This window comes from Lagenorhynchus albirostris, chromosome X (assembly GCF_949774975.1).
Source record: "Lagenorhynchus albirostris chromosome X, mLagAlb1.1, whole genome shotgun sequence".
Classification (NCBI taxonomy): Eukaryota; Metazoa; Chordata; class Mammalia; order Artiodactyla; family Delphinidae; genus Lagenorhynchus; species Lagenorhynchus albirostris.
Genome location: NC_083116.1, coordinates 96,685,481 through 96,829,279, shown reverse-complemented (window position 1 = coordinate 96,829,279; position 143,799 = coordinate 96,685,481). Strand labels below are relative to the sequence as shown.

At 49.3% G+C, this 143,799-nt stretch overlaps 1 long non-coding RNA gene and 1 other non-coding gene across 2 annotated transcripts; one reads left to right on the top strand and one right to left on the bottom strand.

Annotated features, from left to right (window-relative positions):
• The first annotated feature begins 51,276 nt into the window (after window positions 1-51,276).
• LOC132513257 (uncharacterized) lies at window positions 51,277-95,613 on the top strand. Its single transcript, XR_009538425.1, has 5 exons — window positions 51,277-51,459; window positions 85,154-86,860; window positions 92,007-92,077; window positions 92,944-93,625; window positions 94,923-95,613. It is a non-coding gene; the product is annotated as an uncharacterized LOC132513257 (long non-coding RNA).
• LOC132514127 (U6 spliceosomal RNA) lies at window positions 69,176-69,282 on the bottom strand. The gene has a single exon (XR_009538629.1). It is a non-coding gene; the product is annotated as a U6 spliceosomal RNA (small nuclear RNA).
• Window positions 95,614-143,799: the final 48,186 nt, after the last annotated feature.

Below are 143,799 nucleotides of genomic sequence, written 5' to 3'. Positions count from 1 at the left end.
CCCGTTGGCGCGGGCTACGGTTTAGAAATCAGATGGTTGGCTAGGTGGCAGGCTGGCTCCTGCAGGCCTGGCTTCAAAGGGCCGCTTTGAACTTTTTCTTGTACACGATTTATTTTTTTTGGTGAAGCGGTCTGTCTGAAAAGTATCAAGTGTGCAGAGGGGAGAAAACACAAACACAACAAGCAGGGTCCTTGGCCCTAATCAGTTGGGGGGGGGCAGGAGGGCCCACCAGGCTCCAGGCCCGCTAGAAGGAAGGTCAGGACCAGGGAGGATTAGGCCCAGTCTCGGGTTTATTGCTGTACTTGAACAAAGCACCGGGGGCTGCCTAAACTGGGGCAAGAGAGAGGTAATTAATAGAGGGGCTGCAGAAGTAAAGAAAGGCTGGTGTGGCTGCCGCCTGGGTGGGTGAAGGAAGTGTTCTCCATGAGAATAAGCAGCCGGTGCAAACATTATGCAGAACGACTTTATTTCACCAAAACAAAACAAAAAAGTTCACATTCAGCCTCTCATGCTGAGCTGATAAGCAATTTGCAAACTTTGGATGGAATCTGGAACCAGTGGGAGGTGTCAGCCTGCAGTTTACAAAGGGCAATGGGAAGCCTTTCCGGGTACTTCTCCGTTCCTACCATTGTGATTCAACCTGCTTCAGCTACTCCCTCGGGTGGCCCTTCTGACCTCCCCACCTGAGCCCAAGGTGAGATCACTCAGAATGGGCAGTATTCAGCAATGCCATTTCTGGTAAACTGGACCTCAGGCTCTGGAGTGTCCTAGGAAGAAGGCAGCCTACACAGTGCAGCGCGCATACCGTATGTGCAAATGTCAGTGCAAATGTGACGGGCGGCTCGCATTCTGTAGCCTTTACTGGATTATATTCTGGATTTCCCAACCGGATGTACCCCGTTTTCCAAGACATTCCTGATTTCAAGAGCTCTGGGCCCTGTATCTTAATCGGGCAGGATTCTCGACCTGCGGTCATGGGTATTGTGTAATTGTGCGTATTGTGTCCCACGCCTTAGCGGCCGAGCTGCCGGGATGGGAGGAAATGGCTTGGGGGTGAGGCCCGCACCCAGTGGTACCCACTGGTCCTCTGTCCACTGTGTCTAGTCTGACAGCCATCCTCCTCGCAGTCCTCATCTCAGCCAGGGCCTGTCCCTACCTCCCCCTATCAGGAATCTAGGGGAGTTGGGGGATAAAACATCCCTTTAGGAACCATCCAGGTAGGACGCAGGGCAGGAAGCTTGTCTGGGGAAGAGGCAGGACTGGGTCCTCCCTCAGGGGTCCCCGTAGGCCGGCCAAGCAGGAGCGACCTCCCCGCTGGGGGCCCGGGCCAGGCGCGCCGGCTCCTGGGGGACTGCGCCCGCCTCTCCCCCGGGCGCGGGCTGCACGCCGGCCGCCATCTTAGCCCGGGCGGCGCGGGCGGCGCTGCCCCCGGCGGTGGGACCGCAGAGCCGCAGGCCGGACCGAGGCGGCCGCGCGGGCGTTCCCGGGGAGCCGCGCCCGCTCCCTCCGGAGGCCCCTCCGCGCAGCGGGTCAAGGCTGACCCCTGGCCCGGGGCGGCCGCTCCTGGTTAAAGCGCGGCCTGTAGTCGCCCCTGGCCGCCACGCCAGAGCGGATTTTAATCCGGAGAAACGACCTCCGGTTGCCGGACTCCTGAATGGTCCACGCGTTATCACCTCTCCCGCGCCCAGCGGCCCGGCCGCGCATCTCGCAACTTGGGCTGCTGTCATCCCGGGGGGCGAGGCCTGCAGCACAGTCCCCGCCGTTCGAGGGGTCTCTAAGCCGCTTTCGGGGCAAGAGAGGATTTGAAAGTTACCTCTCTTTAAGGGATCTTGATTGGAGAAGACTGGCACTCTACTTGTCCTCTTTTTGACAGGCGTTTATGGAGAGCTTGCTAAGGGCAAGGCACTGGCTTAGTCCCTAGGGGAATCCAAAAGTACAAAAGTGAATTTTGTAAAAACGCACCCCTGGCCCTCAAGTAATTTACTATCTAGGTGGGAAGGCAGACTTGTAACTCACTCACTAAACACAAATAAAAGGCAACGTGAAATGAATGTAAACAAAAGGGCCTGAATCCCGCAGTAAATGGTCTGGGGAAGGGCCAATTAATTATTTTTAAAATAACCTTTACTTCTAAACATGTAGAATCAGTTCTGGGAGGGGAAGGGAGGATAAAAATATGCTAACACTGAATAGTTCCAGGGTCCCAGGGAATAACAGTCATCACTTCTGAAAGGTTGATGTTTAGGGAAAATGGTGAAAGTTTATTTAAACGAAGCAAAATACCAAGATTCAGAAACTTAGGATTCATTTCTCAGCTCCTGACATAAGCTGAGCTGTAGAGATGCAATTTTCCATCCAAACACAATACCACCACCTCCTACCTCCCCCGCTTTGAAATCGGTAAAACTCCCACCACACTTCATAAAAAAGAAAGCGTTTTAGAAAATAAAACTAAATGGAAGATTAGAAACTTCTAAAAAAGGTTTCAGACTTAAAGAAAATGGGAATGAAGAAAGAAACACACAAAACAAAAAAGATCAGCCTGTTTGCAGATGGTCTCCAAGATGTGAACGCAGAAAACCGTCCCAAGATGATTTGTACAGAGGTTGGAGAGTGTGGGAAAATTAGTCATAGGTCAAAGAAAATTAAGCAAATAAAAAATGAGGCAATTATTAACTCCAGGAAAAAAAAAATCGTACAAGAAAGGAAATGCAATCACTGAAGCTCATCTGCCTCATCGATAAACAATCTATGTGTGGTCACAAAGTAAACACTGGATAGGAATTTAATAAGAAAGTATGATATAGTTCTATTGTGAGAGTGGGGGAGGGGAAGTATGAGGCAGAGAACTAAAATCCTCCTCTATCGTACCAGGAGGTCAACAGATGATATTATTGTTATGGATTATTTCAGAGAAGGCCACATCTACATGTTACTTAGAAATATGATGGCATCTACCAGAAGAAACCAGCAGAACAAGAGAGGGAGGTGCTCCCAGGGGACTGCTTTTTTGTTCCAAGCCTTTACATATTATTTGGCTTCATAAACTTCGGGTAAATACTCCTTCATGAAAAATACAAATTAATTTGTTTTAATTAAAAACGCACACTGATTTAGAAGAATCAAACTCTGCGAACTCTCAGCCACAATGATGTAACTAATGTTCTTTGAAAGTATCTTCCTTCCGCATATCCAGCTCCAATTACCCAAAGTATAGAAAGAAACAGGGAGGGAGGCGAATGGATTTGGAGCTCCTGGCCTGTACATTCCTAGTTATAAAGGAAGAGCAAATTTGCTGTTCTCGGGAGAGATGTCATCTCTGGCTTTACTGTGAAAATACCTTCCCCAATATTAATGCAATTCCACACACCCATACTGTCCACTATAGAAATGAACAAGAGTAAGCTTTACAGGGCTAATTTAGAAGGCTTCCAAAGGCTTCCCCTAGGAGCCTACTGCCGACACCAGAAAAATCCCTCTTTGGAGTTAACTTTGACTAGGAATTGCCCTCTGGACTATCCTCCACTTTTAAATGCAAATTGGCTTCGTCCATTACACCTTAGTGTGAATTTCAGTTCACAGGTGACCTGTTAGGATGTCCAACTCTATTGCACCACCTGTTAGGGTCTTACACTCAAATGCCTACACCCACTACACAAAGGCCTGCAGTTAACAACATCCCTGAAAGGCTTCACATTCAAAAACAAAGAAAACACCCCCCCCCTCAAATCCCACCTTGCTGGCTAAACAAGACACATAGGTAGAGCGACACCCCTGTCTTTTTTTAAAAAAACTCCAAATAAAGCCTAGGAGAGATCTAGTCATTCAGTAATTTATGAACACTGGACCCTGCAGATGAGAGGGGACAAAACAAAGAGCGAGTAACGGGCCTACTGCTCCAACCTGCTGGGTCAACACTGGCTTGATCTGCAGCCTAAGGCTGGCCCGCTCTGCTCCCAAGATGCCCTTTTGACCCCCCGTCCTGCCCTGTGTCACCATGTCTTTTCTTCTTGATCAGAGAGAAAATCTGTTTCTCCTCTGCCCCGAGAGCAGAACTGCCACTAGCCTACTTGGTGACTTTGGGAGCACTGGAGAAAGGTGCCTCTGGGCCTGAATTCCAGTCCTCACTCCCCGTCTTGGCTGGGAACCTTAGTGCAGAGCACAACCTACACAACCTGACGTGGTGACCCTGCTTGAGAAGCCAGCTTATTTCGGGGGCTACCCTGGAGGTTGCTCAGTTCTGACCCGCGAGGTTCCTGCTGCATCTGGGTTTCTTTGGTTTCCAGCACAGCAGACCTGGTTTTCAGCCCTACAGACCCTAATCACCTGAAGAGAGGCTGGGGTGAACCAGCTGCATCCTGGGAAGTGGCGGTGAGGTCGGGAAAGGGGCAGGTAGGTCCCAGTTCACCCAGGAGTTCTCCACTAACTCTGGGACTTCGATGTTCATAGAGATCTTTTAAAAACATGAACATCCTGCCCTAAAGTCTTGCTGAAAATGAAATCTTCATGAGCAAAGAGGAAAGCAGGCCAGAGGGTGCACATGTCTTTTGGAATTTCAAAAACGGGAAAATGATTAGATTTCAGATTTAGGGAAGGTGTGTCACATTAAGGGAGCCAGAGAAAATCATAACTGCCAATTCCGAAGCAAAGCAAAGTCGTGTTTTTCCACTACGTTGCTATCTCTGTCTCCTAGTCAAGCCACAATGAAATAGATCAAATAGCAGATCAAAGACAGAGGCAAATACAATTATGTTGCCTGTGAAACCCCTAGCATGAAATTAGAAGTCAAACTCTCCATTCAGGGGTTAGAGACAAGGATAATGGGAACCCGAGGCCCTAGAGATGTACCCAGCTCTTTTCAGTCACAACACTACCCGTGCTGGATACTTAAAACCACACCTGGGGGTAGGGGATGAACAGTAAGTATTAGAGTAATTTATTATTAGAGTAATGTATTATTTTTTCCACACTTTAGCAAATGCACTGACTACATTTCCAGCTCTGTACCACAGAAAGATATCTGTATGTTGAAAAAAAAAAAAAAAGGTGATTTGCAAGCAAATCGTGAAACTAATGTTGCCTGAAGCGATGAAGGGTTACCACAGATCCCCCCAAGATGGCGGCTGAAGGATGGTGGTGGCCAGATTCCCAGTCCTGTCCTTTACCTGCTTTCCCTTTCAACACTGAAGGGCCTAAACCCCAGCTGATTCCACCAACCAATTCTTCCTCAGTTCTTCCCACACTTCACAAGCTCACGGAGAGAGCTGTCCTTTGATATCGTCTATTTTTCATAAAACCCATATTTGCTTTACGGCTCTATTTCTTTTACCCTGGCCTAATTTTAGCTCTCTGTCTCCCCCTCACCCCCCATATAATTTATACAGCCTCTTGAGGGTACACGCTCCTATTATAACATAGACTATTCTGTTTAGAGCCAGTGCTAATTAGGCTTAGCTCTCAAGAGTGCCTGGCATGGCTTGCTTTCTTTTTTTTTTTCTTCTCAGTGGCCGTAAGTTCTTTGACACTCCTCCCAATGAGCAGTAAGGTCTATGTCCTTTCCCCTTGAATCTGAGTGGGCCTTTGCCTCATCGTAGGCAGCAGAATACAGTAGAAACGACACCACATGACTTCTGAGGGCGGGTTGGAAGAGGTGATGCTGGCATGCTTGTTGTTGGAGCCCTGAGCCGCTGCTAGGTAACTTCAAGTCCTACTACCCTTAAGCCACCATACTATGAGGAAGCCCAAGCCACACAGAGAGCCCTGTGCTTGCGCTGCAGAACGCAGCTGAGGTCTCAGCCGGCGGCTGGAAAGGTGGGTGAGGCAGCGTCCAGATGATTCCAGCTCCCAGAATTGCCACCAAATTCTGGACCCACTGAGTCCCCAAGCAGAATTCAATTGCTTCTGCACTAGCTCCCTTGCAGCTGACGAGCTCTGATCCTCACTTGCCACAGTCAGTAGGGGAGGTCAGTTTTATAACGTGTTGTGAAATCCAAAGAAGAAGGCGAGCAGATTAAGAACAGAAGTGTGGAGAACAGGACATATTTCATCACAACCCAAATCCTCCACCTCGGATGACACAACGCCTTGTTCTTTATGGAATCCCTGGAGGACAGACGGTGACCTGTCTCCTTCTCAAATCTGATCTCGCATTTCCCCTAAAGGATCTGGTTGAAAGGACCCCATTTGTTGTTCCCTCCTGACCTACGCCGGCTGTACAAGGAAGCCAGTTCACACGGCAGGAGAGAGGGACGGAACATTTCCACCGGGCTAGCTTTGCTTTCCCATCTTTCCTCCTCCCTCCCCTCCCCACGTTTTCCTTGCCTCTTCTTGAAGGTTCTCATGTTGGGGAGCGGGTGGGATGGAATACAGAAGAGAGATCAGCTTACTTCATTTTCTTCCCAATTCCTCCACAAACCCCACATCTTCTCATTCCCTGGCACCCAGCTACCCCATTTGCGTCACAGTGCAGACAAATACGTTTCCATTCATGATACTCAGAGTCACATTTGCTTGGCCACACCCACAGAATCACCCAGCAGCACCCCTGGCCTCTCCCTCCCCCTTCCCCCTCTTTCTCCTCCCCTGAGGCAGGTACTCACAGGCCCCTGCTGCCCAGGCAGCCCACCGACCCTAACTTACAGCCTGCCCTCCCGGGGAAATGCTGAGCTCAGGGGAGACCTGGGGAGGGGCTGCAAGACATCTGGAATGTGGAAGACTGCGGAGGGGAAGATGGAGGGGCCAGGTCCTAATCCCCCATCCCCCAACACACACACCCAATAAGCACAGTAGCCAGGGAGCAGGAGAAAAGAACAAGTCGCCTGCAATGTGGAGAAAAATAGGCCGAATTTTGCGTGGGGTGGGGAGGTGAGAGGTGAGGAGCTACTGAACAGGCCAAATGGGCCAAGCCGCAAAGAGAAGTAGGCAATGCCCCCCCCCGCCCCCCGGCCAAATGCCAAGGGGTGAACTCGTCAAAGATAAAATACAGCCATGAAACAGGAGCAGAGGTCAATCCCAAGGGACGACTCTCCCCCAGACCACAGAAAGCCAGCACCAACTGGGATTATATGCCAGCCACTCATCGCAGGTGGCCTGGCCCTCAGGGCACAAGCAGGGCTCAGCCACAAGAAGCCCTGCAGAGGAGCACCCAACCCAAGGGCCTGGGACCTACCCCTTCCCCAGAGCCTGAGTCCAAAGGCTGACACGGCTCCCCGAGCTCACAGCTTTGGGGCTGCCTGCCTGCCAGACGGTGGGGTCCTGCAGTTCCAATTCACAGGGCTACCGCAGCACATATTTTAGAAACAATTCTCTCTGCTGACCCAAATCCCAGGCCAGTGAGATCTGTGCCCAGCTAGGACCTTTCTTCCTATGCTTCAAACAGTATCAGCCCCAACCCTTCCTCAGTCCTTCAAGAACAAGGGTACAACATTTATTAAAACCTTATTATTATTGATTAAAACCTTATTATTGCTTCACATGCAATTACTTCACCAAATCTTTCCCCAATCTGGTGATGTGGGCATTCTCATGCCCATTTCACAGATAAGGAAACTGAGGCTCAAAAAGGTTATATAACCGCTGGGGGCAGAGCTCCCATCTTAAGCCCAGATGTGTCTTGCTCCAGAGCTTTCCACCACACCTGTGATCTCCCAAACATTTTGATCACGTGTTTTGTGCCAACCTGTGCCAGGCTTGCAAAGATAAATAAGACAGTTTCTGCCCTTGGGGAGTTTGAAGTCTAGTGGGGGAGACAGAAACACTGCAATACAGTAGGATAGGGGCTCTGAATGCAGGGTGGTCCAAGTATCGTGGAGCCCTTCTGAATATCTTGATCTGATGGTCATCACCCTTTCACTTCACTTCTACTTTTTTAGCCCCCCCCCCCCCAGTTTCTTCTCACAAGGCCGCTCTTATCCTTCCTTAAGCACTAGCTGCTGGCTTCTCTTCTATGCCTGTTTCTTTTCTCCTATCAACGGAGTCTGTACTCACACACCTGGCAGGGATCCTGGCACCCTACTTGCCTGGAAAGGCTGCCTTGGTTGGGTAGATGTCCTTGGCTTCTGGGGCCCCTCTGGGAGGAGCGGGACCCTGTCTGCAACCCCAGGCTTCCTCAGGTGAGACATGGGCACAGGGGCCTGGACACTGGTAGGCCCTAGCAAGGCTTTTATTGAAGCCTGTTAAAGGGCTTTGGGCTTCCTCTGATGAAAGGCGCTTAAGTGCATCTGGTTTTGATTACAGGGGAGGAGAAAGCCAGGCGGTCTCTCGGGGGTTGGACCAGTCATCTGGCTCTGCCTTCCTCCGGGCAGAGCAGGCTGCTGGTGAGGCCAGGTGTGGGGGGCAGAGCAGGAAGCAGAGCTGGTACAAACCCCTCTAACTCTCGGAGGCTTCTGACCCCAGCCCCTGGCTCTGCCAGGCGGGACTCCCAGAAACAGCATGGTGGCTCAGAGATGTCAGGCTCCTTTGATAAAATCAAGTTTAGAGTGGCTGCTGGCCACCCCTGACCAACAGCTCTTCACTGATTTCCACCCCCTCGTCTCCAAAATAGCCTCGTAAGAACCCCTGACCCTCCAACAACCTTGCCGGCTGCTCCCTCAGACGAAGTTAAAATAGGCTTCTGCCTCAAGGGTTTCCGCAAGTGACGAAAACTAAGGAAATGCAGACTTTTAAAAGTTAAAAAAAAAACCTTAATGTTTTCTTTCTCCTTTTCAACTAGCCGGGTATCATTCCCCATAAAACAGACATCGTTAAGGATTCCACTTCACTGTAGCTGACAAATACGCTGAATTAAAGGAAGAGATTAGTATTATTTTAAAGTAAGGTGGCTGTCCTGGACCATCAGCAGGCAGTCCCAAAGCCACTCTCTGCCCCGCACCTGTCCCTGCGCGGGCCTCCACGTGGGCGCAAAAAGCTCTTGGGGGATCGGATGGGTTAAACACAGTATGCGGTTCTAGAAACGAAAATGCATTTTCTTATTCCCGCCCTGATTTAATTCTGCTGCGTGTTATTATTGTCAAGTCTTTTCGCACCACCGTTTCTAAAAAGAAAACCCGTGGGTCTGCGCGGCCCTTCGCCGCCTGCTCGGCTTTTATTGTGCACGCAGCCTGGTCGGTCTGCGTGGATCCAGCACGTCGTGACCGCCTCGCAGGCGCGCACGGACACCCTCGGATTGGCATTTCGATAAGCTGGGCGCATTGTCTCAGTGGCGACACACACACACTCACGCACACACATAATAAAGGGCTTACAGACCCTGGCCAACCCTCCTCGCAACCCATAATTAGAGATGACCTTTGCGAAAGGCAATTAAAATATGGTAATGATCGATGCGCTCGCCCCTTTTCAAATAAGAAAATACACAGGTGTTGGCTTCGGGAGGCTCCACCTGGCCCGGCCAGGAGGCCTCCTCCAGCTTATGAATGAACTCTTTCTCCCGGGAAGCTTTGACTCCCCGCTACCTACGCGAGCGCTGGCTCCCCTCCTCCCCTCCCCTCCCCTCCCCTCCCTTCCCCCACCAGTGCTCAGGCAGCTTGGAGCTCGCAGGCGGCGGCAGGGCTTTGTCATCGGAACGCACACACAGACACGCACACGCGCGCACCCGGCCACCACGGGACCGCGGCAGCCGCTGCGCCGTGTGCTTCTTCGTTGCGCTCCCCTCCCCGCCCCCTCTTTTTAAGAGCTGCTCCAAATCCTTTCTTCCGTCTTTTATGTGTGCGGTCCTTTTAATCGAGGAGCTCGGGAAGCATTTTAGAGGGGGCTCCCGCGGGGCGCAAGACCGCAGGACTCAGGACGCGCGCGGAGAGGACGCGTGGGCAGCTGGGCTTTGTTCTGCCCCTTGCCGGCGTCCCGAGGGCGGAAAAGCCTCTGCCGCGCTGGGGCCCACCGGTGAATCGGCGGGCTAAACACTTAGCACTTCCCCACCCCCACCAAAATTGGAACGTGAAATCCCCTCCGGAGTTCACTCCGGACTTGGTCCGGGTGGGGCATATCGCATTGGGGAGGGTCTCCTGGTCCACAAGTGGCTCTCCCCATATAGACAAATGTGCAGTGTCATTATGGTGGTTCCTGTTGCTCGAGGCCCCGGGGGTGCTCCCGCGGCGCGCGCGCACCCCACGTCTACACTGCCCGGAGAGCGAGAGGGGGGCCCAGGGGCTGAGACTCGCCGGGACGCTGCCTGGAGGAGACGCCGTGTCGGGCTCTCCCGCACCTCCCGGCTGCCTTCCGGGACCGCGAGCACAGAGCCAGGGCGGCCTCTCGCCTTTCATTACCGGGCCTACGAAAGCAGCAGCCCAGGCAAATATGTAGCTATTAAAATTAATCGCCCTGCGTTGTCAGCTGAACATAATGCAAATTATTTATGGGCTGTCCGCGCAATATTTATCATCGTGCAGGCTCCGGGCGCTTCGTGCCTCCCGGCCTCCCCCGCCCGCTCAGGCCCGCGCAGGGCGAAGCTGCGCGCAGGCTGCGGCGGCCAGAGGGCTCTGGGCACCCAAATGGGGTTCCGAGGGCGAGGCCGCGCACCAGGCTGCCTTCCAGGCCAAGAGACTGACTTTGGTTTCTGACACTCATTCCACATGTGTTGAAGGCCTACTACGTGCAAAATCAAGAGGTCTGCAAAATTAGGGGGGAGTGAAAAAAAAATTGGAGAAACTGGAACAAAGAGACAAGCTAGGGCCGGAGGGGCGATGCAGGCGGAGGCTTCTCGGCTGCCCAAGTGAGTTTTGAGACCCAAGTCTGTCCTCCAACTCGGGAAACCCACGTTTGCCGAAGCTGGATTCGCACTCAGGGAAACCGAGAGCATCGGAGGTGCCCGACAGATTCGAGTACAACGCTGTCGACTGGAACAGGAATTTGGTGTCCTTCGAGCCTCAAAACTTGTTTGCAGATCGCAGATAACACATTAACTGCTAATTGTCGAAATCGGCCAACCATTTAGTTTATCACTGCTGGGGGCCCCTTGGTATTCGCTGCACTTTTTATATGTAAAAACAGCCTTGGTACCTCCTAAACTGCTTTTGTGTGGCTTTTGTTTCTCTTTCAAATACGGTGTTTTAAAAAACAGCAGCAACACGCCACCCCACCCCCTCTCCAACCAAGCCTTCTCGTTTCAAAAAAAGAAGAAAGAAAAAAAAAAAAAAACCCAGAAGAAATAATCTATAGGACAATCCCCCCCTACCGGTCGGCGCTGGCGTTAGGGCTTTTTACGCAGATCTAGTCGCCCTGGCCTGCAGAGGTAAACAGGCTTTCTGCACCGTTGCTAATTGAATCACGAGGGGAAGAACGGCGGCTGCGGGCGGGGGAGGCCTAGGGATCCGGGCCGGGTGCCAGGGAAGGGAGGGCGCAGCACGAGGGGCGTTGGGGTGGTGGCGAGTAGACCCTGCCCGGAGGCCTCGGGGCCTGGCCGGGGAGAGAAAGGTCGGTGGGCGGTCCAGCCAGAGGCCCCCGCTTGCAGTCTGCGAGGCTGAGCGAATGCGCAGCCTAGGCCTCTATCCCCAGCGCGCCTGGGCGCCACCTGGGGCCGGTCACGCTGCGTGAGTCCATCTGCGGGGAAGGAGGTCACCTGGCGCCCCCTCCCACACACAGTTTTAGCAGTTCTGGGCCTTCAGGGCGCAGAGGCAGGCCTAGGTCTTTCTTACGTTCATTTTAAGCAAATGATTGCCCTTCGTCACTGTCCCCACCCTAAACGCCAGTCACCTCGCCCAAAACTGATCGCGCCCGAGTCAGGGCCTCCTTCCGGGGTTCTGGGGGGTAGCGTGGCTATCTATAGCATCTGCTCTCCAGACTAAGAGAGGATACGGGAGCCACAGAGCTACTTATAATTTACATTCTTCATCCAGTTTTCTTCTCCTTAAAATGTGATTTGACCCAATTTAGGTCTTTTTTCTTTCCATTTAACCCCACTTTTGACAGGGATTTTTCTTAGAGCATTCCAAAGATTCTCCCATTACCTCAGAAACTTAATTTGAAGTGATGTAAATGAAAAGGATGTTCAAAATCTTAAACAGCTTTTGGATTCCCTTTGTACATTCCTGCATGGATTTGAGGAAGAGCTGGTTTTTAACTTTGTTTTGTTTTTTAATCAGCAAATCACTGTGTTTTCTAGAGTAAGAGACACTGAACATTAGTCACAGTGATGTGCAGGGGGGTCAGGCCCCGTTTACAAAGTGCTTGAAGACTTTGGTTCTCAGAATCCCACCTGAGAGGGACAGGATGAGTGTTACTGTTCCCATTTACAGATAAGGAGACAGACTCCCCCCCCCGCCAAGTTTCAGGAATCTAGTCTTCCTCATTGAACTGCGGCCAGAAGCCTTCTGAAACCTGCCAGCTCCTGCCTGCATCTACCCTCCTCCAGGTCAATGTCATATAGCAAATCCTGCATCCTTTTCTGAGATGTGTCTACTGAGACCCCAGCCCCCCTCTGGGTTGAAGCAACCCCGACGGCTCACATTTTAGGCATCTCTTTCCACAGCCTGCAAACCGCACGGGATAGTCTCTTACAACCGTCTGTTTACTCACTTCCCTCCACCGGGTCAATTCCGATTCCAGGCCCGGGAGGACAATTTTAAAGTGTTTCTGCAGACAGACCCTCTGGCCGCGCCGGAAGTGTTTTATGGACCTGTGAGCCGAGTTAATCCCAGGAGGGGCGGCAGGATTAGTCCCTGGTGTGGGTGGGGGATTCCTGTATTAAACTTTAATCCCCATGGGAGAAGAGATGGGGGACGGGTGGCTATGGCAATGTGTGCCCCCCCCATTAAACTCCCAGATTTGGGCCGAGGCGGATGGAAACTGAGGTATGTGGATACCCCAAAGCCTCGATCCTCGGCGAGGCGGGGTGCAAGGGGGGAGGGCGCCCCGCACAGACGCACCCTGGGAGACCAGTGAGGACATCGAGGGCGAGTGGAGAGCGCAGTAGTGTGCTTTTTTCCCCCCAGGTTTTATCCTTCCCTCCCTGGCAAGGAGGAGAGCCGCAACCCGGAGAGGGAGCCGGAAAGCAGCACTTAATCACCGGCGTCTCGCTGCTCGTCACGCGAAGATGGCAGCGGCTCCCCTGTGTTTCAAGGTTCCGGGAAAGGCGTGTGTTCTGCCTTAGGCGCGCTGGCTGCCGCGCTCCCTCCCTCGGCTCGGCAGCCGGCCGGGGTCTCGGAGCCTCTCTCAACGCCCGCAAGTGCGGGTAGGCCAGCCTGCCGCCTGGCCAGCCTGTCCCTCCTCGGGCCCGGCGGTGGCTAGGGTAGCGGGGGCCCGTGGGTCTTCGCGGTCTAAAAGTAAAGGCTCGAGGATGTGAGATGGGGAGCTGATCGCCCAGCCGCCTCCGATCACAACAGCCCCCCCCCCAAGACACACAGAGCCGCACTCTGGCCCGGGCACGCTGGGCGTCAAGCTGAGGCCAATACAAGACATGCAGGGTAGACTCCCAGTAGCGGTGGCCCGAGACCCGGCCGGCCTTTGCGGAGAGGGTATTTGTCGCCACCGCCACCCACGCGTAGGCCCCACTGTGTAGCCTTCCCCTTTGACTCCCCGGGCCATCATGAAACACAGAGCGCACAGGTCCCCCCCAGCCGCCGCCACTTCCGGGGAAGTTGGGGATCCCCAGGCCTGGCTGCACGTCCCAGGGGTGCCAGCATGTGCACGGACCCTGGGGAGGACCAGGGCAGCGCGGTCCCTCCACACCCGGATTCTTCCCCGGTGCAGCACACAACCGCCACAGGCTTCCGAAGCGCCGGAGAGGGGAGGAGGAAGGGAAGGCGGAGGCCCGGGAGGCGGGCTGCGCGCTTGAGACGTGTGTGTGTGTGTGTATGTGTGTGTGTGTACACGCGCAGGCGCGCGCGCCCGGAAAGGGGGACGAGTGTTTGGGGGAGGCAGGGTGAGTGTGAGCAACCCGGAACCAGCAGTCCCAATCGGGACTTGCCTAGCTGGCCTCTCCAGCCCCCGGCCGTGAGGCTGCGTGCCCAGGGCTGGCGGCTCAAGCGGAGGGGAGCCAGGAGGTGCGGAAGGCGTTGCCGGGCGTCCGGCCAGCTCCGCGAGAGGAGCCCGGCGGCGCGCCCGGAGCCCAGGGACCGGCGTGACCCAGCCGCCCCCGCAGGCGGTAGTTTAGCTCCGCCTCCCGGGACCACTGACTCTCGGCGATAAGGAGTTCCTCGGCAATCGGCTGTCCCCAGTGCCCAGTCACCTCCGGCGGACGTGACCGCCGGATGCTATGTGGCGAGGTGGGGCGAGGGGCCTTTGCACTGCCTTCCCTGGTCCCTTCTCCGCCGCGGAGCCACAGTAACGTGCAAAATAAGGGCCAAATGTCGGGCTTCCTCATCTCTTCCCATAACCCTTTGGAAGGTGGGGGTTCCAACACCCCCCCAAACAGCTCACCTTCACTACACAACACTGGGGAGGCAGCACAGCCCTACATTCCTCGGTCGGGGGGCGATCCTGGCCATAGCCCAAACTGTGCAACAAAGCCGCTTAACAGTTCTGGGCCTCGGTGTCCTTATCTGTAAAATGAGACCAGTAACGTGTCTAACTCACGGGGTTGTTTTCAGGATAAGAGTTAATACATAACGTGCCTAGAACTCTGCCTGGCATACAGTGCTACAGTGTTTGTTGTTAGGGTTTGGTACCCTCTTACCAGGCTGAAGCAGGTGAAGGTGGGGTTTGCACAGGGTAGAAAGGGCACTGCTGCCCACAAAAGGCGGCAAAATGGGCTCCAACTGTCTCCACTAGATTTTCCCTTAAAGACCCTCGTGTGTGGTAGGGATGGAAGGGGGAACTTCGCTTTAATGGTGCTCATTTAGGCTGGATTAATGGGAAGCTCCTGCTAGGGCTCAGGCACAATTACCCACCCTCTCCCTGAGGCCTTGGGCGAACAGCACTGGTTTAGAGGACGTCCGGTAGACTCTTCCAGGACACCCTTTCTGATGGCTCAAGGCCACCTCCTATAAATCAGTTCTTAGAGGCGCTGGGCAAAAGCCACATCCTCTGGGGATGTAAGTTAGCCAGATTTTAACACTGGTCCAGAGCTGGCAGGCGGCAGGCCCTAGTCCCCGGGCTGCTGGTGAGTCTCATTTTAGAGACTCACAAACGCACCACTATTTACGTACATAGAACGGGTCAGATTTCTAATTTCAAAAAGCTTCCCATTTCCTTTGAAATGGGGTCTCCTGCGCGATGGGGCGGAGTTGGGGCAAAGAAGCGCCCCGAGGAGGCCTCGGCGCCACTCACTCCCCGCCTGGCCTCTCCCAGGTCACTCATAATTCATTAGGTGGGACAGCCTTTTCCTTTTCAAAGACAACGCAAATGGCCTTTCCCTTACGTGGCTGCCGGCGTTCGCCTAATCACTGAAATGTGCTGGCGGTGCGCTCTCGCTCTCGCAGTTGATCCTTATCGGAACTGTGCGTGCCAGGCGGCCAGCCCCGCGAAAGACAAAGACGCGGGTGCCTCCGGGTTTGCTCCCGGAGCCTCAGGGTCACCTCCGGGGCTTCCCCTTCACAGCCTCTGGCTCCCAAGCCGCTGCCGGCCAGCCTCCGGAACAAACCCGCAGCCTTAAGTCAGAATTCCAGTTCTCGAGCGCCACCCGGAGCGTTCACTTTTCCCCTCCTCCGAGGCCGCGTGGTGCGCGAGTGAGAGTCCGAGGGCGGCGGGAGCAGACGTTTGGGGCCGGGGGCCGGGGGCGGGGACTCCCCGGCACCCAGCAGCACGAACGCAGGTTAAAGAAAAAGGCAAGAGAAAAACGTGGGCTTATAAAAGCCAAAGCCCAGGACCATCTAGTCTGAAGTACAAACAACCTCAGGAGGGAGTTTGCAAGGAGCAAGCAACCCCCATATAGAAACTACAACTAAACGAAATCCCCGTTTAGAGTTATAGTAAGAGTCCTCAAAGGTGGAGTGCAAAGGGGGCCGCGGTTTCTTAGGACACACACGGGCTGTGCTAAGATACATCATGCTCAGCCCGGCACCTCCTGCACACACGTTTAACAGCAGGCAGAGAGCGGAGTTTCATCTACAGATCAACTAGTTCTCACAGTATTTATAACTGACTCAACGTTTACTTGATTTTTTAAAAAAAGATTTATCTTGCTTGAAAGATACATTAACAACCTGTATTTAGATGAGCTAAGTTCTCTCAGCTGTCTGCCCATGTCTGTCTGGTCTCTCTAAGAATCCACGTTTTCTAGCCCGGGAAGGGGCAGGCTCCTCCTTCGGCGGTTTCCTGGCTTGGCGCCCATCCTCCCCAAGCACCGGGAACGGAGACGGCCGCATTAATACTCGCGGGCAGCCTGTTCTGACCTATACTGTCATTTTTTCCATCGGTCAGAATCGGGCGGGGGGGGGAGGTGTTCTCCTCCGAGGGGCTCTGCACGGATCATTGGGTTTTCCCCGGCGAACTTAACACGGAGGCAAAAGGGGCAGATGGAAACCAGGCCTAGGCTGGCCGGGCGCGCGTAAGCGCCGCACTCGGCAGCTCGACGCAAAGCCAGGGCTGGATTTTCGCAGCCTGGGCCCGGCGGCCTCCCCGCGCCGGCGCGATCCTCTCTCCCTCGGGCTGAGCAAACGTGCTCTTCAAATTCCGCCCTGGAGACAGCAGCTGTGCGGCGCGGGGGGGTGGGGGGGAATAACCCGCAACTTTTCCAACAGAAAGTGTATGCGCACAGGAGAGGTGAAGGCCCACCCGATTCTGTGCACGTACCGACACAGCATCTAATCAGTGTCACTGCCAGGAATACGCTTCCGCGGCGGGCGACACCCCGGCCCCCGCCAACCTGCAGGAGGGAGGGGGGGATGCAAATGGCGTCTCGCGTCGTCCCAGACTCTGCACAGCTCCCGCTGCCGAGACTCCGAGCAGACGTCGCAGCGGGCCAAGCGTCGCCACTCTGGGGACGCGAGCAAGCTGGCGGCCCGCGCCTCTCTCCTGCTACCTGGTCGCGGAAAAACGAACTAGCACCGCTCCCCGGGCCGAGGCCATTCCCCCGCCCCCACCGCCGGAAGAGCTGCCCTTCCCCGATGGGAGGGGGGCGGGAAACTTTGCGAGACGACTGTTCCGCGCCTTTCTCGCGGGGCGTCGGAGAGGAACTTGGGTGGGTTTCCCGTCCGAGGCCTGACCACACCCTCCCACTTTTCTAGGCCTCGGACCTGAACCTCGTGGACTACAGAGCGGAGGGGGACACTTCGGGCCACTCGGAGGGCGGCACCGAAGTCAGGCGTCCCCAAGGGCTCTGGCGGACGGCCAAGTTTGTGTTCTTTCCATCCCACGCCGGAGTAGCGCTCGCTACTTTGGGGAAACTTCAGACTCCTCAACCCCGGCCACGAGGCCACCCCTGTCTTTAAGGTAGGGCCAATGGTCTCTCTACAGCACCCTCTCCCGCTCTGCGGCCCCCGCACCGCTCCCACAGCCCCGGGGAGTCCCCACAGATGGCCCGCGCCTTCCCTCGCCCGCTCTTCCGGAGGAGGGGGAGGCGCGTGGGTCGTGTGCACCACGACTCCGGCCCGCATCCTCCGCGGAGCCACCTCCGCAACCTGCCCCGCCCGGAGTCGCCCTGCGGGATGCAGCCTTCCCCGCGCGTAATGGGGCACCCCTGGGACGCAGGCAAGGATGGCGGTTCCGGTCGTTCCGGGATTTGCGTGCAAGAAGACAACAAGGCCGGCGACTACAGGAGCGGCGCCTCCATTCTCGGGGTTGAGACGCCCGCGCAGTCTCCGCGTCGGTCCCGCTATCGCCACTCTTGCCTGGGGGGCCCGCTTCCGTACCCCGTGCCACCCCCCAGCAATCCCTCGTCCCGCCCTTGCGGCACCACGCGGAGCTCCGAGCACGCTGTCTCCCACCCCAGCCCCTCCATAACTCGCGCACCTCCCTCGCCCCGGGCTCGGGGCACTACTCGCTCTCAGCGCCCGGAGTACGCCGGTTCCACCCTCGGCTGCGAAAGCCGCCGCCCCGTGCCACCCCCGCCCGGCCCGGCCCTTGTCCCAGCCCTTGTCCCAGCCCGGCTCCCCCGCCAGCTGCGCCGCCACCGCCGCACGTGACCCGCCCCCGTCGCGGCTTCCGCCTATCTGCCTGTTCCGGAGCACAAACAATTTCTGCTCTGACGCGGGGTCTCTCGGGCCCCGGCGTCCTCTCCTCCTTGCCTCCCCCCCTTCCGGGTACGAGAACTCAAAACAACTCGCTGACCTTCGGGCCGACCAGCTCCAGCTTCCACCGACTCCGGCATTCTGTTCAAACCCGGCAGCGGCGGCTTCTAAGATTTCACTCCGCGCTGGGCTGGGGGGAGGGGGTGATTCCTCCGGGAGGGGGTGTCTCAGATCGAAAGAGCCACTTCACGCTCATTCCTCTCCTCCCAAGTGAGTTTTTAGACTGTCCAGAGGCCCTGGGGAAAGCCGCGCGCAAAGAAAGCCATCCCCCCACTCCCACCCCAACACGCGCGCGCGGGCGCGCACACACACACACACACACACACACACACACACACACACACACACACACACACACACACACACACACACACACACACACACACACACACACACACACACACACACACACCCGCCTTGACTGGTGCCTGACCTGAATTCCAGGGTCACGGCCCAGCGGCGGAGGGCCTGGACAGCCTCCAAAATACCACGGAGCGGTGGAGTGCGGTACGGATCAGAGCTGGGGTGGGGTGGAGGGATTGCGCTAAATAGTCATAGTAGCTCCCACTTCTGCGCTGTGCCGAGTACTTTACAAGCCCTTGAACTTTACGGATCAGGAAACTGAGGCGTAGAGAAAGGTCAGTTAATTGACTCTATCAGTCACCCAGCAAGCTAAATGACTTAGTAGGAGCAGGAATTTGAACCCAGGTGTCCCGGAGTCCGGGGTGGTTAAACATTATGCTAGTACTCACATTGGAATCAAAAGTACAGACCCATCTACAGAACTTAGTGTTCACTTGAGGGCTACATATTTTCCACGTTGCGTTGTGACTGGTACCCAGTAGGCCTTAATAAATAATGGTGAAATGAATGGGTGTCTGAATAAATGATTGACAGAATCACTGATGGCAAGTGATTTTAGAGAAAACAGCCCCAACCACTGCTCCTTCTAAGAGGACTGTTTTACCTTAATAAAATCTCTAGCTGTTTTGTGACTGTTTGCAGATAACAGGAAACTCTTATTCAAAAATATATTAACCTCCCACCCCTCCCCCCAGCCAATCAGCCTGGCAGCGTTTGAACTTGCTGGGGCACATACCCAAAGCAGCTTTTACTTGATCTCAGCCATTTTCCCTACCCTGTTCCTTCTCCGTAGGCTTCTGCTCAGGGTCAGGCAGCCTGGAGCTGCATTTGAAGTGATTCTGAACATATCCCAGGAAAAGAGTATACACCCACCAAACGTGGCTCATTGACTTCCCTTCCACAGGCTGGTGGTGGTGGTGTTGGCGTGGGGGGAGCGTGACTTGCAGCTCAGTGGTTATCTTTTAATTCACAGACCACATAAGGAACACCATGATCTGTGCGTCTGTGCAGCGTGTTCCAGAGTCCCAGCCCTCACCAGCTGTGAGGTCACATCTCTTGGAAGGCAGTCATCTACCTCAACCAACAGCTCCGAGATGCTGGGCAGCGGGACCGTATCTGCCATTGGGAGAGCTGCCGCTGGTGCTCTGGGCTGTCCTACTCCTTCCGGTAGCCAAAGAGAGGATGCGAGTTTTAAAAATGCATATATTCAGGTAATCCATATTGTCATACGCCGTCTCCCCCCCCCGCCCCCGTTTTCTAAACCTAACAAGTTGTTCCTTCTGTATCACTAATTGGGCAGCCTGAAATGAGGACAAATTTCATTTCCGGTTACCTGAAAGTAAACTTTCTCCCTTCCAGTTTGATTCCTCCAACATCTGTTGAATGCCTCTGTGGTGTAAGTCACTATATTAGGCAGAACATGGAGGAGGAAAATGGCTAGCCTCTGTTTCTGATTAGTGATATAGTCTGTCCTCCCTCTCTCTCTCTCTCTCCCCCTCCCTTCCTCCCTCCCTTCCTCCTTTGTCTTTCTCTCTTTCTGACAGTTGTCTATTCTGGTTCATGTTCCTATGATAATTACCCAAGAAATGAAAGCGTTTATTTTCTAAGTAACAACCCAATATTGATTAGAAGGCTGGGGTCTCAGCCGCCTCTTTTACAGTCTGGTCTGGAGGGACCAGCAGGACCCTGTGACCTCAGCTTGTGGCCAGCCCAGGTTGGAAACATCAAGGGATTTCCAAGGAGGCCACAGGCCTCAATCCTACTTGGTCAGATCGTAGCTGCACACACTCTTGCCGAAATTCACTTACCCCTCGTGCAGGGGGAACCGGTGACAAGTGATGCTGAACCAGAGGTTCAGGACGCTAATATGATTTATTATCTGTGTACAGCCTGGGGAGGAGAAAAGACTCATAGACGTGTTCTAGGCTGGTCATTCTGCATGTGAGCATTTATTTATCTGCAAAGCTGCCGAATGTCCCTGCAGGAAGTCGCGGGCGCAGCAACCCCTGACTGCACAGACAAAAGTCTCCCCTTTACACAGGGCTGCTTTTATTGTTTCCAACAGCTTTGTGCTTTCCCTGGGGGAAGAGGAGAGTCACAGAGCGAGTTTTCTTCCTCTTTTCTCACGCTGCAGAGGAAGTGATGTTGTGGAAACAGGGGCATTAACTTGGCCTGCAAACCACATCAGAGCCAGAGTTGGGAAAAGCTCGGAGCAGGGTGGCATTCCTATGGCTTTCGTCCTCCGGGTCCCCCAAAACCCAGCCTGGGTCTGAGCATGGGGATGGCGGGCGCTGACAGGTGGCACAGAGCAAGAGAAGTCGTACTTGGGAATCATTCCATGGGTAGGAGGGGCTCCCTGGGGACGGATGCTCCTGAACCATTAGGAGTCAAGCCCCCAAATGACTCCTGGGGCAGCTTCATTCATTCTTCATTCATCTACTGGAACACACTTAGGGATTAGGCACTTGGTGCCCAGCACTGTGCTGGCCCAGGGTGTGCAATGGTAAGCGACAGAGACACAGTCCCTGCGTCACGGAGCTTACATTCTACTTCGCTTGGCACGCGCAAGGTACCGGATGTGGTCCCGACCGTCGAATCCTGTAGGTCCTACCTCCTTAACGTCTATCCTGGGCTCTTCCTCATCCGACCATCCTTAATTCAGACCCTTGAGGACTCCTCGCGGAACAATGGAACCCACCCTCCCCAAACTCGCCTCTTCCATCTGATCATGCCACCCACTGCTTTGAATCGTTCAAGCAGCAAGAAGGGGAGAGACAAGGGGAGATAAGGACACCCCCATCCAGCTGAGTCAGCCTCCTTTCTAAAGATTTCTCAGAAGTCCCACCTAGTGATTTCTACTTATGTCTCATTGGCCACTTCTTGCTGCAGGGAAGGCCGAGGAATGGTACCTTTTAGCTTGAGGCCATTGCTGCCTCAGGTTACTACGGAAGGGGGGATGGCTACTGGGGTGGCCAGCCAGCCACCTCTGCTCATATACTCACAGGGTATGTGACAGACAGTATGACATCACTTAGTAGGTGGTAGGAGAGAGTTTGAGAGGGACCTTTTGGGCTCTGTTCCCTGGTTCACATCCCAGTTCTGTGGGAGCCGCCCTCTGTCTCCTCCGTGGGGTTGGGATGCCAGCAGCCTCTATGTTGCTGTAGGTGCAGGTGGAGTCTGCCCCTAGCTGAGCCAGTTCTGTTCTTTTTTTTTTTTCCCCTGGAAATGGGGGATCAGGAGAGAGAAAGCTGGTCAGTCAGGGCAGGGCAGGCTGCATGTTTCCACCTCCCGCCCTGCACCCCGGCTCACCTTCCTGAGATGGGTCCTCGGATGCCAGCTCCCCACCTCCTCATGACCCTGGCCCTGCTTAGCCTCCTACACACCACCCTGGCCTTGGGACTGCTACCACCCTCTGCCCCTGGGTACTAACTTTGGGAAGGTCAGGGTTGGGGAGCCTCACGGTGCCTTGGGGGTGGGGCAAGGTGGCAGCACTTTTGGCCGGACACATGGCAGGGCCCTCTCCTCCACTGAGGATCCAGGCACCGAATGTGTCCCAGCATGGAGGTTGTGATCCCTTGGAGGCCAGCGAGTACCTTGGGTGGAGGCAGTGGGCATGCGGGGGAAGGGGAGAGTGAGGTCCCAGCCCCTGGCTGGGACCCTGCATTTTAGTTTTGTTCTGGGCCCCACAAATTATGTAGTCAGCCCTGTCTGACCGTGGGGCCATTGCGTTCAAGCCTGTGGATGCCAGGCCAGGGAAAGCCAGTCTGCAGAAAGGCAGAGAATAATAAAGAAATGAGGTAAAAAACAGAGTGCCTTCAGAAACACAGGGCCCCAGAGAGGGCAAAGATTGGTTCCTGAAGGGCGTCCAGTGCCCGGCTCCTGCCCACTGTGGGGACCTGCCTGTACTTCTGCTCCTGAGTTCTTCTCATCAGTTCCCTTCTGTTCCTTGTGCTACTATGAACGGATTCCCCTGATCACCAGCTAAAAGTGCCCCAACCCAGACCAAAAAAAAAAAAAAGCTTGGTTTGCAGTTTATAGTGTTGGGTTTCAGTCCCAACTTTGCCGTTTAACTAGCTGTGTGATATTGGGCGAGTAGTTTTTTAAAAAAATATATTTATTTATTTAGGCTGCACCAGGTCTTAGTTGTGGCACATAGGATCTTCATTGTGGCATGACTAGTTGCGGCATGCATGTGGGAACTAGTTCCCCCACCAGGGATCGAACCTGGGCCCCCTGCATTGGGAGCGTGGAGTCTTACCTGCTGGACCACTAGGGAAGTCCCTGGGCAGGTTAGTTATTCTTTCTGAGGCTTCATTTCTTCAACCTTAAAAAAATGGCTGGACCTAACGGTACCAACGTTGTAAGTTGCTATAAGGATTATCTGTTTACACCCCTTCTTGTTAATAGAAGTATTTAAGACACAAAGGCATGTAGAGGATTTTGAGTGAAACAACTTCCTTCTCTGACTGTTTTCTCAGTACTTCGATACTGCATACTTGAATCTGGTTAACTTAAGTGGTTAGAATAGGGTCAAACGAGATGGATGTCATAGGTTTTGAGCACTAGACAGGTTTGCTTAGCGTATTTCCATGACTAAAGACTAAACACATAAGGTAGATATTCCAGTTATCTATCGCTGCACAATGAACAACCCCCAAATGTGTGGTTCAAAATAACAGCCATGTTACTGTATCTCATTATCTTGTGGGCCAGGAATTGGGACGGGACTAGGATGGGTGATTCTTCTGCTCCATGTGGGGTCAACTAGGGGCTCTCAGTGGCACTCTGGTGGTGGCACTCTGGTGGGTCCAAGTTGGCTTCATGCACAAGTGTAGTGCTTTGGTGGGGATGGCTCCAAGGCTGGGCTCAGCTGGGACTGTAGAATGTGGTTCCTATCTGTGGCCTCTCCAGCATGGTGGTCTTAGGATAGTGTCACTTTTTCCATGGTTGCCCAAGTTCCAAAAGACCAAGATAGAATCTAGAAAGCCTTTTCTGACCTAGCCTTGGACATCATGTGGTATCACTTCTGCGGATTCACCTAATTACAGGAGAGTTAGAAGCTCACCCAGATTCAAAAGCAGGAGACTACATGAGGGTGTGAATACCAGGATGCCTGGGTCATGGGTGGGCGCATTTTTGGAGACCAGCTATCACAGTGGACCAACCACTTATATGTTTGTTCCCTTAGTCCTGGGGGGCAAAGTGCAAGGACATGGTTGGGAGAGCTCAGGTCCATCCCCAGTTCATCATCAGAAGTATTCTGGGAAATCCTCAGCAAGGGGCAGAAGATGGAAAGGCTCTTGGGAACATCAGCCTCTGCAGAGAGCTAATTCCATAGGCTCTGGATGTTAAATCCTAGTCCTGCTTCAAAACCAGCCTCTTGGGCTCTTGAACTTACAAAAAATAATCTCAGATTCCTATGAGGGAGTTATAATTGTCCCCATTTTCTATATGAGGAAACTTAATTAAATTGCCCAGAATCACAGCTAGAAAATGGTACAGCTGGAATTTGAAACCAGCTATATCTAATGCAAAAGCAGTAGGTCATTTTACAGTTTAAGTTACTTTCCCAGGGTCACCCAGAGAAATACAGAAATACAATTCAGTACCCATTCATGGTAAAAACGCTTAGCAAGATTAGAAGAGAATGGAAGTTCCTTCATCTGATAAGGAGTATGTACAAACAAAACTTACAACAAACACTGTATTTAATGGTAAAATATTAAAAGCTTCCCCCCTGAGATCAGGAACTAGACAGGATGATTGCGATCACTCTTTCTATTCATTATTATTCTGGAGGTCATAGCCAGTGCAATAAAGCAAGAAAAAGAAAGAAAAAGCATCCAGGTTGGAAAGGAAGAAGTGAAACTCTCATTATTCTCAAATGACATGCTCGTGCACATAGAAAATCCAAAAGAACCTACAATCCAACTATTAGAATTAATAAGGGAGTTCATCAAGGTCACTGAATTTAATGTAGGGCTCTGGTGAGGAGTCAATGAGAAGTTTGTATCAGCTACTAAACCCTAACCTATTTAATCCTCACAACCACTTCTCTTTGGCCTGTGACCCTGGTGACACTTCCTTCTTGACATTCCCTTTACCTTGTCTTCCTTGATACAATCTTCCTTTGGGTCTCGTCCTCCTCTTCTGGTATCTGCTCCTACAACATCGGCCGTGCTCAGAGTTTGATCCACAAGCAGTGCTGTGGCAAGGACAGCTTCGTCGTGTTCTCTGTGAGTGGCATCTCCCATGGGTGTCCAATACTCTTATCATTTCTTCCCTGGACTCGCCCGCTGACCTAGTTCTTGGTTCTCCCACCTCAATTTTTCCCCCCATTTTTTTTTATTGTGGTAAAATACACATAATATAAAACCGACTATCTTAACCATTGTAAGTGTACCATTCAGTGGTGTTAAGTACATTCATGTTTCGAAACCATCACTACCATCCTCCTGCCTCCCTTTGTTTCCATCTGTCACACAGGCCCCGGTGGGAGGGGACCTTCCTCAAATACAAACTTGATCTTGCTGCCTTTTCCCTCTTTAAAATCTTTCAAGACCGGAGACACCTTGGTTAAGGATTTGGGGCCATAAGAGAGGTGATCCCAGGAAGCACAGTGAGGGAATGAGAATCAAGACAGGGAAGGGAGGAAGGCCAATATACGGTACGTTTGTGAGCAGGTTACCGATATGGGCAACTGGGGCTCAATTCTGCTGGTGCCTCTCTGAGATCCTGTGTAGCACACCCCTCAGCACTGCCCCGGTGAGGGGTGAGGAAGCTGGAGTATTTACCCACCAACTCCCATCCAGCTGGTAAACCAGCTTTCTGGGAGAACAAAGAAAGTCCCAATTTGTAGTGTTTGCCAGTGGCCACGATATAAATATTCCCACTGTGGCTGATTGGAAGCTACCAATGTTTTAACACTTGGCTTGCAGATTTTCTGAATATGTAACAGTCAGGCTCTCAGGCTCTCCAGAGCTAGTACCACTGCTCCAGCACACCCCAGCTCTCATTCCGCATTAGCTGAGGGTTGTTTCTGGGAAGCTAAGCACTTAGGATCTGCTCGCCCATATGGTGGCCAGCTGAGCATGCTTCAGAGGCCTGAGAACTCCCTCTGATGGTTTCAGGAAGTCCTCATTGTGTTTGGGAAATCTTTTCAGGTGCCTTCCGGGTTGGGTGGAGGGACACGGGTGGGATACCAACAGAGCTTGCGGTTAGGTCTTCGCAGGGCCCCCCTGCTTGGAATGCCTGCTCCTTCTTAGCACACACCCCCGCCCCCCACCCCCGTAAGCTTCTGCTCGTCCTTCAGTACTCAGCTGTGGTGGCACCACCTCTGTGAAGCTCTCCCTGTGTTGCCACAAACTGTCCTTGCTCTCGTGACAGCCTGAAAGCACGCCCTTGGCTTGTTAATTGCTACCTGCCTTTGTTCCTCACTGTACCGTAAGATGCCAAGGCCAGGGATGTTGTCTATCAGTTTCTGTAACCGCAGTTGTTAGCCCAGGGCCCAGCACAAACTTAGCTACTTAATAAACAGACAACTCGCCCCACCTGACCCTGGCACGTAGTAATGATTGAGTCAAATGAACACTCTCCCCCCTCCCCCTCCACTATTTCTATATCCACTGCTCAATCAATCAGTTGGTCCCTACAGCTTTATCGCTTATTCCCATCCGTTTCCAAAGAGGACTTTAGGCAACAAGCAGGTGCTTCCTTTCCCGTGAAGGTGTGAGTGACCGTATTTTCTGAAGCAATGATCAGGACACATGATCTGACACATGTTACGACACACGGTCTGACAATGGGACAGAACAGTTTAAATCACCACCGTCTCGGAAAATCTGGGCTGCGTGGCCCTGTGTCGAAAAGAGCCAGGAGCCATGGCTTCGTAATGCACGCCCAGAGCAGGCAGGAGTTCTGTTTTGAAGACCTCTGTGCTTTTAAGAGCGGCACGTGAAGATAGCGGAAGAGAGAAGTTGATTTCTGCGGCACTCTAGCTGGAGTGATCATAGGGACCAGGGAAAAATCTGTGGCAGAAACAAGCTCCCATGAAGACCATATGCTGTAGTTCTAATCGATGGCTCTTAGAAGTAATTCCTCGACATTGCATTCATTTTTACTGCCTCCCCTTCAGGGGCAGGAAGAACAGGGTTGTTAGCCCGCGTTTATAGATGAGGGTATTTAGAAACAGAGAGGTTCAATGGCTCAGCCCCAGTCACAGAGTGAATCAGAGACACCGCCAGCCTCGAATCCAGAATTCCGACTTGAGCTTCTGCGCCAAGATCCCTCGGGGCACGTTTCCTCTCTAATTTGCATAAATCATCAACATTTTTTTCCAAGCTTGTGCTGAGAAAGCCCCTTTTCAAAGAGCGGAAACTCCCTTTGCCTTCTGTCGCCTTAGTTTTATTTTATGAACCAAATTCTTTTACTTCAACATGTAGACTTGCTATTTTCCCTTCCGTTGAGCCCTTTTCAAAAGAGGTCGTGACCTTTGCTTATAGATGCAATGGAAACGGGTGAGCCTAAATGAAATAAAACAGACGATCCGGAGGCCATATAAAGTGTCATTTCAACTAATGTTCAAAATCCCATGCAGTTGATTATAAGTCTTAGATCCTGGCAGGTTATCAGGAAAATAAGAATGGATAAATGGTGCTTCCAGTGTTTGGACCCCAGTAGGTGTAAGATGAGCCTCCAACCTCGGGAGCAGATTCCTAGGATTAGACATAAGAAACTGGACATACCAGGGCCGTGCAAGCTTTGAGAAATTTCAATTTGGAAATATGTAGGGAACCATACCTGAGACTGAAGGTATGCCAACTTGGTCTTTTAATCACCAACATGATTACATAATTACTCACAATCCTTTCACATATTTAAGAAATTCTTAGCTTATGACCTCATCTGTCTGATGGTCCTTAGGTGACTCCAGTGTTGAGGTTTCTGGGCATGAACTGTGCTTCCTGGAATCCCAGGTCAGTGCTTAGTGCCTTGCTGACACTCACGAAATAGTAATAATCCTCTTGAAAGTAAAAACATGCAGTGTGTTTGGAAAAATCTTCTCCTCCATGTCAAGTACGTTAGATTTTCAAAATAATTTATGGCTCATCTGTTTAACCATTAGAAAAAAAAGGAGTTCTGTCTATTTGAAATCTTTGGTCAAATAAAATTCAGCATAGAGGAAAAGCTTTTTGTCTACATGGCACAGTAATTTACTTTATTACTTATCACATTAGTCAGCTATTGCTGCAGTCATGCTGTGTAACAAAAGTTTTAAGCACACCCAAACTCAGCAGCTTAAAATGTTTATTTCCTGTTCACGGGGTAGGGGTCGGGGGCTGGGGTTCTGATGATCTCAGTTGAGTTTGGCTGTACTCGGTAGCTTGGGTCCAGGCCTGTTCCACACGTCTCCTCATCCTCCTTGGCCCAGCAGCTTCCTGGAGCATCCTCATTTTATGGCAGATCACCAGAGAGCAAAAGGCAGGCCAAACAACACAAGCACCTTTAAAGCCTTTGCTGGCATCATATCTGCTCACATTCCATTGACTAAAGCAAGTCACAGGGTCAAGCCCAAGGTCAGTGGAGCAGGGGAGCACAACAGCCCAAGAGGGAGGGGGAGGGGAGTAAATATTTGCCGAACAATACTCCAGTCTCTCACAATTATCATCCCTAAAAGCCTGTGTTATGGACTGAATTGTGTCCCCCCCAAAATTCATATGTTGCAGCCTGAGCCCCCAATCCCTCAGAATGTGACTGCATTGGGAAATGTGGCCTTTAAAGAGGTGATTAAGTTGAAATGAGGCCATGAAGGGAGCTCTAATCCAAACTGGCTGGTGTCATTATAAGGGAAGGAAATTTAGACACATAGAGGAAAGGCCATGTGAGGACACAGCGAGAAGGTGGCCGTCTGTAAGCCAAGGAGAGAGGCCTCAGAAGAAACCAAACCTGCCGACACCTTGACCTTGGGCTACCAGCCTCTTGAACTGTGAGACAATAAATTTCTCTTGTTTAAGCCACCCAGTCTGTGGTATTCTCTTATGGCAACCTGAGCTAATACAGCCTGTAAACCCCTTGTGGGTGACTCAGGGCTGTGTCTTACTCATGGTGTTGTCTTCCCCCACAGTACTTAGCACATTACCATGTATACATATTTATGTATATTTGGTGAATGAATGAAATCGTCTCTCAGTTTCAAAATCAATAATTAACTTATTTTATCAGCCAGACTCATGGTTGCAAGTGTTAGAAACCCATTTAAAGTTTTTTTAAGCAAAAAGGAAATCTTTGGGGTCAGATGACTGGGGTAGCTTCTAAAATGTACAGAGTGATTCTAAGAACCAGGGCCTCACCTGCCGGATCCTCTTTCCATGGTCCCTCACTGAGGCACTTGGCCTTGTTTTTGCGGAGAAAATGACTACCAAGAGAACGACAGATTATATTTTCCAAAAGTGATGACAACAATATCTCCCATCCCAGCTGCCCATCTTATGGTGTGACTTTGACATTCCTCCCATTGAGAGGTAGGGTCTGTGTTTTCTGCCTCTGAATATGGGTGGGCTTGTGACGACAGTGGAAGTAACACTGTGTGACTTCTAGGCTAGGTCATAAAAGACGATACAGCTTCTGCCTCGTTTGCTGGAACATTGCCTTTGGAGTCCTGAGCTGCCATGGCAGAAGTCCGAGGCTGCCACGCTGTCAGGAAGCCCAAGCTACATGGAGAAGCCACATGAAAGTGTTCTGGCCAAGAGCCCCAGCTGAGGTCCCATCTAACAGCCACCACATGTGAGTGAAGATGACTCCACATGACTCTGGCCCCCAGCCATTGAGTCCTTCCTGTTGAGGCCCCAGATATTGGGGAACAGGAACAAGTCCTCCCCATGGTGCCCTGTCCAAATTCCTGATCCACAGAATCTGTGAGCATGATAAATGGTTCTTTTATGCCACTATGCTTTGACATAATTTGTTCCATAGCGATTGTAAGTGGAATACAGAGCCCAGGGTTACACTCTTACAGCTGCCACTCTTTAGAAAATTCTGAGAAAGGTCTCCATTTGGGGCTTCCCTGGTGGCGCAGTGGTTGAGAGTCCGCCTGCCAGTGCGGGGGATACGGGTTCGTGCCCCAACCCGGGAAGATCCCACATGCCGCGGAGCGGCTGGGCCCGTGAGCCATGGCCGCTGAGCCTGCGCGTCCGGAGCCTGTGCTCCGCAACGGGAGAGGCCACAACAGTGAGAGGCCCGCGTACCGCAAAAAAAAAAAAAAAAAAAAAGTCTCCATTTGGCCAGGCTTGGGTCACATGCCTACCTCTTGAGCCAACTGCTCTGTCCGGGAGGAAGTAGAGTAGCTCTAGCCTACTTTATGTGTTCATTCCTGGGGGAGTAGGCAGGGATGTTCTTACGGCCACATACCAGACACCTAGGGCTAGAGTGATTCATCAAAGGTGGTAGGGGTGGTCTCAGCAGAAGGGGTATGAGAATGTGTTCTGGGCAGACTGAAATAATAGCTATATTCTGTCACCTTTACTTTATTTGGTAACCTTTTTTGGGGGGAGAAGGGGAGGTTTAAGATAGTTTCCTTTAAAAGAAGATCGGAGACCACAAGCTGTGTGACTTTGAGCAAGTTACTTTGCCACGCTGAGCCTAATAAGCATTTTTTTTTTGTACTTCTCTGGCAAGTTGTTAAGAGTGTGTTAGAAACGCTTTTCACTTTAGTCAAAATTTACGTCAGGTCAGTCATCACTTGGAAGCAGGGACTTCAATGTTCTGCTGAAGGGTCCACATTGCTGTCTGCATTAATTTCCACATGGCTTCCGTCTTTCCCTTTTCCACCCCAAAATACACACACACACACCAGTCGCACGTGATGTGCGCACACACATATTAAATATGTATTTTTCATATATTCCAAAAATAACCAAACCTTTCTTCTTTCCTGAAAGCCAGTAATATTTTTGCAGCCTAGAAATATCCTTAGGGTCAATATTCTCTATCAGGGATCGGCAAACTTTTTTTGTGACAGGCCAGAGAAGAAAAGTTTCAGGCTTTGCAGGCCAGACAGTTTCTGTTGTGACTACTCAACTCTGCCCTTGCAGCCAAAGCAACCACAGACGATATATAAGCAAATGGGTGTGGCTGGGTTCCAATAAAACTTTATTTATAAAAACAGGTAGTGGGCCAGATTTGGTGCACAGGCTGTACTTTGCACAGAATCTATAGCAGCACTGTCCAATAGAAATATAACGCAAGCCACATATGTATGTAGCTGCGGAGAAAGGCGGTGTCTCCCCAGTATCAATTCCCAGCCTGCAGTAGCGTCAGCTCCCCTGTTGTAGGAGAAGGTATCCAGGCAGAGCATCAAAGATATGTGGGTGCTGGAGGAAGGAAGTTGTCAGAGTACAGTGAATTGTCTCACATAGCTGCCCGCGAACTCAGGCAGGCCCAGGGCGTAAGGAATGGGGCATCAATGGTGTCTGCCTTGGGGAGCAAACCTAAGGAAGAAACCTGTGCCTTGGAAGGTAGAACAGTGAAATGGGGGAGGGGGTACCATGCCACTGGAGATATCATGGTGCTGCTGGGTCAGGGCTTTCCTGAAGCCAGATCTAACTCTGGACTTTAAGGTTATGTGAACCAGTACATTCCCCAATCAGTATGTAAGCCGATTTCCATGGGGATTTCTATGTCTTATCACGGAAAGCAGTTTTTACTACTCTACAGGTTAATTAGCTCAGCAATTCTTCGGATGCTGAATAACCTTACTATGAGAATTGAGATTGGCAGAGGTGCGGAGATTCTGTATAAGCGTTTCTCAGCCCCTCTATATTTGATAGGATATTTCCCTCCTACTCCTGCCCCTCAAACAACAAAACGAACACCACCTTTTTGGTTTTCAACCCTATGTCAGTAGTAAAATAAGACTTAAGAAACACCCTGGGGAGTTTGGTTAGGATCTATTTCTGAATTGCACATGGTCCAGCCTGTTGACTGAAGCAAAGTGTAGACAGAAGCTACACCATCATTAAAGAAGGTGGGGTATATATATATATATATGTATACATATATGTATATATGTATATATATATATGTATACATATATATATATATGAATATTATTCAGCTATTAAAAAAAAGAAGGGAATCTTGCCATATGTGACAACATGAATGGACCTTGAGGGCATCGTGCTAAGTAAGATAAGTCAGACAGAGAAAGGCAAATACCGTATGATCTCACTTATATGTGGAATCTACAAAACCAAACCAAACCAAACAAAATTCATAGAGAACAGATAGGTGGTTGCCAGAGGCAGGGGATGGGGGTGTGGGTGAAATGGGTGAAGGGGCTCAAAAGGTACAAACTTCCAGCTATAAAATAAGTAAGTCATAGGAATGCAATGTACAGCATGGTGACTATGCTACACATTAATAATAGTTAATAATAGTGCATTGCAGTATTTGAAAGTTGCTAAGAGAATAGATCTTAAAAGTTTTCACCACACACAAAAAATTGTGTAACTATGTATGGTAATGAATGTTAACTAGACTTACATCGTACTGATCGTTTCGCAATATATACAAATATGGAATCATTCTGTTGTATACCTGAAACGAATATACTGTTATATGTCAATTACATCTCATTTTAAAAAGAAAGACAGAAAGGAACCATCAGTCCAAAAGAGACCAGGGCAGGTATGGTAGGTTGTTGGGTCCCTAAACACCCATTTCAACTCTCCTCTTGCTGACAGTCTTTTAGAGCAAGGCTCTACATTCAATAACGCGCTTTCCCAGACATCTGTGCAGGAGAGGTGGCCGTGTGACTCCAGTCCAGCCAGTGGGACACAGTCAGAAGTCACCTATCATTGCCTCTTCTGCTGCTTTCTCCTTTGGCTGGAGTGAGGGGCTGGGGCTGGAGATGCACGCGTCATTGCCACGTTCCGAGGAGGGGGAGACGGGCAGGCTTCTTCTTGGCCTTCGTGGGCCACCTTTCCAGACCTGGACTCTATTACCCCAACTTCTTCCTGCCTGAGATAAATCAGTGCCTTTACCATTAAGCCAACAGCCACAGTTGTTGCATTTCTCTTATGGGCAGCTGAATGCAGTCCTGTGTGACACAGAATCATGTAAGCCTCTTTACTTTTACCAGGATGTTCCTTTACCACTTTCCCAAGGATCGTGGGCACGTGGGAGACCTCAGAGGGCCTAAACTGTGGCCAGGGCAACAGATGCAAACCAGGACAGATGAAAGTAGGTAGAGTAGAGCTAAATGGCCGTGGGAGGACCTCTCCAAGCTTGTTTTTAAAAATCTTCAGGGAATCCTGGGGAGATCATACAGCCTTGGTGGTGAACCCGGAGCCAGTTCGTCCTCCTCATTGGTATAGACTCTTGGTGAGTGAAAGTGCCCAGATTCCAATTCCAATGCATGGAGGGAGAGGGGTCCCCCGCGCACCTGCTCCAACAACAAGCAGTGCCTGGGACGCCAGCTGGGTGTCCTACAGTTCAACTCAATTCTGACACCATCTACCTGGAGACAGCGTCAGATCCCACAGGTTAAGGGCTCAGTCCCACAAGACTGCCCTCTGCCTCAGATGCCAATTGCAAGTCCAGGTTGTCACCTGTGCCTCTGACCTACTGGCTATAAATCAGAGGTTCCCACGACCTCCTTCTTGGGTTCAATTAATTTGCTAGAGCAGCTCACAGGACTCAGAGAAACATTTTACTCACGAGATCACTGGTTTATGATAAAAGGCTACAACTCAGGAACAGCCCGATGGAATTGATGCGTAGGGCAAGGTGTGGGGAAAGGGCACAGAGCTTCCATGCCCTCTCTGGGCTCACCACTCCCCCCATGTCTCCACGAGTGCACCAACCTGGAAGCTCTCGAAACCCTGTCTTTTTGGGTGTTTATGGAGGCTTCATCACACAGGCACGATTGATTAAATCATTGGCCATCAACGACTGATTCAACCTCCCTCCCCTCTTCCCTCCCAGGAGATCAGGGGGTGGGAATGAAAGTTCCAACCTGCTAATCACAGGGTTGGTTCCTCTGGTGACCAGCTCCCATCCTTAATGAGGTGTCCAAAAGTCATCTCGTTAACATAACAAAAGACACCTTTTATCACTCTCAGCACTTAAGAAATTCCAAGGGTTTTAGGAGCTCTGTGCTAGAAGGGGACCAGACCAGATCTGTGTTTCTTATTATAAATCACGAGATGACAGTGAATCTCTCTTGGACTCTACCAGCGCAGAATGAGCCATCAGAGGCTAAACGACAATCCCAAGCTACACGATGGGGAACATCTCCCATTGCTCTAGGACCTGGGTGCTCACCAAACCCTTGTCCCTCATGAAAAAGGCCTTTCGTTTTAGCTCCTGTGCTCTCAGGCAACCCCATCATTCTCTCCACTTCTCTTTACTGCTAGTTTATGGCATTGAAAAAACAAGCATCACGACAAATTGCCTTTTCTTCTTGCCTTTCGAGAAAGAAACCTAAGTGCTAGTATTATTTTCCACTTTTAATCACAGCTTGACAGAGATGGAAAGTTAAGTCATGTAATTGCTTTTGTGTTTTGTACTTCTTTTCACTATTTTGGAAAAAAGAAATAGTTCAATGGATAAAATGTGGGTTTACACCAGACCCCAAACATCACGAGCATTAATGGCAACCATGTGTTATTCCAGAGAATGTGCACCTACTTTGTGGGAGGAAGAAAAAATACGGCGCTGCTCAGCTAGTGCACAGAGGAAACCAAAGAGTTCCAAAGGCATGTTTGGGGACAGAGAGCTGTTTCAGGTATCTCAAAGTGAAAAAGATATATTTTGTAAAAACTTAAGATGTAGATATTACCATGGGCGTACTTGCAGCAAGATTGCCTTCCCCAAACTATTAATTCATAAAACGTCTGTCTCCTAACTGGAAGGTGGGGGATGCCTGGAGGCACATCTGGCCCATCCCACCGCCTTCTGCCTGGATTGTCCACAAAGCCACTGGGCCAGCATGTGGCCCTCTGTGCAGAGGCCAAGAAGAGAGGCTGCAGACAGGTGGGGCTGCAGCTTGGCCACAAAGTGCTCCCTACCGCCACCAAGAATGGAGCTGGGATGGGGCTCTCCACCCAGCACAAATCTTTCCCCATCTCTCCCGTTGCCAGAAGCCTCAGGTGGGCTGGGCTGGCAGAGGAATGAACTTAGCAGAGACCCACTTGGTTCCAGGAACCATGACTTGATACTGCTGAATCACGATTGCCTGCTGGAAGGGACAGTGCAGCCTCAGTCTTTGTATGTGTGAATTTAGTGTCTGCTCGGGGGCTAGAATCAGAGTTGTGGTTGGAAGCATCCAGCCCCAGATTGTAAAGTGGGTAGGAATTTTTGCTTGGTCACAAAGTCTGGTGTGCAGACACTAATGCTCTTTATTTTCCTTTTTCGTTCTTTTTTTTTTTTTTTTTGCAGCCTCTAAATTTTTATTAACATGCGTTTTTAAAAGCAAGCACCCATACTAGTGTGTGTGGGGGGTAAGGGTGGGAGAGGAGGGCAGGGCAGGGTGAAGGAATTCTGCTTTATTGGTAATAAAATGCCAGAATTTTTTATTTATGTATTTTTTAAAAATTATTTATTTTTGGCTGCGTTGGGTCTTTGTTGCTGCGTGAGGGCTTTCTCTAGTTGTGGCGAGCAGGGGCTACTCTTCGTTGCGGTGCGCGGGCTTCTCACGGCGGTGGCTTTTCTTGTTGCGGAGCACGGGCTGTAGGTGCGCGGGCTCCGTAGTTGTGGCACGTGGGCTCAGTAGTTGTGACTCGCGGGCTCTAGAGGTCAGGCTCAGTAGTTGTGGTGCACGGGCTTAGTTGCTCCACGGCCTGTGGGATCTTCCCGGACCAGGGATCGAACCCGTTTCCCCTGCCAGTGCAGGCGGATTCTTAACCACTGCGCCACCAGGGAAGCTCAAGCGCCAGCATGAACTAGAATTACCTTCGCTCTTGAGCTCTCGTTTCCACCGATGGTGAATACTGTCAGCGCGCCAATTCAACCCAGCTCAGCACTTCCTGTTTAAAGGTGGTCCCTCTCAGGATAAATGCGGCACTCCCTCATCCTCACAGCCTCCTTCCCTTCTCCCAGGCGTAATCAAGGGCTGACTCCTGGTCCCGGCCTGAGGAAGGGGCCCACAGGCCACCATTGGTACTCGCTGACTTCTGCCCAATTGTGTTATTCATCTCCAGCTGCATACGAAACCACTCCAAAACTTACGACAAACACAATATTTATTTTTCCTGTAAAATCTGCAATTTGAGCAGGGCTTCGCAGCTATTTGGTGTCAGCTGGGGTAGCTTGAAGGCTGGGGGTTGGAATCTCTCCGAGGCCCCCTCAGACGGTGGCTGCCATCTGGGACCTCATCTGGGACCTCATCTGGGGCTGTCAGATGGAACGCCTACACGTGGCCTCTGCCTGTGGTCTGGGTTTCCTCACAACATGGCAGCTGGGTTCTAAGGGTAAATGAAGAGAGAGGGGAGGGGTGTGCCAATTTGCCTTTCATGACCTAGTCCTTAAAAATCGCGTGGTATCACTTCGTCACATTCCGTTTGTCAAGGTGGTCACAAAAGCCCGCTGAACTTCAAGAGGTGGAGAGGAAGACTCCACCTCTTGAGGGGGGAAATGGCACATACTAGAAGAGCATGTGAATTCATAAGTGTTGTAGAGGCCACTCTCCAACTACGGTCTGCTACACCCTCTCTTCTCCGTGCATTGGCCGTTGATCTTTTTAGAGCTGCCACCATCTCTGGTTCATTAAGTCCACTCTAGTTCCCTCACCGCTACCCAGAGGCCTCTTGGTGTTCCAGCCTCACAACCACGTCTGTGCCCATCTTGGGGATGGAAACATTTATACAGCTCTATTTCCTCATGCTTGAGAACGCTGTTGGCCTCCAGGCCTCCTGGGCTGTAGCTGCCCTGCGGCTCCGGCACCACGTTGGATGTGAGGCTTCTCCGTGTAGCTTCCAACCATCCCTGGTCTCCTCTGCTTGAGCCCCAGCCTTCTGGTGCCCATTCCAGCCGGCAGGGAAGAGGCAGCTACTCTTCTGAGGGCAGACTCCACATTCAGGGCATTTATTGTAAATTGTATCCACCGTTTCATTTTACCCCTTATTGGCCAGAACTTTGTCACGTGGCCACATCTAACTGGGAAATGTAGACCTTATTCTGTCAAACCGTGGGTTCAGTGAAAAACTGGAAGTTTTTTTCTCAAGGGAGAAAAGAATGGGTTTTTCAGGAGAACTCCTATCTTGACAACAGAGGCAGCATTTAACCTGAGAGCTTCAGGGTGAGTCAGAGTCAGCAATGATAGAACCAGGGGAAGAGTATTTTAGGCAGAGGGAACAGCAAAAACAGAGGCTCAGAGGCAGGAAAGAGCATGGCCTATTCGAGGTACAGGAGTGTAATTAGTGAAGGGTGTGACCTGTGGAAGTGAGGGCAGGTAGACAGGAGGAGAGAGATGAGATGAAAGGAAAGGCGGGTAACTACCAGACCATGCGGGGCCATGTTGGCTAGGATCAGTAGTTTGGATTTTATTCTAGAACACGTTTCCGAACGGACTCTTTGATGTCTACAGTTCCCACAATTAGCAATTTTTTTTTTGGTGCAAAAGTCCATTCAACACAAATATTTATTGAGCACCTACTCATGACAGGAAAACAGAAGGCATGTGGCAAGGTAGGAATAGCTTAATATTTGGAGTATTAGCATTTAGAAGGTACCCAGTTTGGTCAGTGTATTAGCTGAGTATCCCTGGGCAAATTACTTAACTTCTCTGAGTCTCAGATTCCTTGCTAGGCAACGTTGTGAGTTTTTAACAATATAATGCGTGTAAAGGTTCATGGTGAACTCTAAGGAGCCTCGTGTACACTGTGGTTATTGAGATATTGTTACAATATTGGTGTAAGTTCATCACACTCTTTCTGGAGTACCAAAGGGCCAATCTGAGGGTAGGTGGTGGAGGGGAGAGGATGGATATAGAGAAGGACCCAGCAGGGAGAGGGCTGAAGGGAGGGCCCCTGGCATGGTCACCAAGCACTGGGCCCTGAGGTGTGCAGTTAAGGAGGGACAGCAGGGGATACCAATGAGTCACTCTGGCAAAACTGATGCCCATCTCCGCATCCCCTCAGCCCATCACTATTGATGCCCATCTCCGCATCCCCTCAGCCCGCCTCTGAGTTCACCTGCAGGTACGCTGAGCTCTTTCTAGAAAGCCTGCAGGGCTCGTCTCTCTTTTCTTCTCAGCCTATGGACTTTCTTTGGCATCAGGGATCTTGCTGGAAGCATGCAACCTGGAAATGCCATGGAGTTAGCATCCTGGGGAAATTCTCAACCCTGCTACCCCAAGTTGGGTGTTTGGAACGGGGGATGTGTTCTCATGTGTGCCCCACATGGCCTCTCAGGGGCTCCCGGGTGGGGTGGAGCAGCTGCCCTCAGTGGTAACTTGCTCATCAACACCCCCTGAATACGCTCTCCTCTTTATCTCACCTCCCCACTCCCTCACCGTGCTTCCCGGGGTCACCTTCCCAATAAGCGACCTGCACCCGAATTCTCATCTCAGGCTCTGCTTTGGGGGGAACCTCGGCCAGCTCTCCATTCCCGACCCCCTTCCCCGATACGTAAGGCGAAAGGGCACAATTATAGGTGGCCACGTGACCCACTGCCAGGTATTGGCTCATAAGCCAAAGTCTTTTGGAAACTTTCTTGGAAAGCTTTCACTTCTTTATAAAAGGAACAGACATTTTTGGTGCTGGAATACCTCCCCCACCTTCCTGCCTTGACCATGAACACGCTTTTAGAGCTGCCGCAGCTGTCTTGAGGCCAGAAGGGAAGGCCAAGAGGATAACAGAAACGCTGGTGTCCCTTATGTATTAAGTCACCGGGCTCACATCTATAGACAGCTAATTCTAGACTTCTTCTTTTGTAAGGAATATAACCCCCGGGTTTGTTGAGGACGCCGTTCACGGAGTGCTTGGTTACTTGCACCCTAATGCAGACCTAACTGATAACAGTTGCTCAGGGTGCCAAGGTCAGTGGTGGCTGCAACCTAGATTTTCAAGTCGTGGAGCCAGTGAGTCAAGCTGCTCTGCAGCAGGCTGGCAAATGTTGGAGCAGCACAGCCGCCCCTGCCCTGCCAACTCCCACTCCCGTTCTTGCCTCTCTCCAAATCCCACGGCTTCTCCCAAGCGGGATGGACGAGGCTCCTCTTGGGAATTCTCAGGCTTAAAGGTTGAGGAATGCAGGTGGCCTCGGAGACCCCAGGCAAGTCTCTGACCTGCGTCACTCACCTTCCAGCCTCTGTTTCCTTCTTTCTTACTTAAGATTTACAGAGAGAGCAAGGTCTGAAGCGAAAGGATAAGAATCTATCCAATTAGGGGGACAATTCCCTGATTCCCCTGTAATTTACATTTCTTCTTTACTTTCTGTCTCGTTTTGTCTTAGAAAGCAAGCCCGTGAAAACTAGGCTTGTGATTTCTTTGGACTGAATCGCGTACAGTTGTTCACTGGTACTAACTGAGAGCCTGGATTGCTCCGGGCTAGGGGAAAATACCAAGGAGATGGAAGGCCTGTCCTGTCCTAAAACGGGGCACAGTCTAGTTGGAGGCAGTGGAACCTCCCAAGAGGGCCTATAGTTCAGGAGGCATGATCGCATAGGGGTCCACGAACATATGTTCTGGAATGGATGACCTGCATCGAGCAAGGTACTTAACGTGTGTGTGCCTCAGTTTCTTCTTCCGTAAAATGGAGAGAATAATTGTACCTAATCCTTGGTGCCATTGGTGCAAATTAAGTGAATTAGCCGTGATGATGATGATGAAAGTTATGTGTTCATTCACAGTGCCCAAGGCAGTGCTTTGCACATTCGAAGCTCCAGGAACAGTTTCCTTTACCCAACACCTATTTATGAGTATTCAGTACATACCAGGCGCCGTGTTAGGTGCTGGAGGTACAGTGGCAAATTAGACAGATAAGGCACCTGTCCTCATGGTCTGCCAGGGACAAGGACATGAAAGTCATTACACCTGTGACAAATAAGGACTCCAGTCAGAGGGCCTGGCCCAGGTCCAGGCCTTGGGGTGTGAAGGGGGTGGACTGCTGAAGCCCAGACGGAGCGCACCTAGGTGGAGGCTGGAACGGGGTCCAGATCCTGTGCACCTGGAGGGTTAAGTGTAGGCAGACAATCAAGGTCACATATCAGTGATTGGGTTCAAACTGGTGGAGAATTCTGGCACGGGGACACAGGGCAAGGTGTGTGAGAACCACACCCCGGGCCTCCTTCTGACCTCCTCTGCCTTGCCCCCTGCCCATCGGCAGTGTGGACGGATCCGGGGCCCCCGCGGGAGCCAGGCGACGATCTCCTGCAGGCAACAGTTCTGATCCAGCCGTGTAGGAAGATTAGCAATGGAAGATTAATTTCTCCTTGTCATTTCCCCAGGGGCCTTAAGCAATCTCGGGGGCAATTTTCCTCGCCTAGAACACCGCCCTCGGGAAGCTGGCTGCGGTGTGGCGCCGGGTGAAGGACAGCCCTCGAGTCCCAGCTTCGGAGCTGGGTGGCGAGCCACAGAGAAATGTGCCCGCTGAGCAGTCATCGCCGTCCTGTAATGGACGCTGAACAAAAGAAAGGGAAAGCACGAGCATCGCTTTGCTGTGCGGGCTCTCCATTTGGCTAAGGAGTGTGAAGGACGCTGGAAACGGAGCTCTCGGACTTTCGGTGCTGACAGCCGCAGGGAGCCGGCAGTCTTTGTCTCCAAAGAGATTTCTTTTCACAGTCGCGGCTTTGCCTGGAGGGCGGGGTGCCGAATCCAAGGCCACAGTTTCTCCTTCCTGCTAAAGAGAAGGAAGAGGGCAGGGCTGTCTTGTGCTCTCCCACGGGGGAGTCTGAGGTCAGATCTTAGGAAGGACTTCCAGGTCAGAAGGGTAGTCTTCACCCTGGATTTCCATTAGAGGCTTTTCAGTGAGACCCAGAAAACTGTTGTTTGGCATGAATTGGGAGATGCTTAGGCTGGAGGGTCTAGGAATTGTCTGAAGGTTGGGACAGGGTGCGTCCCACAGACGATTGTGTTTCCCGGCCACCAAGTGGCTGTGCCCTTCAGCCACTCAGCTGCACCCCATGCTGGGCCATGGATCCCCCCGCCATTGAACCTTTATTGAGCACTGATGGTGCTTAAAATAGGGCTCCACCAGTGTGACGCTGGGTGTGGTATTAACCTCTCAGACTCCATCGCTTCATCCCTAAAATGGGCTTGATAACGTCTTCCTCGCAGGCGGATGGACAGCAGTGAGCTAACATATGTGAAGCAGCCAGCATACATGGCCATTGCTTCGGACAGGGTGCCTTCAGCTGCGACGAACGGAAGACCCAGCTAAGAGTGGCTTCACAAAATGGGACTGCGTCTCACAAGAGAACTCCTGAGGCAGGTTCACTTTGGGGGGTGGGCTGGGGGCGGGGGTAGCATCTCTCTGCTCCACTACCCTCGGCTTGTTGGAGGTGACGATCCTCATGGTGTAAAGATGACTAAAGCAATTCCAGACATCACAGGTTCAGTTTAAAGAAACTGACACCTCCTTTTCTGTGGGTAGTGCATTGTCTAGGACTAGTGTCATTGTCTAGGACTGGGTCACAAGGCTGTGCTCCACCAATCTTTGGTAAAGAATATGAGGTCATCATGGTTGGCTTGGATCAAGCGTAACTCACCCCCTAAGAATGCGAGGGGGTCCCCTTCCCTGATCACACTGCAGGATGAACACCAGAACAAAATTTGGGCTTGGCCATCGAGGAGGATGCAGTGACCTTGAGGGCATAGAAGGAGAGAACGGACCCTTGGATAAGCAACCTGTAGTTTTGGCCACAATTACCTGCCTACCTATTTGCCTTTTTATTCTTTTTTCTTTTTTTTTTGCCTTACCAGGCAGCATACAGGATGTTAGTTCCCCGACCAGGGATCAAACCTGTGTCCCCTGTAGTGGAAGCACGGAGTCTTAACCACTGGACCTCCAGGGAAGTCCTTACCTTTATATGCTTGACTGTATGTCATATTTCCTTGAATAGAGAGAGTATAACCCCTTGCTGGCAGGAACCTCTTGGTTTTTCTATTCCCCAGCCCCAGGCACATAGTAGGTACTTCATAAGCATTTGTTATTGATGATGATGACGTGTATCAATGATTTCAAACATCATGAAGCAGTAGAGTTTGTACATATTTCTTTTTTTGAGAGCGGGAAGGGACTTTAGGAAACAAAATATAATTTTTGAAGCAGTACCTCAAGCATTATTCTGAAATTCATTATGAGATCAAGGAGGAGATGCTACAGAGAAATAAAAGTATGTTGTTGTCTGGTGAGAGGAAGTCAGGAGAAAAAAATAACCAACATACATCTAAGGAAATATATATATATACACGTACAGACTTTTTTTTTGGTCCAGCTTTCACTTCCTGCTTTACCAAAGTAATCTACACTGAGAATTCCGCCCCCCTCCCCCCCCCCACCCCGCCCCATAGTAAAGTGTTTTTTTACAGTTTGGTTAACCAAACAAATCAATAGTGGCACCCAGTGGCTAGGAGGGTTAATCAGGGAACAACAGTTTCTTTTTGCATCTCAGTTTTATCAACCAGAGCTGCATTTAAAAATTAAACCACTGAGTCAAACATTGAAGGAAATGTCTCTTTGGGCTTTGACTCTGGTAGCATTTTTTTCCCACGCTTCCTTTCCTCTTAGCAGCCAAGATCTTGTGGGCTCATCCTCCACCTTGGAGCCCAGAATTTGGTGGGGGGAGGGGTCTTAGAAAAGCCTCTGTTGTCTGGCACGGCTGTGGGGATTGTTAAGAGCCTGTTTATTCTATGTCCTCTCTAGAACCAAGCGTGTGTAATTATGTGCATTGCTGGAGTTCCAGGTCTTTCCTCCAGAGGACATTCCCCCCTAAAGTTGCTGACGTCTGGTCCTTACCGGATTTCAGAAGGCAAGCGATCCAGAGGAAACCAAGACCTCTGCCAGTTAACAGGATAACCAATTAACCAAACCAGTGAGAGGGAACACGGGAATGCCCATATCTAGCCTTGGAGTTCCATCTTCATTCTTCTAGCAGTTAGCAGGGAGAACATGTGACATAGGCCAGACTGGTAATTCCTTACTCACTAGGCTTTGCAAGGTTCTAAGTCCTATTTATTGAGCTGCATGGACTGTGCCGCTGCCTCAGAAGGGAAGGTAGGCCCAAGTTACACGCTGACATAGGAACGAATTATTTTGTGTTCCAAACAAGCTACAAGATCCCCACGGCAGAGGCCATTCGTTGTCCCTAAATAGCTCTTCCCCGCCCACCCCCCCTGCTATTTATAAGTAATAAAGTAATAGAATTTTAGCTGGGCACATAGCCTCCTGGAGAAAAAAAAATTTTTCCCCAGCTTCCTTTGCAGCTAAGTGTGGCCATGTGACTAAGTTCTGGTCAGTGGAATGTAAGTGGAAGTCTTGCATGCAACTTCTGGGAAGTGGGAAGTATCCTTAAAAGGAGTGGTCTTTCTCTGTTCCTTCTAACATTTGCTTAGAATCTAGTCCTGATGGCTGGAGCTCAGGCAGCCATCTGGGACTGTGAGGTGGCATAGAATGGTGAAGTGTACCAAGATAGCAGAAACACAGGTCCCCGAGTGCCATATCAGTTCTGGGCACATTATGGACACGCTTTTCCCCCTAGCATTTTCCTACTCAAAATGTGGTCGTGGACCAGCAGAATCAGGATCATGGGAACTTGTTAGAAATGCAAATTCTCAGGCCCTATCCCAGACCTACTGAAACAGCAACTCTGGGGGTGGGGCCCAGCCATCTGTGTTTTAAGAGGTCCATGGGTGATTCTGATGCACTTTATAATTTAAAAACTGTCGTAGACTATTAAAGTATTTTCCTGTTTTTTTTCTTATTAAGGTATTTTCATTGATTTTTCCCCAAATTATTAAGAAAAAGTATTTAGAACTAGGATACCCTAATACTCCTTCTGTCTTCTATCTATTTTCCCCCACCTAATTTAAGAGGAGATATTATCAACATCAATAAAATTGTGAAAATACATGAATTATGTATGGGTGAGGGCAGGACTCCTTAAAGCATAAAATTTAGACCAAGCAAGAGCAAGACTGGTCTCGCAAACTAAAAATGTGCAAGGATAAGCAAGTTGAGTTCATGGAGGACAGTGTGATAGCTAATTGCAGGTGTCAACTTGACTGGGCCACGGGAGCCCAGATATTCGGTCAAACAGTATTCTGGGTGTGTCTTTGAGAGTGTTATTTATTTATTTATTTATTTATTTATGGCTGCGTTGGGTCTTAGTTGCGGCACACAGGGTCTTTCGTCGTGGCGTACGGGCTCTTCCTCGTGGTGCACGGGCTTCTCTCTAGTTGTGGCGTATGGCCTCCAGAGTGCGTGGGCTCTGTAGTTGTGGCACATGGGTTTAGTTGCCTTGTGGCATGTGGGATCTTAGTTCCCCAACCAGGGGTCAAACCTGCGTCCCCTGCATTGGAAGGCAGATTCTTAACCACTGAACCACCAGGGAAGTCTCTGAGAGTGTTTTTGGATGAAATTAACATTTGAATTGGTGGACTGAGTGAAGCAGATTGCCCTCTGTAATGTGGGTGGGCCTTACCCAATCAGTTGAAGGCCTGAAGAGAACGAAAAGGCTGACCCTCCTGGGGGTAAGGGGGAACTCCTTCTGTCTGACTGCCTTCTGGCTGGGACATCTGTTTTTTCCTGCTATTGAACTCAACTGAAACATTGGCTGTCCCTGGGTTTTGAACCTGAAGACGTTCAGACTGGAACTGTACCATTGGCTCTCCTGGGTCTCCAGCTTGCTGACTAAAGATCTTGGGACTTGTCAGTCTCCATAATCATGTGAGCCAATTCCTTAAAATAAATCTCTGTCTCTCTACACACACACACACACACACACACACACACACACACACACACACACACACACTATTGGTTCTGTTTCTCAGGAGAACCCTAATAAAGACAGGGAGGCAGTGTGACAGAAAGCAAAGACCCAGAGAGCCCCGTATTCAAATTCTAGTTCCATTACTAGCTAGGTGTGAAGTTCTTAACCTTCTGAATCTCACTTTCTTCATTTGTAAAGTGGGGCTCATCATACTTTCTTTTCCAAGATTTTTGACAAGACTAAAGGAGATAATGTTTGTAGAACACCTGACACAGTGCCTGGCACATAGTTGAATGCTCAGTAACTGACAACAGTGACAAAGATAATGATTGTTATTATGGTAACGATGATGAGTCTAGATCCCTAGTGGATGAATATGAGAAGGGGAAGACACACCCTGAAACTTTTAAGATAATGTTTCTTGGCTGGTATTTTTCTCAAAAGCCATGAGTAGGAGAGCCATGTCTGACCTTCTGTCCTTGTCATTATTATGCATCATTATCCACATATAGAGGTGATGGGAGGTGTGGAAGCCAGTCTCCAAGGTGGGCCCGATGAGCCACGCCTAGTATTCCTGTCCTTGTGCAATCCCCTCCTACACTGAATCAGGGTGGATCCACTCTGAATCTACTGTGACCTATAGACTCCTGCAGGTGTGCTGGCATGTGACTTTTGAGGTTGGTTATAAAAGATATTGCAACTTTCTTTCTTTAAAGAATTCTTTTATATTGAGATATAATTGACATATAACATTGTATAAGTTTAAGGTGTACCACATGTTGGCTTTATACATTTATATATTGTAATATGATTGCCATCACAGCATTAGCTAACACTTCTATAACATCCCATAATTATCATTTCTTTTTTTTAATGGAACAATTAAGATCTAGTCTCTTAGCAACTTTGAAATTTATAATACAGTATTGTTGTCTATAATCACTAAGCTGGGCATTGCAGCTTTTGCCTTGCTCTCTCTCTTTTTTTTTTGTGGTACGTGGGCCTCTCACTGCTGCGGCCTCTCCCGTCGCGGAGCACAGGCTCCGGACGCACAGGCTCAGCAGCCATGACTCACCGGCCCAGCCGCTCCGCGGCACGTGGGATCTTCCCGGACCGGGGCACGAACCCGTGTCCCCTGCATCGGCAGGCGGGCTCCCAACCACTGCGCCACCAGGGAAACCCTGCCTTGCTCTCTTGTGTAGCTTGCTCTGGGGGACGCTAGACGCCATGTTGTAAGGACATTCAAGAAGCATTGTGGAGAGATCCACATGGTGAGAAACCAACTAGCCAGCACCACCTTGCCAGCCATGTGAGTGTGCTATCATGGAAGTGTATCTTCCAGGCCCTGACTTCATGGCTTTTAACCGAAGCCCCAGACATCATGGAGCAGAGACAAGCTGTCCCCACTGTGACTTTTCTGAATTCCTGACCCACAGCAATTAAGAGATGTAATAAATTGTCAGAAATTGTCTTCATGTGGCATTCTCCCTGTGTCTTCACACGCATTCCCCTTTCTCTGTGTGTCTGTGTCCAAATTTCCCTCTTCTTATAAGGACACCAGTCCTATAGGATTAGGGCCCCACCCTTATGACCTCTTTAACCTTGATTATCTCCCTAAAGTCCCTATCTCTAAAAACAGTCGCACTGGGGGTTAAGGTTTCAACCTACGAATTTGTGGGGGGGGGACACAATTCAGTCCATAACAAAGTGCCTCAGTATAGATAGCTTGTTTTAAATCTATACTGTAGAAGAGGTGGGTTTCCATTTGAAATACACTAATGAAGGATGCACACCTCTGGGATGGTTAGTTAACATTCGAAAAACCTGAATCGGAAATCCACAGTCCAAAGACACTACTACACATTGGCTATCTAAATCTGTACCAGAGGGTTCACGTATTAGCATTTTTAAATGTTAGAATAAAGTTTATATTGACAAAATAAGTGGTTTTCAAGACATGGGGCTTGGCTACGCTACTATAAATAAAGTAGATAACCAATAAGGACCTACTACAGAGTACAGGGAACTGTCCTCAATATTTTGTAATAACCTCTAAGGGAAAAGAATCTGAAAAAGAATATATATATATTCACTGTGCTGTACACCTAAAACTAACACAGCATTGTAAATCAACTGTACTTCAAAAAAAAAAAAGACATGGGGATTGGCAAGAAATATTGTACTAGCACCTCTGTTGCTGCCTGAATGGGGTCTGTGAATGTGAGGAACCCGGAGGGGAAATACCCTGGGGTGTGGCATCCCAGGCCACAGACTTCGTTTACTCCTGTGGCCTGCCACCTAACAGAGGACATTGTGCCTGTTCTAACCGGAGGGTTAGTCGAATCCTGCCACTTAAATATTGTCACTTCTATGTCCAGCGTAGCTTTTAGCCAGATTGCGTAACTGGTTTTTGTGCCTGCTTGTAATAAACGTTTTTATGTGTGATTTCTGTTAACAGAACACCTGGTAACAAGGTTGTGCGAGATGGGACCAATAGCCTTTGATCCGCACTAGACCGCAGTTCTTGACTTGAGGTTCAAGGATAGAATTCACAGGGTTTGTGAATTCGATGGGGGAAAAACGGCATCTCCATTTTCACTAGCCTCTAACTACAACTTAGCATTTCCTTCAATTACTTACATAGGCAACAAGTCTCAGTAGTATTAGCAGATATCTTAAAATATCACATATGCTCATCAACACTGTGAAATGATGGTAGTCATTAGATCTGCCACGGATCTTGTTACTTAACGATTTACTAAAGAAGCCCATACGTACGTATCTATAACACAAATTTGTTTGAATAATTTGATAAAGATTTCAACCTCCTCGGTTTCCTTTGTAATCCGATGTATTTATTTATGGTTAAGGACCTCTGTTCTGGAGGCTTGTGACGTTCACCAGATAGTCCCCATATACCATATACACTCAAGGCCAGGCTCGTCATTAAGACAGCGGTGATGGGAAACTCATGTTTCCAATTGTCTCTTGATAATTTCAATTTGGGGGCTGACTTCGGCTCAGATCTGATTAGATTATGGCTGTTTCTGCCACATGACGTGGCTGACAAAGAGCTCATAGTAGAAGAAACATCTGCTCGGCCTCCATCTTGTTCAAGCGTGCTTGTATTATTAGTATTATTTTTAACACATGGTTTCTTCGCAGGAATCTTTTTAAGCCCTATGGCTCATTTGGGAGTTAAGCTAAAACTAGGTCATATGATCAGTAAATCCACATCACTAGGCACCTGTAAGCCGCAGTGTGTCACAATAGGCTGACAGTGGAGGACGGAGTGGGCCTCCTGCCCTTCTCCTGAAGCCGCGTGCATGCCACCCGTGACTGCGATTCACAGTCCTACCGGCCAGGTAAGGGCATCCTTAAGTGGCAATCTGCACAGTAAACATAGAGACTAGTCACATTGATTTTAATCTAGAAATAAAAAGAAATTAATCTCCACTAATATTTACATTATGACTTTATGTAGATTTTTTTATCCTAAAAACATAAGGGAGAAATGAAAGCTGTTGGTGCACCCCAGTGGAGTGTCAAAGACCACGACTCTGCAGCATTAAGCCTTTGGTATTAGCATTTTGGGGGCGGTCATATGACACCAGAAATTCCTGTGGCATTTACCAAAGCCCCTAAGTCATAGTTATCCATACATTCGTTTTGTTCATTGACCCATTCATTCAACAAGTATTTATTAGGCACGATTCCATGCCAGACCCTGCTAGGTGCTCAGATTCAAAGATGAAATCATCTATATTTTCCACCCTCCCTTGGCCACAGTGCCAGGAGAGATGGGCAGTGACCAGTCCTGAGATCCTGGGAGAAAGGTACCTAAGTAAGTGGGTAGGGGGCACAGGGACCAGGTAGGAGTGCTGCTGGCCTGTCTGGACTCAGTCTGGAAGGGACCCCTGGTCTGGAGAGAGGAGATGTGGGGTGGGGAAGCTGGAGAGGGTCTGCCAGACTCCCAGAAGGAGCTTACAGTGGGTGTCGGGCAGTTGTTCAGCATGGCGGGTGGGCGCATCATGACAGGCAGCAGGGCGGGACCAAAGCCTGGTCCACAGGGTCTTGTCTCCTTTGGAGGACTCCTGGTTGTATCATGGAGCAATGGGATGGATTGTTCTGGTGCGTTTTTTTTAGGCCACAGGCAGAGGACTCGTTATTTCTTTCAACCTGTTGAGATATCTTCCTATCCTGATTAGTCCTACATTTTATGCCACGAAAGTTGCAGAATGGGACTGCATTACCTAATGTGAATCGCTAAAGGTGGCCAGTTCCACCGAAGGGAAATGTGTTAGGCTGTGACCGACCTAGGTTCTTGGACTCTTTAAATCAATAGAAATTGTTAAGAGGCCATAGGAGGAATTCAGGCGAGGCTTTAATGGGACTCGTGCTGCAGCACGAGGGAGCGAAAACAAGTAACAGGTGTCCTTGCTGGCTCCCTGATTGGGGGGATGAGCTGGTTCCTTACATGGGGTGGGGGTAGGGGCGCGTCCAGGGGACGCAAAAGCAGGGGACTGTGCTCCTGACACCTCAGAAGTGGCACTTGGGTTTTTGCTCTTTTTGTATCTTGTTGTTCCTAATTTGCCCCAACTGGGCATGCGTGCAGTTACTTTTAGTCCCTTATAGTTTTTTTTTTGTATTCTGTTGCTCGAAGGTCCAGGTGCCAACACTGCAGCAAAGGGTCCTAGGTCCCAGCCTGTCTCAAGGTGACAGACACTTACCTGTGCTGCAGCTCTGGGGTGGGGCTGGGGTGAGAACACAAACCACTCGCTCTCCATTTTGGTGTCATTTTGACTTTAAATAAACCGCTGAGAGAAAGACTACACAGTGAAAAAAATCCCTGGCCATAAACATATCATGCTATGCTCCGAGGTAATGGCAAAATACTTCCCTATAAAAAATGAAAAAGGAATCTGTGTCATCTAATTATACCCCAGCAAGCAAGTTCTTGTTCAATAAAACAATGAACATTGCCAATCACCAGTTTCCCTTCTACACATGAGAGCACCTGGACCCAGACATTTGGAATTTCACATCGGTGAGACTCTGAGATCGTCTGATGATGGAGAGTTTGAACTTTGATGATTCTTCTTCCTTTTTAGTATGATAAAATTGGCCTAGATATTTCTGCCTTCCCAAATATGCATGGGGATGTGGCTGTCGGTGGAGGGAGGCAGAGGCGGGAGCCAGGACCTTTCATCTTTGTATGGAAAATTGGAATTCAGCTCAGGCTGTAGTCACTGAGCTTTATTACCACCTTTCTGGCTGCCTCTGCTTTAAGAAGGTTGCTGCAACCCAAACTCTTTCTCAATTTACTAGATTTGCACTGTGTCCGACGCCTCAAGTCCCTCTTCCTGGCTTATCAAGAGGCTTCTGAGCAGCTCCTATCTGGGCTGGTCGCTTCTTATGCTTGGGGCTCAGCCGTCACCCTGGGGTTGCCTCCTTCATCATGGAAATTCCCTCTGACTCTATCTTGGGTGGCATCCCCAGTTCCCTGGATTCCACGTGTTCCCCTTTCTTGATGTTTTCCAGCATTTTGGTGGACCATCTCCTCCAGTTGCTTTCTGAGAAAGGATGCACAGGCAGCAACTTTATGAGACCTTGCATGTCAGAGAAGTTTTCTTTCTATGCTCACACTTAACTGATCGTTTGGCTGGATATAGAATTCTAAATTGGATTACTTTCCCTTAGAATTTTGAAAGGCATTTTTCTATTTTCTCCCAGATTCCAGACTTGCTATTAAGAAGTCCAAAGCCAGGAATGTTCTCAATCCTTTGTATGTAGTATATATCTTCTCTTTCGAAGCTTTAAGGGTCTTTGTCTCCAATGTTCTAAAAATTCATGATGATATGTATTTATGTGAGTCTGTTTTCATCCATTGTGTTAGATACTTCTGTGGTCCTTTCCATCTGTAAGATTGTGTCCCTTAGGGATGGGAAATTTTCTTGAATTATTTCTGTGATGCTTCCTTCCCCTCTGTCTCTCTGTTCTCTCTTTCTAAAACTCCTTTTTTTTTTTTTTTGCGGTACGCGGGCCTCTCACTGTTGTGGCCTCTCCCGTTGCGGAGCAACAGGCTCCGGACGCGCAGGCTCAGCGGCCATGGCTCACTGGCCCAGCTGCTCCGCGGCATGTGGGATCCTCCCGGACCGGGGCACGAACCCGCGTTCCCTGCATTGACAGGCGGACTCTCAACCACTGCGCCACCAGGGAAGCCCTCTAAAACTCCTTTTATTTAGACTTTTAGAGTAATCATTTAAAAACTGTTTTTCTGTTTCTCATCTCCTTTTCTTTTCTCTATTTTCTGGAAAACGTTCTAGACTTTACATTCCAATCCTTCTACTATTTTCTTCATTTCTGCTGTCATATTTTAATTTTCCAGTAGCTCGATTTTTACTCTCTAAAAGTTGCTTTGTATTCCCTGAATGCTTCTTTTTAATGCTGTTAAAATAATGTCTCTTCTGGGACATTATTGATAGGTGTGTGTGTGTGTGTGTGCGTGCGCGCGCATGTGTGAAATTTACATTTCTCAGCATAGTTTGTTTCCTTCAGCTTGCTTCATCTGTTTTGGTCTTGGTCATTCATGTCAGAGGTTTCCCTTAGACGTCTGGTGATCACCAGTTATGTGTGCACATCTACAGCAGGGCACTAAAAAGCTGCTGGAAACCTCTGTGTGTGGGGATGTGGCTTGCCAATTGCAGACTTCACTCTAGAGCAGCAGTTTTCTAAGTGTGGTCCTCGGACCAGCAGCAGCAGCACCTGGGAACTTCTAAGAAATGTACATTCTTAGGCCCCACTCCAGATTTATTGGATTTGAAACCCTGGCGGTCTGTGTTTTAACAAACCCTCCAGGGGATTCTTATGCAGGCTAAAGTTTTTTTTTGACGCACAGGCTCAGCGGCCATGGCTCACGGGCCCAGCCACTCCGCGGCATGTGGGATCTTCCCGGACCGGGGCACGAACCCGTATCCCCTGCATCGGCAGGCGGACTCTCAACCACTGTGCCACCAGGGAAGCCCCTGCAGGCTAAAGTTTGAGAGCCACCACTCTATGCTGATCTAGGTAAGACTTTTAATTGGCAAATCTCTGATGTCGGTATTCGATCTCCTTCCTAGAGGGTCCAAGCTTGAATATCAAGTTTCTGGGAGTTGAATGAGCAGGGAAGCTTGGCTGGGGGTACAATGTTCATTAAAAAAAAAACTTATATCTAATCTCCCTGTTTTCAATTGGGCATCCTACTTTCAACTATGTTTTATATCTCTATCCAAAAATAGAGATATTTTTAATTTTTTTAATTTTAATATTTTTATTTTTTTAATTTTTATTTTTAATTGAAATATAATTGGTTTACAGTGTTGTGTTAGTTTCAGGTGTACAGCAAAGTGATTCAGTTTTATATACATTCTGATTCTTTTCCATTATACGTTATCACAAGATATTGAATATAGTTCCCTGTGCTATACAGTAGGTCCTCGTTGTTTATCTATTTTATATACAGTAGCGTGTATCTGTTAATCCGAAACTCCTAATTTATCCCCCGCCCCACCCTTTCCCCTTTGTTAACCATAAGTTTGTTTTCTATGCAAAGACCCTTTTTAAAACCCTCTCCAGATACTAAATAAAAGTCCAGTCTTCTGTCTGAGATGGGGGATGAGGGAGTGAAGGGACAGTCACTTAGGTTCACAGCACAGGGAAAGGCATCCGAACATCTGACTGCTTCTTAAATGGGCTTTCAGTTGATCCTCCTGTTCTTAGTACCACTTTCACCTCCTCTTCCAGAAGTACCTGGCATTGCCACTTCTGAGTCTTTGGAGCGGGGAGAGGTTCTGCGATGCCATCCATTCAGGCCGCTTCTCAGCTTTCCCCACAGCCAGTTTGAGACTCAGCTTTCTCAGCCCTGCTATAAGTTAGTCACCAAACAACCTTCTGCTTTCCAGCTTCCAAAACTCTTGGCTCTTTTCTCCTTTCTCATTCTTTTTATACTTGCAGGTGAATGCCTTTTGAAAATCCCATTACTATCATCTTCATGAAGTTTTGGCCTGGAGCAGAGGGATGGACGCATGTGTTCAATCCTCAATCTTTAACCAGACATATCATTTTTCTCTAAAAGTGTTCCCTTTGGGGACGAGGAACTAGAAACCATCAATGAGAGAACAGAGTTTCCAGAATTGCTCCCTGCTGCTGCTACTGTAATCCGTGTCAGGGCTGGGGGTGTCTGGCTGTGTTTTGGCCTGTCTGGGCCCCCTGAGTGAAAGGGAAAGGGGATACAAGGCCTACTGTCATTCTGGCAGAGTCCCCATCTGAAAATATGGCTTCCATCCCTTGCGTAGGAGCCAACCGTGGCTCCCCACTGTCTATGGTGTTTATCCCTCAAGGGGGGTGTTTTAACTGGGCTTCATTCAACTCGCCCGCCACACCTCTCTGCTCTCCCCTTCCTTCCCTGACTACAGACACTGGCGTTCCTGCCCGCTGCCTGTCCCCTCACACCTAGAAGGACCTCTCTCTGCCCTTGGCCTGTGCAGAGCCTGCCATCCCTCCAAGTCCAGCTGAGGTGTCCCCACTCCCTTTAGGCAGCCTGCTTCAGCTCCTTTCTGACCTCACACACTTGTCATCAGCATCGTACAAGTTAGCCCTACAGTGTCAGCTCCAAAAGGACACTCTGCCTCATCTTCTGGGCCTCCCACAGGGCCCAGCGTCATGCTGGGGACACTGGATATTAAACATATATATATTTGATGGATTGGTAAGGACTTACTGTGATTATCTCTTATAGTCTTTATTATTGATTTATATTAATATATATTCTTTATTATTAACACATTAATACGTGACACATAGTATATATTAATACATACTAAAAAGTGACAAACACTATCTTAGCCCAGTCCTCAATTTCTCTTTCCTTATGGTCTTTCTCTGTACAATCTTGCCCCACAAGTCTTAAGAAAAGGTAAGAGACTTTGCTTTAGTTGATTAATAGTCTGTTTTGGGTTTTTTTTGGCTGTGCCATGCGGCTTGTGGGCTCTTAGTTCCCTGACCAGGGATCGAACCTGGGCCCTCGGCCCTGAAAGCACGGAGTCCTAGCCACTGGACCACCAGGCAATTCCCCTGTTTTGTTTTGTTTTTTATTAAAGTGTAGTTGATTTACAATATCATGCTAGTTTCAGGTGTACAGCAAAGTGATTCAGTTTTATATATATATATACACACACACACATATGTATATATTCTTTTTCAGATTCTTTTCGCTTATAGGTTATTACAAAATATTGAGCACAGTTCCCTGTATACAGTAGGTCCTTGTTGGTTATCTATTTTGTATATAGTAGTGTGTATATGTTAATCCCGTATACATTCTGTTTTTTGTGACAGATTTTCTACCTGACAGTTTTTTTTTAATATGTAAAAAATACATTGCACAAACTGTATTTTAACAATTTTTTCAGAAATCAAAATGAATCCACCAATAGTCCTAACCATCCTAACGCATTAAACAGTTCTCAGTTTCCCACATTCCCTTTCAGTCTCCTCCTAATCCAGTTTTTTAAAAAATTGAGATGAAATGCACATAACATAAAATTAACCATTTTAAAGTGAACAATTCAATGGTGTTTAGTACATTCACAATGTTGTACAGCCAATCATCTATATCTAGTTCTAAAACATTGTCATCATCCCTAAATAAAACCCGGTACTGATTAAGCAGTTATTCCCTATGCCCTCCTCCTCCCAGCCTCTGGCAGTCACCAATCTACCTAATGCACTTTAAAAAAAGTTAATTTTTTTTTTTTTTTTTTGCGGTACATGGGCCTCTCACTGTTGTGGCCTCTCCCGTTGCGGAGCACAGGCTCCGGACGCGCAGGCTCAGCGGCCATGGCTCACGGGCCCAGCCGCTCCGCGGTATGTGGGATCTTCCCGGACCGGGGCACGAACCCGTGTCCCCTGCATCGGCAGGCGGACTCTCAACCACTGCGCCACCCGGGAAGCCCAGTTTTTTTATTGTAAAATATACATAACATAAAATTTACCATCTTAACCATTTTTAAGTGTCCTGTTCAGTGGTATTACGTACTTTTACCATGTCGTGCCACCATCACCGCCATCCACCACCAGAACTTTTTCATCATCCCAAACAGAAACTCCATATCTATTAAACAACAACTCCCCATTCTCTCCTCCCCCCAGCCCCTGAAGCCACCATTCTACTGTCTGTCTCTTTGAATCTGACTATTCCAGGGGCCTCGTATAACTGGAATCGTACAGTATTTATCCTTTTGCGACTGGCTAATTTCACTTAGCATAACGTCTTCAAGCTTCATCCGTGTTGTAGCAGGTCTCCACATTTCATTCCTTTTTAAGGTCAAAGAGGAATTTTTGATCATTTTGTTTATCCATTCATCCGTCGATGGACACTTGGGTTGTTTCCACCTTTGGGCTACTGTGACTAACGCTGCTGTGGACATTGACGTACAAGTATCTGTTTGAGTCCCTGCTCCTAATCCACTTTGAACATAGTTGTGACAGTACCTCAGGCACAGTTTGGAGTTCTACTATTTCGTTTAATGTTATGTCACGCCTGCCTTTTCCATGTTGCCACATGGTCTTTATAATCATCTTTCTGAATAGCTGCATTATAGCCTGTCTCAGTAACTAGATTTTCACAAAGAAATGCAGTACCAGTTTAGACAAGTTCTCACAAGCCTTTGCACCCCGCATCCTTTGAAGGTTGGGAGCAGGATGCATTTGGAAAACTCTTGGGAGAAGTAGTTTGAGCCTGTAGCGCGGACACCCCTGGCCTCGCCTCCTTTGACCTTGCATCCCCAGCCCCATCAAAGCTTCGGGAAACAAAAAGAGACAACCATGTCCCGCAAACAGATAACAACAAGCTGAAAGACAGAGAGAGGAGTTTCTCTGAAGGTCTATACTGAAAACGGGAGGGGGATAAAGGAGGCGAGAGGAAGCTTGGAGCAAAGCAGAAGTGCATTCCGGGGAGTTTGCATTCAGCCTCAGAGCGCAGCTGTGCGCGAGCCAGCACCGGGTGCCGGGTCCCTGCTACCTCCGCCTCCACCCACATCCTTCGCGCGCATCCATTGGTAACCCCCACAATGCGCCTGCCGGAACACTGCTGCCCCATGCTTGCCTCGGCTCGGCTCGTGTCAAACGCTATAAACAACACTCACGCGCCTTCAGAGCAGGGAGCAGCAGGGGCAGAAAACCGCTTTCGAGGACCCAGGGAACCGCTGCTGACAGCCCTGGGTGCCCGGTAGGGAAAGAAAATGTTTTGTTTGGCTTTGTGTTGTTCACAGAGCCTCCTTTCCCAGCCCTGTTCACCTTACCAGCATCACTTGAAGCCACAAAGCAGCTTAATTATCCTTCCTTTTAAAACTTTGAACTAGGCAGGTTGGATTCCTTGTGTTAGAATCCTTTCCCTCCTTTAAGAGCTGAAAGGCGCTTCCCTGCTCAGCCTGGTTTTAAAACCCTCACACCAAGCATGGAAAATTCTATAAATACCAAATGCAAACCTGGAGTTTAACCTTTAATTATTCTAGCCTCCAGCTTAACCTCCCGATTCCACCATTTTCTTTCTGTATACACGCTTCCTTTAAACTCTGTCCAGAGCTTGACCAACGTGACTAAAAAAATCTCCTTGGGAAGATGTTCAGAGTTGCCGGAAAATGAATAGGAATCGTAAAGTGGGTGTGATCTTCAGAGGACCGCTCATCTGACAGCCTGTTTTTCTGCATTGATGCCGGAGGTTTGCACCGCTTTGATTGTCTGAAATCACTGCAGTACCCCCCACAACAGGTCAAGCCTATATATTGGCTTGGCCCCATTTTCTCTTAGGCAGTCATGCCTTTGTTCTGAGGACCTCTCTTCTGGTCATCTACTGCTGCATAATGAATCACACCAAAATCAGTGGCTTGAAACAACAACAACTCATTTATTTTGCTGACAAATCTGTAGTCTGGACGTGGCCAGTGGGGACAGAATGTCCTCTGGGGTGGCTCAAAGGGTAGGGGGTGACTCAATGGCTGGGGGCTGGAATCACCCAAAGCCTCCCTCGATCGCACATCTAGTGTCGATGCTGGCTGCTGCCGGGACCTCAGCTGGGATTGTTGGCTGTGGACTCTCCACGTGGCCTCTCCCTGTGGCTTCTTGGCTTCTTCACAGCATGGTGGCTGGGTTCTAAGAGTGAGTGTCCTGGGGGAACAAGGTAGAAGGGCATGGCATTTTTAGGACCTAGTCTCGGAAGTCACATAGCTTCACTTCTGCTGTATTCTGTTGGTTGAGGCGGTCATGAAGGCCTGATCAGGTTCAAGGCAAGAGGGTGTAGACACCACCATCGGAAGTATTGTCATTGGAGTGTCATTGTCACATTTGAAGAAGAGCCTGTGGGATGGGAGATAGTGTGGTGGCCATATTCATCTGCTTGGGCTTCCATAACAAAATACCACAGACTGGGTAGCTTAAACAACAGACATTTCTTTTCTCACAGTCCCAGAGGCTGGAAGTTCAAGATCGAGGTGTTGGTAGGGTTGGTTTCTCCTGAGGCCTCACTCCTTGGCTTGCAGACAGGCACCCTCTCTGTGGTTTTCCCTCTGTGCGTGCAAGTCCCTGGTGTCTCTGCCTCTTCTTATAAGGACACCAATCCTAATGGGTTAGGGCCCCACCCTTATGACCTCACTTAACCTTACTTGTCTCTTTAGAGGCCCCATCTCTAAATACAGTCATATTGGGAGTTAGGGCTTTAACATACGGATTCGTTGGGGGGGGGCGGGGCGGGGACACAGTTCAGTCCCTCTTTGGAAAATACAGTCTGCCATAGGCCCTTAGCTATTTTCCTCTCTGAGTCTCTCAAGCTGAAATCATTCTTCTTGAGTGATAAGGGGGTCAACAGGACAGTGTCGAGCTTGACCTGCTGGTGAGATTTGGAAGGTGCTGTCCCATAAAGGTCTTTCCCTCCGTGAGCCCAGTCCATCTGCCAAGCCTGGGGCACAGAAATGTTTGAGGACAAGCAGTGTACTCCTCACTTCTAAAGGAGCTGTGCAGAAGAGCCATGGCGGACCCTGTGACAGCTCAAATCTTGTGGTGGTTTTGTGTCGTGTCACCTCAGCTAAGCTGGAGCCTTTTCCAGAATTCCCTTCCTTTTATGATTCCACATTAGAGGTGATCAGAAGAGAAATTTGCACAACATTTGGAAGGTGGCAGAGAAGCAGCTGCTACTCGTCTCTGGCCATCACGGTTAGATGCAATAAAAGACAGGAGGCGCCGGAAGGGGCCGTTTTGTCCTTGCTCTGCAGGCCTTGCTGAGCCACAGCCATGCCAGGCCTGCCACCAGACGTAGAGACACATCTTCTGTGGGCTGTTCCCCCAACTCCCCCTCGTGGCCCTGCTCTGGTAGCTGCTCGCGCCTGGCTGCAGGAGGGCTGGCTAGTGACTCTCCTTGGACCCTCCAGCCTCGCCTTTGGACCCTTCCTTTCCCAGACTCTCCCACAGTGGGGTCAGCTCTTGTTCCATTATGAAGCCCTTCCTCCATAATCCTCATCGTGGTCTGCGTCCCTGCTCCAGCCCCAACTGGTATAACCTCCTCGTCCTTTCTGTCCCAGTCTCTTCATAGTAATGCCCGGGCATGGGTGGCCTCCCATGAATTTGATGAAAATCCTTCAGAACAGAGACCTCAGGGTCAAACAGTACCCTCCCCTCCACCCATAACCCACGCAATGCCCTATGTTCACAGCAGCCCAGAGAGAAACCCGGGGACTCATGCACCCGGCTCCCTAAATAGGTTCTACACTCAAAGGAATATAAAATGGGGTCCTCACCTCTGTAAGGCCTGGCCCACATCCTTGAGACGGGACGCACCCATGCGGAAGTCTAAGTGACAGTACTTGAAGACAGAATGGGGTCAGCATCGTAGGGAAGATAGAAACGATGCAGGGACTTCCCTGGTGGTCCAGTGGTTAGGACTCTGCGCTTCCACTGCAGGGGGTGCGGGTTTGATCCCGGGTGGGGGAACTATGATCCTGCAAGTTGTGCGGCACAGCCAAAACAAAAAGAAAAAGAAAAAGAAACGATGCAGCTCAAAAGAGTTCAAGGGAGGAAGATATTTATTTTCTGGAGTGGGGGGAGTGGTCAGCATTATTTGACACTTTCTGGTTTAATCAGAGTTGGGCATGAAGTCAGGCTGCCCAGTGTCTGTGCCCAGAGTGAGATTCTGGTTGGGAGTGGGGTGTGTCTCCTTGTCTCCATGCCCTGAATGGTGGTGTTGGAGTCGGGACGGGGCAGCAGAGCTGGGCCCTTTCAGGACTTCTTGAAGCTGGGAGGAGTCTTTGGGCCCAAAGCAGGGCCCCCCTGCCCTGGGCACCCTCTCTGCTGAACAGCGCGTCAGCTCCCCGCTCTGGAAGGTTCTCCTTAGGCCCGGCACTGAGGTGCGTCCTCACTTTCCGCGTGACATCAATTTCTCCCCCAGGCTTTAGAAACAGGGTGAACACAGCCAAACATTGGAGGGCCCATGGGTTCTGCACACTGCACTTCGAGGGGACGGGTCTTTCCCATGTTCACGATGGCACCCTAATAATCCCTCAACATTAAAAACAATGAACTCGCCCAAAAGGTTAATAAATCAGTCTGATAGGCTGGACTCACTTTCAAGCGACTTTCAAGTGGTCTTGACCCGAGTAGTGATCATTTTTTGCACATTTGGAGTATATTTATTTACTTACAAATCACATTCATGTGCTAACGTTTTCTGCTAAGAGCATAAGGCCATATATATGTGTGCGAGGCCCATTCTTAACAATAGAAGTCGAAAATCTGCATCTCAAATGATCTTCTGAAGTCTGAAACTTTTAAAACGTACTCTTTGTCAAATCTGGTTCAGATCACGGTGTTTCCTCCTAATCGGGCTGGCAGAGCTCTGGAACCCGGAGCTGACCAGTTCCTTCCTAGCTGATGGTTGCTTTCATGGTATTATCTGCAAGCCATGGTTTCTTTAGAGGAGACATTTCAAGCCCCTTGCCCATTTTGTGATGATTAGTTTAGTTAGAGCAAGATCATATAATTTGCAAATCACTCGACATGGCACTCATAACAGGCCGTTTACTTAGGTGAAAGATCACGCGAGGCGGATGCCAGCCAAGTTCCAGGACTGTCCCTCTTCCCTTGGCATTCCTTGCCTGTCACACTGCATGCCGAGCAGTGACATTCAGCCTGAGTGAGGCCATGTGGTCAATCTACATGTTGCGTGTTGGTCATTGTAACAGTCAACTCTTCCTGCGATGATGCTACGAAACAAACACTCAGAAACGCGGCGGCTTACGATGATAGGCATTTATGGTTTTTTGGCGCTCCTGGTCCTGCGGGGTCTTAATGGATCTTGGCTGGGCTGGGCGACTTCAGGCTGCAGGTTGGCCAGGCTTGGTTCCAGCTTGCAGGTTTTGTGCAGGTCTGGAGCCCAGGCTGATGCGATTGTAGCCACCTAGGACCTGTTCTTCTCTTAGTGACGGCAGAAGCTCAAGAGGGCAAATCACACACCACACAACACGTTTACAGCCCTGTTCACAAGCCACGTCCACTAATACTCCTTTGGTCAAGTGCAACGTCACTGGCATGGGGGGAGTATATTCCCCCCCACAGTGGGAAGCGCTGCAAAGTGACATGGCAAATGATATAAACAGAAATTCTAAAGTTCTAGTATCTTCTTCCTATCTGTGTTAGTTTGCTTGGGCTGCCGTGACGAGGTACCATAGACAGGGTGGTTTAAACAACAGAAATATATTGTCTCACCTATGTGTATCTCTGTCCAAATTTCCCCACTTTATAAGGGCACTAGTCATATTTTTTAGGGCCCACCCTAAAGATCTCACTTTAACTTTATTACCCCTTTAAAGATCCTATCTCCAAATAAGGTTGCATTCTGAGGTCCTGGAGGTTAGGACTTCAACATATGAATTTTGGGGAGGGGGACAGAATTCAACCCACGAACACTACCCCTCAAAGAATTGTCCTGTGTGCCACTTAGGGTGTGTGTGCCCCCACTTTGGAGACTTTCTGGCGTAGAGAAAGTTCTCTTGCACCTGGCCATGACTGATGCCTCCTGGCCAGTGTTGAGCAGGAAACAAAGGCTCCAGACTTCCAGACCCCGCCGCAGCCCCACGACCGTCAGGAGAAGCCCTGACCTCTTTGACACCATACCCAAGCCTTAGGTTAAATTCATCAACACATCTCTGCTAAGGGGGAGGGGGAGTGGCGAAGGGATGGATTGGGAGTTTGGGATTAGCAGATGCGAAGTATTATATATAGAATGGATAAACAATAGTGTCTTACTGTAGAGCACAGGGAACTGTATTCGTATCCTGTGATAAACCATAATGGAAAAGAATAAGAAAAAGAACGTGTATCTATATGAATAACTGAATCACTTTACTGTACAGTAGAAATTAACACAACATTTTAAATCAACTGTACCTCAATAAAATTTTTAAAAGTTCATCAATGCATCTCACACCCGCTTTGCCGGAGAGGGAAAAAAATCTATCCCGTTGGCTATAAGATGTCACGGAGGCAAAATCTGTGTGTCAGTCTTACTGTCTGTGAAATGAGTGCTTCGCGTCCCTTGAATGGGGTGTCATGATGTTTATTTATTTTATTGATTTATATTTTGGCTGTGTTGGGTCTTTGTTGCTGCGCGGGGGCTTTCTCTAGTTGCGGTGAGCGGGGGCTGCTCTTTGTTGCGGTGCGCGGGCTTCTCATTGCTGTGGCTTCTCTTGTTGCGGAGCACGGGCTCTAGGCGCACGGGCTTCAGTAGTTGTGGTGCGCAAGCTCAGTAGCTGTGGCTTGTGGGCTCTAGAGCACAGGCTCAGTAGTTGTGGCGCACAGGCTTAGTTTCTCCGCGGCATGTGGGATCTTCCCGGACCAGGGCTCGAACCCGTGACTCCTGCATTGGCAGGCAGATTCTTAACCACTGTGCCACCACGGAAGTCCCTCGTGATCTTTAATGTTTGCCAGAAAAGCCCTAGAGGAAAGGGCAGAATGAATCGCACTGATGATTCTATAGCACCATCCTACTTTTGTTACTCATGCTCAGGAAGGGGTCTGGGACAAAGGATTGAACTCACATAAGTCTGCGTTCCAATGAAAGGGTTGGAATGGACCGGCATGTATGCACGCAGTAAATATCTTTAACACTTTACAGGAGCTCGCAAGGAGGCAATTCTCTTAGCAGACTGCCCCAGGACGCTGGCCTGATTCATTCCTGAGTGACGTGGCCCACACGTGCTCCCTGTTACAGCAGAAACAAGTGTCCTTTCTGCCCCGTCAGCGTTTTCCGTCCTGGCATAAATTAGGTACACTCTCGCCATTTCATTAAGAAATTATATCTCTGCTGTGACACATTGGGTTTCCAGAGGTGGACAGAAAAGCCTGCCTGTGGCTGCGGACAGCCACTTGCCCTAAATACAATGACCGCTCCCGTGACACCTCTCCTTTAGGGACAGGAGGAAACGGCACAAGCAGCCCCACTAGACACGCCACCGCAGACTACGAGACTGTCGCCGAATGATCAACAGCTTCCTTTCTTCCTCCCCATCCCCACGCCTGGTGTTGGAATATTCCAGACATCTGGAATTATGACTGGTTAAATGCAGTCAAACACAGATTTCTTTTTGTGGAACTATTCTGATCTAAGACCCAGGAGGGCAGGGATATTGGGTGATTGCCATCCGTGCAATAAACATATTATGGAAGTTTATAAACTTGGCCTATCTCTTGGCTGCTTTAGGCTTCTGGTGTGTCTGGGATGGCTTTGATTTTGAAATCACTTAGACGTTAGGCAGACTTGCCCTCTCCGAGCGTTTGCAGTACAATCTGATAAACACATCTGTGGCAAGTCCTGTTTGGGGTAGTTTGGGGCAGACCAAAGGATAGAGTACTTTTTACGAAATAAATACATACATAGAAAAGCATGTTTGTGACTCAAGCGGGGTTGGGAAGAATGGAAAATATCACAAGATATTCCGTGCACGTGATATCTAATCTCCCTTTTCGACAGAAAAAATTCAAATGAGCCTCTGCCCTTAAAACTTTGATTATCAGAAACTTCGTCTTAATCAGAGCTTGCCATAAACTCTGTGCTCAGCTGACTTGTGTATTTAACGTGCTTGATATTCTCTGCTGTTCCAATTATCCAAATTTTTTCTAAAACTCAATTTCCCAGGGCCTCGTGGTGTTCAGCTAATCAAGCTTTAACTTTTTAAAAAAGTGTTTATCTCTAGCTCTCTACATACACACTGCGTATATAGACACACAGGCACCAGATCCAGGAAGATGTCAGGGTGCTTTATAGGTGGCCGAGTGCACAGCCGCGGTGCGGTATTTGCTGATGCAGGGGCAGCTCTGGTCCTGCTCGTGTCAGTGCCCTGTGTGAACCTTTCCCTGCCTCTTCCCGGTGCCACCCGCGCTCCCTGGGACCCTCATCCCGAGCAGAAGTACTAGGAAGGCAGAGGGTGTGTTCCGTGGACAGATATTTTGCTGCTCCCGCTCCCCTCTGCGTCCTCCTCAGTGGCTCAGAAAGATTAGCCTTCAGGAATGCGGTTAGCACACACTGCACTCATAACTCAAGCCCGTAGATCACAGCACACAATCACAGGAAATGCCGCCTGTCAGAACGACGTGCACGCTCACGCGTCAGTCCACACACACACACACACACACACACACACACACACACATACGGCGCCCCCAGACCCACGCTGCCACGCATCCCCCCACCTGGCTCCACCCGCATCCCCAGCATGTGCCCTGCATATACTTGGGCCCAGCAGCTGGGGGAGAGGATCCACTTCTTTTTTTCAATCTCTGTGGCCGCTTCTCTTCCCATTCTACGTTTGGTCCACAAGGGTCAAGAATCTTTGAGAAAGTCGATCTTGGCCCCATTCCAAGCACCAGAAGGGATGGGGCCAGAGATTGTGTTATTTCAGTTGTGGGAGGGGAGGCCTGCGATGGCCCGCCTGGGACCGGCACGACTGCATCCCGCAGCCTGGCCGCGCGGGGCCAAATGTCCGCTCAGCATCTTCTGCACATGCCCACCAAGTCACACTGCCCTTTGAACCAAGCTCTTTTTTGCCACTGGAATGTTCTTTCCCCCTTTCTCTGCCTATTGAAATCTTCCCCTTTCCTCAATGCCTCGTTGCGAGCCCCACCTCCCCTGAAGAGGCCAGCTGGAAATGATCTCTCTCATTTCAACTCTTAAAGGCTTTATTTTCTATAGCACTCATTGGTCCCAAAGTAAACACTGCCATTGGGCGTTTGGGGTTTTTTTTTTGTGCATGTGAGAGCAGGGACTTTGTTTTGTGCTTCTCTGCCTCCCGATGCAGCCTAAATATGATGACTTGCACATAATAGGCACTCAACAAATGTTTGTGGACGATGATAAGACCAACAGCGACCATTAATTGAGCATGTACTGTGGGCCAGGCACTTACCTAGATGATTCTATTTAGTCTTTTGGGTTTTGATTAAATACGTTTTACATATACAAAACTTTAATACGTTCTCTTTATAAAAAATTAAAATTTAATACATGGAGTAAGAAGTGAAAGCCTTTCCCATCTCACTCTCTACCCCCCTTTATCCCACCCTCTTATCTTGTGAGAGATAATCACCCTTACTACTTTATTCTGTCTGGCTTTTGTCTGATATTTATATATATGTGTAAGATATACATGTACACAGTTTCAAATATGTATACACGGAATTATACCAGATGTACAGCAACTCACAGTTTAAATGTCACAAAATCTTAATAGGAGAAGTATTAGTTTTATTTTAAAAGCTTTTTTAAAAAAATTCTTTTCTTTTTTTTGGTCTGTGTTGGGTCTTTGTTGCTGCGCGCGGGCTTTCTCTAGTTGCAGCGAGAGGGGGCTACTCTTCGTTGCGGTGCGCGGGCTTCTCAGTGCAGTGCCTTCTCGTTGCGGAGCACAGGCTCTAGGTGCGTGGGCTTCAGTAGTTGTAGCACACAGGCTCAGTAGTTGTGGCTCACGGGCTCTAGAGCACAGGCTCAGTAGTTGTGGCACATGGGCTTAGTTGCCCTACGGCATGTGGGATCTTCCCGGACCAGGGCTCGAACCCGTGTCCTCTGCATTGGCAGGCGGATTCATAACCACTGCGCCACCAGGGAAGTCCCTGGTTTTATGTTAGATTTGAGAACAGTTGAGGCTCAGAGAGGTGAATGAACTTTTCCAAGGTCACACAGATAGAAAGTGGAAGAGCTGGAATTTGTTTTTTTGTTGTTGTTGGTGGTACGCGGGCCTCTCACTGTTGTGGCCTCTGCCGTTGCAGAGCACAGGCTCCGGACGCGCAGGCTCAGCGGCCATGGCTCACGGGCGTAGCCACTCCGCAGCATGTGGGATCTTCCCAAACTGGGGCACGAACCCGTGTTCCCTGCATCGGCAGGCAGACTCTCAACCACTGCGCCACCAGGGAAGCCCGAAGAGCTGGAATATTGAAACTGGCCTCTACTCTTTCAATCTGAATCATTGTGGGGTTTCAGCGTTGCCATCTGTGTCAGACACCTGGGGGGCTTGTTAAATGTATAGATTTCCACCTGGCCCTCAGCCCTGGCTTCTGCATAGGTTCAGGATGAAGCTCTGGATTCTGTAGGGCAACACTCACCCACAGGTGATTCTGATGTATAAACACACTCCTTTGAAGGCATCCACGGTGGTGGTCTCCTGCCTTATAGCATCATGTACTCCAGCTAGACAGCCAGGGGCGGTAGAGCGGTGGTGTAGCCCTCCCGAGCCAGGCTACCTAGGTTCAAATCCTGGCTCTGCTACTTCCAACTGTTAACTTGGGCAAATTAATGAACCTCTCTGAGCCTCAGTGTCCTCATCTGTAAAATGGGGATGGCCAATAATCACGCCTCACTACTGTGGTTGGTGTGAGGATTAAATGAAGGTAACAGACATAAAGCGCTTAGAACAGCACCTGGCAGAGTAACGTCTGTACAGGTTGCCGCTGTTGTCAGAACTCAACTATTCTGGAAGCTTGCTGGGGAGCCCCTTAGGTCTCAGGCTACTGTTTGACAGCAGGAGTACGTGTGTGGTTCTCAGATTGGGTCTGTTCTGAGGGCACCTGCACAGACATTCTGCTCGGATGTGCCTAGAAGGATCCACTTGCGTTGAGGCCGTTCCCTGTCCATCTGTTCTAATGACAGGCAGCTGGAAGGACTTCTGAAGCATCCTGCCCCCTCAGGAGGCTTTTTCTTGTTTCTACCTTACCTCTCTCCTGCTTCTGTTTGAGAGGGCAGCCCTTTGTGGCTGCTGGTGGTGTCTAGCCAGATGCCCTGCATTGATCCCAGCTGAGCAGCTCACAGCCTTCTCTGTTGGAGCAGCCCTCCACCCTACGGGAGCAGCCTCGCCCAGAGCTGATGGCTGGGGGCTTACGTGCCCTCCTGCCCCCCATGGAGGTGGCCTGCGGTCGGTGACTGACTGATATGGGAGCTATAAAGGCCCACCCCCTGTGTCACGTATGGGAATGAATGACTCTGTGGTGCTGCCCCGCCTCCTTTTCCCCTGCCCCTACCCGCCTCCCTCCAGGGGATCAGGCTGAGGCTAGGCTTTGGCCAAACCTCCATCTTTGCTTGGCTTCTTTCCCTGCCCTGTTCTCCTTCCCTCCCACCATTACCTGTGTCTCCTGAGAGCCCTTCCATCAATAATTCACTTGCACAAGAATCCACGTCTGGGGCTCTCCTTCTGGAGAACCTGACCTAAGCCACTGCTAGTCACCATGGCCTGCAGCAATAAGCCTCGAGATGCATGGACAGTGTTCCAAGCCATTCCCGGGCCTCTCTGTCCCCTACTTAAATAATTAGTTCCCTCCTAGGGCCTGTTTTCCAGCTTCTAATCAGAAGTTGGCATGGGGGGCTGCTGGGGGAGTATGATAAAGGAAAGAAGGAACCGTGGTGCGGTGTGAAGCTGAGAAACGCAGTTACCTGGGACTCAGGGACAGTGGGAAAGTCCCACTCAAAACCCAGTGTCAGGGGCTTCCCTGGTGGCGCAGTGCTTGGGAGTCCGCCTGCCGGTGCGGGGGGCGCAGGTTCGCGCCCCGGTCTGCGGGGGGTTCCCGCGTGCCGCGGAGCGGCTGGGCCCGTGAGCCATGGCCGCTGAGCCTGCGCGTCCGGAGCCTGTGCTCCGCGACGGGAGAGGCCGCGACAGTGAGAGGCCCGCGTACCGCAAAAAAAAAAAAACAAAAAAAACACAAAACCCAGTGTCAGGACCACCCGCTGGAGGCACTCGGTTGCCTCTCCTTTCTGCGCATGTACACTGTGAGGTCACGAGCCCTGGATGCCGGCAAAATAACATGAGTTAGTGGCTCTTGCTGCAGATACATTAAGCTTAGTATAGTGAAGGCTAGATATTTGGGAAATACAGAAGTGTTTTAAACCTGTTTATGTCATTGTATTGTGGGTTTGGAGGGGCAGGAAGGCTCTGGAAGTTCACATAGGCCACTGACGTGGACCTGCCCTGGGCTGTTACAGAAACAAAATGACCACCTGGAATGGCCGTCCTGCCCGCTGCCTTTTGGTCAAGCACTTTCTTGACAAGTATCTGTTGACATCAGAGCCTTTGTGTTTCTCTGTGCAGTGCAGTTCCCTGAATACTGTCTTTCCAGAAACTGTTTGGTAGGCAGGTGATACTGCTGTAATGTTGTTCATTTGGTTTTTAACTCCCTTCCTTAGTTCTCTGAATGAAGCCATGTGATATGTGGCCGGTTCCTTCCCTTCAGAGGTCTGGGCTGGAGAAGGCCTGGAAAGGGGATGTCAGATACCCACTAAGGACGCTTTGATTCTCTGTCAAAGTGAGTTCTGATTTTAATACAACATATGATAACACTAATTAGGGCAAAATGTAAAGAAACACAAACACCTACAGGCAAATCTAGCAACTTTCTACGTAAATTTTAACACACAAATAAATGCTTATCTCCTAATTTTTCTTCTTTGGCTTCAAGAAGAAACTTTCATTTACTCCCAACTATGTTTTACTAGATTTTGAAAGATGTCAGGCCTGGGTAAATCTTCCCAGCTCCCTCATAACTGGATGTGTCCATGTGGATGGTCCAATATTTACTCAACTATCCAACTATATATAAATATATATATTAAAAAATTGTTTTAGTTTAAAATTTTATTGAATTATAGTTGATTTACAATGTTGTGTTCATTTCTGCTGTGCAGCAAAGTGATTCGGTTTTATATATACATATCACATTCTTTTCCATAAATATATATATATTTAAAATAAATTTTCTTTTTTAGAGCAGTTCTAGGTTTACAGGAAAACTGGGCAGATGGTATAGAGTTCCCATGTACACCCCCCAGTTTCCCCTATTATTAACATCTTGCGTTAGAATATTGGTTCAATATTGATGACTCCATATGGATACACTATTACTGACCAATGTCCATAGTTTACATTGGGGTTTTCTCTTTGCTGTATACATTCTGTGGATTGTGACAATGCCTAATGTCATGCGTCCACCATTACAGTATCATACAGAATAGCTTCACCCCCTAAACATCCTCTGTGCCCCATCTATTCATCCCTCCCTCTCCCTCAACCCCTGGCAACCACTGATCTTTTGACCGTCTCCATAGTTTTGTCTTTTCCAGAATGTCACGTAGTTGGACTCATCCAGCAGGTAGCCTTTTCAGATGGGCTTCTGTCACTTGGTAATCAGCATTTCCGCTTCCTCCACGTCTTCTCATGGCTTGCTAGCTCATCTCTCTTTAGCGCTGAATCGTATTCCATCGTCTGGATGTACATGCTGCTTCTTCTGCACTAGACACTGATGGGAGAGCTAAAGAGATCCAAGGGGGGCTAAGCAGCAGTTTTACCTTCGGGCAACTTCTAGTTTAGTTGGGCCCAGAAGACACACACCCGTGCAAAGTCGGCTCGTGATATTAAACAGTAAGTCAGACATGCTGAAAGACACATATGGAACGAATAACTGTTCCAGCAGTTCGGGGAAGGAAGAGTTCGTGGAAGGTTCCACAGAAGAAATGCGATGGGAGGAGGGTGGGGAGAGACAGAGAGGATTTGAGGAAGGCTTTGCGTGTCTCAGCTTTTAACCCTGTGTCCTCTGACCCAGGCTGTAGACAGAGAAGAGAGAGAAGGGAAATGACATGCCCACGGTCTCCCTGTCCAGCCCATGTCCAGCCTCCCTGGCTCAGGACCATCCCCGCCTGGGGAGTCTCTCTGGCCATTAGCTCGCAGGTGGCTGAAGCCAGTCCCTCTCTCAACACGTGCAAAACTGCAACAAGGAAACTGGTGTCTTAAATTCCATCTCCAGGCAGCAAAGCCTCTCAAATCTTGAGCTAAACTTTTGTGTGTGTATGGAGTATAAAGTTTACTTTAGAAGAGATCCTTTTTTATACTGTTTTATGTGTGTGCATGTGATGAGCTAGGTTTTCGGATACCAGGAAATTTTTATTTTTTTAATCGAAGTATAGCTGAGTTACAATATTAGTTTAGTTTAGTTTCAGGTGTACAGCAAAGTGATTCAGTGATACACACACACACACACACACACACTCGTTGTTTTTCAGATTCTTTTCCCTTATAGATTATAAGATACTATAGTTCCCTGTGCTATACAGTAGGTCCTTGTTGTTTATCTATTTTACATTTAATACTGTGTATCTGTTAATCCCAAACCCCTCATTTATCCCTCCCTCTCCCAGGAAATTTTTATTCTAGTCTTCATATTTTTTCTGCATTAAAAAAATGAGTGCTTTACGAATTTGCGTGCCGTCCTCGTGCAGGGCCCGCGCTAATCTTCTCTGTATGGTTCCAATTGTAGTGTATGTGCTGCTGAAGCGAGCACTATCCTCTTTCTTTGTTGTGGTAAAATATACATAACATAAAATTTACCATCTTAACCTTGTGGAAGAGTCCAGATCAGTGGCATTAAAGACATGCGCATTGTTGGGCAACCATCACCACCATCCAGCTCCAGAACATTTTTATCTTCCCAAACGGAAACTCTGCACCCATTAAACATTGACTCCTTCTTTCCTCCTGGCAGCCACCATCCTACTTTCTGTCTCTAAGAATCTGACCACACGAGGGACCTCCTATAAGTGGAATCATACATTTGTCCTTTTGTGCCTGGCTACTGTTTTCCACAGTGGCTACGCCATTTTACATTCCGGCCAGCAGTGCACAAGGGATCCAGTTTCTCCATTTCCTCGTCAACACTTGTTATTCTCTGTTTTTTCTGGGTTTTGAAAATAGCCATCCTGATGGGTGTGAAGTAGTCTCTTCTCGTGGTTTTGATTTCTTTAGCTAAACTTCTATTTGTCGGGGAAAGAGTTGAGAGTAATGATTCCTGTACAGGATGTTAACTGTGCGCGGACTCAACTTTGCCTGTCAGAGGCCAGCCTTCCCGCCTCTGGCAGGTCACCTGTGTCCTCTGAGGCCTGTCGTATAAAGTACGCATGAAGTGTCAAAAATCCCTTCCCCGAGGATTATTGATGCCATCAGTTCATATGTAAAAAGTTCTTCTAGATATCTCAGTGCGTGCATTTTATCTTTCGTTAATTCATTTTCTAAATGGCAAGCAAGTGCAAATACAGGTGGCCCAGAGACTGGGGTGGGGAGGCCTGGGTCATCCCCGCATAAGAGCACTGGGCGCCGGATGTGTGGGAGGAGCCCAGAATTGGGAGCCATCCTTCTTGTTTCCCTTTCTCCCACCTCTGTTAGCAAGATTTTTGTTTTTGCTTTTGCAACACATTCCAGTGTCTGTTGTCAAGCACACACAAGGCTTTCTAGGAAAGCCAGAGGCCAAGCCCTGGCTGCCTCGGCTGATAGAGATGAAGTGAGCCACTCTCAGATTTGGACAGTTTCTTACTTACATAAACAGTGAAAGGAAGATTAGTCAGAGGTGCCAGCCCCTGGGTGTTTGCCTCACCCCAAAAAGGACGACATCAAAACAAAATGGGCCCGATGGGCCGATTCTAGACTGGCAGTATAAAATTATAAAACGAGGCAGTTTTGTACAAGCTCTATCTTGAGGGGGGTGGTATGAAAATTTCCTAGCTCATCAGAAGCCAGGAGGTGATGAGAAACCATCCCCTGAAAGCCTCCCAGGGCAGATAGCGGGGTGTTACGGGCTGGATTATATCCTCCCCCACCCCAAATTCATATGTTGAAATCTCAATCCCTCGTATCTCAGGACGTGACTGTATTTGGAGACAGGGCCCGTAAAGATGTAATTACGTTAAAGTGAGATCATATGGGTGGGCCCTAATCCAATCTGATCGGTGTCTTTACAAGAAGAGGAGATTAGGACACAGAGAGATGATGATGTCAAGACTCAGGAAGAAGACAGCCATCTATAAACCACGGGGAGAGGCCTGGAACCCATCCTTCTTCTTGGCCCTCAGAAGGAACCAACTCTGCGGCCACCTTGATCTGGTACTTCCAGCCTCCAGAACTGGGAGGAATTAAATTTCTGTTGTATAAGCCACTCAGTCTGTGGTGCTGTGTGTGACAGTCTGAGCTGACTAATATGGGAGATGAATGCAAGATGGCCTCAGAGCAATCCTCACAGGCCTCTATCTTCTCATGTTCCGCCAAGATGAAGATTAGCTGCGGTTCAAGCTTCGCCTGCGTTGTGACCCATGAGGATACATGGAAGGTCATTAGGGTGCCATGGAACAGCTGTTCCTGGGGGGACACTGGCCTGTCACCTACTTTGCAGATAATGAGATGTTATGCTGTTCATGGCTTCCAGATCTTCGAGTGCATATATATATATGCACTTGTATTGTTTTAACTTGAAAATTTTAATTTATATGCATATATATATATATGCACTTGTATTGTTTTAACTTGAAAATTTTCATTTAAAAAAAAAAGGGATTTTACCCTACCTACTTCTTTGCAAGATTCTTTTTTCACTCGATGGGCAGTGTCACGGGCAGCCTTACCGACCCCGCCACAATAGGGTACTCTTGAGTCTTGAGGCCAACGTTTCCATGGGCCGTCCCCTGAGTCCCCACCTTCCTGATGGTGGCAGAGATGACTTGAGAAGTGAACCCGTAAGGAGACCATTGTGTTTTCAACACCAGAGCTGTGGTGGCTTAGTATAGGACAGTAGCAATGAGGATGGAGAAAAGTAGAAGAATTTGAGATGTATAGAATATACATAAAATCTCACCCCTTCCTCCCCTGCCCCCCCACTGCCTTTCCCTTCTCTAGTTCATATATGAAAAGTCCTTCCGGATATAATGGACACACATCTCTACATATAAAGGTCTGTTTTATCTCTTGTTAGTTTAAAAAGTGGAATCGTACTATACTCAATTTTTTTGCAGGATTTTTTTTTTCACTTGATGATGTGTGAGCACCTTTCCATTTCAGAATCCACCTATGGAGCTCGTTCTCTTTTTTTATGAGCTGCATACCATTTCAAGTCACAGGGAAGCATTGCATCATTTTCTTTAACCCTATCGTTATTAGTGAACTCAGAGGTTGACCGCACTCTTCTTTAATGTTATAATAAACAGCCTTGGACATGAAGTCTTGTTCTCTCGGGGTTCTGTAAAGTAGATTCCTAGTGTGAGTGGTGTCAAGAGGTATACAGTTGACCCTTGAACAACAGGGGTTTGAACTGCTCGGGTCCACTTATAGGCGGGTTTTTTTCAATAGTAAATACTACAGCACTACACGGGTTGGTTGAATCCTCGGATTTGGAACCGTGAATACAGAGGAAACATATATACCTGGAAGGCCGACTCTAAGTTATACACAGATTTAACTGTGTGGAGGGCCCACGCCCCTAACCCCCATGTTGTTCAAGGCTTAACTGTGTACCCGACAGAAATGTGTTTCTATGGGCACCGGAAGTCACATGCAAGAATGTTCCTTAACAGCACTACTTGCAATAGCCCCAAACCAGAAACAACGCAAGTGTTCTTCATCAATACAACAGAATAATAAAGTTCCGTCTAGCCACGCAATGGAATGCTATACAGCAACGAAACTGAATGTTCTGCTTCTCAGAACAACATAGGTGAAGTTTAAAAATATAATATTTGTGGGGAAAAAAATATATATAATATTTGTGGGGGAGGGATGGACTGGGAGTTTGAGGTTATTAGACGCAAACTATTACATATGGAATGGATGGACAACAAGGTCCTGCTGTATGGCACGGGGAACTATATTCAATGTCCTGGGATAAACCGTAATGGAAAAGAATGTCTATATGTGTATAACTGAGTCACTTTGCTGTACAGCAGAAATGAACACAACTTTGTAAATCAACTGTACTTGGATTAAAAAATAAAATAAGTGTATAATATTCGGTGAAAGAAGCCAGGCAGCAAAGAATATATACCACATAATTCCATTCATGGAACGTTCGGAAACAGTCAAATCCCGTTAGAAGTTGGGATAGTGGTTCTCTCTGGGGAGACTTACTGACTGAGAAAGGGCGCAGGGGGGCTTCTGCGTACTGATAATATCCTCTTTCTCCCTTTGCAGTGGTCACCTGGGTGTGTTCAGTGTCTTAGCCACACACTCAGGCTTTGCATCCTTTTCTCCCTGCATGCTCTACTTCAATAAAAATGTACCTGCATTTCTTTAAAGGTACATGTATTTAAACTAATGATCGGAGCTGCCAACTCACCCTCCACAAAGGTTGCACCAATTTACACGCTCGGCAGCAACACGCACAAGCTCTCCTTTCCCCACACCCTTGCCAACAGCAGCGCTAGAAAAGCTTTTTGATTGTTTGCCAGTTTGATGGCTTCGGCAAAAGGGTATCTTCTCATTTTCATTTGCATTTTCCTAATCACCCGTAGGTTGAGTATGTTTCACGTTTATTGGCTGTTTGAATTTCTTTCTCTGTGAATTACCTGTTTATACTTTCCCCCGTTCTTCCATTGAACCGTTGGTGGGGTCCTTATTGATATATAATGGATATTAACTTTTCCTTGGATGTGTGGCAAACACGTTCTCCTAAAGCACCTCTTGCTTTTATTCGTTTTGTTTATGGCCCATCACAGGCATCTGCTGCAGGCGAGGCAAGCGATGTGAATAAGTGATGCAGGCTCCGAGGCCATGGCAGGCCGGGGAGAGCACATACCTCTGCTGGGAACCAGTATGCCAGATCTTCTGATTCTTCAGGAGATGCTGGAAATATGGATTTTTATGGGAAAACTTCCAGTTTTAAAATGCTGGCAACTCATTCAAAAACTTTAAGCACTAGAAGTGACAGCCATGTTTGGGCTGGGTTGGATCGGCAGGACATCAGCTCGCAACCTCTGGTTGATGCTGTATTGCCCTGCAAAGGAGGTTTGTGTTGTCACATCCGCCCATCTTTTCCTTTAGGACTTCTGAGTTCTGTGTCTTTTATTTTTCTTTTTATCAGTTTAACACATTTTTGTTTTTACTCTCTAAATCCTTCTCTTTTAAAGATAGAGAAAAGCTTTTCATGCTTTTATTCAGGTTTCCTTAATGAGAAATAAAGGTGAATACATGCGCTGCTGAACTCAGAGAATAGAGAAGGTTCTGATCTTGGGGATGTGGGTGGCTGAGCCCAGGAATGGCTAAAACAGAATTAGAACTCCTTCCCATTTTCTCATTTAAGGCCAAGGACCGCCCCCCCCCCCCCCCCCCGCCACACACATGGTAGGATTTCAAGGGAAGAGAATAAAGAGTTTTATTCCATGATGAAACCGGAGGCCTCTGGGAATACTGAAATTCATACTAATGTGTAAATGACTTACTGAAAACCCCTTCCTGGGAGCAAGTGTGTAAGTCAGAGCAGGGAGAGAGCAGCTGGGCACTGCGAGTCTGAAAGTACAGGAGGATAGAGGAGCTCTTCCTGAGTCCATTCCTCTGCGTGAGGGAACTTCACCACTCCCAGCTGTGTCTGCCTTCCCGAGACCCACCCTGCCCTGTGTGGCTCCCACCCTGGCTGGGTACTGTCATCGTTCTGAGCAGAATTGATGGGAAGCAAAACAAACACCCCCAACCAGCTGGGGGTACTTTAATGGCTTTTGATGGTATCATCTGGGCATTTCTCACCCATGTTAATTAGCAGCTTGCTTTGACCAAGGTAGCACATCTAGAAACTGCTCTGGGGGTGGAAAACATCTTTTCTGCTTGCATATTTGGCAGAATCCGGCAAGGAACAAGACAGGGGATTGCCGGCTGAGCACCGTGATGGCTCGTCCCTTTTCTGGCACCAGATGACTGGGGTGCTGGGCTTAGCCAGGAGGGCCGGTGCTGATGGGCATGTGTTTATTCCTAGTAATCACTGCTGCATTTATTGAGCGCCTTGTGTGTGCTAGGAATTGTGCTGAACGCTGTATATGCGCCACCTCGCCTCCTACAATTCATGCTCTGCCTGCAAGGTAGGGCTGTTAATCTAAGTGACGGGGTCCAGTGTGAACCAGGCGGCGTGCGCGAGCCAGGCCTCAGAATTTCACTTCTGGGCCAGGGCTTCCTGCCCTCCCAGGCCAGGCAGGGGTGGCCCTCCATTCCAGCAACTTCTCCAGCCCAGTCTTGCAGTGCCTTGGGTACCACGTCTTCAGTCCACAGGAGGACTGGAAGCAGTCCTAGGTACTGACTGCACAGGCTCCAGGCTCACTGACCCCGCCCCTTTCTGCTTGCCTCAATGGCCCTGCCCCCTTTTGCCTTGGGCATTGGGGCCGCTCCCTTCCCATCTGTACCCTGGGTGAAGACTCAGGTGTCCGGAGACACTACTAATAATCCAGGTGTGAACCAATAATGAAGGTGCTGGATGGGAAGAGTTGTTTTTTTTTTTTTAAGCGTTTTTAAAAAATATTTATTCATTTATTTGGCTGTGCCGGGTCTTAGTTGTCGCAGGCGGGATCTTCAGTTGAGGCATGAGGGATCTTTTAGTTGCAGCATGTAGGATCTAGTTCCCTGATCAAGGATTGAACCCGGGACCACTGTAGTGGGAGCACGGAGTCTTAGCCACTGGACCACCAGGGAAGTGTCCGGGAAGAGTTTTAAGGTGTGACTTTTCTAGGCCGTGCACATTCATTAAAAAGCACAGATAGTATAGTTTATTTTCTGATTCTAAAAGCAATCATGCCTTTCGTAGAGAAGTCGAAGATACAAAAGGTACAAAGAAGAAAAAACTCTATCTTACCATCTAGAGATAATCATTGTCAACATTTTCAGATGGTTCTTGTTACTTGTTTTTGTATATTGATGAAAAAATATATATAAGTTTTCAAATATATATAACGTTAAGCAAAGTTGAGACCATTCTAGCAATATACTTTTAGATGATCTCTTTTCACACATTGTGTCATGTGTGAACACTTGTGAAAAGGACCCCCGTGAAAGCAAGATGGATAAGATGGGCGGAATCAAGGAGAGGGGTGGAGGGTGTGGGTTTTTTCAGCTGCAGGCTTCCCTACCCCACCCAGGACAAGGTTGTTCCTGGGCCTCTGGGGTGGAGAGTGATGCCATCAGCTTGGGGAGGACAAGAAAGGATCCCTCTGCCACCCTCTTCAGTGTCACTCACCAGTTCTTGGGAGGGTGGGAGCCTCCCAGCAGCGGCCGCCTGGGCCAGCGGGGCCCCCTGGTCATACCGCACTCCCACCCCATTGTGATCCAGGACCCCACAGCTGCCCCCTCCCCTGTGATTTTGTGTGTGAGTGTGTGTGTCGAGGGGGGCTGTCTCTCAGAGGGACAAAAGGGGTGGCTTCTGGCTTCTTGAGGCCTTCCAGTGGCGGGGGCGGGGCACTCGTGGCTGAGGTGCCCCTGCCTCTTGAGAAACAAGCTGTCTTTTGCTTGTGACTGTGGTAGCGCTAAGCCCCATTAGCCATTTTCCTAGAAGTGAGAATGGATTTGCTCTGAGTTCTGTCATCCTTTGTGACCCAGGGCTCACTGAAGCAGTACCAAGAGCAGGGGACTGGCCACCAAACGGAGCCCTGCTAACCTGCCCTCAAGGGTACTTGGACTTGATGCTGGCCTTGTGAGTATGCCCCCCGTCTCCATCCTCCAACCACCTGACAGAGACAAAGCTCTTGGAGCATAGGAAGGTTTGGTGCTCCCCTGGAAGGTCGTTCATTCATCGGTGCCAGGGGAGGAGGCCCTGCTGGGTCTTAGTGATTAGAATGAGAGGGACCTGGGTTAGAGCCCCAGCTCTGACCTTAACCTGCCACCTTGGGCAAGTTACTTAACCCCTCTGAGTTCAGTCTCCTTGTCTGGAAAATGGGCCTAACAGTACTTACTTCACAGAGATAGATGCTCTGCAGATGATATGCTTTCAATGATGTACATTCGGCATCTCGCACAGTGCCTGAAACACAGCAGGTACTCAATAAATGCTCATTGTTATTGTGTGTTAAATTTACTCCTCATAACTTTTGGCAACGAATATTATCACCCCATTTTACAGAGTGGGCAGCTGAGGCTCAGAAGGTTACACAGTATTTCAGCTAATTAGTACAGTGTGACAACCATCCAAAACCTTAGTGGCTTAAAACAACACTGAATGGACACGAATGAACAATAATTTCTGATGATTCTGTGGATTAACTGGGTGGTTCTTGGGCTCCAGGTGGTGTCAGCTGGGGTCTATCATGTGAATACAGTCAGTTGGCAGCTAGATTTGGCTGAAAGTTTGAAGAGGGCGTCTCACGTGCCTGGGGTCTTGGTGCTGGCTGTTGGCTGAGCTGCCTCGGTTCTCTTCCTCATGTCGTTTTCACCAGGCTAACTTGGGCTTCCCCAAGCGTGGCAGTTGACTTCCAAGAGGGAGTGTTGCAAGAGGACAAGCCTCAGCATGCAAGCACTTAGCAAGCCTCCGCTTTACATCATGCTCATTAATGTCCTTATTGGCCAAAGAAAGTCACGTGCCCAAACCCAGAGTCAGTGCGGGAGGGGACAACATGACGGCACACATACTGGGAAGCATGGCTTATTGGCGATGCCCAAGTAACAGTTCACCAAAAACAGGCTTGTCTAGGCTCCCACGGCTGTTGAATGGCATAGCTGGGATTTGAACCCAGGTCTGTCTGACTCCAAAATCCGTGCTTCTCCCTCAAAGCATGGCCGAGGCTGACTCTGTGGCAGGCTGGTGTTTGTGGCCGCCCCCACCAGAATTGGATGGTGATGTGATTTTCCGTCTCATCTTCAGCCCACCCTGCCCTAGCACTCCATGATGTCCTTGAACCTCTCCTGCTCACCTGACAAAGGGGAGGAAAGCACCCTTCTTCTGCTGGGCCCCTTCTGTTCTTCTCCCTTCCATGTTGACTACAGAAAGCTACTCCTGCTTCCTTCAGAGTCCCAGCCAGGACCGAGGTGGCCCCATCACTTGTGGCCTCTCCAACCACAGCAGCATCCTGGCTCTGCTGGCCTCAGGGTACACACACCTCTCTGGACTTCAGTTCTGTTTGGGGGGTACCCTTTCTTGGAAAGCAAGGGTCACGGGAACAAAGACAGTATCACGGAGATAAGCCCAAGTTTATAGCACATTGTCGTCATCCCAGAGGACTTCCAGTCTGCCCACCGGCTGGGCCAACTCCTCAGATAGGCCTCCTACCCTCACCCCTGTCTACACTCAGCTGATTTGAGTTGGCTCCACGGTGATGACTGCAGGAATCCAGCCCCTTCCGGCTCCTGCCTGCCTCTGACTGAGTGAGGCCCTGGTCAATTCCACCCACTGATCTGACCTGAAGGCCCAGCACCTAGGTGAGCAGTGCCCTTCTCGTGGTCCTTTCCGCTCCCAGTTTGTGGTTGCAGGGAGCATTGCTCGCTTTCCTGTGGCTGGACTCTCACTCTCCCCTCTTCTTAAGGCCCCAAAAGGACAAGCCATTTGTTCAGTGCCCTACCATGAGCTGATGGCAAAGCTGGGGCCTTGAACCTGGAATGTCATCTCCAGCCGTTATCTCTCTCTCTCTCTTTTTTTTTAAATTTTTATTTTATTTTATTTTATTTTTTGCGGTACGCGGGCCTCTCACTGCTGTGGCCTCTCCCATTGTGGAGCACAGGCTCCGGACGCGCAGGCTCAGTGGCCATGGCTCACGGGCCCAGCCACCCCACGGCATGTGGGATCTTCCCGGACCGGGGCACGAACCCATGTCCCCTGCATCGGCAGGCGGACTCTCAACCACTGCACCACCAGGGAAGCCCCTTAACTTTTTATTTTATATTGAAGTATAGTTGATTAACAATGTTGTGATAGCTTCAGGTGTACAGCAAAGTGATTCAGTTATACATATACATGTATCTATTCTTTTTTTTTTTTTTTTTGGCTGCACTGGGTCTTTGTTGCGGCACGCGGGCTTCTCTCTAGTTGTGGCACTCAGGCTTCTCTAGTTGTGGCGCATAGGCTCCAGAGAGCGTGGGCTCAGTAGTTGTGGCGTGCGGGCTTAGTTGCCCCGGGGCATGTGGGATCTTAGTTACCCCACCAGGGATCGAACCCACATCCCCTGCATTGGAAGGTGGATTCTTAACCATTGGACCACCAGGGAAGTCCCCCATGTATCTATTCTTTTTCAAATTCTTTTCCCATTTAGGCTGTTACGTAGCATTGAGCAGAGTTCCCCGTGCCATACAGTAGGTCCTGTTGGTTATCCATTTTAAATTCAGCAGTGTGTACATGTCAGTCCCAAGCTCCCTGACTATCCCTTCCCCGCATCCTTCCCCCACCGCCAGCAACCACAGTTGGTTCTCTAAGTCTGTGAGTCTGTTTCTGTTTTGTAAATAAGTTCATTTGTATCATTTCTTTTTTAGATTCCCCATATAAGCGATATCATACGATATTTCTTTGTCTGACTTACTTCACTCAATATGACAATCTCTAGATCCATCCATGTTGCTGCAGATGGCATTATTTCATTCTTTTTAGTGTCCAGCCATTATCTGGCCCATCCAGTGACAATCCCACTGCTAAGTCCAGGACACCCTGGCTCACACTGCCACCTCCGGACATGGATATGGTCCCTGCCATCCCAGGAATGGAATGTCATTGACATGGTGACTGCCACCCTCCACCAGAATGGACTCCTGTGCTCTGTGCGTCTCTGCTTCACTAGCTCCTGACTCCAAGTCTTTGATGGGGCATCTGATTGGCTGAGCGTAAGTCAGGAGCCCACACTAACTGCAGTGGCAGCTGGGAAAATGACTGTATGGCGCTTTTCGCTTCTCTGGTGGGAGGCAACTAGGAAGATGGGGAATTTCTCAAACACGGTAGTGGGAGTTGGACGCCGGTCAGCCTTGTACTTACCTCACCTGGAAAAATGCCGAACAGCTGTCCCCAGGGAGTGCTAGAGGATTGTATGTCTCCAGGGACAGCCTGAGCTTGTCTTCCCTTCCTCCAGATGCTGATGGAAGTGTGTGTGTGTGTGTGTGTGTGTGTGTGTGTGTGTGTGTCAGTGTGAGAGAGACAGAGAGAGAGAGGCAACATTCTAGTGTTTGATTAGTTACCGGCTTTGTGGGTATTGAGAGGTGGTGTAGTGGCAGTGGCTTCCTGACCTTGGATGGCAACTACAATAGTGTCCTCTTGAAATCAACGTCTCTGGGGCTGACCCCCTCCCCCTCCCTTCCCACCTCCCTGATGATGGCAGAGATGGCAGCAGTCTTGGCAGCCCAGCTCAGCGGTGTTGCGGGCGTCCAGAGCCTGCTCCAATGATCTGTTTCCTGCAACTGAACCCTCACTGCTATAGGAGTCACGCCCCATTGCTCACACAGTCGTTGGGATGAGATGAGATGGTGGGTGCTACACAGCTTTGTAAACTGTAAAGCCCTTTCTGTCCGTTAGGTGTTTTTCGAGGAAGGGTGTCCCTTTTGTCAGGGGAGACTAAACAGGATAGAAACCCTTGGGACGAGCCACTTGTTTACATGCTCTTTTATCGCAAACTGCTGGAGCAGAAGACAGCCTGAAAGAATTCAGGTAATTTGTGTACATCACCTGCTTTCGGGGCGAATACAGCCTCTCTGTCCCCAGTTAGAGCAATGAGTGACATGCCATGGCGGCTGGGAAAGGTGGCAGGTGTCCTGGTGTGAGCCTGAAAAGTCAGCTACCACGGGACTCTCCCGTACCCATGCCTGGGCTCCCCCATTAACCCGCTAGTTGGTGTTAAAGCCCACTTTAATTCCGTACCCCTCCCAGTTAAATCTTTGTATTTACAAAACCTTTCCCTCCTCTCCCATCAGGTTTGAAGGATCTCGCTTTCAGTGGTGAATAACATTCTCATGGTCATGTCATTGGCCCCTATTTCCTGCCACAAAATGAGGAGTCTCTGTGGGGTGAGGGTCCAGGCAGGTGGTCCTGGGGGCCGTGAAGCTGGGAGGAAGCTGGGCTGGGGCTTGGCTGCCAGAACAGTCCAGGCTCCACTCCAGCCCATCAGGGGGCTTGAGGCTGAGTGGGCAAGATAAACCGTTTCAGTGGTTTTTAGGAGCCCTGATCAATTGCAAGGCAGGGCAAAGCCCTCGGGGACAGATAAAGCCAGCCCTGCGCTCCAAGCCCAGTTGGAGCCAACATTTGTGTGGCTTGAACTTTTGTGTGGTTTGGACAAGTCCGCCCAGCTTTGCCGGGGTGGTTTACTCTGTTCCCAAACTGCAGTACAGGGAGGCGAACAGCCCTGGACCCCGTAAGCCAGCGCTGAAATGATTTAGGTGGCCTGTCCTCTGTCCCCGCAGGGCCCTACAGCCTTGGGGAAGAGAGGCTGAGCGTGCCATACCCCTGCTTCTCGCCGGTGGCACGGGGTTTTAGAAACGCTCCATTGCCCAAGGCAGGCAAGACCTTCGCCTCGGGGAGCTGAGCTGCTGCTGGTTTGATTCTCCGCTCCTGCTTCCAAACTAAAAAACCGATGCCCACTTTCAGATTCCATCCTCGCCGCGCAGAGGAAGCCCGGGGTGCTGGGGACACCACCTGGAGCCTGGGCGCATAGCACCTGGGCAGTTTTTTTTTTTTTTTCCTTCCAGCTTGAGGTATCTTGTTTAACCTCTAAGGTGCCTGAAGGTCTGGAAGGCTCGCGGGCAGGCCTTTGGCTGGCTACAGGAGAGGCTGGGCGCCCCAGATCCCCGCGCCGCCGGTGGGCACTCTATGTGCCAATGTCCGTAGTGCTTGTGTGCAGCAGAGCAAGGCTGCCCCACGAGGTAGTTGGCCGCTGGGCCGGCAGAGACCCATCTGACAATGCCCTGTCCCCTGGGAAGCCAGTGCCAGCCTGCGCGGGCCACAGCTAAATAGAATCAGGAACAGGTGCTGCCTGGGAGGGAAACTCGGGCGCCTGGCATAGCTCAGTGATGCTCGCACCCTCTGGGGACCTTCCTGCCTCCACAGAAGGTGGGGACAGAGACGCGAGCACGAAGAGAGAGAAAGGGAAGTGGGAAGAAACTGGTCACGGAGGAGGCTCTTTTTATTCTTTGGTGCAGCTGCGTGCATTTCTCTGACCAGCGAGGCAGAGAAAATCAGACTGGCTCCTGCCGAAACAGGCCTTCTAGTTGGGGTTGGGGGCAGGGAGGCGGAGGTGCACAGGAAAGGGGTGAAGAGGGGGAAATGCCTGAGGATACAGCAAACCACAGTCTCCAGAAGCCTTCACTGCACAGAACAACCCTCCCCTGCCGTCCTGTGCCCCAGATGCCTCAGCCTTAACCTTGGCTGCCCGAAGTGGGCCATCCTTTCCCTTCTGGGTGACACCTTGGGCATGACCCAGTCAAGACTAGGCATTCGTTCATCACTGTCTTCTGCTGTTGGGCCTTGGAGGAGAGCCTTATCCCTTCCAGCAGGGGACAAGACCTCCTGGGTGGTGTCAGTTACCCTGGTCACCCTAGCACCTGGAGAAACTGGCAAACGTCCCAAACGGGAAAGCAACATGAGGGGTCAAGGCCCTAGAGTTAGTCTCTCGTGAGGCCCTGATTGTCTAAGTCAGCAGTTCCCAAAGTGTGTTCCAAGGATCCCTGTGGTACCCCAGACCTTTTCAAGACTGTCTTTTCTAACTGCAAGCTCCATAAGGCTGGATTTTCTTCATGTATTTCAACCAAAACCACATATCACAACAGATTGGACGCTGAAGCAGCTAGGAGAAAGCAGCTGTCTTCTATGAAGCCAGCTATTAAAGAGGTTTGCAAAAATGTAAAGCAATGTCACTTTACTCCCTGATTTTTTTTTTTTTTTAGAAAATACAGTCTTGTTTTTTCATTAAATTGTGCTATTGATGTGAACATGTGTATCAGTTATCTATTGCTGTGTAACAAATAGCCCCAAAACTTAGTGGCTGAAAACAACACACATTGTCTCTCAGTTTCTGTGGGTTAGGAATCTGGGAGCAGCCAGCTTAGCTGGGTGGTTCTGACTCGGAGTCTCTCATGAGGCTGTAATCAAGGCATGGTCCAGGGCTGCAGTCATGTCAAAGCTCAACCAAGGAAAGAAGGGATCCAGCTCTCAGCTCACTCACATGGCTGTTGGCAGGCCTCAGCTCCTTGCCATGTGGGCCTCTCATCAGGGCTGCCTTGTGACATGGCAGCTGGCTTCCCCCAGAGAGAGTGAAGGAGAGCACCCAAGACAGAAGCCACAGTCTTTTTATAATCTAATTTTGGAAATGACATCCCATCACTTCTGTCTTGTCTATTAGAAGTGACTCAGTAAGTCCACCCCAACTTCAAGGGGAGGGAAATACTCAAGGATGCGGGTGACAGAAGGTGGGGATTACTGGATACCATCTCAAAGGCTGCCTACCACTCATCTAAGAAGTTCATTATTGTTATTTTTATATCAATTAACAAATATTTAAAACTTTCCTCCGTTTTCATTTTTAATATGGGAAATACGGATACATGGGTCAATATAAACAAAAGCTTTTTGGAGTGCTCAATAATAAATAAAAAAGTAAAGGGGTCCCAAGATCTAAACATTTGTTAACTGCTGGTCTAGGTGTTACGGTATCTATAGAAGTATGTTAGTAACATGTGGAGGCCAGTCTACCCACCCATCGATCTATCCATTCATCCATGTGACCATCCATCCATCCATCCATCCATCCATCCATCCATCCATCCTTCTATCTACCCATTTACCCATCCATCCACCCTCATCCTCCCATCCAGCCTTCCATCCACCCATCTATCCTTCCATGCATCTATTCTTCTATCCATCCATTCGTCCACCCTTACGTCCATCTACTCACTCACCTATCTACCCGTACAATCAAAATGTTCCAACTACTGTGCTAGGGCTGGTACTTTAACAGGGTGGCTAGTGACTGCCGTATGGAGCGTGTCACATTTTAACAGATGAAACGACAATAAGATGAATTTAAAAATAATAACATCAGGTTGTGATCATTTGGACCCCCAAAGCCTGGAGCCCCAGGAAGCTGGTACACTCAAATTGGCACCATTTTGGTGGGTGACATCATATGTGGCCCAGACTAGGGGTGGGGTGAGCCAGAATGATCTCACGTTCTTCATGCCTAGTTAATTGGTGACTGTGGGACTCTGGGTAGAAGACCCTTAAGTGGAAGATGTAACCCATATGGGCAGAGTTCCTATTTCTTGGTTTACTTTCCCTTTTCCCAATGGAGGGTCTCCTTCTGGACCTGACTTGACATGCTCTGGCTTTAATTTTGATCCTGGAGACTCCTCTGTGGCTTGCAGTGTCCCCTGTGGATCCCTGAGCCAGAGAGGCCCCCATTTCAGAGTCCCCAGGGAAAATGCTCTGATTCATGAGAAGGGCCTCAACCTATCACCCCCAAATATGTGAAGACTGGGCTCTTTTATCATCTTGTCACTGACACCTGGGAAGTTTGAGCTGGCAACCTTCTTATAGGAGGAGGTGGGGGAAGTCGGGGGCAAAGAGAGACCAAAAACCCAGGCTGGAGGCATAAGGACACTCACTGGGTTCTGGAACAGGAAAAACGGGGGTGGGTGGCTGGGATGGACAGAGCGCATAAGTGATGATCTTCTCTACTTCAAAGCCTGGCCTCACCAGCCCTGCTCTAAGAGGCAGCTAAGGTAGGAGCCCCCCAGCCCCTCTTCCAACTCCTGAAAGCCATTGAGCATTTTAAAGAGGGAATGTGTGGCCCCCCGACTCAGTGCTCGGAGCTTTCATTGTGTGAATTGTTCCCTCAGGGAGCGGGGCCGTGTGAATGAGTTACACTTGGTCTTGGTGCCGATGCCCCAGCCCAGTGGCTTCCAGAAAGACCAGGCCAGGCCTCTTTGGGACGACATATGTCAGGGATGCTCTTGGGGGGGGAGGAGGGGTGTTGCTTAAAATGTGGCCTCTCTGTGGCCCGGCACAATTCTTCCAGTCTTCTCCGTGATGGTTCGTTGGTGGCTTCAGGCCTCAGGTTTGAATGTGGGCTGTATCTTAGCAAAATGCTAAAACGATGGAGATATTTGTGTGCAAGTTCAACCCCCGATATGGCTCTTGGGCCCTTCTCAAGAGAGAACGGGTGTTACCTTTGGTTTCTGGCCTTGTCATGGATAAAATTGGTGAATGGGTAATAAGCAGCTCAGGTGCCCCTGATATCAGGGGATCTCAAAACGCTATCCTGTACCAGCAGCATCATCATCACCTGGGAACTTGTTAGAAATGCAAATTTGGGGGGGCTCACCCCAGACCTACTGAGTCAGGATTTTGGGCAATGGGGCTAGGGCCTGGGAATCTGTGTTTAAACAACCCCTCCAGGTGACTGTGATGCCCTTTCAAGTTCAAGTTTGAGAGCCACTGTTTAATAAAGAATATTATTCTCATTTAACAGATAAAGAAAATGAAGATCAGGGCGGCTTAAGTCACTCGACCGGGATCGTGCAGCCAGCAAGTTGGGTGCCAGGACTCAAAGCAGGTCTTTCATGAGAAGAACTCTTGTTTTTTTTCTTTTGTCTCTTCCACTCCCTCCCTCTCTGTCCTCACCCCTCCATCCTCTATCCCGGAGGTTCTCAACTTGGCCGTATATTGACATCACCTGGGGAGCTTTAAAAAATAATATTGCTGTTAGGCCTCCACCCTGGGAAACTGATCTCCGGGGTGTGACGCCAGCATCTGTACTTTTTATTCCCTCTTCACAGGCAGCCTTACCCAGATTCCTTTGCGATTCCAAATGTTTCTGATGCATGCATTTGCACTGAGGTGTTAGTAACTGGATGTGTTACCTTTCTCAGGGTGTCTGCATTTGAAAAAAGAGCCGAGGACATAAAATAATGAATTGCATAAGCATCTTAGCGAGTGGGAGAGACCAGCTTTTGATCTCCTTTCTCACACTTGCAGCAGATTTATTGCCCTCACACGTCCTGCTAGGAATCTACCCAGCAGTCTTCGCTGAGAATTCTGAATATGCTGTGGCTTTTCGAGGGGCTTTTTGGGCTAGAAGAACTTGAATGAATCATTTTTGAATGCCCATAAGCCATCAGCCTTGCCCACAGAGGGCAGTCGGTTCAATTCTAACTAGCAAGCAAAACCAAAATTATTCGCCCAAAATGTTCTTGCTGTTGTTGTTGTTGTTTTTTAACCATTCCGTGATGAATCTTCCCCTGTCGGACCTTTCCCAGCGCCCATCCAGACATACTCAGCCACAGAAATCGAGGTGGTATGTATCTAAACCATAAGTTAGAGTCATTTCCCAGATCCCAATTCAATCAAATTTCAGGAGCCCCTTCCCGTGGCTAATTTTAGGACATGACAAATTTTGACGTTAACGCCCCCTTTTCATTTTTTTAATTGTGTAAACCTTTTTTTATTGAAGTATACTTGATGTATAATATTACATTGTCGTAAACCTTTGATTTTTAAAAAGGAAGAAAAATAAAAGCCACCCTAAAATGATTTTTTTTTTTTTGACTGGCATCTACGTCTCTACCCTGCTTCCTGCACCTGGTGGGGGACACAGCGCTTCTCCGCCCTTCAGGAAACGGCCCACTTGTCAGCAGCTGGGCTCCCAGGAACAAAGGCCTAGGTTCATTACCACAGTATCGACCCTGACACGTTGCACTCGGGCCACCTCCCCCAGAGTTCCTCAATTCACACCCCAAATGAAGCGTAATTGGACCTGGACATCTTTGAAGTCCCCCGAGCAGCTCGCCAGCATTTTGAAATGTCCTCGATTTGCATGGTGAAAACCTGGTTGGAGGTGACTTTTTCTTTCCCCTCATCCCACGGTTTTAAAGACAGAATGATTTAAAATGACATTCCCCAGCTAGGGAAGAGTTACCATGGAAGAAATAAAAATTCTCAAAGCCCAGAAAAGAAAAGGCCAAATAAGTCCGAGGATCTGATGAATCTCTCATCTGCTCCTTTGCTCGGTTTTTGTTCTGCGAGGGCCACATACCAGGCCGTGGTTTCCTCTCAAACTTCTCCCCACGTCCCCGACCTGGGGGGACGACAAGGATCCAGGAAACTTGGCTAGGAGGTTCTGCAGGCCAGCGGGTTGCTATCAGACCTGAAGCAAGAGCAGGAGCCCTGCCACAGGCCGGTGAGTTGATGAGGGAGACTGTGTGTTGATTAGGGATCATCTGTCTTGCGTTCCAGCTGAGCCAGCGCCGCTATGCAGGGATCGTGCACAGTCCCAGAAATCAGCATGCCCGTGTGCCCTGTGGGTCTAAAGCTTGGTGATTTCTTGCAGCCCACGGAGGGGCCTGCTTGGTGGAGTCGTGCCTGCGGCCTAGTCGGGCATTTGTTGAGCCCGAGAGGAGCTGCGCGGTCTGTTTTCCTCCGGGCAGTGGCCTGCCCCCGGTTTGCAGTCCCTCCCACACGCCCACTCCTGCTTCTGTAAGCTTCCTCGGGGTAGCCGTCCTCTGAAACAAATGATCCACTTTCGTCTAGAGCACCACTGTCCAATAGAACTTCCTGTGAGAAGGGGAATATTTTATATCTGTGCTGAGATGTGGCTGGTGCAACTGAGGAAATGAAGTTTCAACCTTATGTAATTTTTTTCGGATTTCTTTAATGGAAGTACCGTTGATTTACAATGTTTCAGGTGTACAGCAAAGTGATTCACGTCATTTAATTTAAATAGCCACATGCGGCTAGTGGCGACTACATTTGGACAGATGACCAAATCCCAAGAGTGGATGCCCCAGTTTGGGGGGTGTATGGTATTGACTATCGACGCTCTAAAAAGACTTTTTTTTTTGGCCGTGCCACATGGCTTGAGGGATCTTAGTTGCCCAACCAGGGATCGAACCCGCGCCCCCTGCAGTGGAAGTGCGGAGTCCTAACCATTGGATCACCAGGGAAGTCCCCAGAAAAACTTTTCAATCAGGCAAAGCTTAATTTATTAGACCTACTTCAGTAAGGAAGAGGACCCCTGTGACAGAATGCTAGTGATGTCTCCAAGCAGGGACCCTGGGGAAGGGTATTGATAGCATTTAGAGGCTGGACTGGGTGATTCTGAAGTTGGGTCTTTCTTTTTTTTTGGCGGTACGCAGGCCTCTCACTGTTGTGGCCTCTCCTGTTGCGGAGCACAGGCTCCGGACGCGCAGGCTCAGCGGCCATGGCTCACGGGCCCAGCCGCTCCGTGGTATGTGGGATCTTCCCGGACCGGGACACGAACCCGTGTCCCCTGCGTCAGCAGGCGGACTCTCAACCACTGCGCCACCAGGGAAGCCCTGAAGTTGGGTCTTTCAAGGCAAGAAACTGACTGGGGTTGGGGAGAGTTTCTGACAAAGTAGTTTTGGATTGGGAAACAGCAAGGCAGAGGTCTTGTAGTAAGTCTTGATGAGCTAGCTGTTGGTCTTGATAACAAGCTATTTTAGTTGGTTCAGTCTATCTTCCAGGAGCAAGTATTTCTTATAGCAAAGAGCTAAGTTAATTTTGTTTGTTCTCAGTACGATTTAAACATGGGGATCAGAAAGCATGCCTGGTCCCAGAATTGTTTAACGTAGGGACAGAGAATAACAAATCGCCACCAAATGTAGTGACTTAAAACAATAAACGTTTATTATCTGACAGTTGCTGAAGGTCAGGAATTTGGGAGCAGCTGAATGGGGTGGTCCTGGCTTGGGGTCTCCCATGAGGTGGCAGCCAGGACGTTGGCTCGGGTCACCAATAACCGTCTGAAAGATTTACCAGGGCTGGAGGACCCACTTACAAGGGGGCTCATTTGCATGGCTGGTGAAATGGGGTTGGCAGTTGGCAGGAGGGCTCAGTTCCTTGGCCTGTGGGCCCCTCCCATGTGGCTGCTGGAGAATGCTCATGGCATGGTTGCTAGCTTCCCCTAGAGTGAGTGATTCAAAGGAGAGCCAGACAGAACCCACAGTGTCTTTTATGAGCTAACCTCAGAAATCTCACTTCATCATTTCCAAGATATCCTATTGGTTATACAGGGCAGCCTTGTTCAACATGGAAGGTGACCAGGCAAGGGAGTTAAGATTGGGGGTGAGAATCACAGGGAGAGGGAATTATGTGGTTTCAGTTCTCAGTGGTAAGTGGGGGTGGGGGGCAGTGGTATAAGGTAGGTGCAGAGTTTCCTGGGTTTCAGAACTGAGACACAACTGCGGCAGGTCTGTATATGTTGGGGAGGGAGGGACCCACTGGCTGACCCAGCCTTCCACCCACCTTCTGGAATGTTGTTCCAGTTACCAGTTCTATGTAAGAAATAACTCCAAAATGTAGTGACTTCAAGCAACCATTTTATCATGCTTATTGGACTCTGTGGGTCAGGAATTCAGACAGGGCACAATGGGGGACGGCTTGTCCGTGCTCCACAATGTCTGGGGCCTCAGCTGGAAAGACTCAAAGCCCAGTGATGATAGTTGGGGGCTGGAGTCATCTGCAGGTTCAATCATTGACATGTCTGGTGCCTGGGCTCGGTGGGACTCAAAGGCTTGGACAGTGGATAGAGCACGTACAGGTGGCCTCTCTATATAGCTTGGGCTTCCTCACAGCATGGTGGCCTCAGCATGATGGGACTTCTTATGTGGTGGCTCAGGGCTTCAAGTGTGATTGTTCTAGCAAATAAGGTGAAAGCTGCATGGGCTTTTATGACTCAGCCTTGGGAGTCACCCGGCATCGCGTCCACATACAGTGGAAGTGTTTACTGAAGCAGTCACAAGCCCACCTGGGTTCAAGGGAAGGGGGCGGAGACCCAGTTTCTCAACAGGGAATGTCAATGTCACATTGTAGAAGAGTATGTGGGCTGGATGGTATTGTTACAGCCATTCTTAGAAAATACAGTCTGCTGTGCGCATCAGTTTCTTTTTGCGGTACGCGGGCCTCTCACTGTTGTGGCCTCTCCCGCTGTGGAGCACAGGCTCCGGACGCGCAGGCTCAGCGGCCATGGCTCACGGGCCCAGCCGCTCCGCGGCATGTGGGATCTTCCCGGACCGGGACACGAACCCGCGTCCCCTGCATCGGCAGGCGGACTCTCAACCACTGCGCCACCAGGGAAGCCCAGGCTTTTGTCTTTGATGGGTGGGAGCAATGGGGACTGGGGGAATATGGGCCCTGGGCATCCCACACAGCCATCTTTGTTAGATAGTCCTTGTTGCTTCCTGATCATAGGTCACGGATCCAAGTCCGAGCTGAGTGGGACACATGAGGGGGAAGAGATGAGCCTAGGAGACGGGGTTCTTCACACAGGCCCATAGGACAGTGTCCCAGACTGTGTGGCCTTGGATAAGTGGCTCATCTCTGAATTGGGAATAATAAGCCCTGCCTCGGGATCGTTGTGGGGAGCAGGTTAGGTAAGGTGTGCAGAGTATAGTAGGGTGCCTGGCACGTAGTGGGTCTTCAACAGATGAGAGAGCTACTATAATGATATGTGCTGTTATGCCACCTGAGTTCAATCATCTGTGGCACAGTATTAGGTATGTATCGCGGGGTAACAACTCACCCCAAAACTTAGTAGCTTAAAACAACCGAAGTCATTTTTTCCACTCTCTTGGTTTCTCTGGTGCAGAAATCTGAAGCTTGGCTGGGCGGTTGTGGCCCAGTGCTCTCAAAAGGTTGCAGTCAGAGCGGCCGAGGCTGCAGTTGTCTGAGGGCTCGGCTGGGGTCACAGCATCCACTTCCAAGGTGGTTCACTCACCTTGGAAGTGGCTGGCAAGTTGGTGCTGGCTGGGGGCCTCTGTTCTCTCTACACAGGCCCTCCACGGGGCTGCTTGAGCACCCTCATGCCATGGTGGCCGACATCCCCTAGAGCAGGTTTCTCCAGGAGGGCAGAATCTGGGTCTGCCTTGGTCTTTGCTATATCTCCAGAGCTTGGCCTGGCTCCGAGCATTCTGTGAGGGTTTGAAAGACTGAGAACTGCCTTAGCTATTCTGCCCTAGTCCCTTGACATTGTTCTGGAAGGTCTTTTCATGCCTCTGCCTAGGTCGACAGCAGGCTCAAGGTCTCAAAGAGGATTCCAAGGTTGCGGAAAGGAAGAATCAGGGAGAGACAGCCGCTAAGGCTCAGGGCCCAGCTGCCCTTCCTTCCCGGAAACTCTCCTTCCAGAGCTTGACCTTGGGCTTCTGAGCGCGTTCTGAGGGAGTCCATGTTCATGAAAACCCAAATAACTGTCCTACCAGGCCGAGAGCTGTGCAAACCCTGAGAGAAGAAAGTGCATGGGAAGGAGCTCACATCCCACTGAGGGTAACCTAGGGGCCGGGGTTTCCAGCTGGGCCAAAAAGGATGGGTCAAAGTTGCTGTCCTGTTTAAGTAGCAGATGCAAAGGCCCTGAGGTGCAGGGGCAGGTTCTGGGGCCTCTGAGCAGGAGGCCGGGCCCGATGAGGCCGAGAGATGGTGGAAGCAGAGCAGTGGGGTAACAGAGGCAGCCACGAGGAAGAGGGGGCTGGGTTGGGGAGACTGAAGTGGGGAGCCTGCAAATTTCCGGGCAAAAGTGAACAGGATCTGAGCCAAGGCGGCAGCTCTGGGAAAGGGATGTAAGGAAAGGGAAGAGGCAGTTTCCAGAGATATTTAGATGTAAACTTAACTGGATCGGGGCTTCCCTGGTGGCGCAGTGGTTGAGAGTCCGCCTGCCGATGCAGGGGACACGGGTTCGTGCCCCGGTCCGGGAAGATCCCACATGCTGCGGAGCCGCTGGGCCCGTGAGCCATGGCCGCTGAGCCTGCGAGTCCGGAGCCTGTGCTCCACAGCGGGAGAGGCCACAACAGTGAGAGGCCCGCGTATCGCAAAAAAAACAACAACAAACAACTTGACCGGATCAGATAGCCAGATTGGGTTAGAGAGCAGGAGGCAGGGATGGTGGATGAGTGGTTTTCCCTCTGAACATTCTTTCTCTCTGATGTTCAGAGGCAGCCGTGCTGTAAGGAGGCTTCAGGTGTTTGCTCAGTGTCCTGGGGCCAGAAAGAGAACCCAGCAAGCCTGGGGCCCGGCAGAGTGTGATGTTATTCACATGGGGGGTCTGGCTGTGGAGGCCCCCACTGCTGCTCATCTCCCAGGCAACCTGCCCTGCGACCAGCTGGATGTGTAGGCTACCAAGCCCTTGCACATATATCACTGTCTCCTTTAATGTTCCAGGGGGGAGTTGTTATTCCCATTCTACAGATGAAGCAACTGAGGCTTCCAGGCTCAGAGAGGTGTGATATGTTTTCTAAGGTCAAAGAGGTGGCAGAGCCAGGCCTGGAACCCAGCTGAGTCTTCTCTCCAACATACTTCCCTGCTTTCTCATCTCACAGGTCCCTTAATGGCCGTTTGTATTGGAGGAAGTTCATAAGGATTTGCAGAGGTCCTCCAGGGCCTCTGTGAGGTGGGTAGGTGTGGCAGACTTTGGGCGGGAGGGGGTGGTCTTGACAGGTGTGTTAGAAGTGTGGGCGTATGGTGGGGTGGGACTAGGGCGTGAGGGACAGAGAGATCAGAGCCATGGCTGGGGCCACATTCAGGAAACCCATCAGGATGACAGTGACCTTGGGCAAAGACCCGTGGAGGCAGGTGTCAAGTTCACAGAGATCTTGATAACAGGGCTGTTTGCCGTCTCCCTCTTCTCGTGCCAGATGTTCAGGAACTTGACCCCCTTTTCTGGCTTTGTCTTATTTACTGTCCCCCGTTCCCCAGCACCTTGCCGTGACCCTCTTTGCTGGTTCCCTTTTCCCAGAAGGGAGCTCCCAATTCCATCCCCTTGATTCCCTCCCCAGCTCCCTTGCAGCCGGAACACCTAAATGCTTTCTGCGACAAGCTCTCTAAATGATTGGAACTTTCTCCCAGATCAGCACTTTTTCATGCTCCATTAGCATTTATTGGTTTGATATTTACATTTGCCGAAGGAGCACCCAGTCCCTGGGTCCCTGGGAGCACACACCGTCAACCGAATAGACTCTAATTGCCGCTCACAACCTCCCTCCCCCTGCCCCTGTCTGCCACCTGCCTTGTCCCCGCCCCCCCCCAGTCCCATTAAAAAAAACTCAGAAGGATTATCTTTGCAGACCAAAAGGTCTGCTGATAAACAGGGGCCCTACCCAGAGGAGCGAGGGGCTCCGCAAACAAAAGGGCTGGCAGGGACAATCTGAATTAGTATTGCAGTAGTGTATCTACATGAGAGCTTCTCCACTGGATTCTAACCTCCTTGAAGGCAGAGATCTGTTTTCGTTCTTTGAATTTCTCCATATTCCTCTCCAGGGTGAAGAAACGAGTTCTGCCAACCACGGGTTCTCAAGGAACATTTGTCTGCTGTGGAATTAATCAGAAGTCGCGCCCTCCCTCCCTCTGACAGCTGCAGGGGGAGAGGGTGGAGGAATTATCCAGGGAATGCGAGGGCAATGGGGGCCACGTGATAAGAAGGAGAGTTCTCCCTTGTCCCTTTCCAACGCCCCCGCAGATGTGGCCGAGGAGCCCGGCCCTGCAAGGCCATGGTGGAGGAAGGAGGCTGTGTAGTAATGTGGTTAGGGCTCGGCAAACCCGGCTCCAAAAGCCAGCGCTGTTATGTCACTGGTGTGCGCCTCAGTTTCCTCTGTAGTAAAATGGGAATGACTTCCGGGCTGCTTGTGGGGATTAAGGGAGGTCAGGCGAATAACGGCCCAGGCACACCATGGGTTTAGGAGATGCCGGTTCCTGGGATTTATGCAGACCTGTGGCCCTATGCCCTGTGGGAGTGGAGCCCTAAGCGTAAATCGTTAACTCCTCAAAGGTATGTTTGCTGTGCCCTGGGATTTTCAAAGGGCAGGCTCTCCCAACAGCTCCAGAACCTTGCTACTCAAAAGGCCCGCGGACCGGCAGCAGCCTCACCTGAGAGGCTGTAAGGACGCCCTCAGATGCTCCCCAGGCCTGTCGAATCAGAATTTCTATATTAAGATTCCCTCAGGTGAGTCATATGCACATTAAACTTTGAGAAGCACTTTAGAAACTCCCTGTGAAATCTGCAATGTAGAAATGACTATTCCCATTTTGAGAATGAGATCACTTCCGCAGAGTCAGAGAATTGATGCCTTCTTTTGCCCAAGCTTATGAGCTCTCTAAAAGAGGCCTTGTGACTCCTGGGGGTGGGGGGGTCCTGGATCCCTTTCCCTACCCATGGCTGTTCCCTGAAGGACCGGCATACTCCAGGGCAGGGATGAGCGAGGCCAGGGGCCAGGGTCTTATCTGCGGCCCCATCACCGCGAAGGGGGCCAGGTTGGCTGCTGGCTGTCGAAGTGCTGTGTGGAGTCCACCCTGAGGAGTATGGGTTCTTGAACCTGGGGCCTGAGGTGGGATGACAAAGAGGCCAGAAAAAAATGTGTTAAAGTGGAATTTCACACAGGTGGAAACACTTGACTCTCGTGCAGATATAAAATGACCGCATGTCAAAGATTTGATTTAGCTCATTCATTAATGAGGGGACCCTCTAAGATGTTAAAACCGATTACAGTGAGAATGTGAGGGGCTAGGTATTTATAGGCAGTTTAATAGAAGAATTTGGGGGTGAGATAGCTAGGTTAGAAATTATTTGCATCTCTACCAGACAAAAATCTGAAAGTTAAGCAACCTCTGCAGCTATGGGGTTGTAAAATAGCCCAGTCAATAGGAAATCGATCAAAGGTGCACGGTGCAGCAAGAACACCCAATAATCTCTTTCGCCTATTTCCAATTTTGGATAATTTCTTCTGACACTACCCTCGGTTAGTCCTTGAGAATCCGGAAATTGCTCTTGCCTGAGAATTACCCTCAGAATGGAATGTAGGTCTTGGCAGGAAAGGAGGAATGAAAGATGAGCAAGTGCATCTTCTCGAAGACGGGGAGTGTGCTCTCCCGGCCACCTTCCGTGTCTCCTGCAATGTACCGTGCAACTGCTCTCAGAGGGCGAGAGCTGGCATCGTGCGGGAGGAAACCGACTGCTCACAGAAGGGACACAGCGCGGCCTGCTCCTGACTCCCATTCTCTTTAACCTTGGCTGCCGTACGGAGGCGGATGATGTATCTGCAAACATATGCAGCCTTGTCCAAAATATTTTCCCCTCCTGTATAGTTCTTGCCAATATTGTTAATCTGTGGGTTGACTTCAGACCAAAATAAATCTCCCAGCCCTGGCCACCAGCTAGCTAATTTTACTTTGTAACCAGGGAATAGAAAGTACGGGCCCTTGGCCGACCATTCTGTGTTTATTTGGCTTTCTCTCTGCTGCAGTTTCAAAATCACATTTGGAGAAGTGGACCCTCTGTGCATAAGAACAGCCACTGAGAGAAACAACAACAAAGATGAACGGGTTGAAAAAGGCAAGTTCTTCCATTGCCCTCCACGTTTGTCTCTCATCTCAGGATTCTGATCGTCCCCACTGGCCTTTTCCGTGATGGCTAGAGTTGTAAAATGGGCCCCAGAGCAGGATACATGGCCATTCGGGGAGGATTTTTCCCTGGAACTCTCCTGGGTTCTCCTGGACCAGTCCTAGAGGAAGCAAGTGGGTAGAAGCTTACCAAGTCAGCCCTGGAAGGGACCTTGGAGGGCACCTAGTCCAGCCAAGCCAGCTGAAAGGCAGGGTTACCTAGTGGTTGAGCGCACACGTTTGAAGCCAGACAGCCCCAGTTTGAACCAGTTCTCCACCACTTCCTAGCTGTGTGACCTTGGACAAGTTTACTAACCTCCGCCTCAGTTTCCTCATCTGTCACATAGTAATCATCCTACCTACCTCAGACAGTTGTAGCGGTGACAAAGTGAATTAACACATAAAGCATGAGGAATAGCACAAAGTGTACAGTAAGCGTTTGATAAGAGAAAGAAATGAGGCTCAGAGGAGAAGCAGCCTCCCCGAGGTCACTCAGGGATTTGCCAAACTGAGCTGGACTCGGTGAAAAAGAGGAGAGGTTACAGCCTCTTGGAAATTCTGACTAATAACTGTTTCTCTGCCTGTGTTACATCACCCTCGCTCAACACTTGGAGAGAGACCTCATGTGGAAGTCAGGGTGCCGCATTCCAGTCCAGGCGTGCAGCTCACCGACAGTGGCCCTCCTAGCTAATGAGCTTGGGGCTGGATGGTCTCTGGGGTTCCTATTGGCACTAACATCTTATAATTTGAAATTAGGGTCTGTACCCTCCATTCAAATCAAGTCTGTCTTTTCCTGCAACACGCTTTACACTGTTTTTTTTTCTCCCCATTTCCCTCTGACGTTTTGCCCAACTGTGTCCTGTGCTCATCAACACCCGGTTTCCTTTTGGCCCTCCCACTCTGTCCCTCCCCACGTTGGCCCCTCTCCCCTTCCCCCCTGCTAGGGCAATCATGGGCTCCCACTGGCCCACACCTGAGCCCTCAGTTGCCAGGTTTAAGCTGATTAGACACTGTCTTGGAGGTGTCTTGAAAGTTACCATGTAGGCACCTTGAAACTAGAGACTGGATTTCTTCCTTATCATGGCCCACTTTTTTTTTTTTTTTTTTTTTTTTTTTGCGGTACGCGGGCCTCTCACTGTTGTGGCCTCTCCCGTTGCGGAGAACAGGCTCCAGACGCGCAGGCTCAGTGGCCATGGCTCACGGGCCCAGCCGCTCCGTGGCATGTGGGATTTTTCCCAAATCGGCGCACGAACCTGTGTCCCCCGCATCGGCAGGCGGACTCTCAACCACTGCGCCACCAGGGAAGCCCCATGGCCCACTTTAAGGGTCTAATAGAGTGCCGTAGGCAGAGTGGCTTATCCATTACGGATTGCTGACTGGCTCTAAAACGAGTCGGGATGTTGGATGAAATCTTGGATTATCGAGGTTCCCTCTGGAACATTCAGTACAGCTGTCATAGATGTCCTTTGTTCGGGAGAAAACCGGTGTTATCAAACTTCAAAGCTTGATGAAAAGGGTATTTTAGAACAATTAATATTTCAAACTCGAAAATTGCAGACTGCAGCACAGGAACATTAGATACTTCCTTTTCTGCCTTTCTTTCTCCCCAACCGTATCCCACAACCCCATCCCCTTTTCCCTAAAATACAAGCCTGGGTCAGATGTTAGGTTGCCACCTGTTGGTGTAACGAGGCATTGCAGCCCAGCTCTACGAAATACTCTAAATGCCTGTAGGGAAGTGTACAGAGACTGAAATGCGGGGAGATGTGATTGTAGAGTCAGGTGTGGCCCAGAGAAATATCTTCTGGATTAGGTTGATCCTGAGGGAAGGGTGAGGGCTAACAGCAGAGGGGAATCCAGGAGTAAGAGAGACACTACTAAGCCCTCTAAGTGCTGTAGAGGAAAAGCAAACAGTTATTTGGAGGCACTAACTTTTGTAATACCTAATACTACTAGTGTGTAAATAGTAAGACCTCCATCCCACTGGGCTGACCATCAGTGGAATCCTGCCTTTCTCAAACCTTTGCCCTTAGTCAAAGTTGTTGGAGCCCAGCTTAAAACTACATTGAAGAGCAAAGAAAAATGAGGTTTCACTGTATATTTGGGGTGGGCTGCATTTTTGAAAGATGGCTGCCACAATATCCCATATATTTTTCCGCAGTGAGACCTGTCACTCTCCCGTCAAGTAGAGAGGTCTGTGTCGCTACCCCTTTGAACCCAGGTGGGTCCTATGCCTGCTTTGACCGAGAGAATGAGGTGGAAGTGATGCTGTGTGGTTTTTTCAGGACAGGATCACAGAAAGACTTGAAGCTTCCTGAGCCTACTAGAATGCTCACTTTTGGGACAGTCCCTCTTGGAAGCTAGCCACCATGCTGTGAGAAGCCCAAACTACAATGGACAGGCCACACTTAAGGTGTTCCAGTTGAAGCCCCAGTTAAGTTCCCAGCCAGCAGCCAATATTAACTGTCAGCCCCGTGTGTGTGCCATTTTGGATGTCCAGCTGGGTTAAGCCTTCAGGACTCCAGCCCCAGCCAACACCTTACTACAGCTGCACAAGACACCCAGAGTAAAAAGCCCCCCAGCTGAGCCCAGTCAACTCACAGAACTGTGAGAGAGAGTAACGAGTTGTTGTCCTGAAGCCACTAGGTTTGGGTTCATGATGTGGCAATAGATACCAAGGACAAGAGCAACTTTGGTTAGACACATAAACCATAGGGTGACACATAATTAGGTATAGTTTTTAAATCTTGGGTTCAGCTTTAGGGCAATGAGTCCCTAACATCGTAGAGCCGTACTATTTCAGTTCACATCTGCTGCCTCTGATCAAAACACTATCTTGCACTTCCTGAGAGAGAGAGAGCACTTCCTGCCAGGTGTCCCCTTGTGCCCTCCTCTGTGTGACTGTGGGGTTCAGTGTCTCTCACACATTCGAGCGTGGCGCTTGGTGCCTTGAGATAGAAGCCATGCTCTTGCCTCCAGAAGGTTTTGTGGGCGGGATTGTGCCATAGACAGCAAGAATCCACCCGCACGTTTTCTCTGAATCAACTTTAGTGATGGATATTTACATATGATACGTTAGACCCATTTGAAGTGTTCAGATGGATGAGATTTGACAAACGTAACCCGTGGGACCACCACCCATGTAACCACCACCATAATCAAAGTCTAGAACATTTTCATCACCCTAGATTTTCCTTGTGCCCCCTTTGCGGTCAATCCTCTCCTCCCACCCCCAGCCCCAGGCAAGCACTGATTTTCTTTGCCATTAGAGATCAGTTTTTGTCTTTTCTGGTGTTCCATAGAAGTAGAATCATATAGGATGCACTCATGTGACTGCATAATATTTTGTTCAGCATATTTTTGAGGTCATCCATGTGGTGTGTACCTATAGTTAATTCCCTTTTATTGCTGCGTAGTCTATCATTGTATGGATAGATCACAATCTGTCTGTGCTTCTGTTGATGGACATTTGGGTCAGTTATACTTGGGGCTATTATGAATAAAAGTGCTATGAATGTTCATCTACAAGGATTTGTGGTCATATGTTTTCCTTTCTTCTGGGTAAATATCTGAGTGCTAATACAGGGTTATATGATAAGTGCATATTTCGCTTTATAGGAAACTGACATTGTTTTACGTGCCCGCCAGCAAAGTATGAGAGTTCTGGTTGCTCCATATTCTTATTAGCACTCACCATTGTCAGTCTTTTTACTTGTAGCATCCCTGGTGAGTGTAATGGTACCTCATTTGCCCACAGGTTTTTGTGTCCTCCATTAGGATGTGACCAGGGACTTGTTTTTTCACTGCTGCATCTCCTAGCACCTGGAAAGGTGCCAACACCTGGAACAGCCCTCAGTACCTGGAACAGCATGCAAGAAATATTTTTGGAATGAACTAGTTCATGTCTCCTCGAGTTTTCGTGTTTCCTTAAGATTTATTTCTGTAGGGGATATTGAGCAAGGAGGAGTTACACACTTACAGTTGTGAAAGATATTGCCAAGTTGCTTCACCCCAAAATGCTGAACCAATTTACCCTCCCACCAACATGAGCTATTGTCAATTGTTTCAATTTTTCTGCCAGTGGAACAGGTTAAAAATGGTATTTCATTTTGGTTTTTATTTTGCATTACTCCTTTTTAAAAGTTTTATTTATTTAATTTTATTTTTGGCTGCGTCGGGTCTTAGTTGCGGCACATGGGATCTTTTGTTGCGGTGCACGGGCTTCGCTCTAGTTGTGCACGGGCTCCAGAGTGCGTGGGCTCTGTAGTTGTGGCACGTAGGCTCCAGAGCACATGTGGGCTCTGTAGTTCGTGGCATGCGGGCTTAGTTGCCCCGCGGCATGTGGGATCTTGGTTCCCTGACCAGGGCTCGAACCTGCATCCCCTGCATTGGAAGGCATATTCTTAACCACTGGACCACCAGGGAAGTCCCTAATTTTGCATTACTCTTATCGTTGGGTGAAATTGAGCATCTTTTCATATGTTTTGGGGTCTTGTATACTTCATCTGTGATTTGTGTTCCTATATTTTGCTTATGTTTTTTTAATTAATTAATTTTTTAAATTTATTTTTGGCTGCCTTGGGTCTTTGTTGCTGTGCGCGGGCTTTCTCTATTTGCAGCGAGCGGGGGCTACTCTTCGTTGAGGTGCGTGGGCTTCTCATTGCAGTGGCTTCTCTTGTTGTGGAGCACAGGCTCTAGGCACGTGGGCTTCCGTAGTTGTGGCACACAGGATCGGTAGTTGTGGCTCGTGGGCTCTAGAGCGCAGGCTCAGTAGTTGTGGCATACGGGCTTAGTTGCGCCACGTCATGTGGGATCTTCCCGGACCAGGGCTCGAACCTGTGTCCCCTGCATTGGCAGGCAGATTCTTAACCACTGCGCCACCAGGCAAGTCCCATTTTGCTTATACTTTATTGGACTATTTTTTTTCTAATTTCTAGAAACTCTTTGCTTATCAGAGATGGTAACATTTTGCCTGTTATGTATGTTGCAAACATTTTGTGGAGTGACAAGCAGAATGGTCCAATGATGACTCCTGGAACCTTCTCTTGTTGCCTGCTCAGGCTGAGGACTCCCACCTTCCCCCTAGTGGGAGTGGCTGTGACTGAACCCAACTTGGCATTGGGCTGAGGGCTCCCCTTCCTCCAGCACACATACCTCCAAGTCTTGACTGTTCCCTGTACGTAAACCCTCTCCAATCTTACACAATTGAAAGGTAGCATCCAGAGTGGGGAGGGGCAGGGTCCCTCCCTGGATCATAGCCCACTGTGCATCCTACATCCAGAGTCCCAGCTCCTTTCCGTGGACTGATGACAGCACAGGGTCCATGTACCTCATCTCGCTGAGCATTTACTTGAAAACTTTCCCAATAAAATCTGCTCTTCGTACCCCTTCCATGTGGCATTGTGGTGTTTGCTTCCACCTTCTCCTCCACATATTTTCTCCCAGTCTGTCATTTATCTTAGACATTGTTCATGATGTCTTTTTTCATACACAAGGTTTTACTTCTACATTGTCAAATCTGTCCGTCTTTTCCATGACTTCTAGACTTCATGGCTTGCCTAGGAAGTTTTTTCTTTACCCCAATCATGTAAAAAATTAGTTTGTGTTTTCTTCTAGTGTTTTCGTAGGTTTTTAAGGTTTTGGTCCTATCTACCCGGAATACACTTTTGGATGTGGGGATGCCCACCTCCCAGGGGTCAACAGCAGAGTTTCTATCCGCAGAGCTGCTCTGAGTATAATGTTCCTGTACTGTATTGGTGATCTATTGCTGCCCGTCGAATTACACCAAAACTTAGTGGCTTAAAACAACAGCAAACCTTTATTACCTCCCTGTTTCTCTGGGTCAGGAATTTAGGAGCAGCTTAGCTCCGTGGTTCTGGCTCATGGTTTCTCATGAGGTTGTAGTTAAGATGCTGGCTGGGGCTGCAGTCATCCGAAGGCTTAGACTGGGGCTGAAGGATCCACTTCCAAGATGGCTCACTTATATGGATATTGGCAATAGGCCTCAGTTCCTCACTGGCTGTTGGCAGAAGGCCTCAGCTCCTCACCATATGGACGTCTCCGTAGGGCTCTCCATAGAGTGTCCTTATAACATGGCAGCTGGCTTACCCCAGATAGGTTGATCCAAGAGAGAGCAGGGCACAAGCCACAATGTCTTTGATAATCTAGCCTCAGAAGCCACACTGTGTCATTCCCACAATATCCTATTGATCAGGGGAGGAATATACAAGGACCTGAATAACGGGAGGTGCAGCTCAGTGGACGCCATCTCAGAGGTGAGCTACCACACGTACGCGTTATCCGGCCAACATTTTTGGCTTTGTGGTTCCCGGCCCTGTGAATGAGGGTCCTGTTGGTCCAAAGTACACTGAAGAAAGTGAAGAGCTATCAAAGTCAGACAACTACTCTGAATGTCTGAAAAGGAAATTGGAAATTCTGGCTATGAACATAGGGGTCCCAAAGACTCGTTTCGTTTTGCCGTTTTAGAATCCAGGAGAAAGACAAACTTTTCAGAGTGAATCAAATTGAGTGACGATGGGGCTGAGACTCGATTCTGGGGTTTATGCACTCCGTGACCTCGTCTGCTTTTCTGCAAGCACTTGCTGGCCCTGGCTAGTTATATCGGTCAAAGTCCAATCAAGGATACAGGAACTACTCTAGGTGTTTGGAGCGGATGGAACTTAATGCATAAAATTGTTTACACATGTGATGGAAAACGCCGAGCTAGGCAAGTGCAGGAAGCGTCTGCTGCCCCTGAAGCTGGAGGGAGGGAGGGAAGAGCTGGGTCAGTGGAGTCCGGAAGTGGGCTCACCAGGCAGGAGCCAGAGCTGCGATGCTTCTGTCCCCCGGGATCTGCAGGCACAGAGGTGCTCCAGCTACTGAGGCAGAGAGCAAGGAGGAGAAATTCCCTGGCTTCTCCCTTCCTCCTGTCCTCCAGTCTCCTTCCAGGGCTTTCCACGGATACCAGTGAACATTCAGGCAAAACTAAGCAGAGGAAGCGGGGCGGGAGTGGGGAATGGGGACTCTTGAGGGCACGAGGCTTGGGACTGGCAAATTGGTGTCAGGCTCGTGGCAGATTTTATTTCCCAAAAATGGCCACAACAATATTTCTGGTCCTACTCGTTTTTCTAGAACCCTCCCATCCACAGGTGGAGTCTGAGTCCCCCTCCTCCATCCTGGGTGGGACTTTGTAATTACCTGCGTGAAGAGAATGAGTCAGACGTGATGTTAATTGTCTTCTGAGGCTGGGTCATCGCAGCTTCCACCTGCGATGCTCTCCCTTCGAGCCCAGCTGCCGAGCTGTGAGCAAATCCAAACCAGCCCGTGCGAGAGGCTGCATGGCGGGGGCTCATGGGGAGAGGAACCGAGGCCCTCAGCCGGTGACCAACATTATCCCCCAGCCCCCAGCCTCTGAGTCCTCCCGAGGAGGGTCCAGACGACACAGAGCAGAGACAAGCTGTCCCCGCTGTCTGAATTCCTGACCTGCAGAATCTGTAAGCATAATTATTTTTTTAGGTTACTAAGTCTTGGGAAAATTCGTTCCACCGTTTGTGATAACTGGGACAGCTGGGTCGAGGGGCAGGAGGCGTTCGGGTGCATATTTGGGGCTCAGGGCAGTGTCAGCCTCCTCTCAGATCTTCTGTTTTGGGGCAGAATCCCAACCAATAACTGGCATTGGTTTGAGAGTACACGGCAGCTGGTCTCACTCTCCTGCAAATTCTTAAAACTTTGTTTTTGGAACCATTCCCTTGAAGAATTCATAAATTCATTTTACACATATTCATTGAGTGCCTAAGCCGTTAGGCACCGTTCCTAACTTCAGCCAGAAAACAAATTACCTTATAAGTAAATACATAATTACAAATTGAGATAAATGCTCTGGAGGAAAAATGCCAGATGCGGATGCTACGAGAGTATAACCGAGGGTCTAGATTTTGTTTGGGGTGTTGACGGAGCCTCTCTCAGGAAGTGAGATTTCTCTCCCCCTCTCTCTCTCCCACCCCTCGCCTTCTCCCCTTTTCTTTCCAAAACTTACTTCTTCCAAGCCGTGGAAGGTTTTATAATACACTTTTGAAAGTTAGCAAAATGAGATTTCCTACTGAGAAAGATAGCCGGACCCACATATACTAAAAAGCATTTTACTCATAAGAAACCAGAAATCATTGGGGTTTTTTTCTGGGTGACCCATGAAAACTAGGGACCCCGCCATCCCTCACCCCAGAGAGTGCCTGGACGGTGCTTACACATCAAATTTGTTACTGAGTTTTAGGAGCGTGGTTGACCGGTATGTGTGGCTGGTCTCGGCTTTAATGATTTCTCCAGAAGCTCAAGCGTAGTAGTGAGACGGCTCCAGGGAAAGAGAAGAAGGGAGGTTGCGGGGAGGCTGGGGAATTGCCTGGAAAGCCCAGGGAGCAGGGACTGGGTTGCAGGCTGGGGGTGAGAATGAGGGGCAGGTCAGGTCCGCATCACAGCCACCGGGCTGTGCTCTGTGTCTGTCACTGCCTAGGAAGATGGGCCGAAATTGCTACTTCCAGCAGCCTCCACAGGGAAAGGGGCAGCTCTGAGACCATTCCCAAGGCTGTTGACTTCCCTATGAGTGGAGAATGCGGGTTCCTCTGGAGATGGGGTTGGGGTCTTTCCATCTGCTGCCTTTTCACGGGGCTGTCCTGGCTGTGGTGGCATCTGTCTGGTCCATCAGCATTAAGCTCACACACAGCCTCTTCCACCTGTAGTTGTCCATGGGCTTGAGAGTAGACATTGGTGGGTCACTCCATCTTCTCCACCGCTAGCTGTACCTGCACCTCGGCTGCCGCCTGCATTCGCACAGCCTGGTTCATCAGCCCCAGAAGGTGCTCACTCAGTGTCCCTTGCAGGGACCAGGGTGGTCATTAAATAACACACAGCCAGACCTCAGAGCCGCAGCCCTGCTTCACGATACTGTGAGGGACATCCAGGGCTCCCACAGCAGACAGGAGGTACCTCTAGGGTCTAAGTCCCGGGCCTTGCTGCTGACTCGCTCCATCCAGGTCTGTTCCCTGTTCTGATTAATCCCCTCCCCCAAGATACAGAGGCCAGACTTACAAATGGGTGATCACTGTGGACACGCCCACCCCTAACTTTGTTGGGGGCCAGGACGGGAGTACACACAGAAACCCGCATTCTGTACCCCTAAATATTTCAAAACTAAAATCAACCTTCCCGAAGTATGTTGACAAATGTAACTTCACAGTGATGTGAAAAGCCAGGTGTGAATTTCGAATTCTTGGATTCCGCAGCGTTCTGCACTAGAGCACAGCTGGCTCCTGGGCCCCCTCTGCCCGTTCCCGTTCCATACTGGGAGGGACCTGGTGCCTCTAAATGCTCCCCCCTCAGACCCACCTGGTCCAGCGCTGTCCACTTTCTGCCCTCCCCCAAATCCCCTGCAAACAGTCACCCCTGGGCCACCTAAGGGGGGGGTGTGAACAGATGGCAGTGTGTGCCCTTGGGAGGACAGATGAGGGGAGGAGGCCTGGGCAGTCCCTGGTAGTGCACTTAGGGCTGTCTGGAGGGGAATTCTGGGGTCCCAGAGGGGAGAAGAGACTCCAGGTGGGTGTCCCTTTGGTCCTGTGGGTGCCTTGCCTCATGGGCAGGGGTGTGGCCAGAGCAGGGCCCTCTAGAGCACGGGACCCAGGCCAGGGGCCTTGATCGCCCAGTTCTAAGGGTACTTCTTATCCTAGAGAGCAGACTAAGTCGTGCTCGGTAGAATTGCTCTGTGTCCTTCGAGCTGTCACTCATTTCTTTTTCCGTCTTCCTGTGCGGCTACTAGGAAACTTCATTGGGGCTCTTCACCTGCCTGGCACCCATCCTTCCAAGGGTGACTTTCGAAATATTTCACCGCCGTATAGGACAGGCAATGACCAATCAGAGCAGATGCATGCCCAGTGCTGAACCGGGGTTCTTGAGGTCCTCTGCTGGGCTAGGTATTGACCCTCCGGTTGCTAGGTCATAGGGAGATAGAGGAGGGGTCAGGGCCACAAGGAGGGACATTGGGGGCGAGGCTTGGGGAAGGGGCCACTTATCATCAGTATGGAAATATTTCACTATTTTAACAACAGTGCTGCCATACTCGTGAATATCAACTCTGCCTTCTCCTCGTCTTCCTTGGATTTTATTAGGGGCAGCATTGTGTGCAGGTAAAAGACTACATCCCCAGCTTTGCTTGAAGCTTAGAGGTGGCTCATAATAATAAGGGCAAGTCTTCAAAGGGGCTCTTTTAACTGGGAAGAGTCCCCTTTGCCCCTTGCTCTTCTCCTTCTCCTTCTCCCTAAACCTCTCCTTCCTGTGATGATGATGGCTGGAGCTCCAGCAGCTATCTTGTGACGTTGAGGATGGAAGCCCCATGCTAAGGAAAGTAAAGGAGAAACATAGAAGGAGCTTGGGACCTTCTATGATGACTGTAGAACAGCCATACCAGCCCTAGACTGCCTACTGCTGGACTCTTTTTTATGAGAGAGGATAAACTTCAAGTTTGTGTAAGCCTCTGTAGTTAGATCTCTGTTGTTAGTATTTAAATTTGATTGCTAACTCATTTCAGTTCCAGTCCTCAAGGCCTGTGTCTCCAGGGTCAGGGATGTGGCCAGAAAAGGAGTCTTCATCTGGCACGTGTCTTCCATGGGCTAGATGTGTTTTGTCAGCTAATCCTTAAAACCATTCTGGCGACTAATGTTACTTTCCTCGCTTTAACAGTTGAGCAAACTGGTCTGAGAGGTTATGTGGTTTGACTAGTGGCAGAACTGGGGCCAAGGCCTGGGTCTTGCGGGCTCCAGAGCCCACACCTGCTCTACCACACTTCTCATCTGTGCAGGCAGGACTGGGGTCCCCTTCCTGTTCGTCTCTGGGACAGTGCCTGGGAGGTCCTCCGAGGCTGGGCAATATTGGGATGGCCTTTGCAGATCCCACAACACCTCGCTGGCATCCTTCTGTCCAGGAAAGTGTGTGTGTGTGTGTGTGTGTGTGTGTAAGGAACCGTTTAAAAATCTCCTGTCTTTCCCTGTTATTATCCTTGAGAGAAAAGCCCAGAAAATCTCAGCAGGGCTATGGGATAGAGGGTAGGGGGGAGCTGTGAGGCAGGTAGCAGGCAGCCTTCTGCCTTCCATGCTCAGTGAAGGAACATCCCTGGGCAGAGGGAGAGTAGGGGAGGGAGGGAGGCACCTCTGAGATGCGTGTTCGGGCTCCCCAGGCTTGGAGGTCGCTGCGCCCCGTGCTCAGCACGCTCGTTCCCTTGAAGCCTGAAAGCCCAGCTTCTCCGTGCCCTTGAGGGCAGCCGGGGCAGAGGCACCATTCTCTGAGGCAGCTTTGTTGGCCCAAAGGTCATTAGTGGATGCTGGTGGAGGCCCAGCACCTGGAGGCTGATTCACATCCCTTCTTGGACCTCTCTGCCCAGCACTTCCATTCCCAGTACATTTTGAAGGGATAGAAAACTGTCCAGAAGCCTGAAGCCCTCGCCTTCCTGCAGCTCGGCCCGAGTTCTACATGACCTGTTTGTCTCTTCAGGGCCCAAGGCCTCTCCCTCCTTCTCCCCTCCATCTGCCCAGGGACTTGCAGAGGTGAAGCAGCCTCTGACAGCTCCCAGAGAGAGCCTGCCCTTGGCAAACCGGCTTCCCGAGCACTGGAGGAAGAGCGAGCAGACGCAGGCCTCCTCCGGGACGCCTCTAACGGTGCCTCCCTGCCCCTGACTCCCCTCGGAAAACGTGACCCACCAGGCCCTCCCGACAAGCCCCCCCCCACGCCCTCCCATCCGCCTCCCCCTTCACAGGCTCCCAGGCGGAGGAGATGGAAAACAGAGCCTCCTGAATGTTTAACTTCAGCGGAGATGATAATAACTTTCCCATGGACGCAACTGTATCCTTTCCCTGTGTTCCTGCGGGGATCCCGAAACTCCATACGGTTCTCATTTGCAGCTCGTTCCTGAGGAGGCCTCATTTCCTCGCCACACACCCCTGATGTGGTCAGGGTCTCCCTCCCACAGCCCAGCGGGGGTGTGGGTGCGGGCGTCCCTGAGCTGTTCCCTCATGGCTGCTCCCCGCCCCCCGTCCCAGGCCCGCTTTGCCTACCTGGCCTTCCCAGACCGCTCTCTTGTCCTCTGCCCTTCATCTAAGCCCCGGCCCCCAAGGCCTCAGGCCTTTAAGTCCCTGCTCCGCACGCCCAGGGGTTGTGGTCAGGGCTGGGCTGTTCCTCAGGCAAAGGTGCCCTCTCTTCGAGAAGCTTCTCCCACTCAGCCTGGTAGGCAAGTTGAATGACTCCAAGGGTCACCATCCGTGTGTATCCTATGTGAATGGCCCCTCCCGGAGTTAAAGCCAAACGGCTCTGCTGGTAGGCCCTAAAAGGAGACTAGATTCAAAGCCCTTTCCGGTCAGGAAAAGACCCCAACCCCCTCTTGCCAGGTAGCTCTGCCCCGCAAACTCTTTTCACCACACACCTCTCATAACTTTGATCTCGCAGGAAGCCTAGAGGAGTTGAGAAGAGGAAAGAAAAGGACAATAGACGTTCGGTGGTGGTGGTGGTGGTGTGTTTTTTTTTTTTTTTTTTTAAAGTGTTCACGTTCCTGGCATCTCCCAAGTTTCATTGGACAAAATGGGGAAGGAACAGGACCCAGAGAGGTTGAAAATGATGAGCCTGGATGTTAGAGTCGGATCAGGGCCCCTGAGGTCCTGATTCTGCCCGTGTGCTACCGTGTCAGGGTCAGGAGGCAGGACGGGAAAAAACAGGGTGAGGAGACGGTGGGCTCAGTAGTGAGGCATGTGGATGGTGGAGCCAGATGGCCTGGGTCGAAGTATCTTGTTGCACCATTTGCAAATCGGGTTACCTTTTGTGAGTTACTTAACGTCTCTGTACCTCAGTTTCCTCATCTGTAAAATAGGAATTACAGTAGCGTGGCCATGGGTTAGTAAAGGGCAAGTTTGAAGAAAAGTGCCGGGCGCGAAGTAAGTGCTATGATCACTGTTGTTATTAGATGTCGGGGAGTCCAATGAAAGGCCACTTCGAACTTGGCTTCTCCCACCCTCCGGCCCTCCTCCCCACGTCGCACACTTGGAGGTCTTTGAGGACAAGTAAATCCCATGGACGTTGCTGCTCTCGCCTCTGTATCCGGCTGCCACAGAGGTCACGGCCCAGTGGCTTCTACCCCCTTCTCCCCCTTCGCAGCTCTCTGGGCCCTAGTAAACCAGGTCCATCTTGGGCTCAGGGATCCCAGGACTGCCTTCTTGGTTGCCCAAGAAGTACCCACAGAACCCCAAGTACCTCCAGAGAAGCAAGAGCTCAGAGAGGCCCTCATGAGCCCGGCTTGCCCTCAAGGCTGGTCCTTCTGGGCAGGTCTTCTGTCTCGGGCTGGACCCAGGATAAATAGATGTGATTAGGAGATCAAAGCACTTTCCACAGGTTCGGCCCGAGGGGGCCCTTTGACCTGCTGCCGCCGGCATCCCCGCCACCCCTGGAGTCCTCAAGTCGGAAACCTCTCCCTGCTTTCGTTCCTGTTCTTATCAAAATGCTGCCGCGGCCCTCTGTGCCAGGCTGTTGGTGGGGAGCTGGGGTCCCCCCACTACCCCCACACAGTTGTTTACTAAATCACCAGTTTGAGGCCGAAGCCAGCACACTGCAGCGGGTCTGCCAAACCCAAACGGCTTTCATTTTGCGCCTCAGTTGCAAAACCTGACGTTTTGATACGCTTGTAAGTGGTGGACGGGTGAATCACGCCTGCCTCTTGGGCTATCTAATTACATGCAGGGCCTGCCTGGTCTCCCAGAACTTGGCCCAATGAAGGAAGGAATCGTTATGAGCGTCCTGTCTTTTTCCTTTGAACAGGGGAGACATTCCTGTAAGTGCTCACTGTGGAGAACCTGTGGAATTTTCCTTAAGACTTGAGGGATGGCTTTGAGGGATTGTGTTGTAACGGCTCAGAATGGACCCTCTGTCGCCCCTGGGCTCCTTCTTGGGATGTTTAGGCCCCAAAACTCGAAGGGAGGTGCGTGCTGAGGTGACGAGGCCTCTCCGAGACTTTGGGGACACATTTCAGGACAGGCCACGGCGGCCAGCTTTCCCTGCCACCAACACAGGCCATGGGGGCCTCCGCTGGCCTGCTCCTGGGCTCTCGTCCTGTCCCTGAGTCTCAGCCCTGCTCAGAGAGTTGAGGATGTGCAGGGCAACTGGGTGCCTGTAAGGGAAGAACTTCCTCATCAAATGAAAGCTGTCGTAGGAGACGTGGAGGAGCATTCCTGGGAGAATCTCCAGGAAAGAGGGAGACCCCTGCCCTGAACTTCCCTGGGAGGCAGGCAAGTTGGGGGCGCTGCCTGCTTTTACCTCCAGGAGGGCTGGCCTACTTTTTCTAATCCAAGAGGGATTGATAACCTAGGTTCATTTATTCAACAAATACTTCGAGAGTGGCTGCCATGTGCTAGGAGCTGGCCTAGGTGCTGGGGACGTATTGGTGAACAAAATGGACGGAAGATTCCACCTCTCAGGACTTCCCTGGCGGGCCAATGGTTAAGACTCCGCGCTTCCACTGCAGGGGGACCGGGTTTGATCCCTGGTCGGGGAACTTAAGATCCCACATGCTGTGAGGCGTGCCCCGCCCCCCCCAAAATCCACCTCTCATGGAGTTTACATTCTAGGAATGGGGCAAGACAAACAATGAACATAGCACATGAGTAAATTATCGCATCTCTTAAAAAAGAGAGAAGTTCTATGGAAAATGTGAAAGGAGAGGAGAAAAGCGGGGTTGGGAGTATGAGATGGGGATGGTGGCTGAATTGAATAGGGTGGTCAGGGAGGCCTCATCAAGAAGGTGACATTGGAACGAAGGCTCAAAGGAGGTGAAGAAGTAGGCCGGGCAATTATCTGGATAAAGAGTGTTCTAGCCAGAGGGAACATCCAGTGCAAAGGTCCTGAGGCAGAATTGCCTGGGACGTTACAGGAGCACCAAGGAGGCTAGGGTGGCTGGGGTAGAGGGAGGGGGAGAATAGGAGATACGAGCAGAGATGTGAGAGGTGGGGCAGATTCTTGTACCCTCTGGTACCCAGTGGTCTTGGAGACCAGTGTCGGAACCTTGGCTTTTACTTTGAGTAAAATAGGGAGTCACTGCAAGGCTTTGAGTAAAGGAGTGATATGATCCGACTTAGGTTTTATTTCATTATTTTTTAATTTAATTTTTTATTGGAGTATAGTTTATTTACAATGTTGTGTTAGTTTCAGGGGTACAGCAAAGTGATTCAGTTATACATATATCCATTCTTTTTCAGATTCTTTTCCCTTATAGCTTATTACATAATACTGAGTAGAGTTCCCTGTGCTATATAGTAAGTCCCTGTTGATTATCTATTTTATATATAATAGTGTGTATATGTTAATGCCAGACTCCTAATTTATCCCTCCCCCCAACCTTTCCCCTTTGGTAACTGTTAAGTTTGTTCTCAAAGTCTGTGAGTCTATTTATGTTTTGTAAATAAGTTCATTTGTATAATTTTTTTAGACTCCACATATAAGTGATATTGTATGATATTTGTCTTTCTCTAGCTGACTTACTTCACTCAGTATGATAATCTCTAAGTCCATCCATGTTGCTGCAAATGGCATTATTTCATTCTTTTTTATGGCTGAGTAATATTCCACTGTATATATGTACCACATCTTCTTTATCCATTCATCTGTCAATGGACATTTAGGTTGTTTCCATGTCTTGGCTATTGTAAATAGTGCTGCAATGAACATTGGGGTGCATATATCTTTTCGAATCATGGTTTTCTCCGGATATATGCCCAGGAGTGGGATTGCTGGATCATAGGGTAGTTCTATTTTTAGTTTTTTAGGGAACCTCTATATTGTTCTCCATAGTGGTTATACCAATTTACGTTCCCACCAATGGTGTAGGAGGGTTCCCTCTTCTCCACACCCTCTCCAGCATTTATTGTTTGCAGACTTTTTGATGATGGCCATTGTGACCACGGTGAGGTGATACCTCATTGTAGTTTTGATTTGCATTTCTCTAATAATTAGTGATGTTGAGCATCTTTTCATGTGTTTTGTGGCCATCTCTGTCTTCTTTGGAGAAATGCTTATTTAGATCTTCTGCCCTTTTTAAAATGCATTTATTAATTTATTTTTGGCTGTGTTGGATTTTCGTTGCTATGTGCGGGCTTTCTCTAGGTGCAGCGAGCGGGGGCTACTCTTCGTTGTGGTACATGGGCTTCTTATTGCGGTGGCTTCCCTTGTTGCAGAGCACGGGCTCTAGACGCATGGGCTTCAGCAGTTGTGGCACGTGGGCTCAGTAGTTGTGGCTCTTAGGCTCTAGAGCGCAGGGTCAGTAGTTGTGGCACACGGGCTTAGTTGCTCCATGGCATGTGGGATCTTCCCAGACCAGGGGTCGAACCCATGTCCCCTGCATTGGCAGGCAGATTCCTAACCACTGTACCACCAGTGAAGTCCTTCTGCCCATTTTTTGATTTTTTTTTAAAATATAGAGCTACATGAGCTGTTTGTATATTTTAGAGATTAATCCCTTGTTGGTTGCTTTGTTTGCAAATATTTTCTCTCATTCCATGGGTTGTATTTTAATTCTGATTATGGTTTCCTTTGCTGTGCAAGAGCTTTTAAGTTTAATTAGGTCCCATTTGTTTATTTATTTTTTTATTTTTATTACTCTAGGAGGTGGATCCAAAAAGACATTGCTGCGATTTATGTCACAGACTGTTTTGCCTATGTTTTCCTCTAAGAGCTTTATAGTATCTGGCCTTACATTTAGGTCTTTAATCCATTTTGAGTTTATTTTTGTGTATGTGTTAGAGAATGTTCTAATTTCATTATTTTACATGTAGCTGTCCAGTTTTCCCAGCACCACTTATTGAAGAGGCTGTCTTTTCTCCACTGTATAGTCTTGCCTCCTTTGTCATAGATTAATTGACCATAGGTGCATGGGTTTATTTCTGGGCTTTCAATCCTGTTCCATTGAGCTATATTTCTGGTTTTGTGCCTGTACTATACTGTTTTGAGGACTGTAGCTTTGTAGTATAGTCTGAAGTCAGGGAGCCTGATTGCTCCAGCTCCATTTTTCTTCAGGATTGCTTTGGCTATTCAGGGTCTTTTGTGTTTCCATACAAACTTTAAAATTTTTTGTCCTTGTTCTATGAAAAATGCCATTGGTAATTTGATAGGGATTGCATTGAATCTGCAGATTGCCTTGGGTAGTATAGTCATTTTGACAATATTGATTCTTCCAATCCAAGAACATGGTATATCTTTCCATCTGTTTGTGTCATCTTAGATTTCTTTCATCAGTGTCTTATAGTTTTCAGAATACAGGTCTCTTGCCTCCTTAGGTAGGTTTAATCCTACATATTTTATTCTCGACTTAGGTTTTAAAAGGATCACCTTTATAATACACACTTTCCAAAATGCTCGTGCAAGACAAAAAGGGAATAAGCCATACTAAGTTTCAGTATTGAGTTTCTAATATGTGCTAAGCATTGTAGGTCCCAGTTGCTAGGAATCTAGAAGGCTCTTCAGTTAAGGAACTCACTGTGTGTGTGTGTGTGTGGGGGGGTGGGTGTCCTGTTAGAGATATGAAACAAATTCAATTATAACACCAAGGGAAGAAGTACAGAGGTGATGGGAGGAGTCAAGAAAGGCCTTCTCAAAGGATGATGGAACTGGGTTCTGAAGGCTGAATAAGAGTTTTCCAGGTTGGACAAAGAGGGAAAGGTCATTCCAGCAAAGGAAATAACCCATGGAGTGGAATGGAGGCTTGAAAGAGTAGAGAACTATAAGTAACTCAGGGAATGAGTGCATGTTTTACTGTGGTATGTGCCAGAGGGAGTGGGCAGAGATGAAGTTGAAGGGAGAAAGGGGAGAGACAGATAGAGTGAAGGAAAAGAAATGCCTACCTCTTTTTCCGTGGCAGTTGAAGGTGTGTTCTCCGCCCAGGTCTCACATGTCAACAACAAAAGTATCTGGTTTCCAAGATTTCACCTGACCAAGTCTGATGTGTTCTCTGTGCTATGTTTTGTCCTAGTTTGAGTTGAATTTTTTTTCACTTTTATGTTTTTATTTATCAAAACGTGCATAAACCTGACCTCATTCACCAGCAAAAAAACATACAACCAGGACACACACACAGAAGCAGACGCTGAGTGCCAGGATTTTATTTGGGAGGTGATCTCCAGAGACATCAGTAAGGAGGGAATGAGACAGGGAACGGGAAAAAAATAGTAGAGGGTGAGTGAATAAGCAAATGGGAAATAGACTGAATCGTGTCAGGTCCTCTGGGAATGAGTATAGAATTTACCCAAGGGGTGAGGGAGCTGGGGTATTTATCTACCAGTCCCATCAGTCACTAGTTGAGGGCTGCTTCCTGAGGGTAATAACTCCTTGGCCCTCACAGCCTGCCCTGTAGCTAGGGGAAAGAGCTGGAGATGTGAAAGGTGCATACCAAAGGCATATGCAGAGGTACCCACAGCATCTGTTACAATTGTGTACATTTCTTCAACCACCTATTATTTCTATACCACTGTGCTGGAGAGGCCTTGAGCCCGCCTGTGCCCAAGGAGGATGCCAATGTGGATGGAGTCAAAGGCAGATTAGACCCAGGCTCACGCTTGGGTGTTCTGGGCTCCATCTTGCTGTGGTCCACGTGACACCGGCTCAGGGGTAAAGGGACAGCATTTGTCTTTTTGTGTCTGGCTTCTTTCGCTTAGCATCATGTCTTCATGGTTCATCCATGTTGTAGCCTGTGTCAGAACTTCATTCCTTTTTAAGGCTGAACGATAGTCCATTGCATGGATAAATCATACTTTGCTTATGGACATTTGGGTTGCCTCCACTTTTTGGTTCTTGTGAATAATGCTGCTTTGAACGTGGGTGTGTTCAAACATGGGTATTTATCTGTTCGAATCTCTGCTTGCAATCCCTTGGGGTCTATACCTAGAAGTGGAATTGCTGGGTCACAGGGTAATTCTATGTGGAACTTGTTGAGAAACCACCATCCTGTCTTCCACAGAGGCTGCACCATTTTACATTCCCTCCAGCAATACACGAGAATCTCTTTTAAAGACACTTGGGTACTGCTCTTCACACCAGCTGGTGAGGTGGGGATGGGATGAGGACCACCCCCCACATGGAGGGATTACGGCAGGGTCCAGGGAGGACACACCCAGACTTCCATGGCGAGGCTTGGTGACAGTAGAGGGGACCCTTTTGGTCTCTGAGTGTCCAGTTCATTCTACTATGGCTGCAACACTTCCGTTGGACTGTGTCATGGTGCTGGTCAGCTAGAAGGACACGGGTTTGAGTCCTGCCTTTCCTAGGGCTGTGTGACCTCAGACCGAGGACTTTTCCTGAGCCTCAGTTTCCTTTTCTGTTTAAACAAATGGGAAGAGTAATAGGGCAGGGGTGGGCACGCAGTGAGGTCATGTGAGTCTCGTGCTTAGTGTAGGGCCTGGCAGATGGATGGTACCTGCTCAGCGGGTGCCACTGTCATTATGATCCGTTTCTGGGAATTCCTCTGTGGGTGAGTGTCTAGCTGACAACTTACGCACCTACAGTCAAGGTTACGAGCCTACTTGCTGCCCATTTCTGTGCTAAGATTTGGGGACGGAGTGTGGTAGCGGACGCCATAATATACTGCCCAGGTTCCCCTTTAAGAAAGCACTTTCTGGGACTTCCCTGGTGGTCCAGTGGTGAAGAATCCGCCTTCCAGTGCAGGGGAGGTGGGTTCGATCCCTGGTCAGGGAACTAAGATCCCACATGCCGCCGTGCAACTGAGCGCCTGTGCCACAACTACTGAGCTCGCGCGCCTCAACGAGAGAGCCTGTGTGCCGCAAGCTACAGAGCCCACGTGGCCTGGAGACCGCGCACCACAACTAGAGAGAGAGAACCGGCGCGCCACAACTAGAGAGAGAGAACCGGCGCGCCACAACTAGAGAGAGAGAACCGGCGCGCCACAACTAGAGAGAGAGAACCGGCGCGCCACAACTAGAGAGAGAGGACCCGCGCGCCACAACTAGAGAGAGAGGACCTGCGTGCCACAACTAGAGAGACGTCCGCGCACTACAATGAAGAGCCCGCGCACCGCAATGGAAGACTGCACCTCAACGAAGATCCCGTGTGCCGCAGCTAAGCCCCGAGGCAGCCAAAAATAAATAAATAAATCTTAAAAAAAAAGAAACCACGTGCTGTCCTGGTTTGTGGAGTGCTTTCAGGGTTCCCCTCCGGCTATTAGCACCTTCAGGGGTGCCTCAGCTACAGAGAGTGCCTCGGTCAAAGTCATGCCCTTCCAGTGACCTTTTAATATAGGGATATAGAGTCCTAGGCACCTAGGCCCACCTCTGGACTACTCTGTGGAAGGCTGAGTAATGCCCCACAGCCTCCCAAGATGTCCACGTCCTAGTTCTGGGAATCTGTGAACACGTGTGTCACCTCACATGGCAAAAGGGACTGTGCAGATGTGATTAAATTAGGGATCTGGAGATGGAGAGCCAGGTGGACCCAATGTAATGACAAGGGGCCTTATAAGAGGGGGCCAAGAGGATCAGAGTCACAGAAGGAGATGCGACAGAAGCAGAGGTCAGAGTGATGTGCCCTGCTGCCTCTGAGGTTGAAGGTAGCGCCCAGGGCCAAGGGATGCAGGTGGCCTCTGGAAGCTAGAAAAAGCAAAGAAACGGATTCACCCCTGAAGCCTCCAGAAGGAACGCAGTTCGGTCAACACCTGGATTTTGGATTTCTGATCTCTTAAACTATGAGAGAATAAATGTGCGGTGGTGGAAGGCAGCACGTTTGGGGGAATTTGCCCCAGCAGCAGTAGGAAACTAGTACAACTCTGAAGGTGGGTCCAGCTCCAGCGCTCCCTGGGGGTGAGGGCCCGGAGGCTGCTGCCAGGTCTCCCTCTGCCCAATCCGGCTCTCCTCCCACCCTTCCACAAGGGTTGGTGCCACGGGCTCTCCCTGATAGGCATCCTGCATCTTAAAGTCCACCTGAGAGTCCACTTTCTAGGAAAGCCAAACTGCCACAGCTGGTGCACGCGCACACACATTTCACAGCTTTACTGGGGACAATTTCAAACACACACGAAAATAGCAAGAATAATATAACGATCTTCCATGATCTCATGGCCCAGATCAGGTAATTGCGAGCTCGTGGCCAATCTTGCTTGATCTCTGTGGGAATGGTCATTTACAGGGAAAAGTGCAGCTCCCGTCCTGGAGACCCTCGCAGTGTGGGTGGGGACTTCAGAGGGTGCAGACATCTCTTAGGCCAAGAGAACTCCAGGCAGCAGTCCCCAGGTCAGCGAGTATGGGGCCAGGGGTGCAGAGAAGCAGCCTTGGAGAAAGGCAGGGACGAAGAGAGCCTGCCAGAGCCGGCAGGGCAGGCCACGTCTTAAAGGGTGGGTCCTAGGTCATGGGCAAACTCGCCTAAAGGGTCCCAAGTCTGGGCAGGAGGCAGGCGATGTGTGAAGGGACCGTGGTAGGCAGCACTTGGATAAAGTAGACATCATTTGCCTTTGTGTTACACTCCATTGTCTTTCTAATCTTTTTTTTAAAAATAAATTTAGTTAGTTAGTTAGTTAGTTTTGGCTGCGTTGGGTCTTCGTTTCTGTGCAAGGGCCTTCCCCAGTTGCGGCGAGCGGGGGCCACTCCTCGTTGCGGTGCGCGGGCCTCTCACTGTCGCGGCCTCTCTGGTTGCGGAGCACAGGCTCCAGACGCGCAGGCTCAGTAGCTGTGGTGCACGGGCTTAGTTGCTCTGCGGCATCTTCCCAGACCAGGGCTCGAACCCGTGTCCCCTGCATTGGCAGGCAGACTCTCAACCACTGCGCCGCCAGGGAAGCCCTTTTTTTTTTTTTTTGAAATAGGCCTCTACCTGCTTCTATATGACTCTACTAATAAATAACAGTGCAAGAATAGTGCCAGATGCTGGGCTGAGCACTTTCCACAGGTCATCTCACGGATCTGCCCAGCAACCCTAGGAGGCAGATACTATTTTTATCCCCATCTCACTGAGACTCAATGAAGTAAGGCCACTTGGCCAAGGTCCCATGGATGGCGTATTAGTTTCCTAGCGCTGCTATAACAAATTACCACAGACCGAGTGGCTTACGACAATAGAAATAGAGTCGCTTACAGTCCTACAGGCCAGCAGTTTGAAATCAAGGTGTTGGCTAGGCTCCGCTCCATCCAAAGGCTCTAGGGGAAGATCTTTCCTTGCCTCTTCCCGCTTCTGGTGGCCCCAGGCATCCCTTGGCTTGTGGCCACATCACTCCAATCTCTGCCTCTGTTTTCACGTGGCCTTTTTTCCTCTTCATGTATCTTCTCTGTGTGTTCTTATCAGGACACTTGTCACTGGATCCAGGGTCCACTTGGATAATCCAAGATCCCGTCTCAGGATCCTTACTTTAAATATGTCTGCAAACACCCTTTTTCCAAATAAGCTCACATTCCCAGGTTCCAGGGGTTAACACGTGGACATAGCTTTTTGGAGGCCAGCATTCAACCCACTACACATGGGAAGAGGGGGACCAGGGCCCTGAACCTAAGAAAATGGATCTACTGTCCCTGGAATGTGATACAATCTTGCCTAGAAGAGCTGGAGCAGTAGGAACCCCCTTGTCCTGGTTTTACAGCATGGCCATAAGGTCTTTGACACTCCTCCCATGGAAAGGTTGTGTCACTGCCCCTCACCTTGAACCTGAATGGGCTTGTGACTCACTTGTCACCAGAAGAATGTGGCGTGACTTCCAATGGTACATCCAAAAAGGCAGTGTAGTGTCTGCCTTTTTTGTGGAAACATTTGCTTTTGGAGCCCTGAGACCGCCATGCCGGGGGGAAGCCCAGGCCACATGGAGAGGTCCCACGTAGGTGTCCTGACCAACAGCTCTAGCTGAGACAGCTGACAGCCAGCACCCCATGCCTCCAGATGATTCCAGCCCCCAGCTCTCCAGTCACCTCCAGCCATGGAGTCTTCCCTGCTGAGGCCCCAGAAATCATGGAGCAAAGAAAAGCTGTCCCTGCCGTCCCTGTGTGAATTCCCAACCCACAGAATTTGAAGACAATAAAATGGCTATTTTATGCCACTAAGTTTGGGGGTGGTTTGTCACACAGCAATAGTAATCAGGACACCCCCTCCTTGTCTAGAGAAAGCCCCGAATCGGAGGTTAGCAGTTCCTGAGAAATAGGTCTGATTCAGAGGAGAGACAAAGGGAATAGATCCTGTGTGAACCAGCACCCCTGCCCCAATTCCCAGTGGTTCTGTGATGAGAGATGGAGGGGGGGGAGCACAGAAAATAGAAACAGCTCCTTTCAGCACAAGAAACCGCCCCTCCCCAAAGCCCGCTCGCAGACAGAGCTGTAGGGCCTGAGGCTGCAGCCAGGCCTCCCCGCAGCTGCCGTCCCCCCAGCCTCCGCCAGAGCAAGGCTCCCGAAGGCGGGCTACGGTGGAGCCCGGCGGGACTTACAATTGCCCACGCAGCTGCGGCTGCAGCAGGGCCCCGACCACAGCCCTCCCCAGGCCCTGACCGCACGGCCCCGGGGGCCCAGCCTACCCTAGCCCAGGGGGCTGGCTGCTTCTCCAGCCGTGCCTTTGCCAGGGCCCTGGGTCTGTCTGCAGCCCTGACTGCCAATTATAGCGCAGGCCTGTTCATTTGCTGCATTGGATCTTGGGATTTTGTCATTTGCTATGCGGAGGTTTTCTTTCTGACTAATTTGTTTACCAGGTTTAATTCTTCAATCATGTTTTCATTTTAAGAGATTTCAGGGTAATTATGAACTTTGAATAAAGCCATCTGAGGCACCGAAGTGCGCTCGGCTCCGCTCTGCTAGGGCCCGCCATTCCATTGCTACACTTGAGATTTGGTGTGAATAGGACTTTTCCTGCCCAACCCACCCCCAGTGCCGGCAATTGAAAACAGCTGGGCCTCTAGGAGCCAAGGTCAGGATTGGAGAAAAAGCCACAGCTGAAAACCACACTGGAGTTGGGGAGAGATGGAATCAGGCTGGTGTGTGAGTGAGGCTCCAGGACCTGTGAGAATCTGGCCCCTCTCCACCTGCCTCACCCAGGCTGCCTCCCCCGCTCCCGGGGAATGTGGCAGAGGGACCCGAGGCCCGGGCTGCCCCAGCATTGCCAGCTGGGTTTGTCAAAGCAGGGTGCAGTGATACCTGGGAGAGGAGCGGACCCAGAGGCCAGAGGCCGGGGCCCTAGCGCCAGCCACGCGTAGTCCCTGAGCAGTGGGGCCGTAGGCAAAGTTTCTGGGACCTCAGGAGGAAAACAGAAGTAGATCGAGGGGGATGATGACAATTCCTGCTCCCTCTACTTTGCAGGCTTGTCACGAAGGAGCTGATGTAAGAAATGACATTTTGTAAGCTGTGTCACTTGGCACAGTTGTGAGGTGGTGGTGGTGTGGAACAGAATCTCGTGCTCATATCAGCAGGGTAACACTGGTAGGCTGGGGTGGCGTGACACCCAAACAACGGCTATAAAGGCAGGAAAGGCCACCAGGCCCCTAGATGTCTTGACTCCATCTCCGTTTCACAATCAGTGTGTCCTGGCTCCCGGGTGTGCAGGGATGGTCTCTATGGAGCGTGTGAGCCTGTGAATTGTGACTCCGAATCCCAGTTCCAGCCTCAGCACCTTATCAATGCCACACAGGAGGACTTCCGTACATCCCTCATCGTATCAGCATCAACAAATTAGGGTTGCCTAATTTGCATATCCATACCAAGCCTACAGCCAGCCCAGCGGGGTGGGTAGCGCAGTGTGCGCAGTAATCACAACTAGGATCAATGGATTAGGCTTAGCTAATTTACATGCAGCCAATCATAGCCAAGGTATGAACAGCAGAGCTGCCGGGGGAACGAATCACACGAAGGGAATTCTCCACCGCAGAGTGTAAGTGTCTGAGCTTCCCCAGCTGGATGGCTCTCGCTCCCACCCCAGGGGAGAGGCCGTGGGGGACTCGGAATTTGCTCTGACAAGGATCCGGTGCTGGATCCCATCCACAGTGACAGCCTAAGTTGCCGAGGGGGAGAGGAAGGGAGTGGCCGTACCGTAGTGCTGTTTGGGTTCTCTCAGAAGCAAGCCTGAGACAAAGATTCGAGGGCAGGAAGCAGAAGCAGGGGCGTGCAGGTATGCGGGAAGACAGTGAATAAAGGATGCACAAGCGAGCAGGTACCTCTGTGGGCAACCGTTCTAGGCTGAATTGTGCCCTGCACAAATTCCTATGTTGACATCCTAACCCCCAGGACCTCCGAATGTGACCGTATTTGGGGATAGGATCTTTTAACAAGGTGATGAAAGTAACATGAGGTCATTAAGCTTGAGGCCTGACCCAATCTGCCTGGTATCCGTAGGACAGACACAGACAATCGTGTGAAGACCCGGCGGGGGAGAGGGCAGTGAGGAAGCTGGGGGATTCAGCCACCAACTTGCATCAGTCATTCACTGGGGGCTCTTTCCAGGGGGGCGCCACTGATTCCCACATCCCCAGTCTGCCCGGGGACAGGCAGAGCAGCGCTGGTCAGTAGAAGCCCCCGCGTGAAGAAACTCAGGGATTGCCATTTGAAAGTTGGGCCTGGTTACAATAAGCGGGAAGAGTGAGGGGACTTGTGGGCAGCAACAGTGATGGTGACATCTGCATAGGCCTATGAGGTGAATAATAGGCTGTCTTAGGTACCGGCCTAGGCACTAAGCTACTATGGCCTTTAACCTCTGCCCTAGAGGAAATTGTGTGTGGATGTGTGTTCATAGGAAGGTTTAGTTACAGTATATATTTTTATATTGGATTATCCGTGTAATATTATATGACCCTGTAATAAACAGTTTGCAAAGGTGACCTCTGGTTAGTTTCCATGCCGAAGCCGGTGGGGTGAATGGACGCGTAACACAGCTCACTGTGGTCTTGGATTCTTGCAGCTCCTGTGGCCTCCCTCGTGAGACCGGCAGCACTTCAGTGCCTCTTGCTAATTTTAGACTTGTGTACTGGGCTCAGCTAGGATGAGGGTGTTTTGAGTCAGGCTTCTTGGTTTCAAGCAACTGAAGCTAATGCTACCCAACTTCGGTAGTAAAGGGATTTCTGGAAGGTGTGAGGTGGTCGACCTGCTTGACAGAAGGGAATAGGACTTGTAGCCAAGAACAGTCTGGTGGGTGCGGGGAATGTGTGTGTGTGACTTGCTAGCACCCACCCCTACCTCCACCAGCCTCTGTAGGGCACTGTCACTGCTAGACCTTTGAGGTTGCCACCATGGTGTCCTTGTCCCTGCCTCTTTACGACATTCCTTTGAGATTCAGTTGGGGCTCTCTGGGACAGTGGGATTTCCTTTTCTCTCTCTCTTTTTTTTTTTTTTTTTTTTTTTTTTTTTTTTGCGGTACGCGGGCCTCTCACTGCTGTGGCCTCTCCCACTGCGGAGCACAGGCTCCGGACGCGCAGGCTCAGCGGCCATGGCTCACGGGCTCAGCCGCTCTGTGGCATGTGGGATCTTCCCGGACCGGGGTACGAACCCGTGTCCCCTGCATCGGCAGGCAGACTCCCAACCACTGCGCCACCAGGGAAGCCCTCTTTCTTTTTTTTTAATATGTGATTTTTTGTTGTTGTTTTGTCTTTATTTTTTTGGCTGCGTCGGGTCTTAGTTGCGGCATGTGGGATCTTTCATTGCGGTGCGGGCTCTTCGTTGTAGCGCGTGGGCTTCTCTCTGTTGTGGCATGGGGATTTTCTCTCTCTAGTTGTGTACATGCGTTCCAGAGCGCGTGGACTCTGTAGGTTGCGGCACATGGGCTCTCTCGTTGAGGTGCGCGAGCTCAGCAACTGTAGTGCGCGGGCTCAGTTGCCCCGCGGCACGTGGGATCTTAGTTCTCTGACCAGGGATCGAACCCGCATCCCCTGCATTGGAAGGCGGATTCTTTACCGCCGGACCACCAGGGAAGTCCCAGGGCAGTGGGATTTCTTACACATCAGCCCAGGGCTTCCAAGAAAGAGAATCAGACAGAAGCTGTATCGCCTTTTATGACCTAGTGTTGGAAATCACTCAGCGTCACTTCTGCCATATTCTATTCATCCCGTGCGAGTCTGAAAAGCCAGTCCATATTCCAGGGAAGGGATTAGCCTCCTCCACCCTTTGATGAGAGGACTGTCAAAGAATTTGGGGACATGTTTTAAAACCACCACAGTGGACTAGGAGATGGCAGACAGCCACTTGGCTTGACAGTTTGGACCAACACATTTTTCCTTCTCGATTTTCTAATTCGGCTGCTTGTTTCCCATGATGCAGAAAGGCCTGGCTCAAACTCCAGGCAGCATGTTAGTAACTAACGTGCTTGCACCTCGTGGGCTGGACCCACTGACTCCAGTTCATCCCGCTTCATCCTTGTGCCAGGAGAGCTCATTCCAACTGAAATTTGACTATTGGTTTTTAATTTTGGTGCCATTTTTCATGCTGATGGCTCTTCTGGCTGACAGTGAATTACCCTGGGTACAAATTAAATACAATAGAATTGCTAATCAGGCCATTAGAATATGCTGACAGGAGGAAATCTACAAGTTGTCAGATCTGGGTGGGCTCTCCCCTTGCCGTTGGGACAGAATTCTCTTGATTTCAAACGGACCTCTGCATGGAACGGGTTCAGGTATTGGAAAACAGACACCTGCAGGCAGCCGGAGGGGCTGTGCAAGTGGCTGCAAGGCCTGCAAGCCTACACTGGTTCGGCTGGTTCTCTTTGCAGGAAAAATCTTGTCCTGTGAGTACACAGGGGATCGCTCTGTGGGGCTCTGTCTCTGGGGATCACTGTCTAATGTCCCATACACTCTTCTCATGCAACAAAGTGTTGAGGTTTAATTCTCCACCTTCAGGCCCACAAGGAAGGCACCAAAATGTCTGGCAAAATGAACAGTGTTTTCAGATTTCTAAATTTAGACGGAAGGTGAGAATGCACCAGCGGTTTTCCTCTTGTGTCTAATTCTGAGCAAAGATAGAAAGACTTATCTGTGGGAGACTTCGCGTCGCATGGTCAGTCCCAGTTTCTTTGTAATTTTTTTTTAATCCCTACAAAACTGACTTCAAGGGTGAAGATGCGAACCTGGAAGCTGGACAGTGATGTTGTTCGGGGAGGGGAAATGTGTCGGAGATCATTTATAAGTGAGAGGAGGACCCCACTGCTTCAATAATAGCTAACACTTATTGAACCCCGCCTGCTATATCTGGTCACTTAGATTAAGATCATCACCCCCATTTAAACGATAGCAATCTTGAGGTTAGGTAACTTTTCCAAGGTCACCCAACAAGTTTGTACTTAATCCAGTGTTATTAGATTGGGTTCGGCTGCCAGAGACAGTGGGGGGAAGAAAAGAGTGGCTTAAACAAGAAAGATATTCTTTCTTAGAAAAACAACATATGGTCTCTGCCTTGGGTTGCTGGATAAAATACAGGACACCAATTAAACTGGAATTCCAGATTAACAATTTTTTAGTATAAGTATGTCCTGTGCCACATTAAATAATTAAATACTACAATTAAAGTATTGAAAGTTTTCAATTGAATAAAAATTAAGTCAGAATAAAATATTTTTATTTGCTCAATCTGGCAACCCTATCTGCACCTCTTGGTTCAAGATGGCTGTGTGTGCTCCAGCCTTTGGGACCACACTTCAGGCAGCAGGAGGGAGGAGGGTTAAAGAAGGGTCTCGCTCCCTTTAAAGATACTTCATGGAAGTCAGTCCCCAGACTACTGCTCACCTCACATTGGCCACACATGGCTTTTAGCGAGGCTGGGAAATATGGCTTTTATTCTGGGCAGCCATGGGCCCAGCTGACAATCAGAGCTTCTGTATCGAGAAAAATGGATGTCAGGGGTCAACTCAGCGTCTGCCACAGCTGGGATTTAAACGCAACCAGAATGGCTTTCGAGTCTTGGGGCTTAGTCACCCCGATGTCCTGCTTCTTCTCCATTTCACGAAAGAAAGGGTGTGTGTTTCACACAGCCCTCCTCAAATGCTTTCGTTGATTTCTGGGTGCCTCTTCCCTGACGTCTCTGTACTTTTGCTGCTAACAGACGGCACGTGCGACACTCTTCAGAGGTCTGCCTTCCGGTTACCGGAGCCACTCAGTCCGCGCCTGGGAATTGGGACGGCGCTTCGCCAATGACTCATTGTGCGGGAGTCTGCAAGCCCAGCTCCCTTGGCTGGAGTTGGGAGAAAGACTAAAGTGTAATTTACACTCAAGAGCCCTGGCAGGGTCAGGCCAAGTGTGCGCCCTTGCTCGACTGCTTTCCTTCCCTTGTCCTGCTTTCCTCACTCCCTTAACTGGTCTCTCCTGGAACCACTGCCTTCATAAATCACTTGCACACAAATCCTGTCGCAGTGTCTTCGTGGCCTAAGATAAGGGTTTACCCTGGAAAATATAAATAGGAAATGGGACAGCACTTTTGAAGACAAAGCAGTTCTGTTGTCATGTGCCCCTCTGTGATGAAGAGGCCAAAGTGACTCGCAAAGCCCTTGAGGTTGAATTAGGTCACACCCCAGCCTTACCGGCAAATCCTGAGCTGTGACAACTTATACAAAGTTGGACTTTTAATATTTATTCCAATCTTCCTCCAAGCTGTATGTTTTCTTTAGGGAATGTGTATTAGTCAGGGTTTGGTTGGGAAAACGGCACTGGGTGCTTCAAATAGGAAGGGATTTAATACTGGAGATCAGGTGCTTACAAAACAATTGGAAGAGTTGGAAGAGCCAAGGTCCAGGAAAGCTGATACCAGCTCTCAGATTCCTTCAAACTTCCAGAGCGTCAGAGAGTACAGTGGATTGCATGCTGGTGCAGGACCAAGGTAGGTGATTCTCAGAGACGTGCCTGGAGGGGGCCATGAAAATTTCCACTTGCTGTACGCTTTGTGTCTGCCTGCTGTTGCTGGAGGAACAATAATTATGGCTTCTTGCCTCTCTTTAGCCTTCCAAGTCATGTGCAAATACAATAGCCCCTCATTACAGATTTCCCCTGCTCTCTGAAAGTAGAATGTTCCTGCGAAAGCTTTTGTAAGCCAAAATGGCGTAAAGCAAAGAAGCAATTAACTTAGGACCCATCTTGCTAACAGGTGCACAAAATAAATGGAGCTAAATAAAACGCAGATGCTCACCGACACAGGTGCAAGCTATGGTGGCTTGATGCTGAGGGTAGTTCCCAGGGAAGGAGCTTGGCGGGACCACTCTTGCTGCTTGGGGTACGCGCTGCCTCTATAACAGCTTGCTGCAAAACAAACACTGAACGCTATTTTCGCTTTTCACCTTTATTTGAAAAAGCGAAAATCCTCTTCGAATTTCTCAGGGTTAGTGAAAACAGGTACTCATACAGGCCTTTAGTAAAAGTGAAGTGGCATAAAGCGAACTTTAGAAAATCAAGGAATACCTGTATCTGTGGATTCCCTATTTGCAGATTTGCCTTCTCACTAAAATTTATTTGTAACCTCAAAATAAATACTCATGGCGCATTCACGGTCATTCATGGGCTTGTGCAGAGGGGTGAAGAACTTGAGTCATCCAACGTGCCCATTCCCAGCTGAGGTTGAACATGGTGATACTCTGCTTTTTTGTTTTGGCTCTCCTGCTATAAATAAGTGTCTTTTTCGTGGTCTGTTCAGTGCCACGTTTTTCACATTTTTGAGCTTTCTGTTGGTGACTCTGCTGTTTAAGGTAACCCCCAAGTGTAGTGCTGAAGAGGCTGGGATGAGAAATTTGTGTGGTAGATAAGCTTCACTCATTCTGGAAAATTCTTGGCCATTATTTTTTCAAATATGTCTCCTGCGCCGTTCTCTCTCTTCTCCTAGGATTCCTATTACATATATGTTAGACTGATATTCTCCCACAGCATTGTGATGCTCTGTTCTGGTTTTTTCTCCTACAATTTTTTTCTCAGTGTTTCAGTTTGGGTAACTTCCATTGACCTATCTTCGAATTTGCTGATTCTTTCCTTAGCTGTGTCAAGTCTCCTGCTGAGCCATTAAAGGCACAGTAATGTTTTTCATTTCCAGTACTTCCATTGATTCTTTTTTTTTTTTAATACTTAATTTACTCAGACATTGTTAACCCAACACAAGTATGCATTTAAGGAAATTTTTTTTTTTTTTTTTTTTGGCCAGGCAGTGCTGTGCAGCATGCAGGATCTTAGTTCCCCAACCAGGGATCTAACCTGTGTCCCCTGCAGTGGAAGTGCAGAGTCTTAACCACTGGACCGCCAGGGAAGTCCCGCCATTTGATTCTTTCTTATAGTTTTATTCTCTCTGATGAAATTACCCATCTGATCTTGCATGTTGTTGTACTTTTTTTCACTAAGGCCAGTGTCCAGTGGCTTCCACCTCAGGCAAACAGGTGCTCACCTCTTGTCTCACCTTGGAGGCACCCGTGTTTTCTTAGCATTCAGGTCACTTGGTTGCTCTGTGACCTCAGCTCCCTGATGAGTTTAAGAAAAGTTGTGATTTTCAGATTGTCCAGATTTTTGTTGTTGTTACTAGTGTGCTATTTCCAACGTTCTGTATCCTAAGCAGACTGCTGTTTTTTATATAGAAGAGAGATGCTTCTATAGGAAAAGTGCAAGAATTAATGTTTTGTTAAATTCCTGGTTTCTTTCCGATCCCTGATATATGCATATATAACCAAACCAAGGCACCAGTATTTACATGGTGGAATTCAAAAGGAAATTCTCAGTCTCTGTAGGACTAGCTTATAAGCAGTGGTAAATGGTGTAAATGACTGATCAAACTTAATATATTACCCCCGGTTATCGACTGAATTATGTCCTCCCAAAATTCATATGTTGAAACCCTCCAATGTGACTGTGTTTGGAGATAGGGCCCTTAAAGAGGCGATTAAGTTTAAATGAGGTGTAAGGATGGAGCCCTAATCCAATCTGACTGGTGTCCTTAGAAGAGGAAGAGACACCAGGGATGTGTGAGCACAGAGGTAAGGATTTTGGTCACCAATTACAATATATGGGTTTTCTTCCCCACACCACCAATTAATTCTGGGACACCAGCTGGGTATCCTACCATTCAACTTAATTCTGACACTATCTACCCAGAGATAGCATCAGATCCCACAGGTTAAGGGCTCAGTCCTACAAGACTTGCTGCCCTCCCCCCTCAATTTTAGACTGTACTCACAAGCCCAGGTTATCACCTGTGCTTCTGACTGACAGGCTACAGATTGGAGGTTCCAGCGACCCCCTCCTTGGGTTCAATTAATTTGCTAGAGTGGCTCACAGAGCTCAGGTTACTGGTTTATTACAAAGGATATTAAAGGATACAAATCAACAGCCAGATGAAGAGATACACAGGGCGAGGTCCTGAACAAAGGCGCTTCTGTCCTCTTGGAGTTTGGGGCCCAGCACGGCGGGCAAGTGGAAACATTCTGGTTCACCATCCAGAAAGTCCTCCAAATCCCATCCTTCTGGGGTTTTATGGAGGCTTCATTACGTACGCACTATTGATTAAATCATTGGCCATTGGCAATCGATTAACCCTCCAGCCTCTCTCCCCTTCCTGGAAGTTGGGATAAGGGGAGGGACTGAAAGTTCCAACCCTCAGATCATATGGTTGGGTCCCCTGGCAACCGGCCCTCATCCTCAGGTTACCTGTGTGCTTTCCAAAAGTCACCTCATTAACATAACAAAAGATGCCTTTATTGCTCTCAACACTTAGGAAACTCCAATAGTTTTAGGAGCTCTGTGCCAGAAATAGGGATGAGGACCAAATAGATATTTATTTTAAATCACAGTGTCACAAGAGGAAAGACCAGGTGTGGGCATGATGAGAAGGTGGCCATCTGTAAGCCAAGGAGAGAGGTCTCAAGAAAAACCAACCCTGCCAGCTTCTCGATCTTGGACTTGCAGACTCCAGAACTGTGAGAAAATAAGTTTCTGTTGTTTAGGCCACCCAGTCAGTGGTATTATCTTAAGGCAACTCAGGTAGACTAGTACACCCCCAATTGCAGGTGTGGTAGACTGGTTTTTTAAATTTATTTTTTATTTTTAAATTTCTAGAATTGAAGTATAGTTGATTTACAATGTCGTGTTAGTTCAGGTGTATAGCAAAGTGATTCAGTTATATATATCTGTGTATGTGTGTATATATATTGATACATTCTTCTTCATATTCTTTTCCCTTATAGCTTATTACAAAATATTGAGTATTTTGTAATACTCAATATTTAATATTTAATATTAATATTTAATTAAATTTAATATTTAATTAAATTTAATATTTAATATTAAATATTTAATATTTAATAATACTCTGTGCTATGCAGTAGGTCCGTGTTGGTTATCTATTTTGTATATAGTAGTGTGTATCTGATAATCCAAAACTCCCAATTTATCCCTACCTGCCCTTCCCCTTTGATAACCATAAGTTTGTTTTCTATGTCTGGGGGTCTATTTCTGTTTTGTATGTAAGTTCATTTGTATCATTGTCTTTTTTTAGATTCCACATATAAATATATCATATGATATTTGTCTTTCTCTGTCTGACTTACTTCACTTAGTATGATCATCTCGAGGTCCATCCATGTTGCTGCAAATGGCATTATTTCATTCTTTTTCATGACTGAGTAGTATTCCATTATATCTGTGGACCACATCTTCTTTATCCATTCGCCTGTCGACGGACATCTAGGTTGTTTCCATGTCCTGGCTGTTGTGAATAGTGCTGTGATGAGCATTGTGGTGTGTGTGTCTTTTTGTTTTTTTAAATGTATTTTATTTATTTTTTATTTTTTTGGCTGCGTTAGGTCTTCGTTGCTGTGCACGGGCTTTCTCTAGCTGTGGCGAGCGGGCTTCTCACAGCAGTGGCTTCTCTTGTTGAGGAGCATGGGCTCTAGGCGCATGGGCTTCAGTAGTTGTGGCTCGCAGGCTTCAGTAGTTGTGGCTAGCGGGCTCTAGAGCGCAGGGTCAGTAGTTGTGGTGCACGGGCTTAGTTGCTCCACGGCATGTGGGATCTTCCCGGACCAGGGCTCGAACCTGTGTCCCATGCGTTGGCAGGCGGATTCTTAACCACTGCGCCACCAGGGAAGCCCGCGTGTGTCTTTTTGAATTATGGTTTTCTTTGGATATATGCCCAGGAGTGGGATTGCAGGATCATATGGTGGTAGATTCTAAAACACGGCTCCCAAAGAATCATGTGTCCCAGGGTTCACTTCCCTTTGCAAAGTATCTTTAGCTGCTTCCATCAAAAGGTGGAATTACCAGGCCTCAAGGGGACTTGCAGCTTCCATTTGGCTTGGGGAGGGATTTCCAGCTACCATGTAAAGCCCAGGCTATCCTGCTGGAGAGAGAAACCCCTTGGAGGAGAACAAAGCCCCCAGACATATTAGTGACTCTTGCCAATACCATGAGAAGACAGAGGCCCAGACATCCTAGTGGGCCCTCAGGCATTTGATCCACCCCAGCTGAGCCACGTGGGTTCTCCAGCCCCAGCCAACATCATGCAGAGCAGAGATGAGTCATACTCCCACCCCACCCCACCCCCCGCCCCAAATTCCTGATCCACAGAATTGTGAGAAAAAAAATGGTAGTTGTTTTAGACTACTAAGTTTTGGGGTGGTTTTTTAGGTAGCAGTAGCTAGCTAACACAGCAGAGACCTCCGGGTGCCCCACAATGTCCCTTCTTTTGTCCTCGTTAAAAAAAAAGCCTCATTTTTCAGCTAGACATATGACCATTGGAAATGAAAATTACATTTCTCAACTTTCCTTGCAGCTAGACACAGCCATATCATTAAGTTCTGGCCAATGGGCTATACATAGAAAGGGCGTATACAACATCCAGGTATTGTCTGTCTTTGAGGCCTTGATCTTAACAATACAATACTGGAGACACCACTGCAATTGGAGAGACAGGAACGCTTTGCACCATGACCATCTTTGCTTCCTACCTTATCTGAATGAGACATGGGTTGCTTTGGTGCCTGTTAGGAAAAAACAAGAGCTACAACAACCAAAACAGCGTACTGTAGGCGAGGTATGAGGATCAACAAGTCAATGGAGGAAAAAGGAGCTGAAAATGATACAGTGTGAGGATGTGGACAAAAGGGAACCCTTGTGCACTGTTGGTGGGAATGTAAATTAGTGCAGCCACTATGGAGAACAGCATGGAGGTTCCTCAAAAAACTAAAAATAGAACTACCATATGATGCAGCAATTCCACTACTGGATATTTATCTGAGAAAAATGAAACGCTAATTTGCAAAGTTATATGCAACCCCATGTTCACTGCAGCGTTATTTACAGTAGCCAACACATGGAAACAGCTTAAGTGTCTGTTGATGAATGAATGGATAAAGAAATTGTTAAATGGGTACATTGTTTTATATACACACACACACACACACACACACACACACACACACACACACACACACACACACACACACACACACACACACACACACACACACACACACACACACACACACACACAATGGAATATTGCCCAGCCATTAAAAGAAGGAAATCTTGCCATTTGCAGCAACATGGATGGACCTTGAGGGCATTATGCTAAGTGAAATCAGTCAGGGAAAGACAAATACTGTATGATATCACTTATATGTGGGATCAAAACCAAAACCAAACCCAAGCTCATAGATACAAAGAACAGATTGGTGGTTGGCAGAGATGGGGGGGTGGGGGAGGGCGAAATGGGTGAAGGGGGTCAAAAGGTACGAACTTCCAGTTATAAAATAAATAAATCATTACATCATGGGGATGTAATGTACAGTATGGTGGCTGTAGTTAATAATGCTGTACTGTATACTTAAAAGTTGCTAATAGAGTAAATCTTAAAAGTCCTCCTCACAAGAAAAAAATTTGTTTTGTAATTGTGTTTGGTGATGGATGGTAACTAGACTTATTGTAGTGATCAGTTTGCAACATGTACAAATTTTGAATCACGTACACATGAAATTAATGTAATGTTATATGTCAATTATACTTCAATTTAAAATTTTTGTTTAATATGACACAGGGAAATCCAATTGGAAAGACTACCTTTAACCTGCTAGCAATCTGCTAACATTCTGTGTGCCTTGAAAAGTACGTGGTGGTGAATCTTCTCATTGAAAATGGATTTAAATCAAGACTTTGGGGCCCTCTGTCTGATTTGGTCCCGGAATGTTCTCAGAGTAATAACACAGACCTGGTACTTGCATCTCAGTTACCCGCTCACAGTTTATGCTTGTGATCTCGCTGTGGTAAACTTACAAACATTTCCTTGTTGTATCCTGGTTCCAAGTAAGAAGTCCTTCCAGGTGTGGTAGAAAGTTCAGAGGTATTGAATGGATTAAAACTCTGGGTGGGGGCTTCCCTGGTGGCGCAGTGGTTGAGAGTCCGCCTGCCGATGCAGGGGACATGGGTTCGTGCCCCGGTCTGGGAAGATCCCACATGCTGTGCAGCGGCTGGGCCCGTGAGCCATGGCCGCTGAGCCTGCGTGTCCGGAGCCTGTGCTCCGCAACGGGAGAGGCCGCAACAGTGAGAGGCCCGCGTACCGCAAAAAAAAAAAAAAAAACAACTCTGGGTGGGAACGTATGCCTGGTATAGATGCCTCTCGAGGGCTCCTCATCCTGTTTGCCATTAAGCCTTGTGCATTCCTCATCTCTCTTGATTCTATTGCCTTGTCTTTCTCCATTGCCACTTCTCTGTTTTCAACCTTTGTAATTTCTCTCCTGGGCTCCCTGCCCGCTGCCCGCGGTCCTGTCCCCTCAAATCTATTCTCTGCTCTGCAGCCACAGTGATTTCTCTAGAAAGTATATCAGATTCCTGACATACCTGTGCTTAAAATCCTAGCAAGTCTCCCCCATCCTTCCATAGGAAGTAGAAAGCCACTTTCAGGCTCTGAATGATCCGGCACCAGTTTCTCTCCCTGCCTCATCCCTCTATGCCGCTTCTTTCACATGCTGGCTGTGCTCCAGCTACACTGGATGACTTGAAAACTCCTGAAGCAGCCCATCTGTCAAAGCCTCAGGGGCTCTCTCCCAGCCCCTTCTTCGAGACCAACCCTTTGCTGCCTTTTGAGACTCAGTTCACGTGTTAGGCTACTTCCTTGAGGAGGCCTCTGAGATCAGGGACTTCCTTCTTGTGTTCCAAGCGTGCCTCTATCATTGCACTTGTCAGGCTGTTTTCTGATGGTCACTCTTCCCCTCAGTGCTCTAAAGGGCTTGATGTGAGGGTGGCACCCACAGCCAGCGTTCCCTGCCCTGCCCCATATCCTGTCAGCAGTGACCATTTCTGTGCCCAGCAGCACAGGGCAGGCTGAAAGTACCAGAGACTGACGATGGCTCCTGAGCAGAGCTCTCAACCAATGAAAGATGGGAGCTGGTGTATAAATACCCCAATTCCCTTGCGCCTTGGGTGGGATAACGCTGAAGTGTATGCTCTACACCGTCATCCTGAGTTTTCCCCGTGGTCGCCAGGAAAGCCCACCCTTCACTGACTGCATTCCCTTCCCTCCCGCTTGGGCTGTTCCTTGAACCTCCCAAGTACACTGTTTAGCTAGCACCCACCTCTTATCTCAGGATCTGCTTCTGAGGGAATACAAACCATGGTGGTACCTTGTCTTGTTTGAGTTCTCTTTCCACAGCACCTAGTTTAATCCCTTGCATAGAGAAGGCCCTTGCTAAAAACTTGTCGACTGGCCCACTCTGTCTAAATGAGTAACAGAATTAAGTAATGGTTGGGAGTGATGCCGAAAACTTGGCCTCTGTGCACCGGTGCTAAATCAAATCTCGGAGACAGAGTTTTGAGTGAAGTAGAAAAGAATAGCTTTATTGCTTTGCCAGGCAAAGGGGGACACAGTGGGCTCGTGCCCTGAAAAACTGTGTGTCCGGACCCAGGAGGATTTGGTGAGGAGTTTTATGGCAATGGTTCAAGGGCAGGGTTGCTGATAAGATTAGGATGTGTGCAGGGCCTGCACTCCTTTAATCTGGTCTCAGGTAGTCTCTCTCTCTTTTTTTTTTTTTTTGCTTTACGCGGGCCTCTCACTGTTGTGGCCTCTCCCGTTGCGGAGCACAGGCTCCGGACGCGCAGGCTCAGCGGCCATGGCTCACGGGCCCAGCCGCTCCGCGGCACGTGGGATCTTCCCGGACCGGGTCACGAACCTGTATCCCCTGCATCGGCAGGCGGACTCTCAACCACTGCGCCACCAGGGAAGCCCCTCAGGTAGTCTCTTGATGAGTTTCTCTGGTTCCTTTCATCTGGTCTCAGATGGTCTTTTCTGGAATGAACAATGCTGACATCTTCCATTTGTTGGGGCTTTTAGTTCTGTAAAGAGCTCAAAGAAATTGTTATGTGTATCCTTTGAGGCAGAACCAGGGCCCTGCTTTAATTGCTGCACTATTGTTTCTTGACTACTCCTCCCTTTTCTCTGCATCCCCTTCCTTCCCTGATTAGCAACTGTTTGAATCTGCCCTTTGGGACTCAGGAAAGGTCATGGAGGCTGGAGTCTGCTCCCTACAAACAAGGAACGGGGGATACGGAAAGGCTTCCATGTCCAGGAGACCCACAGGGTCCTGCTCAGTTTCAGGAGGACCACTCTTCCGGTATTATCCCCTATCCCTCTTGCGGTAGACACAGAGATGTGTGACCAGATCCACCTTCAAGGAAGTTCTTGTTGCCCGTCCCTAGGTATGTGGGTATATGATGAGCAGACAGCCCCTAGCTGTCTCAGTACAGAGAGCCACCTTGCTGCAGGTCATGCCCTTCCCGGGCAGCCCACACCCAGTGACTGAGTACGAAGGTATGCTTTAGTAGAAAGTATAACAAGGGTATGACGATGCGGCCATTTTTGCCTATGGCAGGAAAACTCCAGTAGGGGATCCTCGCTCTGAGGCTCTGTGGGGCTCCTGCCACAGCTCAGCTTCCCCCTCTGCCCTATCCTGCCTCCCCCCACTTCTTTTCACAAGCCTTCATCCCTAATAAACAGCATGCCCTTCAAAAGCCATCTCATCATCTGCTTCCAGAGAGCCTGACGTGCAATGCTTCTCTCCCATCCATGCTGCGCCTTAGTCACCCTGATTCCCTTGCTGTCGCCTCCACAGACTGTGCTTTTCTGACCTCACCCGACTACTCACACTACTGTCCACTCCCTCTGCCCAGTAATAATACCTGGATGGTGCTTTGCAGTCTACAGAGTATCTCCCCAGATGATAGCAGATTCAGTCCTCACAGTAGCCTGGTGGGGAGGTAGGGTAGGTGTTTTTATTCCCATTTTACAGATGAGGACTCTAAAGTTTAGAAAAATAGGGCTTCCCTGGTGGCGCAGTGGTTGAGAGTCCGCCTGCCGATGCAGGGGACACGGGTTCGTGCCCCGGTCCGGGAAGATCCCACATGCCGCGGAGCGGCTGGGCCCGTGAGCCATGGCCGCTGAGCCTGCGCGTCCGGAGCCTGTGCTCCGCAACGGGAGAGGCCACAACAGTGAGAAGCCCGCGTACCGCAAAAACAAACAAGCAAACAAACAAAACCGTGGGTTCAAGTCCCAATCTGGGTTCTGGCTGGGTTCGAGTCCCAGTGCGTGGGTTCAAGTCCCAACCTGAGTTGCACGGTTTCACTTGCAGATGTCGGATGAGGGTAGGCACTGCACGGGGAGGGCGGAGTCTGTCGGGGGCGCCCCTTCTGCTGAGAGCTGCCTGGTGAAAGGGGCCGGTGGATTGGAAGGGGGGTGTCGGGGCGGGATCCATGTGGAATTTGAGAGTTCCTCCCTCAGTTGACACAAGTAGGCTGGCAACACAGTGGCTTCCGAAGAGCTGCCGCTGAATACGTGAGTTGAGGACAAAGGCTCTTCACGTTCCCCGTTCCCCCCGCAGGCACTCAGTGGACACCTAGGGAGGGAAACAAAGGAGGCCCCCAGCCCCCAGGGACAGACACGGATGAATGGGCAGCTTAGGTTGGGGGAAGAAGCCAGGGGTCCATTTCAGATAAAGTCCTGCGGCTTCATTCAGCCTGACCCTGGGGCTGGGGCTCTGGAGTATGTTACACCTCAGGGTGATCCCACCCATGGTGAGGGAGCTGGGCTATCATACTCCCCCCCATCCATCAGTCCTGGACAGAGGCTGCCCTGCCCTTGGGAGAGATACATTTCCAGCCATTTCCAGCTCTCCTGAATTAAGCTGCTCCGGGAGCCCAGGGCAGGAACTCGAAAGAACTGACAAGTGTTCCTTATTGGCAACAGAAGCTCACTGAAGCCAGTACAGAAGTATCCAGAGGAAGCCGGGGGCAACATTGACATTGGCAACAATGATTCTTAGTACAGAACAAGCAGTTTTTATGAGTTCCTCGCCCCTTCCAGAGCACGACGGCTGCTCTTCCTCTGTGCCTCTGGCCATTGTTACAATCATCTTTGCTCTTGCCGTGAGGCAACTTCGTATCTCCAGACATCAGCTCCAGGCCCAGTATAGAACCCGCCTAAATCACCGTTGCCAAAGGGATGGAAGATAGAATGTCCACTAATGCAGAGGGTCGAGACTGAACCATGGCTCTCTGGCAACGAGGCAGAAGTCAAGCCATGCACTAGGGTCTTCTCTGGGTCTGGAATGATCGTTTTGATCCTGACGCCAGGTGGGCAGCCTCTCAGCCACCAACTTGTTCCCCTGAATGAGTGATACCTTCAGAGGATGTCAACTATTGTGTGTGTGGATGGGGTGGAGGGTTGGGGAATAAAGGTGCTTCTCTGCTTCCCCCAAAAGAGCCCAGATGGTTCTGAGCTTAGAGAAGAGTGAGATCAAAGAAAAGCAGGACGTCTGGGCCAGAGGGAAGCGGACTTTTAGGTTAGGTGAGAAGTTTCCAGGGCAGAACTGAATCAGTTGAATCAACTGAAAATAGCCGGAAGAGGACGGTGGTGGGTCCACTTACCTCTGCTGTGGCCCTGGCTCCCTGCACTTCTTATTCCTTTAAACTTTTGGTATTTTATTCTTTTAGGTCTGATTGTTACTCTCCTTCACAAGCAGGAGGGCTCAGGGGACTGACTCACGGTAATTAAAATCACTGGAGATTGGTATAAAAAACCTGGAAAGTTATTATTAATTTACGGTGAGAAATCCAGTCATTTACGCATTTATTTATTCCACGTATCTGAGTGCTGACCTAAGGCAGTTTGGTCGTGCATAACCTGGAAGTTCTTTCTGGAAGGTTACATAGCCTTCAGGCCAGAGACAAAAGATCACACTGGTTATTTTAACGGAGAGAAATTTAATATAGAGAATTGTTAGCTAGATACAGGCATACCTCATTTTATTGAGCTTCGCTTTATTGCGTTTTTAACAAATTGAAGGTTTGTGGCAACCCTGTGTCTAGCAAGTCTATAGGCTCCATTTTTCCAACAGCATTTGCCCACTTCGTGTCTGTGTCACATTTTGGTAATTCTTGCAGTATTTCAAATTTTTTCACTATTATTGTAGTTGTTATGGTGATCTGTGATCAGTGATCTTTGATGTTCCTGCTACCACCCGTTGAAGGCTCAGATGATGGTTAGCATTTTTGAGCCATAAAGCTATTTATTTATTTTGCATTATGCGGGCCTCTCACTGTTGTGGCCTCTCCCGTTGCGGAGCACAGGCTCCGGACGCGCAGGCTCAGCGGCCATGGCTCACGGGCCCAGCCGCTCCGCGGCATGTGGGATCTTCCCGGACCGGGGCATGAACCCGTGTCCCCTGCATCAGCAGGCGGACTCTCAACCACTGCGCCACCAGGGAAGCCCCATAAAGTTTTTTTTAATTAAAGTATGTACATTAGTTTTTTAGACATAATGCTTTTGCACGTTTAATAGACTACAGTATAGTGTAATATCACTTTTATATGCACTAGGAAACAAAAAACTTCATGTGACTCATTTTATTGCAATATTCACTTTATTGCAATGGTCTGGAACCGAACCTGCAATAATATCTCCAAGGTAGAAGGAATTATTAACTAGTCACCAAAGAAGCAAAAAGGGAGCTCTAAGGCATCATGGAGGTTGTAATTTCAGGCAGTAACTACCACTCCTGGGGGAACAAGGAGAAAGCTGGAACGATTAAAACCTAGAAGCTTGGAGTGGGGATCACATGGGGCTAAAATTCAGATGCTTGAGGAAAGGACACCTGCTGGCTGAGCTCAGAGGAGGCGGCCCATACAGGTGGGACCCAGATCCCTGAGGGGGGCATGCTAGCCAGCTGATTTTGATGTCTCTGAGCTCAGAAAGGCAATCTGATGGAGCTTGGACCCAGACCTCTGAGGAGGGGATGCTGGCTGGTTCTGTGGATGTCAGGCAAACTGCAAACTGGATTCAGCTGCTGCTACAGGAAGAAACTGCTGCTGCCGGAGTGAAGAAACATGGACGATGCAGCTCACAGGGTCAGGAAGCGAACAGGAAGCCAGCAGATGCCCAAAGGAAGAAAGAAACAATTCCCTTCCTCGTCCTCTAGCTGTGAGTCTTCCTCTAGCACCTCCTACGGGCAGAGCCTAACAAGGAGCAGCTGGCAATGCAGAAACGTGGTCTGCAGAGCCCCAGCATCATAAAGAAGGGTGGGTTTGGAGCTGAGACACAATATCTTAATAACTGACACATCTCCAAAAAGTTTGAGGTTGAGTGAGGGTGAGCTAAGCGCCTCCCCATAACCTCACTACCAGTTCACACAAAAGCAAGTCTCTGACCAAACATCACACATGGAGACGTTTATTTTTTATTTTTAAAATTTATTTATTTATTTTTGGCTGCATTGGGTCTTCGTTGCTGCGCGCAGGCTTTCTCTAGTTGCGGCGAGCGGGGGCTACTCTTTGTTGCAGTGCGCGGGCTTCTCATTGCTGTGGCTTCTCTTCTTGCAGAGCATGGGCTCTAGGTGTGCGGGCTTTAGTAGCTGTGGCTCGCGGGCTCAGTAGTTGTGGCTCATGGGCTCTAGAGCGCAGGCTCAGTAGTTGTGGCGCAGGGGCTTAGTTGCTCCACGGCATGTGGGATCTTCCCGGACCAGGGATCGAACTCCTGTCCCCTGCTTTGGCAGGCAGATTCTTAACCACTGTGCCACCAGGGAAATTCACGGAAACGTTTATTAAACAGGCATTCATTAGCAACCGGGCACAAAAAAGTCCCTGCAACCTATTCTCTAGGCTTGAGAAGCCCCAGCTCTCAGCCTACTCTTTGCATGAAAGGTCCATCAGAGGCAGATGCAACATTCCAGAAACATCAGGGAACCAGAAATCCTCCAAAACTAACGGTTGGACCAAGCCTCAGGTGCCATCTGTAAGGTGCAGCCTACAGGTCTTCCTAGATTCTGAAAACCTGTTCATGTAAAGGTGGGAGTATCTCAAACATACGTAAGCAAATCCATAGATCCTGAATCCCTTTAATCTCACCAGCAAGAGCCTATTTCTAACATCCGTCATGCTAATTAACAAGGCACCAGTTTCATCAATGAAAACCTATTTCTGACTTTCACTTTGCTAATTAGCGAAGCCTCAGGTATTGATGAAGCCCTTGTGATCTTGCATTTGGATATAGCCTTTCTGATGCAAAGCTAGCTGACTAGCTAGAGAGGGGATTTTCGATGGAGGGCAAATGACTACCTCCAGAATTGAAGTTTTAACTAACACAGACATAGTGTCACACTATTCGGGTGGAAATATTTCAAAAATAAAATGCAGACATTATAAAAGGTTCTGTTTATACCAGGCGCCCTCCAGGATTTGGTGGTCGATCAGGCACCGTCCTTGCTCTGAAGGAACTCGTGGCCTGGAGACAAAAGATAAACAGGCAACTGCAGCATGTGTGAAGAGTGCCGATGAGATGCGGGGTCGGCCAGCACGGTCTGGGCACTTTTGTGAAAACATGGGAGGTTCTTCCACTCAACTGTCAGCCAACTCGCTGTGTAGTTTGAGTTACCAGATAAACTACAGAATGCCCAGTTCAATTAGCATTTCAGATCGACAACAAATAATTTTTGAGTATAAGTACTTGTATTTTATTTGCTAAATCTGGTGAACTGACTTCTAGGCAAAGCCAGAAGGAAAGTCAAACGGGGCAGGATTCTGCTTGGTGGGTGTAGATCAGTCAAGGCGGGAGGGTGAGATGGTTGTAGGCTCTGTGCTGGAGTCATCCATTTCCTTCTGCCTGCTCAGACAAGCCCAAGTGTTTTGAAGGTCAGGGTGTCCACTTCCCTGAGCAGTGCTGGTCTCAAGCCACGTGTGGCCTCTCTGAGCTTCCCCTTTTATAAATGCTGCAGAGTAAACCCCTTCTGCCAGCACATTCTTTCTTTCTTTTTTTTTTTTTGCGGTACGCGGGCCTCTCACTGTTGTGGCCTCTCCCGTTGCGGAGCACAGGCTCCGGACGCGCAGGCTCAGTGGCCATGGCTCACGGACCCAGCCGCTCCGCGGCATGTGGGATCCTCCTGGACCGGGGCACGAACCCGCGTCCCCTGCATCGGCAGGCGGACTCTCAACCACTGCGCCACCAGGGAAGCCCAGCACATTCTTTCTTTAACAGACCCCCAAGAAGCTGATTATGTTTGAGTTTTCATAATGGCAATGCCATTTTGCTTTCCTCTTCTAAATAGTTCCCCTGGATGGGATGTGTTTGCTCACAGCCCTTCCTTTTCGTTTTTGCACTGATGGCTGATCTCATTTTCCACTTACCCAGGGCTACTCAGCTGGGACTTCTCACCTCTGGCTTCAAGGCCTATGCCCCTTTTATTTTTTAATTTTAATTGGAGTATACTTGCTTTACAATGTGTTAGTTTCTGCTGTACAACGAAGTGAATCAGCTATGTGTGTATACATATATCCCCTCCTTGGACCTGCTGTTTGGTTTCAGTCTGTGTCCTGGAAATCGTGATCCTCATCATAGTGAAGTAGTTGTTAGGTAAAGTGAAGGACTCTGGGCTTAGAGTCAGAGTGAAACCGCACAACAGACTGGGGCTTGAACCCACAGGGTGGGACTCGAACCCAGCCGAAACCCAGATTTGGGACCTGAACCCACTGTCTTGGAACTGAAATCGCACACCTGGTCTCAGGACTTAATGAAGTTCGGGTTCTTTATGTCTCGATGCAGAAAGAATTCAGTGAGAAACAAAGTGATAGGTAAGAAGTGGATTTATTGAGAGAGGTACACATTCCATACACAGAATGCGGTCTGTCTCAAAAGGCGAGAACAGCCCTGGGAGAAACACACTCCACAGACCGAGTGTGGGCCATCTCGGAAGGCAAGAGACCCTGAAATATGGGGTGGTTAGTTTTTATGGGCTGGGTAATTTCATAGGCTAGTGAGTGGGAGGATTATTCCAACTATTTGGGGGAAGGGGCGGGGATTTCCAGGAATTGGGCTACTGCCCAGTTTTGGGCCTTTTATGATCGGCCTCGGAACTGTCATGGCGCCTGTGGGTGTGTTATTTAGCATATGCTAATGCATTACAATGAGCGTATAATGAGGCTCAAAGTCCACTGGAAGTCAGTTCTTCTGCCATCTTGGGCCTAAACAGTTTTAACCAGTTATATCATATCCTCCTCAGTGACCAAGTCATTCTTTGAAAAGTTGTCCCTTGCCCTCTTCCCTCCTGTTTCAAGAGGGCTTGGACCTTATTTAGAAATGGAAACAGTAGAGATGGGATCCGCAGCATGGGGAGGGCTTTGATGCTTTGCATCTACATATGTTCTGAGACTCACGCAGGTTGATGTAACAGAACCTCTTGATGAACCTGAACTCTGGGCACACAGAGTGACCCATGGCTAGGCCCTGTTAGTGATGTCCCAGCCCCAGGTGGTGCAGCAATTAAAGGAGCAGCCTTTGGGTCAAAGGCTGGAGACCCTGCTGGTGGGAACTCAGGGCAGGGGTGGCTCCCACCCCACCTTTGCAAAACCAGCCCCATTATTCCAGCCCTGTGGCCTGGCCATGCCTGTGCCCATCTGGAAGATTCAAGGGGATGGAGGGCAGGTTCGTGACATACCTGAGACATCATAATCCTCAAATCCACCAGGCTGGGGTCAGGAAGTGATGGCAGGGCCGGGGGGCCAGGGGTTAAATGAGCACGGGCTTTATGGCCAGCCAGGTGGGAACTCGAAACTTTTCTTTACTAGCTGTGTTCTAGGGTGACTAGACAATCCCTCTGATTAGTAATTTTCCCACATCAAAATGAGAATTACACTATCCACCTTTTGGGGTTAAGAACTAAAGATTTTATATATATATATATATATATATATATATATATATATATATATATATATATAAATGTCTAGCGCTGTATCTGGGATACAGTTGTTACTCGCTATGAAACAGTGCTGCCAGAGATGGTGGTGATGGATGAGATGGTGGTGGTAGTGGTGGGGACAATAAAGTTGGTAGTGGCGGCAGTGACAGTAGTGGCAGCTGTGAAGCTGGCAGCTGTTCACATTACCTTGACTAGTCCAAGACATTGAATCCTTGTAACTTATTCAGAGGGACTGGGCCAAGTGTTTGTTGGTTTTTTAATTTATTTTATTGACGTATAGTTGATTTATTACAGTGTTGTGTTTCTGGTGTACGGCACAGTGATTCAGTTATACATATATACATTCTTTTTTTATATATTCTTTTCCATTCTGGTTTATCGCAGGCTATTGAACATAGTTCCCTGTGCTATACAGTAGGACCTTGTTGTTTATCCGTTCTCTCTATAATAGTTTGCATCTGCTAATCCCAAACTCCCAGTTCCTCCCTCCCCCCCTCTTGTGGGCCAAGTGTTTTTGTTATTATTGTTTTAAATTTATCCGTTTTAACTTGCATACCTCACTTTCATTATTCACCTCTCTCTATGGTGAATCTTTCTTTTTTTTTTTTGTAAATTTATTTATTTATTTTATTTTTGGCCGTGTTGGGTCTTTGTTGCTGCGAGTGGGCTTTCCCTAGTTGCGGCGAGTGGGCTTCTCATTGCACTGGCTTCTGTTGTGGAGCACGGGCTCTAGGTGCGAAGGCTTCAGTAGTTGTGGCACGAGGGTTCAGTAGTTGTGGCTCACAGGCCCTAGAGCGCAGGCTCAGTAGTTGTGACGCACGGGCTTAGCTGCTCTGTGGCATGTGGGATCTTCCCGGACCAGGGCTCGAACCCGTGTCCCCTGCATTGGCAGGCGGATTCTTAACCACTGTGCCACCAGGGAAGCCCTTCATTCTTTTCTTTTAATGTAAATATTTAATTTGTATATTGCTTTGGGTATGTGTATGTTTCTTTTACTTTGAAAATCAGCTTCATGGGAGTATAATTTACATGCAAAAAATGTACCCATTTTAGGTGTGCAGTTCTATGAGTTTTCACAAATGTATATACCCATTTACCCACGCTTTAATCAAGATATTGATCATTTCCATCACCCCAAAAAGTTCCTTCGTATCCATTTGCAGTCACTCCTCTCCCTCAACCCCAGCCTTAAGCAACACGAATCTGCTTTTTCTAACTAGATATTAGTTTTACCTGTTCTAGAATGTAATAGACACAGAATCGTATAGCGCGCACGCTGTCGTGTCTGGCTTTTGTTCAATGTGTTTTTGAGACTCATGCATGTATCAATAGTTTGTTTCTTTATATTGTACGCATATACCACAATTTATTCTCCCATTGATATCGTTCAAATTTAGGTATATTTTGCATTATTATATACATTTATGTATATAGTTTAAATTTATGTATATTACATTTACGTTACGTGTCTCCTTCTGTTTCTTAGCTTTTTCACTAAGCATAAGCTTTAAGATTCACCCATGTGGCTGAATGTACATCTGATCCACTGCTACTAAATGCTTCTGTTTATTCCACTGTGGGCAGCCCCCAGGTTTTACCTAACCCCACAGTGATGAGTACCCAGTGTTCCTCTCCACCACAAAAAAGCACTGCACTGAGCATCCTTCTACATATGCCCTATGGACCTCTGAGTTGCCATGGGTCATATACCCGCAGGGAAATTGCTGGGTCTTTCTCTGTGTGTTTACTTATTTGTGTCAGAGGTGCCAGATTATGCTCCAGGATGGCTACACCAGTCTGTATTCCTGCCAGCAGGACCAGAAGGCTTTTACAGCTCCACAGCGCCATAACACTTGGCATCGTGCAGCCAATATTTTGCAATCTAATGTACAAAAAGTGACATCTAATTTTAAAAAATTTTGCATCTCCCTGGCTGCAAATGATTTTGAGCACCTCTCCAAGTGGGTTCCTCTTCTCTACACCACCTGTAGGTATTTTTTTGCCCAGTTTTCTATGGAGGGTGCTGTTTTCCTTCTTGTTCATTTGCAGGTATTTCTTGTGTAGTTGACATGTGAATCTCTGGTTGCTTTTAGAGATTGCAAACATCTCCTTCCGTTTTTGCTATCTGTTCACTTTGTGGTGTCTTTCAATAAACAGAAACTATTGATTTTGAAACAATCACATTAATTCTTTTGTGTTAGGGTTTGTGCCTTTGAAGTTTTATTTAAGAAGTTTTTCTCTGCCCATAGATCATAAATATATTCTTCTACATTTTCTTTTATTAACTTTATGGTTTTAACTTTCACATTTTCGTTCTAAATAGGAAAACCCCTCAGCTTTCCACCTGTGTTGGGAAAAACCCAGTTCTTCCCAACTGTGTGTGTCTTCCCTGTGAGTCTCCTTTCCTACTCACACAAAACACGTCACTTCTGACACTTCTGGTCACCAAATGTGTGGAGATTGTTTCCCCATGCCAAGCAATTCTCTGCAACACCATGTGGGTGTCCTACCATTCAACTCAATTCTGACACCATCTACCAGGAAACA